This window comes from Schistocerca gregaria, chromosome 4 (assembly GCF_023897955.1).
Source record: "Schistocerca gregaria isolate iqSchGreg1 chromosome 4, iqSchGreg1.2, whole genome shotgun sequence".
NCBI lineage: Eukaryota > Metazoa > Arthropoda > Insecta > Orthoptera > Acrididae > Schistocerca > Schistocerca gregaria.
In genome coordinates this window covers 550,104,386-550,248,564 of record NC_064923.1, presented here as the reverse complement: position 1 = coordinate 550,248,564, position 144,179 = coordinate 550,104,386, and the positions used below count along the sequence as shown (strand labels likewise).

General features: G+C 44.1%; 1 protein-coding gene and 1 pseudogene across 1 annotated transcript; both read left to right on the top strand.

Annotated features, from left to right (window-relative positions):
* The first annotated feature begins 25,636 nt into the window (after positions 1 to 25,636).
* LOC126267210 (zinc finger protein SNAI2-like) lies at positions 25,637 to 104,035 on the top strand. Its single transcript, XM_049972182.1, has 4 exons — positions 25,637 to 25,737; positions 85,139 to 85,512; positions 89,957 to 90,269; positions 99,861 to 104,035. The coding sequence occupies exons 1-4, from the start codon at positions 25,650 to 25,652 to the stop codon at positions 100,079 to 100,081; spliced, it is 996 nt and encodes a 331-aa protein (XP_049828139.1). The 5' UTR covers positions 25,637 to 25,649; the 3' UTR covers positions 100,082 to 104,035.
* A 17,038-nt stretch (positions 104,036 to 121,073) lies between these two features.
* LOC126268466 (5S ribosomal RNA) lies at positions 121,074 to 121,191 on the top strand (annotated as a pseudogene).
* The last annotated feature ends 22,988 nt before the right edge of the window (positions 121,192 to 144,179 follow it).

Below are 144,179 nucleotides of genomic sequence, written 5' to 3'. Positions count from 1 at the left end.
CGTTTCCACACCGCTATCGGGAAAGCCATCCACACCGATCAGACATGTTTAGGTGGTGTCAGCAACATTCATACGGCGTTAGGAGCATACCGCGAAGATATTGCTTTGACGGCGGCCTGCAAAATACGAGGCGCCCTTGTCGCCGTAGATTTTGACCGCGCTTTCGACCGTGTCGACCACGGCTTCTTACGCGCAGTTTTGCAACACATGGGCCTCTCTCCGGAGTCTGCACTGGTGGTCCTTCGACTGGTCCATGGAGCGCGCTCCCGCAAGATGGTAAACGGTTATCAGGCTGGTCACATTGTTGTTGGACGGTCAATGCGAGAAGGGTGCCCCCTGTCGGGTATATTATTTGCTGCAGCGCTTGAAGCGGCTTTACATGGTCTACGGCAGCGATTAACTGGTATCTCCTTACGGGACGTGACCTTTCGTTGTGGTGCACTCGCCGATGACATGGTGTTCCTGGCCAGATCAGAGGATGAAATGCATATGGCACTTCAGTGGCTACGCCAGTACGGGGCGGTCGCTGGGAGCGTAATCAACGTGAAGAAGACAAAATACATGGATGTCGGAGGGGGGCTTTCCCACACAACGGCGGTGCCCTTTGACAAGGTGACCGTACTCAAGTGTTTAGGAGTGCAATTCTATAGCAATGTCCGCCGCACGGCGGCGGCTACGTACCGCCAGCTCCTACACCAGACACGTGCTCTGCTGCAGGACAACAAACTGCGTCGCTTGGATATGCTACGCAGAACACGTTATGTCAACACCTATCTTGTCTCAAAACTGAACTATCTTGCGCATGTCCTTCCCTTGACGGCTACGATGGCTGACAGATTTCAAGCAGCATATGGACATTTCGTAAGCACCGGTCTGGTTTTTAAAGTCCGATACGCCACCCTGACACTGCCGCAGCGGGCGAGTGGTATCGGTTTAATTCATGTATATAACCGTGCGCGATCGCTGTATCTCAACACTATGCGTCGCACATAGACCTCTGCCCACGCCTCTCTAACGGGCACCCTGATAGCGGAAGTGGCACCACACTCTCTGCATCCCCCGGTTTCTGTAGGACACATTTCACCGGCACTCACCCACATCAGAGAGTTCTTGATTGACTTCAGCTACTTACGGTCAGAACTTCCGACGACACGGAAGCCCAGCACAAAAGACTATTATCGCCTCTATCAACAGCGGCAACCTGTAAATACGGTCGCCCACAGACATCCTGAAGTTGCCTGGAACACGGTGTGGCGAGCGGTACACACGCCTTTTCTACCTACGACAATGCGTTCATTGTGGTACGTGGTTGTGAATGGGAAGTTCGCTACTCGTCAGAGGCTACATCCCATACATCTGACGGACGACCCCTCGTGTCCGACATGCTCAGTCGTTGACTCGGATGCACACCGTCTGACTTGTGCCGCGACCAGCGAGTGCTGGCTACTGACGCAGAGCATGCTGGCGTTACTCTTGCGGCGATTGCCGGAGTCCATCTCCCCTGATGAGGTATTGCGCCCCGATGGCGTATACTTTCCATCAACCAGAACGAATGCCGTTAAGTGGCTAAAAGGCATGGCCGTTTACTACATATTTTGCGATGCTCCCAGAGGCACACTCGACTTTTGGTCCCTATTGATGACGACACATGCAGCTTTCAGCCGCCACCCGAAGTACAGAACTCGTTTCGCAAATTATTTAGGTTCATTATTTGCGGGTCCTCCTGCTCACTGGGGCGTTCCGGGTATGAGACGCTGAAAGTGAAGAAGAACCCTGGAGCATATGGATCCTCTACGCACGGAATAGGGGGGAACCCCTCCCAACAGATGAGAAGACGACTCGGAGGCTCGGCTACGGCAGTTGTAGGATGTTTCTTTGTAATGAAACAAAAATAAATCTATAAATACAATCCAAAATGAAAATAAAATAAAAAAATAAAAAATGTTCTAAAACTTAAAGAAATAAATTAATAAAACAACATCGACAAACCCACTACATCCCCTTCCTGATCCTTCGATCCTCGAACTAAAAAAAGGCAATGATCCCGAGTTCGAGTCTCGGTCCGGTACACAATTTTAATCTCTCAGGAAGTTTCATTTCAAAATTTATCCTTAACTAAATTTACAAAATATCAAGAATACCTAGCATCGGCAATGGTAATGTGTCTTAAGCCATTTAGCTGAATAAAATCTGATAAGTAAAACGTAATGAATGCCCAGAGAATCATATTTGACAGTAATTTGCCTAAACCACATGGCAAGGAATCTTGCCTGAACCAAACAGTCATACAAGGAAAATGGCAAGCTTAGCTCTATGAGGCGATACTTAATAATTAGGTCTATAAACAATGATTCCTTCCGTCGTATTTAGACATGGAAATCTACAACACAGTTTTAACACATATATCAAATACAGAAAGTTTATGTTAAAGCAAACAAAATTTGAAATAAAGTATGAAATGCAAAATCCCTAAAAACACTGAAGATAGCAATTTAAGCTGCAAAATTTTTACCGCAGCTTATTGCCAACACTCTCCCGGAATACTGCTGCTCAAGAAGGCCGACGCCATATCGATGAGAAAATCTAACATTGAGGTTATCCACTGAATTTAGTCTTTCACACTGCGTAGAGCCAGCAGAAATACACGACAATGAAGCTCTCAGTGGTGTGCAGAAATCCCCAATGCAGGCACAGTTACATATACAGCCAAATATTCGACTCATCGAAATACACTCCTGGAAATGGAAAAAAGAACACATTGACACCGGTGTGTCAGACCCACCATACTTGCTCCGGACACTGCGAGAGGGCAGTACAAGCAATGATCACACGCGCACAGTGGACACACCAGGAACCGCGGTGTTGGCCGTCGAATGGCGCTAGCTGCGCAGCATTTGTGCACCGCTGCCGTCAGTGTCAGCTAGTTTGCCGTGGCATACGGAGCTCCATCGCAGTCTTTAACACTGGTAAAGTTTCCCCTTCCTGGGACAATGAATTCACGGTGTTCTTATTTCAATTTCCAGGAGTGTATAAATAATCTGAAGCAACAGAGCTTTAGTTCAGAAAACTATGTTGAAACAAATATTTCAATAAGCCACCAATTGAAGGCGATAGAGATTTGCGTATCGTAGTGTGATAAATACTGACCATAAACGCAGCATGTGGCAGGTAATTGATAATCCTGGAAATATCCAGTGCGGCTACCAGCACCCAGCATGAAATATCAACCGCGCTGGGTACCCGCGTGGTATTAGGTGCCTTGCCACGGTTAGCGCTGCTGCCTCTCTCGTCGGAAGTTCGAGTCCTTCATCGGGCATGAGTGTGTGTGTTGTCCTTATCATAAATTGGATTAAGTGTAGTGTGTAAGCCTAGGGACCGATGACCTCATCAGTTTGGTCCCACAGGAAACTACCACATGAAATATCAAAGCCGGACAAATCAGTGGGCCTGGACGGAACTCCGCCGTACTCAGCTCAGTGTCGTAACTCTGACTTCACTAGTTACGGAATCTGACGGGTTATAGTAAATTAGGATGGTGGGAGGGAAGGTATTGTAGTGTTCTATTCTTGGTCTCACCCTGTCACTTGCAGAAGGACTTGCCCAAACAGCCACTGAGCCACATACAATCAAATAGCGAATGAATGCGTATAATAAAATAAGAACCGGTAACACTTTAATTTTGTAGGGCTGAACACATAGCTCTCTGAAAGTTAATAGAGTATGAGAGTATTACATTCAGACTTTATGCTCAAAGTGAATGCGCTGTCTTCCTCTTCAGAATGTCATTTACACTGGCATGAGGACAGTTATTTACTTCGGTTGATTTCACTCGGTTATGACCGTGGTGCTGTATTCTGGATTATTCAGTACATTCACAACGGTAATCTTATTTCAGAAAAGGAAAGTCAGATTGCTGCAGGGGTTTTCTCTCACGAACTTCTTGTGGACTTTTGTCCAATGGTCACAGAAAGTAACACTGTTATACCTGTACATTTATCCCATCACGGAAACGTTTGGATCACAAAAATGATAATATAAGGGGTTGGACAAAAATATGGAAAAAACAGCGAGAAACGTATGCTCGAACATAAATGGAGATCCTAGCCAAGCCTGCATGTTGCGCTGTAGTGTTCGACCACTAATGGCATCTATCCAATGTCCTCAGTACGTTCCAAGTGTCATTCGTGGGCATGAGCTGCGAGTACAGTACGTCGGAACTAAGTGAATTCGAAAGAGACACACTGTTGATGCTCATCTGTTGGGTGTTTTCAACCAAGGTAGCAGAAGTGTTTGGTGCTTCAAGAGGCACCGTATCAAGGATTTATAATGCGTACAGGGAAAGCGGGAAAACATCATCCTCTAAGTCACAACGCGGGCGAAAGTGTGTGTTGAGTGGTGGTCACAGAAGCTGATTGGACTGTGACGAAAAATAAGAGGGCGACAGGTGCAAGTGCTACTGCAAAACTGAATGCCCTACTCACGAACGTAGTCAGCACGAAACAGTTCCACAAATAAAGAACTGCAGTGCGAGCTGGGATTCCAAAACCACTCATCAGTGATACAAATGCCCGCAACAGGAAGACACGGTGCTGAATCGTAAAACCTGGGCTGTGGAGCAGTGGAAGAATGTCATTTGGTGGGATGAGTCATGTTTGAAGCCGTTTACAACTTATCGACGGCTTTACGTCTGACGTGTGCCGTGGAAAGCCTACGTCGGAGACTGGTTGCCGCCAAGAGTGAATCACGGTGTATCTTCGGTGATGCTTTGGGCACCCCTTTCCTGACACTCCATGGGCCTCATGGCTACTCTGCAAGGTCGCTTTACTATCAGTGATTAATTGTGAGACCATTTTGGTTATCTGGTGCATCAAGAACGGTGATGGTGTACTCCAGGTCCGAGTGGGGTGGCCGTGCGGTCTGGGGCGTCTTGTCACGGTTTGCGCGGCTCCCCCGTCGCAGGTTCGAGTCGCTATCGGGCATGGATGTCTGTGTGTGTTGTCCTTAGCATTAGTTTCTTTAAGTTAGATTAAGCAGTGCGTAAGCATAGGGACCGATGACCTCAGCAGTTTGGTCCATAGTTATTACCACAAGTTTCAAAATTTGTACTCCAAGATTCCAGGATTCCAGGTGACAGGTGGCATTACCAAGAACTGGTTTTGCGGGCACGAGGTTGAGTTGTCGAATCTCCCTTGACGACCACAGCCACCAGATCCCATTAATACTGATCCGTTTGGTCTACTTTCGATTGAAAGGTGCTTGATCGCTGTCCACCTCTCTCATCGTTACCTGAACTCGCCACTATTTTGCAGGGAGAGTGGCAAAGAAATATCTTTAGAAGGATACACAGCCTGCATTTATCCATTCCGAGACGACTGGAAGCTGTTCTGAATACCATCGGTTTTGCCACAACGTATTAGGCAAGTCAAATCGTTGCTTTTATGGCGTTTCCATATGTTTCCCATCCCCTGTACTACTGTATGTGCAAGTCACTGTACGTGTCTAAAGGTGCTAAGTTATATTCTGAAGAGAGGAGGGACTGAAACTGCCATCCATATCGAAGTTGGCCAATAAAACAGCGCTGCCAGAACGGTCAGTCTGGACTCAAATGACGTATGATAAAGAAATTACACTACTAGCCATTAAAATTGCTACACCACGAAGATGACGTGCTACAGACACGAAATTTAACCGACAGGAAGAAGATGCTGTGATGTGCAAATGATTAGCTTCTCAGAACATTCACACAAGGTTGGCGCCGGTGGCGACACCTACAACCTGCTGACATGAGGAAAGTTTGCAACCGATTTCTCATACACAAACAGCAGTTGACCGGCGTTGCCTGGTGAAACGTTGTTGTGATGACTCGTGTAAGGAGGAGAAATGCGTACCATCACATTTCCGACTTTGATAAAGGTCGGATTGTAGCCTATCGCGATTGCGGTTTATCGTATCACGACATTGCTGCTCGCGTTGGTCGAGATCCAATGACTGTTAGCAGAATATGGAATCGGTGGGTTCAGGAGGGTAATACGGAACGCTGTGCTGGATCGCAACGGCCTCGTATCACTAGCAGTCGAGATGGCAGGCATCTTATCCGCATAGCTGTAACGGATCGTGCAGCCACGTCTCGATCCCTGAGTCAACAGATGGGGACGTTTGCAAGACAACAACGATCTGCAAAAACAGTTCGACGACGTTTCCAGCAGGATGGAGTATCAGCTCTGAGACCATGGCTGCGGTTACCATTGACGCTGCATCACAGATAGGAGCTAATGTGATGGTGTACTCAACGACGAACCTGGGTGCACGAATGGCAAAACGTCATTTTTTATGATGAATCCGGGTTCTGTTTACAGCATCATGATCCATCGCGTCTATGTTTGGCGACATCGATGTGAACGCACGTTGGAAACGTGTATTAGTCATCGCCACACTGGCGTATCACCCGGCGTGATGGTGTGGGGTGCCATTGGTTACACGTCTCGGTCATCTCTTGTTCGCATTGACGGGACTTTGAACAGTGGACGTTACATTTCATGTGTAACACGACCCGTGGTTGTACCCTTCATTCGATCCCTTCGAAACCCTACATTTCAGCTGGATAATGCACGACCGCATGTTGCAGGTCCTATATGGGCCTTTCTGGATACAGAAAATGTTCGACTGCAGCCCTGGCCAGCACGTTCTCCAGATCTCTTACCAATTCAAAACGTCTGGTCAATGGTGGCCGAGCAACTGGCTCGTCACAATACGCCAGCCACTACTCTTGATGAATTGTGGTATCGTGTTGAAGCTGCATGGGCAGCTGTACCTGTACGCGCCATCCAAGTTCTGTTTGACTCAATGCCCAGGCGTATCAAGGCCGTTATTACGGCCAGAGGTGGTTGTTCTGGGTACTGATTTCTCAGGATCCATACACTCAAACTGCGTGAAAATGTAATCACGTGTCAGTTCTAGTATAATATATTTGTCCAATGAATACCCGTTTATCATCTGCATTTCTTCTTGGTGTAGCAATTGTAATGGCCAGTAGTATATATCGGCGGTAGAGAGCCGTGCTCAAGTCAACAGTGAAATTAAAGTGGCACTTGAATTTGTAATTCAGAACTAGTGCCTGAACACTCATCCAGAGCGTCACGACGATTCTGTGTCATAGTGGCCGAATGACGCTCTCCTGCCCTGTAAGTTTCATTCGGTCGAGAGAAACGATGATTCCAAGCTCGGAACTTTACCATTCGCGGAAGCGTCGAAGTAAGCCGAGGGAGTAGTGCGGCTGTGCGTCCCTCGCGCCGCGGCCGGCAGGCACAAAAACGCCGCCACGTGCCGTAAGCGTGCCGCGCGCGTGTCTGAGGAGGCTCCGCAGAACAGCGCAGCCTGGCAGCTGCTGCCGCTGCTGCTGGCGCTGCTTGCGCGGGACGTCTCTTGCGCCGTGGAGCGCGCCGGCCCCACAGAGGGCGCAGAGGATCACCGACACGTCGACGCTCAGTGCCAACACAGACCTGTTGCCCGGAGGTGCGGCTCGGATACGCGGCTGCGGTGGAACACCTTCGGTTGTTTGGACACAAACTCAACAACATGTTACCACTGATCTTTCACGCATTTTTGAACGCACGAGTAACTAACGTGTACTACGCGTGGGTAAACGCAGAAATTTATCCGGATGGGAGGATAGAGGGCGGCAAGACTCTAAAAATTGCCATTTTTGTGCAGGTTGAAACGTCCCCTTAGAAAAATTATACATGACTGTGCTTCAACTGGCGCACAATATTTTTTTAGCGCAACGGAATCTGACTTTTAATAATCCTTACAAAAGAATGGCCCTGACTAACGTATACCTTTCACAAATCACTTACCTCACAAAAATCTTCGTTACTCGAGCTACTGCAACAGAGGCAGCTAAATGAAAGATTCAAACTACTGAAGGCACTAACTACTGATAGGCATAGTTAGCAAATGAAAGATTTTGATAGAGAACAAACAATGTATTTACCTTAATACTGTCCAAAAGTCATTATATATATATATATATATATATATATATATATATATATATATATATATATATATATATATCAGACCATGATATCCAGTCTTACAAATTTACTGACTCTGTCCGGATGATTCGCTCTCCGCCATCTCACTCCCCACATCCACCACTGCTAGCGGCTCACCTCCAACTGCGCAACGCTACGCGCTGTTAACATCCAGCTGCCCAACACTACAATAGCCAACAACAATGCAAACCAGCCACAGACTTACATAGATGAATGATCAGGACTGTCTTTATGGACTGTGAGAAAATTTTAGCTTCTGACCACCATTGTATCAATAAGAGTGTGCATTTGATATGTTTGTTATTGTAATTATGAAAAAAAATTCTAATCTGTATTGGCCAATGCCCAAAATAATTTGTAAAATTTTTTTGTGGGGAGCTTGGGGGCTACGTAAATAGCCTGTTTAGGTTTTTATATTGGTGACTCCACGTAGCACTCTGTATGAAAATCACTGGCGGTGCTGTGTGCAGTCTGTGGCTGGTTTGCATTGTTGTTGGCTATTGTAGTGTTGGGCAGCTTGATGTTAACAGCGCGTAGCGTTGCGCAGTTGGAGGTCAGCCATTAGCAGTGGTGGATGTGGGGAGTGAGATGGCGGAGTTTTGAGAGCGGATCATCTGGATAGAGACAGTAAATTTGTAAGATTGGATATCATGGACTGACATATATGTATTATGACTTTTGAACACTATTAAGGTAAATACATTGCTTGTTCTCTATCAAAATCTTTCATTTGCTAACTATGCCTATCAGTAGTTAGTGCCTTCAGTAGTTTGAATCTTTTATTTAGCCGGCAATAGTGGCGCTCGCTGTATTGCAGTAGCTTGAGTAACGAAGATTTTTCTGAAGGTATAGGTTAATGTTAGTCAGGGCCATTCTTTTGTAGGGATTATTGAAAGTCAGATTCCGTTGCGCTAAAAAATATTGTGTGTCAGTTTAAGCACAGTTATGTATAATTTTTCTAAGGGGACGTTGCAAGGTTATACAGAAATTGCTACAGTCAAAGTATTGTCTCACCGCTGTCAATCACGTAATGCTGCAAGCGACTAAAAGAGAGGTTTAGAGCAATCACGAAATTGCAGAAGTGTATGTGGATTCTATAACGAATAAGAACTATACAGGGTGGTCCATTGATCGTGACCGGGCCAAATATCTCACGAAATAATTGTCAAACGAAAAAACTACAAAAAACTAAACTTGTCTAGCTTGAACGGGGAATCCAGATGACACTATGGTTGGCCCGCTAGATGGCACTACCATATGGCTCTGAGCACTATGGGACTTAACTTCTGAGGTCATCAGTCGGCGCTGCCATAGGTCAAACGGATATCAACTGTGGTTTTTTTTTTAAATAGGAACCCCCATTTTTAATTACATATTCGTATAGTACGTAAAGAAATATGAATGTTTTAGTTGGACCACTTTTTTCGCTTTGTGACAGATGGCGGTGTAATAGTCACAAACGTATGGCTCACAATTTTAGACAAACAGTTGGTAACTGGTAGTTTTTTTTTTAATTAAAATACAGAACGTAGGTATGTTTGGACATTTTATTTCAGTTGTTCCAATGTGATACATGTACCTTTGAGAACTTATCATTTCTGAGAACGCGTGCTGTTGCAGCACGATTACCTGTAAATACCACATTAATGCAATGAATGCTCAAAATTATGTCCGTCAACCTCAATGCATTTGGCAATACGTGTAATGACATTCCTCTCAACAGCGAGTCGTTCGACTTCCGTAATGTTCGCACATGCATTGACAATGTGCTGACGCATGTTGTCAGGCGTTGTCGGTGGATGACGATAGCAAATATCCTTCAACTTTCCCCACAGAAAGAAATCCTGGGACGTCAGAGCCGGTGAACGTGCGGGCCATGGTATGGTGCTTCAACGACCAATCCACCTGTCATGAAACATTCTATTCAATACCGCTTCAACCGCACGCGAGCTATGTGCCTGACATCCATCATGTTGGAAGTACATCGCCATTCTATCATGCAGTGAAACATCTTGTAGTAACAAATGTTCAGATGTGTGGGACATCTGATGGGACTTAACTCCTAAGGTGATCAGTCCCTAAGCTTACACACTAAGGACAAACACACACACCAATGCCCGAGGGAGGACGCGAACCTCCGCCGGGACCAGCCACACAGTCCATGACTGCAGTGCCTCAGACCGCTCAGATAATCCCGCGCGGCTCTTGTAGTAACATCGGTAGAACATTAAGTAGGAAATCAGCATGCATTGCACCATTTAGATTACCGTCGATAAAATGGGGGCCACTTATGCTTCCTCACATAATGCCGCGCCATACAGTAAACCGCTAAGGTCGCTGATGTTTCACTTGTCGCACCCATCGTGGATTTTCCGTTGCCCACTATTGCATATTATGCTGGTTTACGTTACTGCTGTTGGTGAATTGAGCTTCGTCGCTAAATAGAACGGGTGCAAAAATCGTCATCGTCGAATAATTTTCCTTGTTCCCAGTGGCAGAGCTGTACACGACGTTCAAAGCCGTCGCCATGCAATTCCTGGTGCACAGAAATATGGTACGCGTGCAATCTATGTTGATGTAGCGTTCTCAGCAATGACGTTTTTCAAATTCCCGATTCTCGCGCAATTTGTTTGCTATTGATGTGCGGATTAGCCGCGACAGCAGCTAAAACACCTACTTGGCCATTATTATTCGTTGCAGGTCGTGGTTGACGTTTCACATGTGGCTGACCATTTCCTGTTTGGTTAAATAACGTAACTATCCGGCGAACGGCCCCGACACTTGGGTGATGTCGTCCAGGATACCGAGCAGCATACGTAGCACACATCCGTTTGGCATTTTGATCACAATAGCCATGCATCGACACGATATCGACCTTTTCCGCAATTGGTAAACGGTCCATTTTAACACAGGTAATGTATAACAAAGCAAATACCGTCCGCACTGGCGGAATGTTACTTACTTATACGTACTTTTACGCCATCTATCACAAAGCGGAATAAGTGGTCCAACTTCATATTTCTTCACGTAATACACGAATATGTAATAAAAATGGGGGTTCCTATTTCAAAAAACGCAGTTGATATCCATTTGATCTATGGCAGCGTCATCTAGCGGACCAACCATAGCGTTATCTGTTTTCCCTCTTCAAGCTAGACGAGTTTCGTTTTTTATAGTTTTTTAGTTTGATGCTTATTTCGTGAGATATTTAGCCCGGTCACTATCAATGGACCACCCTGTATACTCCGGATTCAAGAGAGAGGGGAAAGGGGTTGGGGGAAGAAGAGTCCTCTATAGCTCCCCTTGCGAACGCATGCGTGATGTCTTTAAACCATCTCCTCCATTTCTATCGAGCAGTGAAAGACACCAACGTATAGAAACTAGAGAGATGTATATTACAAATTACGACGGGCTCTCATAAAATTCTAAGTGTAAATATACAAAACTACGTAATTAATTTTCTGTTTCCTTGCAGGTACAAGCCTGCAGGACTGGTACACATTGAAATCCCTATGCCTGCATACCACAGTGAGCCGCTACAGAAGCCAAAAGAAAATTCGCAGAATCTATGCTGTGATTCATACGAAACAATGAATAGGTGCGTTTTGCGATTGCTCACACCTGTGACAGAACCAAATTACATTTACTTTTTCGTAATATGTTGTCAGTCACGTAGACGACCCATAACTATTACTGTAGTGTGCATTATACAGGGAGAGAGATGTCACGGTCGTTTTATAAGCATTCTATAATTGCCAATTGGCTACTTTATTACATTGCTATGGACTATGCAACTGGAACAATCACAGTTGTGGACAACTTTTCTCTTCCTGAAGGATGGATAATTTGTTATAAATAAAAGGACAGTACTCAACTACCGAAATAGGGAAACCAATAAGTGTGTCGCAGACGGACTGCAGAGCAGAGAGCAGTTAGCAAGCAGCCAGTAAGATTCACATGATAGTTCATTCCACAATAATTTAATATTTTATGCTAACAATGGTTCAGTTTATAGATGAAGGCGATAATTACCACTTGTGCAGCAATAAGTCGTCTTATGTAAATTGTAGCTCTGGGTGCAAGATCTTTCCAGACCAAATATGCTGCTACTAGAATGACTGCAAAAGGTCACAATACAGAGTGTTTGGTCAATCCAAACAATGTGAGACGTGAAGAGAGCGTGAAAGCAAATTTGCACCATATTCTGAACAGTACCCGTTTTGAAAAGGCAAGCTACTGACAATTTATTCCGTATTGTAACAGGAAAGAGAGAACTATGTTGAAAGAAACTGTAGTCAAATTTTTTTAACAATACAGTGATAACTTATTGCAAAAAGTGTGACATTGTTATTCAGGTACCATATATTTACTTTTGCTTCAGCCCTTTATAAAATATTATTTGTTTACTAGAAAAGAGATTACACTTGCCGGCCGCTGTCGCGGAGCGGTTCTAGGCGCTTCAGTCCGGAATCAATTGGTTGCTACTATTGCAGGTTCGAATCCTGCCTCGGGCATGGATGTGTGTGATGTCCATAGGTTAGTTAGATTTAAGTATTTCTAAGTATAGGGGATTGACGACCTCTGATGTTAAGTCTCATAGTGCTTTGAGCCATTTGAACCATTTAGATTACACTTAACGCAAAATTTGTGTGGTTCGCTTACAGAAGGAAGTGGAGATACGCAAATTCGATGGGTGGCATTTTAGCAGCATTTGGTTAAACTGACTTGCTTGGTTTCGCAAGTCGAAAGTAAATTCAGTTTGATAATAACAACTAAGTTCACTATCATTTAAAAAGCTTGGCAAAGTTCGTTTTAAAAAGACAGCATTAATTATAAGGAGCACTCAAATGAAATGCGAACACCCGCCAAAACCGGACCGTGGAATGGTTCCGCGCAAATCCCCAGACGGGTTAAGACATTTGTCCCACTGGAAGACGAGACGATCAATTCTTGTTTTGTAGAACGCGATGGACCGCTTGCCGATCCACAACTGCACCCACTCTCGCACTCCCTCGTCTGACTGAAATTGACATCCGACTGTAATTGACGTTCACCCGTGTCTTTCTCCAGGTGCCCAAAGAAATGAAGATCACATGGTGAAATGTCCGGGTTACCAACCGAATTGCTGAAGCGTGGCCTTCGTCCGACAGGGAGTGTAGCCTGTGGGTGTTATGCGGCCGGCCAGAGTGGCCGAGCGGTTCCAGGCGCTACAGTTTGGAACCGCGCGACCGCTACGGTCGCAGGTTCGAATCCTGCCTCGGGCCTGGATGTGTGTGATGTCCTTAGGTTAGTTAGGTTTAAGCAGTTCTAAGTTCTAGGGGACTGACGACCACAGCAGTTGTGTCCCATAGTGCTCAGAGCAATTTGAACCATTTTTTTATCGTCATGCAGCAGTGTGTTTCCGCTCGACAGAATTCCGAGGCGTTTTGACTTTATGGCGCGTCGCTATTTCTGCAACGTGTCTTCACAGCACTTCGCTTTCATTGTGGTTCCACGCTCGAGGAACTCGACAACTGGAGGTCCCCCGCAGTCGAAGAAGGTGCTCATCATGACCTTACTGGAACTTGTGTGAACAGCTTTGGATTTGAAACTTCCTGGCAGATTAAAACTGTGTGCCGGACCGAGCACTTTCCCGCGAAAGGCAAAGGTCCCGAGTTCGAGTCTCGGTGCGGCACATAGTTTTAATCTGCCAGGTAGTTTCATATCAGCTCTCACTCCGCTGCAGAGTGAAAAATCTCATCCAGCTTTGGATTTATTTGGCGGGGGAGATGTCGGATATTTCCGCTGTGATTTCCCTAAATCGTTTCAGACAAATTCCGGGATGGTTCCTTTGAAAGGGCACGGCCGATTTCCTTCCCAATCCTCCCCTAACCCGAGCTTGCGCTCCGTCTGTAATGACCTCGTTGTCGACGGGACGTCAAACACTAACCACCTACCTGTTTCCACTGTTGGCTTTGCCGTTTGCCTTCGGGTTGTCGGACAGAAACAACCTGTTGCACGATAACGCCGGCCCTCACACTACTAAACGGACGAAAGCTACGGTTCGGTTATTTCTTTGGGAAACACTGTAACGTTCTCCGTACAGCCCAGGTATTTCACCTGCGATTTTCACATCTTTGGTGACATGTAGAAATACATGCATGTCTGTCGGTTGCAGTCGGACGAGAAAGTGCAAGAGTCGGTGCGGTTATGGATTCGTCAGTGGCCGACCGCCTTCTATGTCACAGAAAATGACCGTCTCCTCTCCCAGTGGGATAAAGGTCTTAACCCGTGTGATGATTAGTTTTGAATCGAACCGCTCCATGGACCCGTAGTGGTGGTTGTTCGGTTTTCATCTGACTGCCTATGTCTCGTTAGTTCATTCTATTACGATAACTATAATTGACTTCGACGCGCAAGTCGCCGAAGTGGCGTCAAATCGAAAGACTTGCACCCAGCGAACAGTCTACGCTACGGGAGGCCCTAGTCACACGACATTTTTTTTTACTATAATTCAGATACAAATTCATTAACTATTAAAAGTTCAATTTTCAAAATTTGTCCCTTCTGGACTGGCGACCGAATTTAGAAGGCAAAATTATACATTTTCAGAAGGAACATACTGAACGTGGTTTGTACGGGTTTGGCTTAACTGTAAATACTGACTCTGTGCTTTGGTGGGAAAATCTAATTATCAGAACTATAATCAAGATAAAAGTCAAGTGTCAATTGATGTTTCGAGAGAAAACGACCCCATCAAATTTCCACTAACTGCTCCGGAATAATCACCACACACGATTACAAATGGTTAAAATTTATAAAAAGTGTTCACTTTAAGTAAAGATACTCCTCTGAATGTAAATAATTAAACTGTCTCTGCATGAGAGGACCCCCATGGAAAATGAATGGTTGCAGGACAATGAAAGTTTGTGTAAACATTTGTAAGGACACGCGGAAGAAAAATGACGGAAAAAACACTGAAACAAGTACATTTTAATTCCACACGAGTGGGTAACGTTTGGTAACTGAGTACCACGTTCACGTTCCAGGTTACAAACGTTGCTCAATGTGACGATTATCTGCATCCACCAAAGTCATGAACGGCACTAGAAAGTTAATCAGTTAGTTGGTTGCGTATTCCATTGATCAATCGCATGGTACTGAAGCCGATATGTTGCGGAACTTGTCAAGTGCTCAAGAAATGCACGTATGATACAAGATCTTTTAGTATACATGTATTACAGTACAGTTTTAAAGATTCATATTTCTATTATTTACCCCATTCCCTTAAACGACACAACATGCGTATACTGTATTAATAGATTTATTTATTCCTATTGAAGAGTTCATCTGTGGTATAGAAGGAGCTGTAAGGAGATATGATTTCAATTTATTTTTGAAGCTATTACTGCTATCTGTCAGACATTTTATTTCGTTTCGTAATTTGTCAAAAACTTTTATAGCCGCATATTTTACACCTTTCTGTGGCAAAAATAGGTTGAGCAAAGGATAGTGTAAGTCTTTCGTTTTTCTGGTATTACAATCATGAATGCCACTGTTGTTTTTAAACTGGTCCATGTCGTTGAGAACAAATTTCATTAGTGAGTAAATGTACTGTGAGGCTGTTGTAAGAATTCCCAATCTTTTAACAAGTTGCCTACAAGAAGTGCGACTGTGAACCTCACACATTATTCTAACCACTTTCTTTTGAGCAGTGAATACTTTTGTCTAAGTATTGAGTTACCTCGATATATTATTCCGTATGACATCAGAGGCTGAAAGTATGTAAAGTATGTTAGCTCACTAATTTCTATATCCTCAAATTGGCTATTATTCAGATTAAAAAAGTTGCTGAACATAGTCGCTTTAGAAGATACAAAAAATATGAATCTTCCAATTAAGATTCTCATCTATATGTACACCCAAACATCGCTCTACTGCTGCCCGAAACATCTCAGGTGGGAATTTGGCAATCTCTTTCATTACAATCGTTTTCAGCCTCCAGCATATGTTAGTGCCCTGTTGAAAAATCCTGTCCTTCATGTAATTCCATAGCCAGAAATCATACGGGTCCAAATCTGGTGGCCTTGGTGGTCACGCAATTTGGAACAGCAGGCCAATGATACGGTTTTCTCCAGTTCTTTTACAAAGTAACCGAGTGACCTCATCAGCAATGTGCATCAAAGCAGTTGAGTCCAAACCATCTCTCTCGCGTAAAATAGAGATCATATGTTGCCGAAGCAAATCGCAGTACGGCGCCGTTCACGCTGCATGTTCTTTGCCCTTGCGGTCTGAGCTCCTCAAAGAGAAACAGGCCAGTCAGGAAATGGAAATGGAAATGAGCGTTTGGCGTCATTGGCAGGAACTGCTCCGCGTAGCCATACCACGCAATGACGCGTTCAGTATACAGGGGAAATTCATGAACGGTCGTTGGCGGTGAAGACCCTCAAATACGACGATTGTATTTACTGTTCCAGTGAGCGTAAAACGTCCTTCGTCGCGACCCAAAGTGTTCAAATGCCACATGTTGTCAGTTTCAAAACTTACAAGAACGTAAGAACTATGCGAATGTCTGCGTCACGGGGCAGAAGTCCGTGAGATATGTGAAGTTTGTATGGAAACAATTTCAGAATGGTCGCAGCACTTTTTGAATGGGGTACCATGAAATGTTCAGCTGTCGTGACGCACCCTCTACACTGCTTGAAGATCCCACATTGCGTCCAGGATTCTTAGCCATGGCACCAGTAACTTCTTCAACAATTTGTGGAGCAATTGGCGATCAGTCTCTACCAGAAGCAATTCCCAAATCACCAGTTAATTCCAACCTCTGAATCATGATCTTCAAATCTCAATAGTGTGGAAAGAGGACCTCTTCATATTTCTACAATGCGTCGATTCTCGAGAAGGGCAGCAGCACTACTGCTGTCGTTTTGATAGAACAGCTTTACGAGGAAGCTCTGCTCACCTCGTTAGAGCCACGACTGTCTACATGTAGAAGGCACACCGATGCTTCTGTTTCAGCCCTACGTGGCTGTACCAATACCGGAGCCTAACAGCAAGTCATGACACTAGGACTACTAAAAACGCACATCCTGTACTGCACAGTCTGAACATCATTCCTGTAACGTTGGATGCCCTTACGGTAAACACGTTTCCGTATACATTGGATCAAGTAGCGAAAGTTCAACTATAACCACTCTGCGCCCTAAGACGTTGAAATTAAAGACGAAAGCAAGCAGTGGAAACTTTTGCATTCATTGCAGCTGAATTGGGTGAAGAAAATGTGTTTTTTGTGGCTGTTATGGTATGGTACTAACAGATTATGCCCGTAAGACGTAGACAGTCATACGATCGTGCTACCGAAAACGGCTGGCGATTTTATGGTAGGAAGTCCAGACGGAACATCTCGGAAAGCTGTTCATACGGGTGTTTTTGTTCCGTGACACTGCCCCTGTTCATTCTGCATGGGTCACATTCAGACATTCTGCTTCCTTGGACTGTCGAATGTTGCTTCACTATCCAGACTCTCTTGACGTGGTGCTCAGTTGCTTTATCTTGTTACCTCGAACAAAAAATCTTTGCATGGCAGCCATTTCCAGATCGACGACTATTTATTTTCGATGTGAAACGTTTCCTTAACTAGCGAAATGCAGACTTCTGGAACAAAGGTCTGCACCGTGTCACACATCGTCAGGAAAATGTGTCGCATTGAAGGATGAATATGTAGAAAAGTACTAACGGCAAGTTTCATGGCGGCACATTAACTTTTTTTTAGAGATGATAAAAAGATCCTTACGACTAGCGCTGTAAGTGGCCAGTGTATTAGCGGTCTATCAGTTTAGCAGACAATGACTACAAAACACTTAGTCTATTTACCTATAGAAGAATACTACGACTGGTGGAGACGGCCTGACGAAGGATCAGTTTGCATTACGAGGAAATGTAGAACACTCGAATCAGTACTGGAACAACGACTAATCTTAGAAAGCAATTTAAAGGAAGTCAAACAGACATTCATAGCATTTGGACATTTAGAAAATAATATTTAACAATGCACCGTGAAAGTCTTTGGAGTTATGAATGGGGCCTTTCAGTACACAATACAGGGAGAGGGAAGTTATCATCTTTAACTTGTACAGAAAACGGACTGCTGTCTTAAGAGTCAGAGGAAATGAAAGGACGACAGTGCATGAGAAGTGAGCGAAATCGGATTGTAGGCTATCTCTGATGTTATTCAGTCTGTACACTGAGCAAGCAGTGAAGCAAACGAAACAGGAATGTGGAAGGGAAAAATAGAGAGAAGCAAGGAAAGTTTGCCGATAACAATGAAATCCTGGCTGAAACTGAAACCTCCCCTTAGAAAAATTTTTACTAGACTGTGCTTAAACTGACACACAATATCTTTTAGCGCAACGCAATCTGACTTTCAATAATCCCTACAAAAGAATGGCCCTGACTAGCATTAACCTATACGTTTCACAAATCACTTACCTCACAAAAATCTTCGTTACTCAAGCTACTGCAATACAGCGAGCGCCACTACTGCCAGCTAAATAAAAGATTCAAACTACTGAAGGCACTAACTACTGATAGGCATAGTTAGCAAATGAAAGATTTTAATACAGAACAAATAATGTATTTACCTTAATAGTCATAATATATATATCAGTTCGGGACACCAATTCTTACAAATTTCAAAACTCCGCCATCTCTCTCCCCACGTCCACCACTGCTGGCGGCTCACCTCCAACTGCGCAACGCTACGCGCTGTTAGCATCCAGCTGCCGCTGCCCAACACTACAATGGCAGACAACAATGCAAAGCAGCCACAGACTGCACACGGCACAGCCAGTGATTTTTATACAGAGCGCTACGTGGCGGCGGCGTTACCAATAAAAAAAACCTAAACAGCCTACTTACAAAACGACAAACAACTTGCAAGTTCATTTGAACGGAATGGATATGCTCCTGAGTAGGGGGCTTTAACAATATTACATCAAGAATGTAAAATCGAAATAAGTGAATTACATAGGGAAATGAGACACTAAACGTCTTAGAGGAGTTTTGATTTTTGGACAGTAAAATAACAGACAATAGCAAACTAGAAATGATATAAAATGCGAACTGACAATACCAGGGAAAGTATTTCTGAAAAACAAAACTACATTAATTTCAATTTCGGAGATTCTCTGTGAAAATATTTGTCTTGATTGTAGCGTTATATGGAACTGCTGAAGTATGGATAGGTAATTAGCACTATTAATGAACCGGTATTCAATCGAATCGGAAGAAAAGATCTTTGTAGCATATCTGGACTAAAATAAGGACTAGGTATAGGATGGTAAAAACTCAGAGAGACAAATACTCGATTACTGTAAGCAAGTGCTAACCCATGAAGGTTGCAACAATTGTGCAGAGGCGAAGAGGCTCGTTCGGGATTGAGTGGCTTAGAGAGTTGCATCAAACCAATCTTCGGACTGAAGACCACAACAACAAGGAAGACACATGCAATACAAAGCGCCTATTGAAAGCTAACGTTTTTGATTTTTGTGTAGCTCATACGTTCAAAACTTCCCTGGAATGTTAACTGCTAAAAACAATATCGAATAAAAGTCAGGACGACCGCAATTTGCCGCCATGGTATTTCGATCTAGGACATTCTGTCTTCGGGTGTAAAATGGCGGAAGTTCAAGGTACTCCTCTATATAAGGCTCCAGCAGCATTCGTCGTTTGAACGCTTGCCCATTCACGGTAAGCAAAGCATCTGTCGCCCTCCAGTTTGAAGACTTACCTTCTCGGTATCGTATCGATAACCCTTTCTCGTTGAACTAAATGAAGAACGAGAATAACACAGAGAATTTGAAGGTAAAACAGAGAAACGATTGATCAGGGGATCTGACGATTGTTCTAATTTAATGGTCTGCAATAGCGCATTTGATGGCTTGATGGAGTTATGGCGATGGTTATGGACAACATGTTCCTGGAAAGAACAAATATGTCATACGTTACCATCGTGATTTATTAAGAAGTATATCAGCGTTCTCCTTGACGTTTCTTTTCCAATAACCACTCAAATTCTGTGGACAGTGTTAGAATAAGCTTGTAGATGACCCCAGCATTGTATACTACACAATAAAGTCAATGTGTTATTTATAAATAATTGTGTTACGTAAGCTGCTTGTTGGTAGACGTATTTAATAAGGGTTCTCAGTTTCTCAATAGTCTCGATAGTTAAACAAATGTTTGCATCACACTAACTCGAGTGTGAAAAAATATCTACGATTACGTTGTTGGCTTGTTATAGAATATGTCAATGTGATCCTTATTTATTACCACTATTTCAAAAATTATAGTTCAAACACTGTTTCGAATGTTTTATTAGTTACACTATTTGATGAAAAGTCACAGTACGTTCATTATTTTTGGTCTATAAGTCATATGGCTACTAAAGTGTAGTATCTCTTTTTTGCTACAATGTTTAATCTTAAAGAGCGGCTTTCCACTGAACCGTAATACACTGAGAGCGAACTTTGTCTTCGTTCTTTCTGCGGTACGGGAAATTGTAGTTTCTTGGTCTTAGGTGACTTGATCTGACGCGCAACCAATGCTCTAGATGAGACACCGCTTTTTCTACACTTTAGTTGCGTGTACGTTGTGATGAACCTACACAGCAAGTTAATGTATGTGCCATACTGTGACCAGAGTCTACATCCTTACGTTCCACAGAAATTGCGCCAGCAACTGCAGCCTGAGTACATCCTATTGATCGATTAAAATGTTGTTGCTTATCACTCATTTCCAAGCTAAACAGGCGCCCTCTGCTAGGCGTCTGAGACATCTTGATATCTGAGAACACTTTTGAGACTGTGCAGAACTTGCCGCTGTAACTCTTCTCCCAGAGCCACGCAGCAGCAGAGATTCTAAGGTGTCTTTGAGGTACGAGTGACAAGGTGAAACTGTGAGGCGGTCTGTGGCGTACGTACGGATGTGCACCTGCTAGAGCATTGCTGCAACAGACAGTGGTCCACACAGACTATTCTTCGGCGCACAATTGTAGCCAGTCGCAACAGCTCAACACCCCAAAGATATTCGACCGTGTTTTTGGCACAGTTATGAATAGCACACTCCACTTATATATCCTACTTTCAGAAACCCTGCTTTGACAACAGTAGCACTGCGGATCCCGTACATGAAAGTCCCACTACTTCGCCACTGACCGAAACTAATTCTCTGAGACTAAACAAAGGAAAGCGATCCCGAACAATACATTCACACCATCTAATTTCACCCGCGTTCTCAGTGGAATACCTTTTGAGATTTATCTGTCACGTCTTTAGACATGTAGATTGGTGCCACATCATGTACTGTGACGTCACTTCATAAGACGAACTTCTATTGTTCCGCGGAGCAATGACGTCCACGTTCCACAACTATTTATTTGTATAGTCGGCATTAGGGTTAGGCATTACGTAATACCTCAACAAAAGAGATGATTGATTTATTTGCTTCTTTGAGATTTACACTTCCAGTAACATCGTTGGTACTCGACCTGAACATAAATGAACCCTACGCAACCTACTACAGTCAGCTCCAGAATTTGTGGTCCGATATACTCATACCACGTTCAGACGCAGAAAACGCATATAAGTCATGGCAATTACGCATTATGTCTATACTTATACAACTGTATATGACTTGACTGATACTATTGTGAGTAGATTACATCTTTTCACTATTGTAAATGCCTCCAGTCACTGAATTACTTGTGGCTACCGTAGACGATCATGATAGCACTTTGCATAAACCTTCTCTGCTTTTAGGTAATTGAAGACCTCGCTGCAAAAAGGGATAACTCCACTTTTTCCCATAACATATACCAGACCTTTGGCTCTTTAAAATCTTATCCCATTATCACTTCGGTGGTAGAAAGCGATAAAAACTGGAGATATCCTTATTTTGCGCTTAACGTACACGGTCCAGTCACATAAATGAGATCACCGCCTATGTTCGACGTCGAATCTGTAAAATTCTTCCTCAAGAGCGAAACCAGACGAGGGTCTAGAGCGAAGTTGACGTTCTAACCGATCCCGAAGATGTTTCATCGGTTTCAGGGACTCTGGGCCGGCCAGTCCATTCCAGGAATGTTACTGTCCTAAAATCTTTGCCTCATTGATGCTACTTTATTACAGAGTGTATTGTCATGCTACTACAAACAATAATCATCTCCGAACTATCCTTGACTCAGCTGTACGCAGTACACAAGGCAAAGGTATAAAACTACAAAACACTATGTTCATCCAGAATGTCAAGGCTTGCACTAACATTCGTTGAAAAGGTGCGGATGATGACGTCAGGTAGTAATGACGGACGCAGTTTAGGAATGGTTCAAATGGCTCTGAGCACTATGGGACGTAACGGCAGTGGTCATCAGTCCCCTAGAACTTAGAACTACTTAAACCTAACTAACCTAAGGACATCTCACACATCCATGCCCGAGGCAGGATTCGAACCTGCGACCGTAGCGGCCACACGGCTCCAGACTGTAACGCCTAGAATCGCACGGCCACTGCGGCCGGCGCAGTTTAGGATCAAATAGCTCATACGTTCTTCTAGAAATTGCACCAACGCTTACTCGTATCACTCCAATATCAAATCTAGGTGTTAGAGCTGCTGCGTTCTGACGGAACGGAATACATACGCAAATGTTCAGAGTGACACATTTAAATACGTCTAATAAAACTATTTAAAGTCCCGACTCAATGTAAGTTTGCCGTCACGGTACGCGCCAAAGAATTACTCTAAGTCTCCACTTAGTGAAAATCACCCGAAACAGATTCCGTAACTCGCCCTAAAATTTTCAATAGATTTTCACCACACTTCGCTGGCTGACCCGAAGTATTCTAAGTTCGTAGTCTTGTAAACGAAAAACAAGTGTTGTGGACTCAGCGTGGCTTCATTGCCAACCAACTCTCATGTTCTGGGTCCTGTGCCTGTACATACATACACTGAGGTGACAGAAGTCTTGGGACAGCGATATGCACATATGCAGATGGTTGTAATATCGTCTAAACAAAGTATAATACGGCACTGGTTTGGTGGAGCCATCATTTGTACTCGGGTCATTCATGTGAAAAGCGTACCGACGTGAATATAGTCGCACGACACGAATTAACACACTTTGAATGCGAACTGCTAGTAGGAGATAGACGCATCGGACATTCCACTTCGGAAATCGGTAGGGAATTCATTATTCCGTGATCCACAATGTGGCGAGAATACCAGAGTTCAGGAATTATCTCTCACCACGGACAACGCGCTTAACGACCGAGAGCAGCGGCGTATTCGTAGACTTGTCAGTGCTATCAGACAAGCAACAATGCATGAAATAACCGTAGAAATCGGTGTGGGCCGTACGACGAACGTATCCGTTAGGACAGGAAGGTGAAAACTGGCGTTAATGAGCTATGACAACAGACGACCGACGCGAATGCCATTGCTAACAGCACGACATCGCCCGCAGCGCCTTTTCCGGGGTTCGTGACAATATTGGTTGGTTCCTAGTTGACAGGAAAATCGTAGCATGGTAAAATGAGTCCCAAATTCTGTTGTAAAAACTGAGGTTTGTGTTTGAGTATGGCGCAGACCCCATGAAGCCACGGATTAAAGTTGTCAACAAGGCACTGTGAAGGCTGGTGGTCATTCCATAACAGAGTGGAATGTGTTTGCATGGGTTGGACTGGTCCAACTGAACCAATCGTTGGCTGGAAATTTTTATGTTCGACACAACTTGGAGTTTATTTGCAGCCGTTTATTGACTTAATGTTCCCAAACAAAGACAGCATTTTTATGGATGATAATGCGCCATGTTACCGGGCCACGATTGTTCGTGACACACAGACTTCAATTGCCCATCATTTCATGTGTTGTATTTTAAAGAGAATTCTCATTTTTCTTGGACACAATTCCACATCTCAAAACTTCCATGCATACAGCAAATTATAGTCCAAAATAATATGTAAAATGGTCTTAAAATTTAACAAATTATGTATAGCACTACATACTTCCCCAAGTGGTTTGATTTCGAAATCTCTTATAAAAGACGTAGCTCAGAGTCAAATTTCCCTCAGTGCAACTTTAGGTGCACTAATGTCACTGTCAATTATCTCCCCAATATGGCAACAGAAAAAAAAAAATCATGCCACAATCTCTTGAAATTACGTAGCATTATCCCTGCATCGACTGTTGCTTCAACGCTGTAAGTGACTGCTACAATTCACTATATTCGTGTCAGTGTGTCACTAAATGTAACTGCCTTGCCATAGTATCGGTGTCTTCATGCGAAAGGCAGTGGTACTTCACAAAAAAATGATAAAATGGTGGTTGCAGGCAGAAACCGCTGATACTCGAAGGGCTAAAGACTGACGACCTACAAAAAGGAACTGGGAAAACAAAGAGGCGACAAACTGGAACTGTATTTATTTCCAGCGTCGTGGATAGGACTAGATCATCCATTGCCCTCCGCAGTGACTGTATGTGTTAACCCTTTATTTTTCACACAGAAGAATACTGTACAGAAAAAATATTAAGTTAGTTAAACGAGTACATGACCAAGTGAACGATATTACAAGATTTTTTTGTTTCAGTATAAGCATGTTACCTTCGCCGTTGCCCAGGAGAGGCAGATGAGTGCTACAATATAAATACAACAATGTTGTTCCTGAGGCTGAAAAAACTGTCGGATTTTACTCTGTTTCATTTGAAATGTCTTTGGAAATTCCATTTTGGTACAAAGCACAGAATAACTCCACATTTTCCTCATCTTACAGTCCACTGTCCCTTAGGGAAAAAAGATATATCTTTCAGTTTAACCCATACTCTGACATCGTTCACTGGCACAGGAGCTGCCGTTTCTTCTTCTTCTAGTTTCGTTGTCCATCCAATACTTAAAGACAGGTTTCCTCTTCCCAGAAAACTTAAGTACATTTAAAATGGTCTTGGTAAGAATTCGGTAATATATTTGTACAATAACCCACCGTCAATACGCCCACTTTCCGCTTATAAGGAGCTTTTGTTGCACAAGAAGAAACAACGCGACAAAATCGTAAAAAAATGCTACACCTATAACCGATACTCACAAAACCTTGCACGGTGTCAAGTTGAACACTATACAGAAACGTTTCACCGGAGGCTGCAGAATATCGTCCTCTGTAGAGAATAAACGTTGCCCATCCAAATACGAAACTTGCAGCGTATGGCAGAAAACAGTTAGAAATGTTGATGTTGCTTGAGAGCAACTTTGCCAAAAGAAGGGTTAACATCCTTAGTATAACGAGAATTCTCGTCATCACTCGTGCCACATCAAGCGCAGCATTTACTTTTCAACTGTGGACTTTCATGGCAGAGTACCCCTTGCCATGCGGTGCACACAAGCTCGACATGCTCTCTATACGTTTTTGTATGCCACCACGGATGTTGACAAAAACTACAATGCAGCCGGTACGCCGCTGTTCCCCTCCCCCGGCGTGTCGCGTGCCCCTCCCCTCCCCTCCCCTCGGCCGCTGTGCCCCACCCCCGGCGGCCACCGTGCGCGCCCCCAGACAGCGGCCAGCCGCAGTCATGCCTCGGGCCTTCTTGGTGACGGCCCGGCGTTACAGCAGTGGGGCGCCCACGCCTGCGCCCGCCACAGACCTGCCGCAACACAGAGGTACGACTCCACCACTTGTTCTACCTAACACCTGCGTGCTTCCCAGCAATTCCACCCCTTCTTCTTACATTCATCGACATTTTAAACGATCTTTCTCTTCGCCACGTTCTATTCCCAGCTCCGCCTACCAGCGTTCTCAGTAGTCCGACGTTCGCACTTAAAACGATGTTCGCCCACGCATCTTTTTTATAACAATTGATAATTCTGCGTGCCTCAACATGTACCCCAACACTCTTTCACCGACTTTCAAAGACTTCTTTCCTGATCGATTTTAATTAAGTCTTCATTTCGTTTGTTGGTGAGGCCATTTCTCACAGCAAGTGCTTAAAATACGTTTTATAAATTCAAACGTCTTTTTCTTGCTTCAGTGTCATATTTAATTACCTTCCAGTCTCGTTTCGCCTTTTTTATCAAAGGATTTATGAGAGTAATAATTTTAGTTACTTGTCTGTCCTGCCAAAATCTCTTTTTCCTCTCACCTAGTCATAGATCAGACGCGCACTTTCACTTCACTTGCGGTACATACTAACGTCTAGAAATTTTTTCCTGTTTTCGTAGGTTGTTTTCCGTTAGCTAAATGATGTCACTGCTGACGTGGCAAGAGCTTATATTTATAATATGAGACATTATTAAGAGATTTTTAATGAGCAGCTTTCCGTGATTGTACATTATAGGTTACGAAAATTTTGGCTAGTAACACAGTATTTCATTTTAGCACTTTAGTCCAACGCGTTTCCAAGGATTACATTGTAGTACAGCCACAAGAATGTTACATTATTTAAAGTGCAAGGGCAAATGTGGAACCTATTTGGCCATCTAGGAGAAATACGTTTCATGGACAAACGAACATGATAAATTGAAGGAGATGTAACGCTAAAAACATCAATGTAGTCCTGGAGAATCGAGCTGTACCTCAGCAACGCGTTGGACTGAGGCACCACAAAAGACAGCGCAGCGAATTATTAACAACAGCATTGCTAACCTACATACAGGAATTGTGACAATTGCTGCTGTGACACTGATTGCACGCAACAGACGTCACGTAAAGAGTTTCACAGCATTTAGCTAACGGAAAACGTAGCATGAAAACAAGAAAACACAAAGATCTCGATGCGAATATGTGCCGAATTATCGTAAGCGGACTGAAAATGCGCTCGGACATATGACCAGATGGGAGGAAACGCAGATTTTTACAGGGCAAACGGTAACTAGAAAAGCGATGCATTGTTTTCCTTTGCTGTGTCTGTCATGTGTCAATTTGCTTCCGAGGTAACAGAATTCTTCACATCACCTACCACCTGTTCTCCAATTTCGATGTTTCATTTGTTGCAAATATCTTCTTCGCTGCTTCTCAGTACTTTCGTCTTTCATTGGTTTACTCTCTGTCCATACGCTGCGCTCAGTAGACTGCTCATTCACATCAACAGGTCCCGTAATTCTCCAAGATTTTCACTGAGGGTAGCTACGCCATTAGCAAATCTTAACTCCTGTATATTTTTAAGCTGAATTATAATCCATTTCTGAACCTTTCCTTTCGTCCTTGCTTCTTCGACATACAATCTGGACAATAAAGACGGATGATTTCATCCCTGTCTTAGATCTTCTTTTAATTCGAGTACATGCCTCCTCATCTCCGATTCTTACTATTCCCTCTTGATTGTTGGACAAACTGTCTATAATCCTTCTTCCACTACAGCGTATACCTACTTTTCTGAGAATTTCAAATATCCTGCTCCACTCTAAATTTTTAGAAGCTGTTTTCAGGTCTAGAAATTCTATGTTAGTATCCTGAGCGCTTGGGGTTAGCATATTACTATAGAACGATATTTAGTATTCCATTCCAGTGATCACAAAATGAAGCATAGAACCTATATTTACGAAATCGCAGAATTCCTTTATTGATCTTACGTTGCTGTCTACACCCAGTAGATTTTCCGGTACAAGGTTTGCTCCAACGATTTCAGTGTCTTCTTAGATTCTGCTACTTGGAAGCTTTTCTTTTTCTTCATAGCGCAGATCTTTCGTATTGTTCTCCTTTAAAGCATTGGAAACGTTACGGTGAGGCTCTCTTCGTCCAACAGAGGGAAATAGTCACTGTTGCAATTTACTCGTACAGTATTTGCAATAACATCGAATAATAAAAATCAATAATAATTTGATTCTTGCTTGGTCTCAGGAATTACTCATCGTGAAGTCGTTTGTTTCAAAAATGTAGCTAACTTGTAGAAATGTGCTGTTCGTGTCTACCTGTGACGAAAATAACTCAAATTATCGAAAAAGGTATTTCTTTAAGTTTCCTGTTATACAAGGTCTTATAGCACGGCTAGAATAAATGAGTACAGAAAAGGTACAGCTCGGAGTAGTGATGATGATTTAAAGCAACTGAAAATGGAAATTTCTGTTTCGCTTGCAACTGTTTTTCCTGTTGCTTTTGGCTTTTGAATTTCAACGAATAACAGCAGATCATATGACAGTCTAGTAAAATATTCCATGTATTTTCTTTTCTTTCTTTGTTAGCTTTTTCATTCACTATTTCGTTCACGACTTTTTGTGGGAAGCGCTTTTACCTATATTATATTGTCTTTTTTAAATACCTATTTAAAAAAGCAATGAGTTTTTAAGTCTGAGGATTCCACAAGCCAGAACTAATTCAGCGCCGTGATTTTATGATTTAAGAGGGCATGAGGAAAAGTGATGCCTCCGAACTTTTTATGAAAAAACTTTAAGATTTTTCACACAAAAGAAATCAGAAGAACTCTTTTTCAGCACGCCGTCTTGATTGAATGTTAACTTTATAATAGATACGCCATACACCAACACTTCCGAAATGTTTCTGATGTTAGCAATTGGCCACAAGAGAATACTAAATCCAAAATGTTATAAACGTAAGTATGTCTTTCTTCCTTATGCCTTGTGCGATAAACCTTGTGGTTGTAGCTTCATTTCTCCGGTACTGAAACTCGTCTTCCCTGAGATTGCTTTTCCATACTTTCGCATGATTCGTGTCAGTAGCCTATTTTGAAATGACAAATTATTAAACTGATGGTTCTATAATATTCACATTTTTTAGCACTTTCATATTTTGTATCTGCAACAATTACGTTGGCGAAATTCGAGGATAGTGTGCTCGATTTGCTGTTTAATGCACCATTTCTGCATCTAACATTCCCCAGCGATAGCTGCATCCAGCTGTACGCCTTCATAGCTTTTGCAAGTGACTTCCGTAGTAACAAAGTAGTCCTGATAATTATTAGGAGAACCTCGTTAAAAAATAAATAAAAAAAAACCATATCCTATCAGCAGATTCTCACAGCTCTATAACTACGTTTGTTGTGTACTCGCGACGCCCACATTCACCACAGGGCCACTACTGCATCAACAAATGTCGGGAAATCTTCCTAAAGTAGTCTCGTATTCTCTACGACATTTGACCCAGTATATTGTGTCTGCCACCAGGTGGGTCGGTCAACAGAACCACTTGCTTATGACGCTTCAGAATGCTATTGCATACCCGCATTAAACACACACAAATCAATTGTCGAAAAACAATACAACGCTTCTACATGGCCATACGAAACTGAAAATTTAGTATTTTGTAACAGATGTATTGATTATGACTTCTGAAGATCCAAATGTCTCGACCACTGTAGAACGAAGAAATAGTTGATCCTCTGTCTACAATAAATGATCTTCAGATAGTCTAATAACACCAAAATTTAATATAAATTAACACGTTTCTGACAGTATGCGTCACAGAGTGTGACGATGAGTATCTGTGTTCTGTCATTTATTTCTAAATCTATCATGAGTCAGTATCTCATCGACAACGTAGTCGTTCTGTCACCGCTAGCACTTGTCAGCATTAAAAAGTTATTTCAGCAGAAAAGTGATTTTTTTTTCAGCGATAATAATTTTACAATTGACTGTCAGCCATATTCGAGTATGGTATTATTGAGTCAAAGCAGTAAACTTCAAGCGTCTTCTATCATACTTAAATATTTCATACCATAGCCAATACACTCCGTCTCCGACAATATTTCCTTGTACATACTCGAATTATAGAAGAAAGAAGAGGATATTTTGAAATGCGATTTAGCACGAAATTTTACTCTCGAAAATAATCCTACAACTGAAGTTGCAATTGCAGTTACTGGAAATTAGGCTGACTTTTAGAGACGAAAATAATGTCCTCCTCGGAGTGTATAAGATGTCTATGACGCTAGCTAAAAACAAGAGAACCAACCACTAGCGGAGTGAGACAAGTTTCGTAAAATAAGACTTGTTCCACGCATGTTTTTGAATTGGCTAGCCAGCGAAAAGTCTCTATCACCGCCAGCTTTTCCTTGATGTTGTCAGCGTATTGTACATACAAAGATCAAGTTCTTCGGGAGATTAATAGTCGTTGGGCATTGTAGCCCTACTATAGCAAATGGACCGTTGAGTCTAGTGGAGTCAGGCAGTATTTTGATGAACGGAGTTACGTTGGATATTAGTGAGTATAAAACGTGAAATAAATGTCGGCGACGGTGAGTAATTTGATGAGAAGAAGAATATTAACTTGTGATATAGGTGGAGAGGCTGTGATAAGAAATGAATAAACTAGTGGTTTGCTGATGTAAGGTAGCACAAGTGATTAAAGTTGGCGATCAGGTGTGTCTCACAAGAAACAGTTCTTTTGCAGTACGATGTTTAGTCTAAATGTACGTGAGTTTTCAAGATGGTACCTGTGCGAGATAGAGTTGTTAGTGATTGGAATGCTTGTAAAGTAGACAGTGAATACTTTTTTGTAGCTAGTGCTTTCTTAATTATTGAATATATATCCTGTACATGGTACCATCTATTAAATTATAATGAACAATAATCAAACTACTTTAAAATCGAAATGGACATGGTTTGAGTACCAGGCATCCGATCACAGTCCTTAGTCATACATTTTTTTAAAATGTATATCAGTTCTTCTTCCAAAACCAAACAATTTCCGGCTGACTTTAATAAAATCTGAGAGCGCTGATCTCCATTGACATACAGCACACAGAGGAGAATGGCAGGTTGCAATGTAAATATGAAATGTCATCCGCATCTGTTGCGCAGGTCGGAGCGTGATGCTTTCCACGACGTGCGTCGAATCACCGCACTGAGTCAGAGTGTGCCTCAAAGAACAGTGTACATGAGTCACTGGATACATAATCAAGCGGCAGAATTTAAATACAACAGCAGTCATCCGTAATAGTTCGATCTGTCGACAAGCACTACGGTCGAGACGAACGAATTCAAAGCCCATATCGACAGACATGTTATCTTTTAACACAATGATATCAATCGGGACAGCAAAAGTCACCTATGCTTTATCGAATACGTATTGTTCAGAGCATCATGCCAAGAGTGTTATAAAATGTTTCGAAAAGAGTCGGTGATTCTAATGCTGCATAGTCTCGTGACAACAGTTTGTACGACATACTTAGTGAATCTAACCAACGTTTCATTTGGCTGTAATGTATAGTACAATAAAACAAATTTTCTAAAATAATGCGATCTTGGGAAGTGGAAAATACCTTTACGTGATGCAGAAACGCTGCAAAATTACACAATACGGCCGTTTGACTGAGTGCTCTCAATATAACATTTACCGTAACAGTCATGACAAAGTGGTTAGATACTTTCAACATGCAGAAGAACGTAGATGAAAATAAAAATTGTGACTCGCTGAATACTATAAACGTCTCCATATATAAAAATAGAGAAAAAATTATTCTGGTTATAAAGGAATAAACATAAAAACAAGCCACGTAGAGCTGCAGCAATAACCCGGGAAAAAGGAGATCCGACACGATATTAGGAGATACCCAAAGACTTTTTGTAACCCCAGTGTATGTGCCGTGCTGGGTTTACTGTCGATCCTTTTCAACAAGTTTTCTAAAGTTCTCTTACATCTGCCTGCAATTAAAATGTACTCGTACATAAAGGAGTAGAGTGAGGCCGGTTTCTGAATGACTTAAGCTAACAAATCAATGCGTCGCTTCAGGCAGAAAAGACTGACTACATAACAACATATTTCACATCTAAATTTCCGTCTTTAGTTGAGAACCTTACAAAGCATGAAGTACATTGTCGAATTTCGATCACCGCTGTATAGCAGCAATGGTGAACGCATAAGCTGGCGAGTATGTTGATCTACTGCTGATTTCTCGGAAACAGAAAGAAGTGTTGCGGCAGGGCTAGAAGCGTTGAGACACAGTCGTGGTATCAAAGTGACGCACAGCGTTGTTTTCGCCCGTGTCCCTGGACTCAGCAGCCAACCTGTTGCAACAAATCTGGCCGCGACACAACTGCGCACGCTGCTAGGTGGGGTACTGCCCGCGTGCAGCCAAATCCTCCACAGGGACCCCCTCCCCTCTCGGTGGCAGAACAGCTGTGTTCGTTTCGCTCACGTCTTTCATGAAGACAGTGGGTTCACATGGCTCTGAGCACTATGGGACTCAACACCTGTGGTCATCAGTCCCCTAGAACTTAGAACTACTTAAACCTAACTAACCTAAGGACATCACACACATCCATGCCCGAGGCAGGATGCGGACCTGCGAACGTAGCGGTCACGCGGTTCCAGACTGACGCGCCTAGAACCGCACGGCCACACGGCTGGCTCATGAAGACAGTGGTCGGCCGCTGCCCATGTAGAGTAATTCAGCAATGGACTACGTTTTCCAGCAAACTTCATAGTGGCAAAGTAGAAAGAAAATAAAGGGACTGAAGAATGTCGATGCATTTATGACGTCTGATAACTGGTAATTTTCGTATATATTAGAATGGTGATCCTCAGCTCTCTATCCTGCATGCTATCTTAAGAATGCTATAGCAGAGGAGACGAAGATCAGACTTATTTGCTAGTTGAGGGGCATGAAAGGGAAGCAGTGGTTGGGAAGGGGGTGAGACAGGGTTGTAGCCTGTCCCCGATGTTATTCAATCTGTATATTGAGCAAGCAGTGAAGGAAACAAAAGAAAAATTCTGAGTAGGTATTAAAATCCATGGACATGGAATAAAAACTTTGAGGTTCGCCGATGACATTGTAATTCTGTCAGAGACAGCAAAGGACTTGGAAGAGCAGTTGAAAAGAATGGATATTGTCTTGAAAGGAGGATATAAGATGAACATCAACAAAAGCAAAACGAGGATAATGGAATGTGGTCGAATTACGTCGGGTGGTGCTGAGGGTATTAGATTAGGGAATGAGGCAATTAAAGTAGTAAAGGAGTTTTGCTATTTGGGGAGCAAAATAACAGATGATGGTCGAAGTAGAGAGAATATAAAATGCAGGCTGGCAATGGCAAGGAAAGCGTTTCTGAAGAAGAGAAATTTGTTAACATCGAATATAGATTTAAGTGTTGGAAGTCGTTTCTGAAAGTATTTGTATGGAGTGTAGCCATGTATGGAAGTGACACATGGACGATAAATAGTTTAGACAAGAAGAGAATAGAAGTTTTCGAAATGTGGTGGTACAGAAGAATGCTGAAGATTAGATGGGTAGATCACATAACTAATGAGGAGGTATTGAATAGAATTGGAAATAAGAGAAATTTTTGGCACAACTTGACTAGAAGAAGGGATCGGTTTGTAGGACATGTTCTGAGGCATCAAGGTATCACCAATTTAGTATTGGAGGGCAGCGTGGAAGGTAAAAATCGTAGAGGGAGACCAAGAGATGAATACACCAAGCAGGTTCAGAAGGACGTAGGTTGCAGTAGGTACTGGGAGATGAAGAAGCTTGCACAGGATACATTAGCATGGAGAACTGCATCAAACCAGTCTCAGGACTGAAGACCACAACAACAACAACATTGCTAATATTCTCCACTGTGATTCTAGCCGTCCTGGGATATTACCTAGTCCATCGTAGATTTCCTTTTCCTCTTACTCCGGAGATGTTATTTTTCTAGGTGCCAATATGAGATTTTCGTTAGTAGCTCACCCTTCATAAAGCGAACGGATCACCGCCGTTTTATTTGCAGAACATAAAATACCCTATAATGGCATGCAACTTAACTGTATGGTAGGGTATATACTTACGTGATTCGAAGGCCCGAAGCATAATCGTTGATAAAAATAACTTCATAGTTACACAGGCTATTAGAGACAAACTTGTTTGTATGAAAAGAATACAAAAATCAATGCTGTATTGCACATAAGATGGAAACCGCAAATCAGCGAGTCACGCTAACATTCGCACCTTTAATAAATCAGAGGTACAGTAGTGGAAATCAGTACTAAGGCAAATATTCACCAGATTAATAGTACAATGTCTGAGGCACACTTCCATCTAATGTACTACGAAAGTAGTAGGTGCAAATAAGACTTAAACAGTCATGATAAAATTACAAAGTTCCTTTCATAGCACGAGTAACAAAATAAGGTGTATTGTTTTCGTGGATGGAACTTGATACAAAGGCACTAACTGTCGTGTTGTGTTATTGCATTGTTAGTACTTTGTCCAAACTTAGTTCTTCCTAATTACCCCAAAAATACTCTTCGGAATTTATTTTGTTAGCGTTTGTAGTTCTTGCAGTGGAACTGTAAACCACTCGTCTCGTATAGCTCTTTTCGGCTCTCACGCTGTCTCTAGTTGCCTTCCAGTGCGATAAACATGCCTTGCAAGTATTCCACGAAGGCTTTCCACAGAGTTTAAATCCGTGCTACTTGCAGACCAAGGCAAGACATCGGTATCTAAATTTTCAAACCACTTTTTGGTTCTAGCAGAACCACACACAGGTGAATTGTGTTGTTGAAACCTTAGACTTACGCCCCCTAGGTAATCATACGTTCTAATCAGTTCTGCCTCTAGCACCACGGTGTACGTAGACTTCATCCTAGTGTTCATCCAAGAAATGGGTAACTTAGCTTTAGCGCAGAAGGCTGTCCAAATCATTACACTTCCACCAGCAAAATTCCTCCTCTTTCATACCTTCTGTTTGGTTCTCAGATCAAGCCAATAATATTTAAATCGATCATAGCCATGTAAATTAAACTTCTCCTCATCACTGAACATCGTTTTATCCTGTTCTGAAGTCCATGACACATGTTTTTCAGCAAACTCCAATCTAGTCTGTTAATGTCTGCGTATTAATACAGGTTTCTGCAGTCCCTTCTTGAATACAAGACGTTTGTAGTACAAGACTGGCAGTTACTGTCAACTGTAAATCGGCAAGAAGTTCAGGAGAATAACGGTCTGTGCCTCTTACTTTGCGCAAAAGTAACTTTTTCTGTGCCTCAGGTAACTTTCAATTTTCCGTTCTGTCCACAGATGCGCCCATTCTAACGAAATTATCAATCATTGTACTTGAACAGTTCACCTTCTCGGCAACTTGATGATTGCACAGCCTCATTTCCTTGTTCCTTGTACGTACTGATTTTTGCTCTTTCATCATATGATAACTGTTCTCCAAATCCCACCGTCACAACCGTGGTTTACGTACACAACATCCACTGTCAGTAATTGTGCCCGTTTCCTGTCTGCAGTAAATGCACGTACTCACACGCTAACAGCGCACAAAATCGACTGCATTTGCACGAGTTCCATCCTCTGCCACCTGAATCGTTGATGTCTTGCTATATACTATACTACTGATACCAAATGCGATGCTATTTGACGATATATGTCGGTGTACTGGATTTCATACTACTGCGTGTACATCGTGCAAAACAAAACCAAGAGATAATGTTAATTTTCTCGCAAATATCCGTACCTTTATTCTGATTTTCACAACAGTATTGATAATAACAAATGGTAGGTTTTAAAATATGCTTATCTTGAAACGGACACGTTATTAATTATAGACTTTGGAGTTCAGAAATTAATTTGGGTGTTCAATGATAAAGACAACGGACAACAAATTAGCCACCCAAAGCAGTCATCACGCTAATACCATGCAATAATACCGCTTTTGGTCTTTACAATCAGCTCGTTTCTGCGAGGAAGTATGCCATAGCCAGCTGAAGTATCTCATTCACAATTAGATCCCGCAGAGTTAAAGAACTGTGGGAATGTTGATTGCTACGTTTCATCGACTGTCCCAAACAGTCTCACAAGTTTTATATGGGATTAAGATCTTGCTATTTAGCGGGCCACTCGACTTGTGGCAGCTTTCCTGAGTATTCGCCAGAGGATGAAGACACGGCGGTTCTCACGTTGAAAAGTGGGATGTCCACGCCACACTAATTATGAAAATTTAGAATAAAGAGTGATAGTAAATCATAGACAGTACTGAAATAAACGACCCAGTTGACGTTTAGGTTGACCTGAATTATTCGATCCAACACGTGGAACAAAAACCATCCAGAAACGTCGCATAAGGTCGTCCTCCACACACTGCAGGTTAACGTCTGATATGGTCCTGCGTACATTCGTCGGAACCACATTGCACACCTCCAATCTGCTACTGCCTTTAAAAAAAAAAACCGTTGAAGAGGTGCAGCTGTATGTGCCGTCCTCAGCAACGACTATTCAGCTGAAAATGTCCATTGTATGCTGCTTCCTTCGCTCAGAAACTGGATGAGATGGACCTCCATTCTCTCACAATAGTAATTTCTGCCGGGTTTCAAACCAGCTGTGAGACGCTGGTCACATACACAACTCCTCACTGCCTTACTTGCGACTGTAGTGGACTCGTAATCGTGAGACTCGCACGTTCATTCTAATTTAAGTTTTTCGATTTTCATCTAAATACCTTCAGGCTCTACTCGATAGCAAAGGTTACGTAATCACTCAATCCTCAATACGTTGTAAATGTTGGGACATCAAACTCTGATATTTTGTCCCAAACCGTAGAATTTATACAATGGATGGCACATACTTTCTTCGACCACTTTTTTGTGATGTGTTAGGTTTTGTATTTTGCTTCAATTAAACACTAGACGGTTGTGTTATCTTGCCACCCAAGAAGCTCTCTGTCTACATCTTTTGTTTCTAAAGTGGCACTTTGCCAGTATTTTGTGAATAAGGGTACTGTCGACATTCATAGGTAGTTCTAAAAACACAATGTATTGTTTCTGGTGTTAGCTACCACAATTTTTCGACTGAAAGCACAAGACTAATACAAATTTATGTCAGTACAGTGTATGTGTAATTCGGAGTGTAGTACAGTGATGAGTCCGCTGTAATGATTCTACAAGACGCATAAAACGAAGGAAAAAAATCCAGGTTCTAGTCCTGGATTCACATACGGCTTGATTTTGATAGGATATTTTATTCCAAATATGCATCTGGAAAACTTTTACTGTCTTTATAGCTTTCTTTTCATTATTAAACTTCCCACTTATTTCACTGTTTAGATTTTTCCAACAACAGTCTGTGCAAGTATCATGACAAATGAATAATTTTAAGACATTTCGTGTACTTTGAATTGTGCATCATCAGGTTTAACTTCTTGCGTGATTTCCCTCGTTCTCTTGATGTAATGAATGTGAAGAAGAGTACTTCCATCCCCGACCCACCGGAGGGAGGTCACAATAGTACTGGGTGTATTGATGTTACAAGTTCATATCTTGTACATGAATGAAGATAGAAACTCGGGATGAACTTTAATTACATATACTAAACTGTTAATTTCAAGAAATATGTGACCTTCTGCAAGCATGCGTATACAAGCACTGAATACTTTTACAATCATGATTAGGACCAAAGTTTCAGACACCTTTCATAAGCGTTCAATGTGCACCCCACTGAACACACATTAACCATCCAGACAATGATGACAACCAGCGAAAGTGTCAGGAGTTGCTGCGTTCACCACTGTTGCTAGGTGGCGTCGCCGTTTACCCGTATTTGTCGGAGGGTGTGGTACATAGATGGAGTCTTTTAAAAACCACCACACAAAAAAAAGAAATCACATACACTGTGATCAGGTGATCTTGGAACCCGATAGTGGAATGCAGAATTCGAAAGCCTTTTACACTGTAAGACGTGCAGTGCCGAGCTCTCGATAGAAAATATGTCACACATTTGTAACTGAATGGCACCTATTGAACAAGAAAAAGCAATACGCGTTTTCTTGATGTGTTATCGTCATCTCGACGTGACGCACACAGAGTAATTTACAAGCACGCAAGCGAACTATTTGCACTCCTACCAGTAATCACAGGAATGGGCTACTCACAACGGGTGCCAACGTAAACTTTCAGTTTCAATGCGTGAGTTAAAGTCCACCACAAGTTCCTATCTCCACTCATATAGAAGACATTGTCTTGTCAGATGGGTTGAATCGTCTTGGAACGCTCTGTATTTTCCGTCCACATCCAGTGTGGAAGTATAAACTGTAAACAGAACAATAGTCTTTGAAACTACCCACCGAATGTGTAGCGAAATCAAGCCAGTCCAGAAGCTAAGTAGTGTCGTTGTAGTCACAACATTATAATAGTGAACTTACTTCATACAGCACGGCACAACAGAATAACAGGAGCCCGACTGCCGTAGCTCGGTGCGAGACGCCAATTCCGCCCTGTGCGGCCACAGACGGTGGTTGTCGTAGAGAAGTGCAGCATCTGTGTGTCACAACCGATACCCTCTGTAGGCAGGAATAATAAGCTACACATTTAAATATACTGCTAGGCCTTTCACAACTGACTTCTTCAATCACTAACAATGAAGGAATTTAGTTTGTCGTACCCAAACATCCCTACTTTTATGACTTTGAAATTAATCTTCTCTGTCTGAGAACTTGTATGGAATGAGAAATGATGAAGCGTTTGACAAGTTAAAACTCTGCGGCAGACTGTAGATCCCTGCATTTCATTGGTAATGGAGCTACAAGTTGGGTTATCTTGACTCACCTCACCAGGCAGCTAACAGCCTCATCTCGTAATTGCTACCTCTCCATATGCCTTCCAAACATGAGTGAGCCAGTGAGGTGTTTATGCAGTATATGCCTTGAGCGAGTGAGCTGGACGTTTTATATACAGCGCGTACCTTGAGTGAGTCACTGAGGAGTTTTATATGTAGCATATGCCTTGAGAGAAACATTGAGACGTTTTATATACGGCGTATGTCTTGAGTGAGTCACTGACGTATTTTATGTACAGTCTATGCCCTGAGTGAGTCAGTGAGACGTTTAATACGGGATGATTCTACCGCCCTTACCGCTGGGTTCTATGCAGCGCACAACGCCTTCAAATATCACTCTCAAGATTTTCCTGTTCTCTTACTTACTACATGCAAACTATTAGTCCTGCAGCAATAATGAAAAGGAGCTTTTTGTAAGAAATTTAATGTAGTTAAATTTTGTACTTGGATTCGTTTTTGCTGGAAGCCATGATTTTCTAGTTACTAAAAAAATGTATTTGAATGTCACTTCTGTACGTTTTTCTTCAATAATTCGAAAACTATGGCCTATAGCAAAAACGCATACCAATACAAAAATTAACTACATGAAATTTCCTACGAACAGGCCCGTCTATCTTTCTCTGTAGTGCTAATCGTTTGCACATAGTGAGCGACAGAATAGGAAAATCTTGTGCATGGTTTTAGAAGGCGTTGCGGATTGCAGAAAAATCAGAGGTAGGGCCGGTAGAATCACCCTGTGTACAGTATAAGCGGTGAGTGAGTTAGTGAGGCGTTTTATACACAATATATGCCTTGAATGAGTCAACGACGCTTTTCCAGACTCCACAGTTGGTAGTTCAGTAGTCGTGAAAGGAAGGCACTTGGAGTACAGTGCCAGTCTGACACACTGTATTTATTTTTTACCTAAATTCACCACAGCTGTGACCTTGGAACAGATGGAAAAGAAAGTTCTGTGCACTGAGGCGTCTGAGTTCTGGCGTCGACACAAGAGTGTCCCAGCTAGAATTTTCACATTACTGCTGCTTGCAATAGGTACGGAGTCCACGCCGGCGTTCAGGGAATCGAGACAACAAGAAGAAGAACAGCGACAATTTCAGCTAAAGAAAACATAATTGTTTCACCGACGCGTTGTGTTAATTAATGAGAAAGGATGTCGTTAAGTGTGAAACTCTTTGAATTGCTCGCTTCAGGCCGTTCATTTCCTGACATTTGGCAACCTTAGCGCCGCAGGTGACCCGCGCACAACGACGCTCCTGGTATCGTCGTTATCAGAAGTATTCGTCCGTTGTGTTGGGCAATGTAACAAACACGCCGTTATGTGAGACTAAGAAGAAGTCAAGGTATGTGCTGGCTCGATGTCAAGGAATAACTTCGAAAGGTTACTGACACAAATAGTTTCTTGTGCTTCATATTGCTTTCTTTCCTTAATGCTATCTTTAGTGTAAAAGATTGGAAAATCAATGGAAAAGCGTGAAATTGGAAGAATCGTTTCCGTAGCTTCGTAAAACTGTTGTTCGTAGTTTGTTTCCATCGCCTCGTATTCTAAACTATCACGCGCCTCTTAGCATATGGAGTCTTAGCAATATGTGAGAGGCCATACGCCGGCTGTGTTCATTGGTTGTACCTGTTTAGAAGATTGTCTTAGTATTCAGTGAAGCTAATTAATCTGATGCTCCACACATCAATTGAACATTATATCGTTGCTGTATCAAATGAATTACTTTGTGTATAAGTAACATACGTTGCCCATTTATAGACGAATGTGCATATTAAACTTAGCAGGAGCAAATAGGTATGCTATTCTTCTACTTCATATTCGTAAAACATCCATTCGTAACATCCTTTATATTGATTATCAACATGATTTACGCAAAATAGAGCGTATGTAGCGCAATTAATTCCAGCAACAACAAAAAAGAGACAACACATTTGTCAATCATTAAATTTCCTAAGGTCCCTGGGAGGTATGAAACATAGATTTAGATCACTGCTTCGTTACGATTCTCTAGAGATCTACAGGTATTTAGTGAAGAGTTTCTTTTTAGAAGCACGAAATAAAAGAAGGTAAACCTTTTCCTTTTTTAGAAAAAAATCGTATACATACACAATAACGCGAAATTTCGTCAACAACACTTCAAGATAAACCTTCTAACGAACTCGAGCCCAACTATTGCTGCAGAGGAAACGGCCACACAGCAGTGATAACACAGCACAGTTTCTAAATCTTGGTGGATGGCAGCCCATTCTTCACGGAGTGCTGCCCTGAGGAGAGGTATCGACGTCGGTCGGTGAGGCCTGGCACGACTTCGGCGTTCCAAAACATCCCAAAGGTGTCAGGCCAGACCATTAAAGGGCTCTTAGTGTCGTGTAATCGCTCCGCCACAGCCCGGGCATTATCAACAGGTGCTCGGTCGTGTTGAAAGATGAAATTGCCATCCCCGAATTACTCTTCAACTGTGGAAAGCAAGAAGGTGATTAAAACATCAATGTAGGCCTGTGCTGTGATAGTACCACGCAAAGCAACAAGTGGTGCAAGCCCCCTCCATGAGAAACACGACGACACCATAACACTACCGCCTCCGAATTTTACTGTTGACATTACACACGCTGATGGGGCATTCGCCATACCCACTCCATGCCATAGGACCGCCACATTGTATACCGTGATACGTCACTCCACACAACGTTTGCCCACTGTTCAATCGTCCAATGTTCACCAAGAGAGGCGTCGTTTGGCATTTACCGCACCAGCTCGACCATGAAATCCGAGTTTTCTCACCTCCCGCCTACCTGTCATTGTAATTGACGTGGATCCTGACCCTGTTTGGAATTCCTGTGGGATGGTGTGGATAGATGTCTGCCTATTACACATTACGACATTCTTCAACTGTCGGCGGTCTCTGTCAGTCAACAGAGGAGGTCAGCCTGTACTCTTTTGCACTGTACGTGTCCCTTCACGTTTCCACTTCACTATCGTATCCGAAACAGTTGACCTAGGGATGTTTAGGAGTGTGGAAATCTTGCGTACAGACGTACAACACAAGTGACACCCAATTACCTACCCTCGTTCGAAGTCCATGAGTTCCGCGGAGCACCTCATTCTGCTCTCTCGCGATGGCTAATGACTACTGACAAGGGTACCTCCCAACGAACACCCCCTCAGATTTAGTTATAAGTTGGCACAGTAGATAGGCCTTGAAAAACTGAACACAGATCAATCGAGAAAACAGGAAGAAGTTGTGTGGAACTATTTTTAAAAAATAAGCAAAATATACAAACTGAGTAGTCCATGCGCCGGGGTCCCGTGGTTAGCGTGAGCAGCTGCGGAGCGACAAGTCTTTGGTTCAAGTCTTCTCTCGAGTGAGAAGTTTACTTTCTTTATTTTCGCAAAGTTATGATCTGTCCGTCCGTTCATTGACGTCTCTGTTCACTGTAATAAGTTTAGTGTCTGTGATTTGCGATAGTAATTGTCTTAAAATAAAAAATTAAACTTTTCACTCGAGGAAAGACTTGAATAGAGAACCATTCGTTCCGCAGCTACTCAGGCTAACCATGGGACCATGGGACCACGGCACTTCTCAGCTCACACTCTCTTTGATGTTGCATATCTTACGCATGGACTACTCAGTTCGTACATTTTGCTTATTTTTTTCATAGTTCCACACAACTTCTTCCTGTTTTCTCGATTGATCTGTGTTCAGTTTTTCAAGGCCTATCCACTGTACCAACTTATAACTAAATCTGAGGGGGGTGCGATGGGGAGGTTCCCCTGTGAGGTCGCAGATATGCAGTACCTGGCAGCAGGTGGCAGCACAATGCACCTAATACGAAAAACGTATATTTTTGGGGGTGTCCGGATACTTTTGATCACATAATGTATGTTCCGATGCTGCTGCTTAGTTCATCAGCTAACGCCCCCATTATTTTCCGCCCGCCTTCTGTGTACATGTGGCAATAGACGTCGGTGAGAAACACGGATGCCAGTCGGCTGCCCTTCAGCTCTTCCATGCGCTGTCCCCTGACTACGGTCTGGCAGATTACATCGGCGCGAGGTGTGAGGCGGGCGGGACGCTGCCCCGGCAAGTCGCGGCGTGTCAGCGCCGGCTGCCGCAGACAGCCAGCCGCACACTGCGACGAGGTGGGGCGGCCGCCGTCACAACAACCCCCGCAGCCGGTGACGTAACCCCGGGCGCGTCGCGACCGGCCCGCTGGGGTGGCTGCCCCCCACCCTATAAATCAAATACAGGCGTTCTGGCTGGGGAGGAGGCCCAACCCACACAGTGCCAAGACCGTTAGAGGGAACAACGAGCGCAGAAACTGAGGAACCAAACAATGGGAACAGCTGTATAATGAAGTGCTGGGCCATCTACTTTCTTAAGCAAACCAGTTCCACACCTGAGTAATGGAAAAATTTTAAGCAGATGCTTGAATATAGTGTAATGGGTGTTAGACTATTCCTCTTACAAATTTGTAAAACTTGCTTTGGGATATTGAGTACACTAAATTTTAAACGGGAACCCATGTTCGAGAACGTACTGTTTCCGTTCTACACCATTTCATATCAGATACTCAGTTCATCCTTTTCTGTAAAGAAAATTTAACGAGGCGCTAGTGAGCACATTCAAACAAACAAATTAATTTAAGTAACAGTGCCAAGCGAAAAATAAATTTAAAAAAATGGTTCAAATGGCTCTGAGCACTATGGGATTCAACATCTGAGGTCATCGTCCCCTAGAACTTAGAACTATTTAATCCTAACTAACTTAAGGACATCACACACATCCATTCCCGCGGCAGGATTCGAATCTGCAACCTTAGCGGTCGCGCAGTTCCAGACTGAGGCGATTAGAACCGCTCGGCCACATCGGCCGGCGATAAATAAATAAATTCATCCATTTCATCTTTCAGACTCAAAAATGAGTTTGCATCATTCCTTACGGAAAAAAATTACGAGTACACCGTGGTCAGAATACAGTGCTATTGAACAACTTCCAAGAACTGGTCCAGTACGAATTGTAGGAAAATCAAGTACGTAGATTAGAATAAACAACATTGTTGCTGTGGAACAAACACTGTGCGTAAAATCGTTATCTGACATCACGTTATCGTGCGAATAACATCCATCATTTTGCCTACCCTGTTGCATACCCTAACAGGCAAATCCGAGACATCGCTCTTTCCCTCAGCGCCGAGCGGTTCTAGGCGTTACAGTCTGGAACCGCGAGACCGCTAAGGTCGCAGGTTCGAATCCTGCCTCAAGCATGGATGTGTGTGATGTCCTTAGGTTAGTTAGCTTTAAGTAGTTGTAAGTTCTAGGGAACTGATGGCCTCAGCAGTTAAGTCCCATAGTGCTCAGAGCCATTTGAACCATTTTGATTTTCCCTCAGCAAATGCGGTGAGTTTAACACTTGATTTCAAATAGTTGTGAAACGGAAACGTTACGTTACCTGAGATCGATTCCTACTCGAAATCCTGTGTGCACAGTCCATTCCACGAATCTTGTAAGTCTGTACCAGTGATTTATTTCCGTACACCCGTTTGTAGCTCTTAGAGAAGCAAGGCGACTTTCACGGATATGACGGAGAGATGGCTTCGAATTCCACAATTTTAAGCAGAATATCTGTGGAGTGCATCAACTTTCCATTTCGAAAATTGTACAGTTTCCAAATGAATGTTACTTTCCTGAAACGCTTTGCTGAGTATAGCGCTCGCCGCTATACCTGGAAGACGCTTTGTGAAGTAGAGTGTGTTGCTATACTTGTCGCTGGTGCCACACCCACATACGCTGTAACAGAATCTCAGCGCAAAAATCGATCTGTTACGAGAACACAGTCAACGAGATCTGATTAGAGAGTTACCACTTCGCCTACTCGACTATATCAGCAACTGTTATTTGCGCTGCGTTTTCAATTCCAACCACACTGAAAATGTGCAAATATCTTCTTTTTTTGCCTTTTCCTGTCTCTTCACTAGTCGGCTTGTTAATCTTGATAAGGCAATGTTAGTGGTGGAGGGTAGCGAAGTATCCTTCCGGTCATCATCCAGGGTGTGGTATCAGATCGCCTGAACGATAATTTCGTTGAACTTTTTAGAATATTCAGTGCCGTGCCCCCAGACTGGCAGCAGCCCTTGACTCCGCAACATCGTCATAAGCACCCTATTACTACAGCGATATGTCTCCGCGATAAATTTATCGTTATACACAGGAACCTGAGCATAGCGGAAATCGCAGGCTGTCAAATCATAGGAAACCGACGCTTGTTTTGCTTAAGACAAAAGTAAGTAAGACAGTTCACACAAAAGCGCAGTACAACAATATTTGTTTTCGATTTCAGATGAAATGGGAGATATGATACTGCGTGAAGAGTTTGACAGAGCACTGAAAGACCTAAGTCGAAACAACATTCCATTAGAACTACTGACTGCCTTGGGAGAGCCGGTCCTGACAAAACCCTACCATCTGGTGAGCAAGATGTATGAGACAGCCGAAATACCCTCAGACTTCAAGAAGAAGATAATAATTCCAATACCAAAGATAGCAGGTGTTGATAGATTAGAAAATTAGCGAACTATCAGTTTAATAGGTCACAGCTGCAAAATACTAACACGAATTCTTTACAGACGAATGGAAAAACTGGTACAAAGCCGACCTTGGGGAAGATCAGTTCGGATTCCGTAGAAATGTTGGAACACGTGAGGCAATACTGACCCTACGACTTATCTTAGAAGAAAGGTTAAGGAAGGGCAAACCTACCTTTCTAGTATTTGTAGGCTATTCAATCTGTATATTGAGCAAGCCGTAAATCAAACAGAAGAAAAGTTCGGAGTAGGTATTAAAATCCATGGAAGAAATAAAAACTTTGAGGTTCTCCGATGACATTGTAATTCTGTCAGAGACAGCAAAGGACTTGCAAGAGCAGTTGAATGGAATGTACACTTTCTTGAAAGGAGGGTATAAGATGAACATCAACAAAAGCAAAACGAGGATAATGGAATGTAGTCGAATTAAGTCGGGTGATGCTGAGGGAATTAGATTAGGAAATGAGACACTTAAAGTAGTAAAGGAATTTTGCTATTTGGGGAACAAAATAACTGATGATGGTTGAAGTAGAAAGGATATAAAATGTTCACTGGCAATGGCAAGGAAAGCGTTTCTGAAGAATAGAAATTTGTTAACATCGAGTATCAGGAAGTCGTTTCTGAAAGTATTTGTATGGAGTGTAGTCATCTATGGATGTGAAACATGAACGACAAATATTTTGGACTAGAAGAGAATTTAAGATTTAGAAATGTGGTGCTACAGAAGAATGCTGAAGATTAGATGGGTAGATCACATAACTAATGAGGAGGTATTGAATAGGCACAACTTGACCAGAAGAAGGGATCGGTTGGTAGGACATGTTCTGAGGCATCAAGGGATCACCAATTTAGTACTGGAGGGCAGCTTGAAGGGTAAAAATCGTAGAAGGAGACCAAGAGATGAATACACTAAGCAGATTCAGAAGGATGTAGGCTGCAGTAGGTACTGAGAGATGACGAAGCTTGCACAGGATAGAGTAGCATGGAGAGCTGCATCAAACCAGTCTCAGAACCGAAGACTACAACAACAACAACATTGTTATCATCAGTCTCTCGACTTTCAAGTTCCACCAGCCGCTATGTGCGGGCGAGTATACTGTTGATGTAGCAACTTCTCAGATGGCCTCAGGAAAATAAGGAGCCTAATTCCTGAATGACGACTGTTCGTGAATGTACGTAACTCAGGATACTTTACACGGCACTCGTACACGTCATGCTCTAGGCAAACTTTTGATCAGAGTAAAGGGATATCACCGTGGTTTTCTTTTATATTCTTTCTGCAATCATTTCACATTACAGAATCGACGTTCTTCGCTCGTTAAGGACCTTACTGTAGCGTTTGTAGTCGGATATCTTCCTGATGACCCTATACCACCTCAAAGTAAAGAGCTGGAGTGAAGAAATGCCGTGTACGCTACCTATGTGTGAATCCTTCAAATAGTATCATGTGTTCTGTTTTCATTTCACAACTGAGTGTATGTTCCTAAGGCGGAAAATTATTGCGTCATTCGCACAAAACTGTAAAAGTCACGTCAACTGCGTGCCGAGAGTCAACAGTGTTACTGAGCGTGGATACCCACCGAGTGTTGACCATACAAAGCAGTGCTGTGTGATTGACGAGCAGGTCACTTATTGCCTGTAGAGAACTCTCCACTACACCTTAATGATCGCAAAAGATATTAACTATCCTGAGGCAGACATCATCTGCCATTTCATTCTGTTGAAGCACAGGATCTACAAGTATTGTAGATATTCTCCGCGGCAAGATCCAAAAACAAACAATTTCTGCTAACTGATCTGCTGGGAAGCAAAGGCCTTGCCGCAGTGGATACACCGGGTCCCGTCAGATCACCGAAGTTAAGCGTTGTCGGGCGTGGCCAGCATTTGGATGGGTGACCATCCGGGCCGCCTGTGCTGTTGCCATTTTTCGAGGTGCACTCAGCCTCGTGATGGCAACTGAGGAGCTACTCGACCGAATAGTAGCAGCTCCGGCCAAAGAAAACCATCAAAATGACCGGGAGAACCGTGTGCTGACCACACGCCCCTCCTATTCGTATCCTCACGGAGGATGATACGGCGGACGGATGGGCCCGATGGGCCACTTTTGGCCAGAAGACAGTGTGCGTGCTTGATGTGGTGGGAAAGGAAGGACCTCGAATTTCTCACTATGTTCATAGAAGTGACAGGATGAAACAGTTGGTTATAGTGTGGAGAATTTTTGGACGTTTTTGTTGGTACCAGTCCTCCATTTGCACGGCACTGTCGATTGATTTAGTTACTAATCCATGCCCGTATACAATGTAAAAAAATGTACCCAGTTCCTCGATCGTAACATTTGCAAGTCGTCGTATTTACTCAATGGATATTTTTCCGTGCACCAGTTAGAGCAACCAGTGTAGGTCATATACCTATGTGAAATTAGCAAAAAGTTACTTTGCGTCGCTTATTGCCAGTACAGCACGTGAAATTGCGGTACACGTTAATTTATAGATTAAAAACTGCGTGTCCACAGTGTGCATGTCCTATACGCTGTGGAAAAAAATCAGCATTCACTTCAACAAAAGTTGGTTTTCGCAGAAGTAGCATGTGTTCGTTCCACCCATCGTAGGGAACTGGTGGTCCACTTTTCCTTCAAGCTTAGTACGTCCTCGTAAGAGCAGGCGGCCTCGTGCCGTTTAGCGATTGCCAGGGCGTGACTTGGTCTTGCAGGAGCCACGGTAAATGGGGCCGGTGGTTGCGGACGCGGCCCATCGCTCTCTCCCTCCATGCTGGGAAGCCGCCAGCCCGTGGGATTCGAAAATACGGCATTAAGGGCGGCCCAGCACCGAGCAGCTGGCCGCGCTCCAGGGCTGCCACGACCACCGCTCGTTTGCTTGTCGGCGAACAGGTGGCCAGCCTGGCGGACGCTTTTAGCCCGTGCGTCAGCGCCACCTGCCGGACAGCGGCCGGCGGCCGCTCCTACATCCTCAGAAATAGGAAACTCCAGCCGCCGACGCCGCCACTCGCCACTTTGCGATTTTGTGTTCCGACGGCGTTGCCGTTCTGACGTCTGTTAGCCACAGGATAGTCCTTCCGTCCACAGTGGGCTACTGGACACAGCTTATGTACTGATACCGACAATGAAGTTCAGCACTCTCATCTCGAACCGTTGCCGTTACACTTCTAAGCTACACAGTTCCTCAATAACCATCAGTCTCTGTCCTATCCTCGCTCTGCTTTACACAGCCAGCATATCTGTCACTTGTCCCACCACCTATTCTTGACCACCCACATCGCCTTCCTCACACACCACCTGGCCCTCCAGACATCCAAACGCGAACTTCGGTCCCACAGCAGAAACCTTCGATCCACACAGTGCGTTGAAGCAAATTTATATCCAAATAAGGTCACCCATGCTTAGCACCAAAAATGTAATGAGACAGATTAACTGTGTAACTGAGTTGTTACTCTCCCCACACTGGATGCCAAAATGCAATGAACTGAAATTAACTGACAAATTGGAAATAAGGCTGTCCCATGCTGGGTACCAAAAATGAAGTGGCTTAAACTGATACAGGAATTAATACTTGCAAAACAGCTCACAGTGCAAATGAATTTATTGAAGGATTAATAACCGAAAACATTTGCCTTAATTATTGTATCGAAACCACAAATTTGTTCTCAGAACCGATTTGACATGACATTGCTGTATCTCAATAATACACCAAGCAGAGAGGGGCGTGAAGGCCGGGGGGGGGGGGGGGGGCAGGGAATGGAAAATTTCATCTCATCACTCGGTAGAGTCAGTTTCACAAGAGGTGTGTGAAGCAGGTACGATGTTGGCGGGGATGCATCCATCACCCCTCGTAGTTTGCGTGGCTGTGGGTTGAAAACCGGCAGTTTTCGTCTACTGTGTTCTGAGGGTTAACTCGTTCCTTCCGCGATGGCTGGCGTAGTCCATATGGTATAGTGGAGCTCGGCAGCAGCACAAAAAAGGCCCACGGCAGACTGAAACAACCAATACAAATCACATTCAAAAATGTTCAACTGTCCTTCACTTTTTGCCGATGTAGATCGCCTCTCGTTAAATGTGAAACTTCCTGTTCAATTAACTAATTTCTCCTTTCCATAAATTCCTCGTACATCTCAATAAATAATAACTTTCCTTGATTCTTATGACGAAACATATTTTGCTCCTCTGTCTTTTCCAGTTCTCGTCCCCTCTTTTCCAATAATCGCAAACACCATATTCCGTCCCAATGCGACTGAACTGTGGTAACATTTACCCAGTCTTCAAATTATAATCGTAACAATTGCCATTCTGTCGCCGGATCCAGACCATATTATCCCTTCCACCTTCCACACTACTCCACAAATCCTATCCAGCATCTCTTAACAACATCAAGACTAGCTCACGCTCCTGCTTAAGGACTACATGCTAAACACTGTCCACAGATCAACAACATGTTCTTCCCTTCTCATCCGGTATTTATACACACTGACCTTCCCGTTTTGTCCGTTTACATCGCAATTTTATATTTTTCAGTTACTGGTAGCTGTTTCTGATCTGCACTATATAGTTACACGTGTGCCCTGTTGATATGAATACATTATTTCACCACATATAATGTTAACTCTCAGCAAACACCTGTAGTTTAACGTCTGCACATCACCACTCCGATGTGAGATTGAACGTACGTAGAGCTCCTTCGAGGTCGATTAAAATGAACCAGTCCAGCATTTTTCTCGGGTGTAGTATAGAGGCTACTTAATGATAATCCTTGATGACCGAAAGGATATTTGAAATTAGACCACTCAGGATATAAATCCAGTCTCGTTCCAACTGGTTAGCTTCACTTGTGAAATTTAAATTAAAAGAATGGCAACGTCTTTTTGGACTTTTTTCATATTAATGCTGTATTTTACATTTTACTATCTACGACAGTTGATGAAGGAAATGTTAGACTGTTATCGGCTGTATTGCTTGATGGACGAATAGGAAACCGAAAATGCGGACTGTAAGCAACTCTAAGCGTTGGTACTCTCCCTCCACTGTGACGGCTTGGACTGTTGCCAGGTATCGGACTGTAGCCGTCTTTTTTTTTTTTTTCACGACGACGCTCCACATGCTTCTCCTCGAACCGTCGAGTCACGATTAGGTGTTTTTCGACGTGATAAACTTCCTGGACAGTCAAAATGCAGACTTCTTTAACCTAGGTCTCCGCTGAGTTAGCCCTCGTGAGGAAATTGTGCGTTGATGGGTGAATGTGTAGAGAACGACTGACAGCGTTACCTTAATTTCACGATTGTAGTTTGCTTTTTTCGAGGTGACAACTAGAACTTTATAACGGCCCGTCATACTGGTTCCTGTCCAGGACACGTGACCTTACACATAGTGATGGGTGTCGAGGGTAACGTAGGTTGCGCCTAAGGAATCTGTGCCGCTTCCTGCTTGCAACTGCTGCTGTGCGTGTAGCTGTTGCGTAGGGGCAAAACCACCGTCTACCGACATAACGTCCCTGCAGTCTCTGAGCAATGAGAAATATAACTGCAGCCGTACATCGACCGACTGAATAAAATGCTTGTAGAATTTCTGAAGCGAATGCCGTGAAGTGTTTCCTTCGGTTTAGAAATCGAATTGAACTCACGAGGGCTTAAGTCAGGGGAGTGCAGTAGGTGGTATAGCACTTAGCAGCTCTATGAGTCAAACAAATCAGTAACAGCTTGCACTGTACATGCTTAAGAACTGTCCTGTAAAATGATGGTCAGGCCCTGCAGAATGTGTCATCACTTCTGTCTCTAATCTGGTCGGAGATTGAGTTCCAAAAATGAGTAGCATAAAGACAGAAGTGATGACACTTTCTGCAGGACCTGACCATCAAATTGCAGGACAATTTTCAAGCACGTACAGTGCAAGCTGTTACTGATTTGTTTGACTCATGGGCCTGCTAAGTGCTACACCACCTACTGCACTCCCCTGACTTAAGCCCTCGTGAGTTCAACTCGGTTTCTAAACTAAAGGAGACACTTCACGGCATTCGCTTCAGAACTGCTACAAATTCGTCGGACGATAGACCGCACCACTCTGTCAACGCAACTGGCGCTGCTAAGAGTAACCTACGATTCCACATCGCTGGCAACGGGTTCTACATAATACTGGTGACTACTTTGAAGGTCAGTAAATCCTTGAAACACGTATCTATTTTGTCCGAGCTATAAATAAATAGTTGCCACTATTAAAGTTCCAACCCCCGTATATAGAGGAAACGAGATCTCCAGACAGATCTCAGCTGCCAATATTTTTAGAGGAATTAACAATTTGTTCAAATTGGCGGTGACCGTTTAAAAGGTTCAAGTTTAAACCGAGAGTCTTCTTCGTCTTGAGGCGCTTACGAGCACAGAACATCAAGCCATTCCAAAGGCCGGGCCTGCACCAGGTCAGGAAACTTCTGGACCAAAAATGATACGCTCACATCTATGGTCCAACAGGCTACAGATAGCCGCTTGACCAGCCATCAAGCCGGCGACGGAACTACTTTTTACAGCCGTAGACACTCTGGTGTGAGGTGCCGACCAACTAACAAAAGCCATGAGTGTCGCCGCTCCACCTATTCTGGAACGTTTCTTGGAAGACGCACTAGCTGCCGAGTCGCCCACGGTTACCTGTTGTCCACAGGTACACTCCGTCGGGTGACGGTAAAGCTGAACGGTTCGTTACATTGGCCACAGTCTAATAACGATGCTGGGATTCGCTTGCTGTTTCGGTTGTTTAGCGATTGCGAGTATTCCGTGATATTACGAAGAGCAGCAGCGCCAGCCATGCGTTAAGGTTCGCTGAATGCTGCCACCACACTTTTGTTGCCGAAACTTAATTCTCATGATTCACAATTCTGACTCCGAAGCGTTCTCACTAAAGGTGAAGTCATTCTGTAAATGTGTATATGTCAGCTACGGCTGCCCTCACTTCAGAGTACGTTATTCTGTGCTAATTTCAGAACATATCTCTTTGCTCTACTTTCTAAATCTGTTATATATGTTACGATTTCTATCACCTTCCCCTGGTACGCATTCAAATCAGTGGCTTCCCGCAAGTTGGATCGTAGTCTATGACTTTTCACGCCTTGATACTGAGATCCCAATACATGAGATCCCAAAGGCCTATCAATATTTATCTTGCCCACTAACTGGGGCAAGCTCTTTTCATTCAGGCCGCCTGGGATATGAAACGTGTGGCAGTCAGTTTATGTGTGATAGCGCAGGGCGTCAAGTTGGATTCGGTCGGTGCTCTGGGCAAGCCAATCCATTTCAAGAAGGTGAGTGACCATAATGTGCCTCCTTAGTTGAGTGGTAAGTACGTCTAACTGCCATGCAGCGAACTGGGGTTCGATACCGGCAGGATCGGAGATTTTCTCCGCTCGGGTAGTGGGTGTTGTTGTCCTCATCATCATTTCATCATTATCGACATGCGGGTCGCCCAATGTGGCGTTAGTTGAAAAGACTTGCAATTACATTTCTTTGATTGTGATTCGTCTAGCCACCATCAGTTTTGACGCACGGTGATGAATTTTAAGTGGTTAGCTGTGACGCTCAATTTTATTGGCACAACAAAATGTCAATATATTTCTCGTAAGTGCGATGCCGAGAACGCAAAATATTCCAAAGTTTTTAAGTGCTGGAAGTATCAGCTAGAACTTTACCTTTGTAGCAAACGTATCGGCACTTGACGATGAGGAACTCGCCTGTATTCTGACTGAGTTGCTTGCCTTGCAAAACTAAAGTAAAATTTATAAAGAATAGTTTAAATGAATCTGATAAACTTCCAGTGAATATTTAAATAGACCAATAGCTCATTTACAGCAGCAAAGTTTCATAAAGCACAACAACAATTAATTGCAAATTAAACAAGTGAGCTGCGCAATTTATAGTGCACACGTGCTGTTTTGTATGTATTTCCCTACTGCTGCACCAACTGTTACCAACGAAATAAAACCATTATATACCGATTACTGATAGAAATTTTACATAATCTTGTATCTGTGCTGTAACAACTAGTGCAAGAAAAAAAAGGACATATGCACTCTAGACAGCTGACCAGATACTATTAGTCAATTCTGAGACCTACTAAATGTAAAGTAAACATTCATGTTTAATATCGTGACACTATGAGCTTGAGTTTATTGTGCTATTGTGTACAATGCGTTATCTCACGTTTCCTTATTAGTCAGGAATTTCATTTTCCAAACTACTGCGACATGCTTTCACGTACATCTTTCAGCCCACTTCCTGGTATTTTATCATTTAACGTTTGTCTTAAATTATTTGGAAAATTCTTTCACATCGAATTAAATTTCCCTCCGTATCGGCAGAAACTGTCCCCTTACACGCTAACCTTCCACTGTACCCTTAAATGGTACAAGATATTGAACGGGCATCACTATTCTTTATGCTCTGCAGTATTCGTCACTATGTTACGCCAGCCGTCAATACCTGTCTCAGATGGTCTACATTATTACACAAAACTCACCATTCCACAATACACTGAGGTGACAAAAGTTATGGGGTAGCGATATTTACGTACACAAATGGTGGTAGTATTGGTAAACAAGATATAACAGGGCAGTGCATTGGCAGAGCTGTCAATTTTCTACTCAAGTGATTTATGAGAATGAGTTCCTGACCTGATTATGGCCACACAACCGAAATTAACAGACTTTGAATGTGGTGTGGTGGCTGGAGCGATACGCACGGGTCGTTCCATTTCGTAAATCGTAAGAGACTCAGTTCTCGGAGCCGGCCGTTGTGGCCGAGCGGTTCTAGGCGCTTCAGTCCGGAACGGCGCGACCGCTACGGTCGCAGGTTCGAATCCTGCCTCGGGCATGGATGTGTGTGATGCCCTTAGCTTAGTAAGGTTTAGATAGTTCTAAGTTCTAGGGGACTGAAGACCTCTGGTGTTAAGTCCCATAGTGCTCAGAGCAAATTCTCGGAGATCAACAGAGTCAAGAGCCGCATGGGATTAGCCGAGAAGTCTAGGCCGCTGCAGTCGTGTATTGTGCGGCTGGTCCCGGTGGAGGTTCGAGTGTCCTTAGGATAATTTGGGTTAAGTAGTGTTTAAGCTTAGGGACTGATGACCTTAGCAGTCCCATAAGATTTCACACACATAAAAAAAAACCAGCGTCAAGAGTGTGCCGAGCATACCACATTTCAGGCATTATCTCTCACTACGGAGGACGCAGTGGCTGATGGCCTTCACTTAACGACCGAGAGCAGCGGCGTTTGCGTAGAGTTGTCTGTGCTAGCAGACAAGCAACATTGTGTGAAATAACCGCAGGTGGGACGTACGACGAACGTACCCGTTACGACAGTGCGATGAAATGCTGTGTTAATGAGCTATGGCAGCAGACGACCGATGCGTTTCCTTCGCTAACAGCACGACGTCGCCTGCAGCGCCGTTCCTAGGCTCATGATCGTATTTGTTGGACCCTAGACAAGTGGAAAATCGTGGCCTGGTCAGATGAGTCCCGATTTCAGTTGGTAAGAGCAGATGGTAGGGTTCGGGTGTGTCGCAGGCCCAACGAAGCATTGGACGCAGGTTGTCGACAAGGCGTTGTGCCAGCTGGTGGTGGCTTCATAATGGTGTGGGCTGTTTTACATGGGTGGACTGCATCCTCTAGTCCAATTGAATCGATCATTGACTGGAAATGGTTATCTTCGGCTACTTGGAGACCATTTGCACGCATTCATAGACATCTTTTTTATGGATGACAGTGCGCAATGTCACTGGGTCACAGCTGTTCGCGATTTCTAGACAAAACGAGATAATGATTTGGGTGCATGAATCCCATAGAACATTTAGGGGACATAATCGAGATGTCAGTTCGTGTACAAAATCCTGCACGGTAACACTTTCTTGGTTTTGGACGATTACAGAGCCAGCGTGGTTCAGTATTTCTGCAGGGGCGTCCAACGACTTGTTTAGTCCATGCCACGTCGAGTTTCTAGATCACGTCGGGCGAAAGGAGATTCGACAAGATATTGGGAGGTATCCCTTGACTTTTCTCACCTCAGTGTAAATATTGAGCGTATGATGGCAGCATTGCTTTCCGTTGCTTCGACTTGGAGACAGTTCCATTGCCACCAGGATGAAAGCTGGAGGTAACAGCTGCTGCGGAGAAGCCGCTAACTCAACTGCTAATTAGTATAACCAGTGTTTACGGGAGACAATTAACGGCACATCGTCGCAGATAGGCGACTGCTGCGGCGACTCCTGAGTTGGCAAATGCGGCGCCTCGCGCGGCCACCTGCTCGCCAGCCCTATTCTGTGTGCCCGCCGTGGCTCCCTAATGACCGGCAGACTCGCTCGCTCCGAAATATCTCGCACACAGAGCGGCCATTTATAACGGCTGCGGCTGCGGCTGCGGCTGGCGCCTCGCAGAGGCCACTGTTGGGCGCAAATACACTATCCCGGCCGCATCCGTCACACGCCGTCCGCCGGACCGGAGCTTAATATACATAAAGCTGGCTGGCCACTCCATTCCTCCATCCCTCATCTCGAATGACAGAGTAATTTACTAGTCAGTTCCACCTTCGCTCATGTCTATGGCTCATATTTATAAAGACCTGAAGCATGACGCCTCTGATACAGCTCTGAATTTCCATTTGCTAAAAGCGATGCAGTTTTTAGCAATTTATGGGCCATTCGTTCCGAAACTTTTGGTGAGAAGAAAATTTTGTACGAGACCGGGACTTGAACACGGTTCCATACGAGCAAGTGGGGTTTTTAGCAACTCTAGAACGATAAACGCGTCTAAGGGGCCTAGCCAAGATATTCTAGCCAGTGAAGTCATTGTCGCCGAAAAGTAAGGACCAGCGTTCGAGCCGGAGTCCAGCACATAGTTTCAAGCTTTAGGACATTTCTTAAGATTTCTTTCAACTTTTCCCATATTCACAGAATGAAGGGAATATTATGAAGATTGAATGCTCTAAGCATATAAATTGTGCACCACGTGTCGTCACGGAACACGAATTCTGGATTACCAACGCAGTCTGATATTCGGAAAAGGGTCACTGAACAAGTGCACTTATCAGTAAGTACACGCAGTTGTTTAGTTTACTTTACTTAATGGTGGAGGGAGGGGTTCGTTCCTGAAGCACGTCCGTAAACTTGAGAACTTGGTGAATTCGGGTAATAGTAATATTATGTAATTTTCTTTCATTTCCTCAAACTACTGCATATTTCGTATTCATTTCATGCGTCCACGTCGCAGGCAGTTTATAGCATCTCACTGAAAGCTGCGAGCAGAACTTCGGTAGTGATCAACATTTTTTTAGAAGTACGTTTTCTGGTTTTCAAGTATACATCAAGCGCTACTGCTCGTTTAGATTATTGGACTTGTTCACTGTGTTTGGTGACAATCATATTAAGAATCTTAAAAATATTACAGGTTCTCTCACACAGCAGAAGCTTACTAAAATGTGGTTACAATTATATGCACGGTATTTCCATAGGGGTGCAAAAATTTACCGTGACATAGAGGATGCTCCACTGAACAATTTGCGGCAGAGATCATGGGATTGGAGAAGCCAGCTTAAGGAGATAACAGGAATAAAATCACATTACTGTGTACATTTTTGTTTAGAATTAACTGCAAATACCATCACTGACACAATTAACATACCATTTGTACCTTTATAAAATGTGCTGAAACTAACGGCTGCTACAATTCTGGCAACTAATTCCATCACCGTATCCCCTGGGGTCTCATACACAAGTGACTTTAGATATGTCCATAGGAAATAATCAAGAAGATTCACGTCAGGTGATCTCGCAGGCCATGTAATAGCACCTCCCCTTCCAATCCAGCAAGCAGGAAAAACTGCATCGAAATGGTTGCGGATATCCACACTGAAGTCAGGCGGTGCGCTGTCGTGTAGTATCCACACCCTCTCACGAACAGCCAAGGGTAGGTTCTCCAACAACTCAGGTAGAACTCTTTGCACGAATTTCGAGTACAGATCGCCGTTCAGACGGCCTCCTTCATCATGAGTTTCTAGTAATCATGCTCGTCCTCCTTGTTTCGTTGCAGGTAATAAAGAATGCACAGGCAAATAAACAGCACAGTACGTGTAAACCTGTACGCGTGTTAGTTGTAAATAAGCTGGAAAACAGTAACGCTAGACACAGCGGGAGACAAATTTACTTCCGTATCTCCTTAAGCTGGCTTCTCCGGACCCAGGTTCCCAACCTCAGATTGTTCAGTGGAGCATTCTCTATGTCCTGTTACATTTTTGCGCGCTCTTACGGAAACACCCTGTATATAGCAAATCTCGCATTCCCGGCGGACACAGTTTTCTATAATTTCTCGGACGTGCGTCAGTAACATCAGCACTTCCACTAGCGATATTTCTTCTATGAACCTTCCTTAAATAAAGTCTTATCAACAATATAGGAACAACCGTCTTTAATTCGGAACTGACCACTAGATGTCAAGAAAGGCGGACCTGCAGTTGTAAAAGGTATGGAGTATTGTGTTGTCAGATGAGAAACAGTAACAGCAGAATGCGACTGTCAGGAAAACTCAGTGTCCATCAGCGACATTTCAATGCTTCTAAAGCTCCCCAAGTCCACCGTTGGCGACGTGTTTGTGAAGTGGAAACGAGGTGGAATAACTTCAGCTAAACAGAGACAAGGCACACCCCATGTGTCCAGTGTAGATACGTCGCTGCTGATTGGAGGTGTGACTGGAAGTGATACGAACGGATTTCCAAGTGTGTCTATAAATAAAATGATATCCCAGAATCACGTTACTGAAAGTAAATTCAAAGCCACTGTGAATTAGAAGGTAGTTAGACCTTAAATGTGTCGCGGCAGTCGGAATGTTAGGCAGTGAAGATTCAGAAAAATATACCCTTTTACGGCGTGAAATAAGAAGTTTCAATGAATTTTCAATTTGGCCGTTCTTGCCTCGGTTGAATAGGTCGTCAGTCCACTTGCGGTGCTTCCTTAACCACAGAATCGCAAAAGGCTAAGACTAGATAAAATAATTTAACATTTTTGTCATCCTTGGAGTATCAGTGGAAATGCACAGTTTTATTAGGTTGTAGTTGGAGGGTGTACGGTGCACTGTTCGTGTATAGTGCGTGTGGATTTTTCTGTGTAACTTTTAGCGTACTGGCAGGGAATTTCATATATTCCGGCACACCAGGTAAGGGGAACTCTACAAGCCATAACTCCATCCAGAGAACTAGAGAGGAAGATTAAAGCGATGTTACAATGTCAATGGTCTCTTAGCCATACGTGGGAAATATTTCTACAGATACTGCCAGATCAATGAGGAAACGTAGCTTACGAAATTCAGGCAGATGAAAAAGTATGTGATAGGCGGTCTGATTTACAAAAGAAGAAAATCCTCTTTGGTAATGATAATGAACTTGTTCACAAAAGTGCTTCAACAGTGTTAATACGCAGGTTTAGTGTAGCTGAGCTTACCGTATTCCCGAATAATTTTCTGACTAGAATTTGTTTCGTGCCGAAGAAGAGATTCTGATCACGATATAGATCAGTATTTCGACATGACTTGCAAAATCTCTCTTCAGCAATGGAATGACCTCACTGGAAAAATACTGGGAAAAGTGAACTGCCCTAAATAGGTCTACGTCGAAAAATAAGTGCTTGTTGTATGTAAAAAAAAAAAAAAAAAAAAAAAACATCTTTCCTGCTTCCCCTCACAGCTTCAGCGTTAGTTTCCTTCTGCCAAGTTTCTCCAGAAGTGAGAACCACAAAAATTAGTGTAATGAATATTGTAAGAAGGCTTTGTATTTAATTTTTCTTCTTTAGGGACATCAGCATAGTATATGTCTGATAACGATACAATTATTAGAGTAGATGCAGTTATAATAAGTAATCTTTATTCACGACAGACTGTTTCGGTTTTGTCGCCATTTTCAAGTACGTCTAGACTGATGTGGCATCCACATTACGCCTTAAGAGTGGAACAGTCAAACTACTGTCACATCGTAATCAACATTTTATTTATCGTAATCAACATATTGACAGCATTTGCCCTCTTATTGAAACAGTGACGGTTGTAGGACGTAATACGGGCGTCACGTCAATCCAGACGTACTTCAAAACGCAATAAAGCCGGAACAGTCTGTCGTGAATAAAGATGCCATTTCAAGTAGTGAATGGATAGCTTTGTGTGATGTTGCAAACTAGGGGATTAGTTTCGAAGAATTCATTAGTGCAGACAATGGTGTTGCCATATATGCTTATGTGGAATCTGATGTGCAAAAACCTGTGACCAAGGTGCAAGAAGGGACATTAGAAGAAAATGATGAGGAGGGGAATACAGATACCATTCCACCTACCTGTCAGGAGATGTTTACAGCCTTGGCCAGTTTAAGATGATTAGCTTCAACATCTGACATCACTACTGGATTCGCAGACATTATAGTTACAATTGGTTGTGAAATTACAGGATATATTGTGGGGAAGGCGAAACAAAGATTGCGCTGTGTTGGCAGAACACTTAGAAGATGCGACAAACCCACATTACGCTTGACCATCCTCTTCTGGAGTATTGCTGTGCGGTGTGGGATCGCGCAATAGGGGTGAGAGTGTCACTGATATGATACTCGGGCTGGGGTGACAGTCACTGAAACATAGGCGGTTTTCGTCGTGGCGAGATGTATTTATGAAATTCCAATTACCAACTTTCTCTTCCGAATGCGAAAATATTTTGTTGACACCCACCCACATAGGGAGAAGTGATCATCAAAATAAAATAACAGAAATCAGAGCTCGAATGGAAAGATTTAGGTGTTCCTGTTTGCCACGCACCATTCGAGAGTGGAATGGTAGAGGAGAAGTATGAAAATGGTTCGATAAACCCTCTGCAGGCAGTTAAGTGTGACTGCAGTGTAACCATGTGCATGTAGATGTGGATGTAGAAGATTAGTTATTATAAGCAACTATTTGGTGTATCTACTCTAATAATCACGTCGTTAGCAAACTTTATATTTAACCTAAAATTTAGAACGTATTTTGTACAATACAGTTATACAGAATTACGCTTTTTACCTGCCTCTGGAGCCGAGGTCGCCAAAGCACGATAGTACCATGGCGCTCGACTCGGTGGTAAGCCTGTTCCAATCCTGGTGATGGCTGAAATTTTCGCTGCCAGTATTTGGCAGGGGAGGGGAGGAGAGGTGGTGACGCAAAGTTCCTGATCACATTCTGTGCGCCGAAGACCTATCATGAAGTGTCTCATGAGGTGAGGGCATGTGGCACTGCTGATGGTAATCGTTCCCCTTGATGCTACTCGCGAGGAGTAGGGTACGTGCTGGCACCGGATTTCACACTCTCCCTTCTTTTCATCCATAATATTTCTCTCTATCTGTCTATCAATCTATATCTTTCTCTCTATTTCTTTCCGTCCGAACAGGCGTCGGAATGTCCAATGATACCGACCGACTGCCGTGTCATCTTCAGCAGTTAATCGCCACTGCGCTGGATGCGGATGCGGAGGTGCATATGATCAGCATACCGCTCTCCTTCCCGTTGTCGGTTTTCGTAATCGGGGCCGCTACTTGTAAGTCAAGTAGCTCCTCAGTTGACCTAATAAGGGCTGGACGTACCTCACTTGCCAACAGCGTTCAGCAGACTCGGACGGTCACTCACCTGGGTTTTAGCCAAGCTCGACAGGGCTTAACTTCGATGGTACGAACAAGCGCATTACTACATTGTCTAAAACACTCATCATAGTCGTGCACACGATACAGATACACACATAGCAATTCATACCAGGCTGGAGGAAGCCAACGGGCCGGCCTGTGTGGCCGTGTGGTTCTAGACGCTTCAGTCTGGAACCCCGTGACTGCTACGGTCGCAGGTTCGAATCCTGCCTCTGGCATGGATGTGTGTGATGTCCTTAGGTCAGTTAGGTTTAAGTAGTTCTAAGTTCTAGGAGACTAATGACCACAGATGTTAAGTCCCATAGTGCTCAGAGCCATTTGAACCATTTGAAGCCAACGGCAAACCATCTCCACTAGGCCACTTGGACATTACCGTGAGCGGCTTCGTGCATCTGCTCCCCTAAGCTCATATCCTGAGTACTGAACATTGCATTGCATTACTGCTCGTCACTGTCTTTCGACTTGATTTATTGGGAGTAACGAACGGGCTGACCGTTGGGTTCGCAATCGCACAAAACAGGCTTAATAGGGAGCAGGAAAGTACGGTAGTGTCCACGGGCCTTCAGCGGTAATTATAGCCCCCGCCGTGACAGCGCCACTGTTTGGCCACTGGGCGCCAGCCTCGGCCCGGATTCCGCCTCGTGGTGGCCGACGTGGCCGCTGTTGGCAGCCCTGGGCGCCGTGTTTACCCGCGCCGTGGCGCCGCGCCAGCCAGTGGCGGCAACTTGTTGCGTGGGACCACCTGGCAGCCGCGGAGGACGACCCGCGCCGGCCGCGCCCGCTGCCCTCTACATCTCCACCGTGACGTATCTCTGCTCAGCACCCAGCGTGCTGGCGAGTTCAATGCGCCTAAACAGTGTTAGTTTACTCTATCGTTGAAAAATCACTGGAAGCAGTTAACAATCGCAAAATACCTTAAGTGAACCACCACAACTGTACTTACCCACTTTTATTACGTCACAAGCGTGACCTAAATACAGCTCTAACGTGAACATAAATCAACTGTGAAGCTCAAAATGATCAAGATTAAACTGGAATGACGATAGAAAACAAATTTTATGAAAATCAGATACCAGGCTGGGATTCATTGAAGCAATCTTCAGGAAAGGTAACTTAGCCACGAAAGGAGTAGCTTAAAAACATTTGTTCGACCAATTCTTGAATATCCTTGATCACTCTGAGATCCTTACCAAGTGGGATTAACAGAACGGATAGAGGGTTGAGCGAAGAGCGGAACGTGTCGTCTCGGGATCGTTTACTCAGTTCGAAACCATTACAGAGATGCTCAGCTAACTCCAACGGCAGTCTTCAGAAGAGAAGAATTTGTGCGTCGTGGAAAGTATTATAGTGAAATTTCGAAAGAGAACGTTCGAAGAAGAGTCGAGCAGTATATTACTTTTCACCATACATGTGTCTCGCGAAATTTCAACTACCAGAATAATAAAACATATTACAGCTCACACAGAAATTTATAGACGGTCGGTCTTCCCATAGACCATTCGCGAATGGAGCATAAAAGAAGGGACCAGAAAGTGGCATCACGGATACCACCCCCCCACCCCCTCCCGACACCTCGTAAGATGGCTTGCGGAGTATAGATGTATCTGTAGAGATTTGCGAGAAAGAGGATCGTAGATAACCCTACACTGGAGTGCATAAGATAAGGTGTCTACAACCTTCATTTACAAACATTAATAAAAATTGACCTTGCGGATACTGCGAGGACTACACCGTCACTGTCAATACGTACATAGAGGGTGCGATCAAGAAAAGGGTGAATAAATTTTTTTAGCAGCAACAGATGACGCTGAAACTATTTAATGTAATTCGTCCGATAGCCTCATCCGTTGAGACAGGCAGCGTCAAGCTGCAACACGTTCTGACTTGTCAGTCAGGGTTTACGGACGATACATTAACGTTGCCTTTATCGTCTCTGCCGCACATCACGAATTTGAAACAACGCGTGAACGTTAAGTTCTTTCAGGTTGCAAAAAATTGCCAAATAAACTTATGAAATTTTAACATTTTTGTATGGCGATAATGCCATAACTCTGAACACTATTTGTAAGAGGTATGAGCGATTTAAAAGGGGAAATGAGTCGCTAGGAGACGAGTAAAGTTCGCGCCGTCCATTAACCTCCACAACAAAAGAAAACGAGCAGAAGGTGGCAAAAATAATTTGTTGAAACAGGTGAATAACTATTCGAGAGCTTACGGTTCCGTACATACCATCTTAACAGATTATTTTCAAATGAGACGAGTGAGTGCAAAATTTGTTGCCAGATGTCTGACGAGCAGAAAAAAATCGTATGTCAGATGTCAGGTCATAATTCAGATCCGGACGTATGTCCAAAATCGAAACTGAAGATAACACTTGGGGTATGGGTATGATCCTGAGATGAAAATTCATTGTTCCGAATGGAAAATGTATGAATCTCCTGGCCCTAAAAAGGCATGTCAGTGAAAATCGAATATCAAAGTCATGCTCATTGTTTTTTCGGTACTGAGGGCATAGTGCGATCAGAGTTCACTCCAAGGGGAACAACTGTAAACGCCGAATTTTACAAGGGCGTGCTGCAACATTTGTGAAACGATGCACGAATTTTTTGAGACAATAGAGGCCAATGACCTCTTTCTTCACACCTCGCTTTTGATTCGCATCGTTTCTGGGGGCGAAAGTGTTCCTGTCCCTCCATATCCACCTCACTCACCAGATTTTGCACCATTCGCGTTCGGGCTCCTGCAAAAAATTAAACCCGTGCTTAAAGGGAAATATTTTGACACCATTCCTGACAATGAGAGGGCCACGAAAGAACAGTTGAACGCCCTTCCAAAAGAAGCATTCCAGAAATACTTCCATTCATTAATTCAACGTTGCGATTAGTGAATTGTTAGCCAAGAATAGTGCTCTGAAGAAGGTTAAATAAAATTCCATGTAACCTTATTACTTTGTTTCTAATAAATTATTGAGCGTGTTTTTTGATCAGATCTCGTGTATGGTATACAGATGACTCCCCACTACGACACCGTTTATTATGCTTGAGACAGACTGTGCAGGCAGTTGCCTGGGGTGTATGGTTCTGGTTGCATGTTGTGTGCGCCTGACACACAGTATCTAGAGTCCTAGGGAAGCACGCTGCCAACTGAATACCTCTGGATGTGCTGCGGGCTCTTCGGCTTATTAGAGGAAGGCTTGAGGTGGACTGTCGTTGAATGTCACACGAGACGTCTTTTCAAGTGCCCGAAGACGTCTACAGAACTGCACCCGTGCAGGTTAAAGTACCATACTTTCCGGCAGCCTTTGAGCCACACACCGTGTTGTTGCCTTAGAAAGGTTCCTCTGTATGCTAGGCGCCTTGGGTCATGCATAACATCATAAAAAGGCATATAGGGTTTCACCGAATGTGATGCAAAGCACACTCTGAGAGAATCCAGGGACAAAAGAAATCTGTCTTGTTCACGAATGAACCACAGAGTAATTATGGCCGTCTGTTTACGTGGTGCGCTCCAGGAGGATTTAAAAGCCTATCAACGTTGTATTCTAAGGTGGAGTAACACAGTTTCAAGATCACATACACGACATACTCCAGGGGCTATTTATCATGCAAAAGACTTATTTTGTACTTGAAAATCGGCCTTGACCGTAAATATTTTCGATTATCACGTAAGATGTTAATGCAATATGTAATCTTTGTAAAGTCTGTGCCTGTTTTGAAGTCTGTGCACTATATTCGGAGTTCAGTATTATTTCAGAACTCAGTACATATCAGATTCTATCTTGTAAAATCTCTAATGTTGCTTTACAAAAAAAAAATAAAAAAGAATGGTGGTTCCGTCGCCTGGTATGTTGCTTCAGCGATCTCTAATCAGATTCATCTTCTCAATGAAAAATGAAAAAGGGTAATGAACAGCATCATGAAGCATGACAATCATATGAAAATGTTAAAACGATTCAAGCAGGAATTGAATTACTTTCTGAAGAATGGGGTTGAATAGCTTGTTTCTAATGAAAGAAATCAACTTTTTACATTTGCCTTAAGTGACTATATACGTAAGGCAGATCCTTCACGATGGCACAAAAAAGAAATCATCACGAACATTCTACAATTAAACTGAAAGTAATAAACTGCGATAAATTACTTACAAAAAGCTAGAAACAGCAGCAGTATTTGCTTAGGGTTGTATTACATATGCGGCTAAAGAGAGGAAAAAGAAATTTTATCAATGAATGAGAATTTTTAAAATAAATTGTGTTTTTCTCCTCTTACTTGCCTCCCAGGAATTGAATGTATGTAGTAGTTTTATATGTCGCGTTATTGGCACCAATGCAACACTGATTATAATTAAGTTGAAAGTAATAAAGTTATTGGTTAACCAGATACTTTATCACAACATTTTTGTGTTTAAAAATTAATATTAATTGATACTAGTTTTCACTTTTCTCTGCATATAGCGGCCTAGGGACAACCCTTCCTTTACTTCAGCGACGCCCGAATTGCACACATCTCATGTTTTTGTGCAATGAAACCAAACTGAAGGAAAGCGCAATGACATAATCAGACTTGAAAAATAAGGGGCACCTTAATGTGTACTCTCACTGACACACAACACTCGCCTGATATAAGGAGGAAAAGGCTAAACAGGATTCCCCACCTGCAGACGGGAACACACTTCGCTAATCTCTCAGCTGTGTGCACCTTAAAAAATGTTTCGTGGATTACACTGCATCACTAAATCTCCGAAACTGAAAACGGAAACACTCTGTGGCATCTTCGCTACAGAGAACCAAGTCTCCAGCATCCATGGGAGATTCAGATTGATTGCTGACTTCCCGAGTTTGAAACCACTCCGCGAAAATTGTTTCAACCCTCAGGATTCCAACTAACACGACTCAGCAGCTGCAAGCAGGCAGTTTCGTTGACGATTACCCTCTTACGCTAACGATATTCCACTGCAGAATTCAGCTTCATACAAGAGGCTTTCAAACGTTTATTTCCAACAGGTGTTCAGGAGTGACTGTCGCCCTGGGAAAGACATTCGCCCTCGAGACTGCTCCATAGCCTTCACTACAACCCATTTAGGAAGATTAGTGTAAGGCCGGCGCACCATTACCAGGCTTGAGAAAGACTCCCGGATGTCAGAACTGACTCTTGTTTGGGCAATTTCAGAGGGCAAGCACATAGGCAAGACCGGCGAAAGACATAGTGTAGTGTTTATTTCGGATCTGCGGCTTCTTCTACAGCCCCGACACAGAGGACAACAGTTTGCGAGGTGTCGCTGTATTCTGAGGGGCAGACGGCGGAATTCTCCGCAGCGCGCGGCCACGTGCTCGTCTATTTGCGGCACCGCCGTCCGGCCGTCGCTCCGTGCGGCATCTGCCTCTGGCTGTGCCCCTGGGAGAGGCAGCAGGCGGCAGAAGCCAGAAGCCAGGGGGCACCGCGCTCCGGGAATAGCACTTGTTGCTCCGCTGCAACCTGCGCGCCCACCCGCCGCCGCTCACGCTTCACTCGCGCCTGCATTTGGCTGCCCACCGCGAAGCGCACAACCTCGCTGTTGCAGCAGGTCTGGCACCCTGTTTTCTACCTGCGTGTGGGCTCTCCGATACAAAGTGGAAAGTTCGCACCTTGCAGTTAGAGACCATATTTGTTAACCGAAACATGCCATAGCACGTGATTTCATCGGCATCCACCTTTGGATTTTTGCCCAACGTTGTTCATGTGGGCAGATTCCGTGCCTGAGCTTCGATTCTGGAACAATACAGCAATATATTTCCTAAGTTGTGAGGGACAGTGAAAGACGGAGAGTACAAAACTTGTGTACAGCGTGGATTTTCAACAATTTGTCCTTTCAGTTGCTCAGTTTCCCATTCCAAATGGTTCAAATGGCTCTAAGCACAATCGAACTTAACATCTGAGGTCATCAGTCGCCTAAACTTGGAACTACACTACAGGCCATTAAAACTGCTACACCGAGAAGAAATGCAGATCATAAACGGGTATTGACTGGACAAATATATTATACTAGAACCGTCATGTGATTACATTTTCACGCAATTTGGGTGCATAGATCCTGAGAAATCAGTACCTAGAACAACAACCTTTGGCCATAATAACGGCCTTGATACCTTTGGGCATTGAGTCAAACTGAGCTTGGATGGCATGCGCAGGTACAGCTGCTCATGCACCTTCAACACGATACCACAGTTCATCAAGAGTAGGGACTGGTCTATTGTGACGAGCCACTTGCTCGGCCGCCATTGACCAGGCGTTTTCAATTAGTGAGAGATCTGGAGAATGTGCGGGCCAGGGCAGCAGTCGAAAATTTTCTGTATCCTGAAAGGGCCGTACAGGACCTTCAATATGCAGCCTTGCATTGTCCTGCTGAAATGTGGGGTTTCGCAGGGATAGAATGAAGGGTAGAGCCACAGGTCCTAACATATCTGAAATGTAGCGTCCACTGTTCAAAGTGCCGTCAATGCGAACAAGAGGTGGCCGAGATGTATAACCAATGGCACCCCATACCGTCAAGCCGGGTGATACGGCAGTATGGCGATGACGAATACACGCTTCCAACGTGCGTTTACCGCGATGTCGCCAAACACGGATGCGACCACATCATGATGCTGTAAACATAACCTGGATTCATCCGAAAAATTGACTTTTTGCCATTCGTTCACTCAGGTTCGTCGTTGGGTACACCATCGCAGGCGCTCCTGTCAGTGACGCAGCGTCAAGGGTAACCGCAGCCATGGTCTCCGAGCTGATAGTCCATGCTGCTGCAAACGTCGTCGAACTGTTCGTGCAGATGGTTGTTGTCTTGCAAACGTCCCCATCTGTTACACAGGGATCGAGACGTGGCTGCACGATCCGTTACAGCCATGCGGATAAGATGCCTGTCATATCGACTGCTAGTGATACGAGGCCGTTGGGATCCAGCACGGCGTTCCTTATTAATCTCCTGAACCCACTGATTCCATATTCTGCTAACAGTCATTGGATCTCGACCAACGCGAGCAGCAATGTCGCGATACGATAAACCGATATCAAAGTCGGAAACGTGATGGTGCGCATTTCTCCTCCTTACACGAGGCATCACAACGACGTTTCACCAGACAACGCCAGACAACGCCGGTCAACTGCTGTATGTGTATGAGAAATCGGTTGGAAACTTTCCTCATGTCAGCACGTTGCAGGTGTCACCACCGGCGCCAACTTGTGTGAATGCTCTGAGAAGCTAACCATTTGCATATCACAGCATCTTCTTCTCTTCCGTCTGTAGCACGTCGTCTTCCTGGTGTAGCAATTTTAATGGCCAGAAGTGTACTTAAACCTAACTGACCTAAGGACATCACACATATCCATGCCCGAGGCAGGATTCGAACCTGCGACCGTTACAGCAGCGCGGCTCCGGATTGAAGCGCCTAGAACCACTCGGTCACAGCGGACGGCTTTCCCATTCCAAATCAAATTCCTTTTCCCTGAAGATAATCTTCCTTTCTTTAACTTTCGTCCAGGCCCCTCACTGCAGATTTTCTTATCCAGTTGATCATGAAGAATCACTTAGTATTGATGTTATTGTTTTAAACTTTTTCGAGAGATTCTGGTTGTCATCCCATAAAACGCTAGTTGTAATATTTTCCACACTTTAAATCGATGTGGAGCGCTATCGAATACTATCCACAGCTTTTAGTGCTGTTTCATTACTGGGTCAAAATGGTGCATCTTCGATGCACTCACAGTAATTAGCTGGCATACAAAACCAACTGAACCGCTTTTAAGATTCTCAAAGGTTGCTTCGAAATTGATTTTTTTTTTTTCAATTTCCTTCGCGTCTGAGTTCAAGGAATGCAGAACATATCATTCTAAAAGTTTTTTCTGTGTTAATTCTCCACAAAAAATGTGATCTACAGTTTATTCTGGTTTTTCTACGTTCTTAGCTTTTGCAGACATTGTAATCGCTTATTGTTGCATTCATTAATGGGCACTTTCTTCATACGTTTACTTGTGGTTGTTTTTTTTTATGTTGTTAAGGATTTAGCATCTTCACGTTTGGTTTCGGCCAACCATCCAGTAGCCATTGCTGCTGCTAAGCAGGGTCCTTAAAAATTCGTCAGAAACTGAACATATAACGTTTTCCAGTGGCGAGGGAATTTTATAACGGTCACAAAGAATGAAAATTGTAATACAGTCCAAATCACTGCAATATACTGGAACAATAGCAAAGTTCGCTGAATCATGAACGATGAAAGTGTGATTTTTTTCACGTTATACAATAAGATGTCAGTAATATTAAACAAAATTTAATAAATACGATTGTGTAAGCAGAGTTGTTAGATACAACATGCTGCCTGATCATGGTAGACAGCTATTCTGGGGTCTGATTTTCTGGTGTTCTTATCCAATGGATGAATAATAGTCGTTGTAATGTGCGTGATAATCATACAAGACGTAGATGGCTGTGTGTTCTATCCCAAATTTCTGCATAGTTTTTTGAGTGTGCATGTCTTAATTTATGACCTGTCCACATATCTAGAGACAACACGACCTGTGACGGACAGCCTCCGTCTGACCAGCACCAAATGCACAGCTCCAGAATGCCACGAGAACCTGTCAATAGGTTATGATTACATACAAAACTTAGAAGAAGCTGGACTTTACGTAGTTCTTAGTTGGTCGGTATTTTACCATTAACAGTCAAATACCACATAAGTAAACTGTTTACTGTTTCAAAAGTAGTCGCAGAAATGTTAATAAATTTATTCCACTGTGAGACAACACGGGCAATGCCTTCATGGAAAAATATTTTCTGTTGCATACAGAACCATGATTGTACACAGGCGTCCGAAGCAATCCGACGGCCACGAATATCTTTCCTCAGGACTCCTAACAGGTGCAAACGGCATGGGCAGACGCCGGGACTGTACGGAGCATGTATAAGGGCTTCCCAGCGAAACTTCTGCAGCCTACTCAAAACACCCTTGGCGACATGCGGGGCCCTCCATACGTCTCACAGTGGGATAAATGTGTTGACAGTTATGGCGAATGTTTTTGAAATAATTCACTTACTTCGTTTAGTCTCTCTCGTTTCCAATGGACTGATTCTTACAGAATGGATACTCGATGGTAGGATGTGACTGGATATTCTTCTAAATTTAGTTGTCAGTAGATTTGTTCCAAATGATTTTTCTCATTTTTGTTTGAAAAGGTGTCACAAATTTGGTCGTTTGTCGAGGTTTACTGAGGGTAATTTCCTCTTGGACGTGACAGAGGACAGTAGAGTATATCCTGATTAAAATTTTGGTGTCATACTGACTTTGTTGGTTGGTGCTTCGAGGTCTCCTTCTGATAGTTAAGCGTTAATCATGCATGGGACTTGATTAACATCGTTATTGCTGTTACAGATACTAAAAAGAGTGTTTCGTTTTTGTTTTACATCGGCGAAATCTCTTGTGATAGGCAAAATGTTTAAAAATGTTAGCTTTGAAAATGAATCAGCACGGAGCCCACCTAAAATTTTCTTGTGACGTCGGCCGACATTAGAAACATTTGTGATACATGAAACTTCCTAGCAGATTAAACTGTGTGCCGGACCAAGACTCGAACTGAGGAACTTTGCCTTTCACGGGAAAGTGCTCTACCAACTGAGCTACCCAAGCACGACACACGACCCGTCCTCACAGCTTTACTTCTGCCAGTACCTCGTCTCCTACGTTCCAAACTTTATAGAACCTCTCCTGCGAACCTTGCAGAACTAGCACTCCTGAAAGAAAAAAATATTGCGGAGACATGGCTTAGCCACAGCCTTGGGGATGATTCCAGAATGAGATTATCACTCTGCACCGGAGTGTGCGCTGATACGAAACTTCCTGGCAGATTGAAACTGTGTGCCCGACCCAGACTCGAGTTCAGTTTTGATCTGCCAGGAAGTTTCATATCAGCGCACACTCCGCTGCAGAGTGAAAATCTCATTCTGGAAACATCCCCAAGGCTGTGGTTAAGCCACTTCTCCGAAACACCCTTTTTTTCAGGAGTGCTAGTTCTGCAAGATTCGCAGGAGAGCTTCTGTAAAGTTTGGAAGTTAGGAGACGAGGTACTGGTAGAAATAAAGCTGTGAGGACTGGTCGTGTGTCGTGCATGGGTTGTTCAGCTGGTAGAGCACTTGCCCGCGAAAGGAAAAAGTCATGAGTTCCAGTCTCGGTGCTTCACACAGTTTTAATCTGCCAGGAAGTTTCATATCAGCGCACACTCCACTGCAGAGTTAAAATCTCATTCTGGATTTGTGATACAGATCTCAGTTTGCTCACTATCAAAAATCTTATTTGCACTGAGATTTTAGAAGAGATTTGATGATCTGTGACGGATTTGTTTCAGCTAGTCTGTGTCATGAGATTGTACGGCCAAGAAACTTCTATTTCAGCATACGTCGGTGGCACAAACATTACAGATGCTTTTCAAAAAAATGTTCAAATGTGTGTGAAATTTTATGGGACTTAACTGATAAGGTCATCAGTCCCTAAGCTTACACACTACTTAACGTAAGTTATTCTAAGGACAAACACACACAAACTCATGTCCGAGGGAGGACTCGAACCTCCGCCGGGACCAGCCGCACAGTCCATGACTGCAGATGCTTTTCATCCATTTACCGATCCTGTAGGTGTTCTGAACTCTTACTAATCTACGCTCGCAATAACCTTTATCACCACGATCATTCCTTGCTCCATTACTCATTACGCATATGGTGAAAGTTGTTACAATTTAAAGGAAGAGTACTTGGCCCTACATTTCGTTGCCACAGTTGGCCTTAAGATAACTCTGTTTTATTTGTAAGTTGATCAGGAGCTACTGGTGGCTAGAAGAGGTAAAGGGTTAGGCAAGGATGTAGCATGAGGCATAGTGATGGAAGAATAACATGGTAGAATAAAATGGAAGATTATCTGCTGGAAGGGGAACTCATGAGCGTAGATGCTGGAAGCTGGTTTGGTAGTGCAAGGTATGCGGCGTGTGGCGGCCGGAGGTGGCTGGTGAGGAGCAGATGACCGCCGTCTATTTCTGGAGGCTTCCGGCTGCGTCGCGCTGTTTACGTGGGTGGAGAGCTACGGGGCCCTCGCTTGCACCGCCAGGCCGGGACGCTGCCTCCCTGCCACCAAGAGCCGGAGTCCCTTGTCGCCGGGCAGCTGCGCTGTCCCTGTGTACAGGCCTGTCTCGCACAGTTATGGCTGGCGTCTACGCAGGAACTTGCTGAAGTCATTCTGCGACAGATTTGCCAGCACAGGAGTGAAGGAGACTACTTTTCCAGTGGCCCAGCTAAAATTCACCATCAGCAGTAAGAGTACATGTCAGATGAGCAATGGTAACGACAACTGGAATACTGTCATCTCTTTCAGGAGAACACCAAGATGGTATATATTGAGTTTAGTGATCACGAAGCACAAAATCAGCCAAGACTTGTCTACAGTGAAAAGGAGTCTGGTCTGTGTGCTGGGTACCTCCGGTGCGATTATAATATCTCCCTTTTACTGCTCCATTCGCAAATGGCGAATGGGAAGAGTGATTGTACGTAAACTTCTGGGTTCACTCCGATTTTCCTGATTTGCACGACGCGATCATCTCGCCGGACCTATGTGAGAGAAAGTAGTGTACTGTCAACTTCTACTGGAATGCACTCTTTCGCCGGCTGGTTTGGCCGAGCGGTTCTAGGCACTTCAGTCTGGAACCGCTTGACCGCTACGGTCGCAGGTTAGAATCCTGCCTCGGGCATGGATGTGTGTGATCTCCTTAGGTTAGTTAGGTTTAAGTAGTTCTAAGTTCTAGGGGACTAATGACCTCAGATGTTAAGTCCCACAGTGCTCAAAGCCATTCGAACTTTTGCACTGTTTCGAAATTTCTCGTTATCGCGACGATTAAACGATCCTGTGTAGAACTGTGTCTTTCTTGGATTTATTGATCTTTTATTAATTGAATCTTGATTAATTTACCAAACTGTTAATCAATGCACAAGAATAGGTCAAACAAGTGTTTTGTAGGCCACTGCTGTCATATATGCATTACATTTCCTTTAGAATTTTTCTATGGAGCTTGGCTTGGCATTTATTTTCCCTACAATTTGTTTTATGTCGTGTCTGCACTTTAGGGGCTTTCAGTATGTTTACTCCTAGGTATTTTACGGTATTAGCTGTTCTCGTCGATTTGTCGCCAAAAGTGTAATCGAAGAGTAGGGGATTCCTTCAGTTATTTCAGCACAGTTCGTTACGGTTATTGAGCGTCAAGGGCAGCTGACAGTCACTGGAGAATCATCGATGATGGCGTATTTGTTGACTAGAGGAAGGCATCAGATACAGTTCCGTGCTCTTATTTTGTGAATAAAATACGATCTCACCGAACATAACACTTGTGTGACTGAATTCAGTACTCCTCGCCGATAGAACTCAATACGTTATTCTTAACGGAACTATATAGACATTTGCAGAGATAATTTCAGGAGTACCGCAAAGAAGTAGATAGGGTCGCTACTTTTTATAACGTAAATTAATGATCTAGTGCGTAATGTTGGGGGCTCCGTGAGGCCACTAGCGAAGGATGTTATTTTTCGTATGAGGACCGCACAGCCAGGAGCCTGCGGCGAAACTCAGATGTTGAACGATTAGTACAGGGACTGCATGTCGACTCCGACTGTAAACAAACTTCGTTCGGCCCGCTATGTGGGCAGTATGCGAACCAAGGCCTGGCCTGTCTTGGCTTTGCTCGTTCCTTCTCGGAAATACTCGGTACAGAGAGACTTTTCGTTTAGTACTGCGGTGTGGCATTTTCTGGTCGGCACAACTCTCTTCAGTTCCGCAGAATAGTGGTGTCGTCGATGTTTACCCTTCGCTACTTGTTGGTACTATAAAGGGCGTTTGCAGGCCCAGTGACTGTTGGTACAAAAAGAGGGAGTCTACCGATGTATCATCACATGCCTATAAAAATTAACGACAATAACCGAAGAGAAGGATAAGGTTTCTCGATATACACACATAAAAAAGTTTAGCATCACCCCGGTTCTCAGAACTCCTTAGACAGACATTGACGGTGGATACTGAATCACAGACACAGTCCCTTTGATTGTTCAGAGATGTCACTAACCCGCACAAAGATGTAAACAACCATGCACGAGCAGCGCCTGTTAGATGGAGGGGGTCCGACAGCAGATCAGTTCCCGATATTCCACCAGGAAGGAGGTACAAGGCTCATGTTTTGTGTAGTTCAACAATGCCTAGACCGTCAACACCGCGGTTCGATTGCGTCCGCATTGTTACTTTGTGCCAGGAAGGACTCTCAACAAGGGAACTGTTCAGGCATCTGGGAGTGAATGAAACTGATGTTGTTCGGACGTGGAGGAGATACAGAGAGACAGGTACTGTCGATGAAATGTCTCGCTCAGGCCGACTAACGGCTACTGCTGCAGTGGATGATCACTACCTGCGGATTATGGCTTGGAGGAAACCTGATAGCAACGCCATCATATTGAATAATACTTTTCGTGCAGCCACAGGACGTCGATTAGGACTCAATTTGTGCCCAATAGGCTGCAGGATGCGCAACTTCACTCCCGACTTCCATGGCGAGGTCCATCTTTGCAATCGCGACACGATGCAGCGTGGTACAGATGGGCCCAACAACATGTCGAATGGACCGCTCAGGATTGGCATCACGTTCTCTTCACCGATGAGTGTCGTATATGCGTTCAACCAGTCAATCGTTGAAGACGTGTTTGGGGGCTTCCCGGTCAGGCTGAACGCCTTAGATACACTGTCCAGCGAGTGCAGCAAGGTGGAGGTTCCCTGCTGTTTTGGGGTGGCATTATGTGGGGTTGACGTACGCCGCTGGTGGCAGTCACAGGCGCCGTAACGGCTGTACAACACGATAATACGTGAATGTCATCCTCCGACCGATACTGCAACCATATCGGCAGCATATTGGCGAGGCATTCGTCTTCATGGACGACAATTCGCCCCCTCCACACACACACACACACACACACACACACACACACACACACACACACACACACACCCATTGCGCGCAGGATAACGATATCGCTCGACTAGAGTGGCCAGCATGTTCTCCAGACATGAACCCTATCGAAAATGCCGGGATAGAGTGGAAAAGCGCAGTTTATGGACGACGTGACCTGCAAACCACTCTGAGGGATCTATGCCGAGTCGCCGTTGAGGAATGGGACAATTTGGACCATCAGTGCCTTGTGAACTTGTGGATAGTATGCTACAAGGAATACAGGGATGCATCGATGCAAGAGGTTGTGCTACTGGGTATCAGAAGTACACAGTAATCTGGACCACCACCTCCGAAGATCTCGCTGTATGGTGGTACAACATGAAATGTGTGGATTTTCATGAGAAATAAAGAGGGCGGAAATGATATTTATGTTGATTTCTAATCCAATTTTCTGTACAGGTTTCGGAGCTCTCGGAACCGAGGTGATACAAAACGTTTTTTTATGTATGTGCATTATGCGGTAGCGTAACTGACAGGTACTGCAAATTTGCTATGGAAGGACATTACAGCACCATGCAGAAAGATTTTAAAGATTTGGCTGACAATGAAAAAACAATAATTTACGACGATCGACAGGTGGGACTCAGTGCTCTACACAGCAGAAAGTACTTCGTTCTAAATTTTCAGGCACGCAGCACCGGAATAAATTGCAGGTATATGTAATAAAATATGTGAAGTTGCAAGCGTTAGCCCATCGTCATTTGCAACAGTTTTCGATGAATTGACCCAAGAACGTAGAGACTTCATATTTTTCCTGCAAAGTATGTTGGTTACAGGAAGGGCCATGCCTGGAACGATTTTTCGATTTTAATATCGCAATTGTTGAATTTATCAGGGAAGAAGGAGCGCAGTAACAGAAATTAGAACATTGAGAATGTATTGCAGACCTCGCGTTTTAAGTCCAGTTGACTACACACTGCTCACAGTAAGGTACTGCAAGGCGAGATACAACCTCTTTCTGATTTGGGGATGCATTTAAAAAGTAAAACGCGTTGTAGAAGGAACAGACAAAGATAAAGTCCAGTTTCCTTAGCTCACGGCCGTTAGCAAAAACGTGAGGTTTTAAGAATTCATTTTTGCCTTGAAAGAATTACGAGGATATTTTCGTAAACGTTATGAGGATACTGCCCATCTTAACATGTTTCTAGCTGTTATCGAGACGGTGCGCCGTTTAAGTTGAAACCGCCTCTGTGCACATGCTGATGTAACTAACTGACCCGCAAGATAATTCCCATTTTAATGACAAATCCTTTTGTATTAAAACAGCTCAGGACGCCTATGTTGTTTTCCTCTGGTGGAGGTTCCACGCGAAAGTACTAAAATACACTCCTGGAAATTGAAATAAGAACACCGTGAATTCATTGTCCCAGGAAGGGGAAACATTATTGACACATTCCTGGGGTCAGATACATCACATGATCACACTGACAGAACCACAGGCACATAGACATAGGCAACAGAGCATGCACAATGACGACACTAGTACAGTGTATATCCACCTTTCGCAGCAATGCAGGCTGCTATTCTTCCATGGAGACGATCGTAGAGATGCTGGATGTAGTCCTGTGGAACGGCATGCCATGCCATTTCCACCTGGCGCCTCAGTTGGACCAGCGTTCGTGCTGGACGTGCAGACTGGGTGAGACGACGCTTCATCAAGTCCCAAACATGCTCAATGGGGGACAGATCCAGAGATCTTGCTGGCCAGGGTAGTTGACTTACACCTTCTAGAGCACGTTGGGTGGCACAGGATACATGCGGACGTGCATTGTCCTGTTGAAACAGCAAGTTCCCTTGCCGGTCTAGGAATGGTAGAACGATGGGTTCGATGACGGTTTGGATGTACCGTGCACTATTCAGTGTCCCCTCGACGATCACCAGAGGTGTACGGCCAGTGTAAGAGATCGCTCCCCACACCATGATGCCGGGTGTTGGCACTGTGTGCCTCGGTCGTATGCAGTCCTGATTGTGGCGCTCACCTGCAAGGCGCCAAACACGCATACGACCATCATTGGCACCAAGGCAGAAGCGACTGTCATCGCTGAAGACGACACGTCTCCATTCGTCCCTCCATTCACGCCTGTCGCGACACCACTGGAGGCGGGCTGCACGATGTTGGGGCGTGAGCGGAAGACGGCCTAACGGTGTGCGTGACCGTAGCCCAGCTTCATGGAGACGGTTGCGAATGGTCCTCGCCGATACCCCAGGAGCAACAGTGTCCCTAATTTGCTGGGAAGTGGCGGTGCGGTCCCCTACAGCACTGCGTAGGATCCTACGGTCTTGGCGTGCTTCCGTGCGTCGCTGCGGTCTGGTCCCAGGTCGATGGGCACGTGCACCTTCCGCCGACCACTGGCGACAACATCGATGTACTGTGGAGACCTCACGCCCCACGTGTTGAGCAATTCGGCGGTACGTCCACCCGGCCTCCCGCATGCCCACTATACGCCCTCGCTCAAAGTCCGTCAACTGCACATACGGTTCACGTCCACGCTGTCGCGGCATGCTACCAGTGTTAAAGACTGCGATGGAGCTCCGTATGCCACGGCAAACTGGCTGACACTGACGGCGGCGGTGCACAAATGCTGCGCAGCTAGCGCCATTCGACGGCCAACACCGCGGTTCCTGGTGTGTCCGCTGTGCCGTGTGTGTGATCATTGCTTGTACAGCCCTCTCGCAGTGTCCAGAGCAAGTATGGTGGGTCTGACACACCGGTGTCAATGTGTTCTTTTTTCCATTTCCAGGAGTGTATTTCGATCGACATGTTTGTGTGACAGAACATTTTTCGATTATGAAACTAACTCACGAGTACGTGGCAACCTGAGCGGGAATCTCTTTCAAATTTTCTGCATCTGTCCGTATGCCAACAACCTGTGCCAGATAAAAATTATACATGTTATGTCCTCAGTGCGACAAAAGTAATTAATTACTACTGAAAATTTGTTTTGTTTGTGATCTGTGTTCTTGCGGAATGTGAAATATAAAACGAAGCCGTTTGCAGTGTGACTGCACTGCCATTTAAATGTGGCGCATTCGCTGTTTCCCCTTCTTCCACTCCCCGTGCTAAGACAGCGTACAGCGGTGGTGGAACAAATATGCAACGAGGCTGAGCCCAGACATAACTCGTGAGCCGAATCCTTGACCACTCCTGCTATAGTCGATAAATCATTAGAAACAGAAACTGCCATAAATTCCCACGCGTAACCCGCCGGCAAGGCACAACCTGGATAGATCACACAAAACAAATTGTAGGAAAAGCAGAGCGGAAGCTGAGTTTCATTTTGAAAATATTAAGGAAATGTAATTCATCGAAGAAAGAAGTGATTTGAAAACAGTTGCTCACCGAATCTTGAGTATTTCTCACACGTAACTTTGGGACCCTTACCAGGTTGCGTTAATAGAAGAGATGCAGAAGATGGGCAAGTTTCTTCATAGGATCATCTGGTTGGTAGGGGAGCGTTACGGAGGAGACGCTCTGCAAACTCCATAGCAAGAGAGCCCTTGTGCATTGCGGAGAGGTTTGCTATTCCAGAATGAGATTTTCACTCTGCAGCGGAGTGTGCGCTGATATGAAACTTCCCATCAGATTAAAACTGTGTGCCAGACCGAGACTTTTGGTTTGGAAGGTAGGAGAAGAGGTACTGGCAGAATTGAAGCTGTGAGGACGGGTTGCTAGTCTTGCTTCGGTAGCTCAGTTGGTAGAGCACTTGCCCGGGAAAGGTAAAGGTCCCAAATTCGAGTCTGGGTGTGGCACAAAGTTTTAACCTGCCAGAAAGTTTCAGATTTACTTTGAATTTATGAGAGAATACTTTCCGGGAAGAGTTGGACAACACATTATTAGAGTTGGACAACACATTATTTCCTCCCACATACGTCTCGGAAATGACTAAGACGAGTAAATCCGACACATGAGAGCTCATACGGAGGTTTACCGACAGTATTTCCTCCAGTGCGTCACTGGTGAATGGAGCAGTGGAGCGGGAATCAAATAGACGTGCCACAATTACCCGCCGAAACTCACTGTAAGATGATTCGCGGGGTACAGACCTAAACGTACAGTATATGTTCATACACGAAATCTAGAAACTGTGTGCAGGTCATGAGAAATAGGCAAAAACGATAACTAAGAAACATTTTCTCCGTATACAGTAAATCACCTTCAGTTTCAGAATTGTATTTGTGCTGTACATACGATAAACTTTCCTCGTGATGAAAGCTATCATTTTTCTCATTTCTTGTTTCCATCACTTACTTGCAATAAAACATGTTATTGCTCAAATGATATGAGAGATATGCTTTTCTATCATCTTTCAAGAAATGGAAATAGCTTGGAAGCTCGTGTCTACAAGACCTCGCTCCGTCTGAACGCCTGAGATGGAGGAGCGTGTGCTACATTTAGTGGCCTAAAATCCTGGAACTAATGTGAGATGATTAGCTACACGTGAAGGCGTGAAAGGTTTCCTGTTTAGACGATTGCTGCCTTCAAATAATTCGTGACTCCTTAAATCGAAGGCAATTGCCGTGGCTGGATATCAAGTTTGAGTTTCCACACTCATAATCATTAGACTTTTTCTTGTTTTGATGAGTACACTCTCTTTCAAAGTATTCGTCACTATTTTTGACATGATTCGTTCTGTCTTCTTACGAATTTTATTCGATGATTTTTCAGGAAGTATATGAGGTCAAGACGACAGTTTCTCGGCGTATTACTAGAAAGCAGTGTTATAGGTCTCCTTTAAGATGAATGCAACATTTACAAATTTTTTACAGTAATTAGATAACATACCTTAAAATGCGTTGTGTAGGGTATGTAAATACCCAACACCGCTGATAAAACCTCTCCATCAGATTCCAAAGATTTTACAGCGACAATTTCTCTATACCGGGTGTCCCTCCGGAGAGACGTCAGATGCCTTGTGTTTCCACAGATATTTGCGTTTTTTCATCTGAAGTCGTCCAGTGTCGACGGAAATCGCCGGTTTATTTCCTGTTGCAAACAATTAAAAAAAACGGAATTTGACATGCCCAACCAACAGAGCGGTGTCAAATTAGTGTAGCGCAATATCCGTTTCATCGATATGTATAAACTGGGGCAGTAAAACACGAAGAATAACCAGTACTCCAGTAACGTCTTAGCAGTGCTGCTGCGTGAACGTAGAGGTGAGCGTGGGCCACGGCGGTGCTATCGCTGCTCGAGTACTTCGTGTCTTACTGTCCCTGTTAATACATACCGCTAAATGAATATCGCACTAGACGAATTTGGATCCGCTCTATCGAATATGCAACTAAACTTTCCCTTTAAAAATCATTTTGTTTGTGACGGTAAACGGACGGACGCTTTCCATCCTCTCTTGAAAGACGTGACAAGCAGCATTTCTATTACCTAACTTCAGATACAAAAACGAGATGGCAATTTTTTTCCGAAACGCCAGAGAAAACCCGCCTGATGGCTCTTAGGGAGAACACCCTGTGTAGTGGATTAGGTGGAAATCAGAAGGTGACTAATTGTTGAACAGTACGATGTTTTGACAATCACAATCAAATCGCTGTTGTTTTCCCATGGAACCATAATTACAAAAAAAAATCAAAAATGTGAAGCAGTGTGAAGATAATGAGCTTTTTAAATTACGAAGATCTGTTGAAATTTTTGATTATGTGTTATATGGTACACTTACTACTAATACAACCATAAAGGTACTAAAGTAAAAAGCTAAATAAACTATCAGCTGTATGAATTTATTTCTTATGTTACTGCACAACATGCACCAACACAGTCGAAAAGGGCCTCTGGTACGAATATAATTTCTATCCCGTCTCTGTTCCAGGCCTAACTCAGCGTTTGTAGTGTACCTGATGCGAGTACATGTAGGCAGTTCATGAGTAGAGTAGATACTGAACATAGCCGGCCGGAGTGGCCGAGCGGTTCTAGACGCTATAGTCTGGAAGCACGCGACCACTACGGTCGCATGTTCGAATTCTGCCTCGGGCATGGATGTGTGTGATGTCCTTAGGTTAGTTAGGTTTAAGTAGTATTAAGTTCTAGGGCGCTGATGACCGCAGCAGTTAAGTCCCATAGTGCTCAGAGCCATTTGAACCATTAGATACTGAACATGAGTAAAGCAACCACCGGTCTTTGAAATGAACGGATGTGCTGCTTGCAGAATGTATGTTTGTCCCTTTGTGTGTGTGTATGTGTGTGTGTGTGTGTGTATGTATGTGTGACAAAGATTGGCAGAATTTCGCGGAAGCAGAAAGGATTTGTGAAGACATGCGCAGCTCGCGGCCTGCGCCGTTGACGCCGCGACGTATTTTTAGCGACGAGAGGGGCCGCGAACAGCGAAGCGGCCACAGCATTCCGGCAAGTGGCGCGGTTTCCTAGCAACCGACAGACAAGCCTCGGTAGCACCAGATCTGGCTGCTGACGCCGCGGGATTTACGCGACTCAAGTGGCCGAACAAAGTCGCTCCACAGTTCCTCTTCAGTGACTGTGGCTCAGCCAACGCAGGATCTTCTTCCATGTTCAGAAGGTGCTATGCAGAAATCAAGGATAAATAATAAAAATAACGTTAACACTACATCTTACGTTACCAATGTCATTAAACCTCAGGTACGAACAAGGAGGAAAGGAATTCGTAACTTATGACAGATTTCAAACTTGGGAAATAATTCCGCCGCTCTGATACAACATTAACATACTCTGTAGAGTTTAGGTTGGGAGAACATGCGCTGAATCTTTTGCTCCTGAATATGAATGGGGACGAGACGAAGCCCTGTTCTCATCTTGTCGGAATAAACCTACACAACGAATTACATTAGCGTCGAGGACGTCAGCTGTAGAGGCCTGGTGGTCAAAGGAGATTTGTACGTTCTGAGAACGAAGACAGAAAAGTCTGAAATTATGTAACAAAACAAAAACCAAGTTTTTAATATCGACATTAGTTCTCTCTGGGCGTTATTTCTTTTTATAGCAGTTACCTCGGTTTGACTTCCTTCTTTCCAGTTTAATTTCGAATAGTGACTTTGGAGTCCAAAGTTTTCCTCAGCTTTAAGCTTTTTCTTTCCTTTATTCTGACTACACAGCATTCAGCCTGAAGACGCAATGTGGACTATCTCTTCTTATCGTTCTACGAAAGTGAAAAAGTAAAGATCTGGGATATGAATGTTGCTGGGCTATAGGCCTGTAATGCTCTCAGCAAACATAGACATCTACTGCAGGAACACATAGCGACCGTAGTCGTTAATGAACTGATAAACCGCAACAGGTCGAGAAGTATTTGAGTAGTTTCGGTTAACAGACGCGAGAATCTTCAGATATTCATTGCCTTGGCGGTAGCACGTTAGCGATTTAAAGCACCGTTCAGCATCGTTGTCTACATGTTTTGTGTCAGTATAATGTCTAAAAAACGGGAGGTCAAATAAACTTTTATTTCTTTTTGCATTACGTTTTACCACTTTATTCCACGTGCAACACATCTTCAGTACAAAATTTTGGTTACACTTCCTTGGTCGTTCCGTAGACGAAAAAGAGTTTCTTAAATCAACAAAGTTCGAAAATCTCCGCTTCAACACTGCCTTGTCTATCACGATAAGGAACTGTAAGGTAACGTTCAACTAGTTATTACTAAATTTTTAAATTGTTTGAAAACTGAGGTTTCGAATAAAGTACTACTTTCAGACAATAGATTCCAAGGAATGTCCTTCTTATTAAATCTGTCATCCTGAAGACGCCACAAAGTGTTCGTTTCGTGTAGTTAACCTAAATATTTTTCACAGTCCCGATACTACCGAAGGAAAGAAACATATCTGAATTTCACAGATTTTCGTCCGAAGTCTGTACCTTCGGACCATGAGAGCGGCCGCAGTGAGACCACGCATACTGATTTGTCGACTGACGGTGAAATCCCAATATGCCGGTGCCGCTGTGACTACAGCCTCAGTACCGTGGAGAGAAGACAAGAGAAATCAGAGCAACTGCGGAAGCGCATAGACAGTCGCATCTCCCTCGCTCCATTTCCGCGTGGAACAGGAAAGGGAACGACTATCTGTGGTACAATCTACTCTCCGCCACGCACCGCATGATGAACTGCAAAGTGTGTACGAACACTGCTCTGCAAAACGTAAGGACGAGATGGATAAAGTAACATAACGTATTAACTACTCTGTGGAAAGCGGGAGACTGTTCCCAGATGTCTCCTGGTTGTGGACAAAAAGCTGGAAGTCACACGACTTGATGTTAGCGCAACTGTAGCGCAAAATGAGGCTGGTACCACAACATGAGGCAGTTGAAGGAACTGAAAAAAGCCAGTGTATACGTTAATCACCGTGCAGTAGCGGTGCACTGTGGTGGTGTTTCTCATTACGACACGGGCCGAAAATAACATTTTGATGACTTCCCGAGAAAGACAAAGTGTAATGAATGTAGCCCAGGCGTGTGATTTTTCTGACAGCATTGGTTCATGTGCATAGGGAGCATGCGCAGCGATGTTCCTGCTGCGGACGGACGTCCACGTTACTTATGGTATCAAATGTCGCAAACTCTTCGCGTGTAGTTTCTGAGCACACCATACTGGAGGTATGTAGTTTGGACCCCATGTTTACTAGACAATTTCTTTCTTGTTTCGGTCCGGACTGCCTCCCCCAAAATACACCACTGGCCATTAAAATTGTTACACCAATAACAAATGCAGATGATAAACGAGTATTCATTAGACAAATATATTATACTAGAACTGACACGTGATTACATTTTCACGCAAATTTGGGTGCATACATACTGAGAAATCAGTACCCAGAACCACCACCTCTGGCCGTAAAACCGGCCTTGATACGCCGGGCATTGAGTCAAGCAGAGCTTTGATGGCGTGTACAGGTACAGCTGCCCATGCAGCTTCCACAGGATACCACAGTTCATCAAGAGTAGTGACTCGCGTATTGTGACGAGCCAGTTGCTCCGCCACCATTGACCAGACGTTTTCAATTTGTGACAGATCTGGAGAATGTGCTGGCCAGGGCAGCAGTCGAACATTTTCTGTATCCACAAAGGCCCGTACATGACCTGCAACATGCGGTCGTGCATTATCCTGCTGAAATGTAGGGTTTCGCAGGGAACTAACGAAGGGTAGAACCACGGGTCGTAACACATCTGAAATGTAACGTCCACTATTGAAAGTGCCGTCAATCCGAACAAGAGGTGACCGAGACGTGTAACCAATGTCACCCCATACCATCACGCCGGGTGATACGTCAGTATCGCGATGACGAATACACGCTTCGAATGTGCGTTCACCGCGATTTCGCCAAACGCCGATGCGACCATCATGTTGCTGTAAACAGAACCTGGATTCATCCTACAAAATGACGTTTCGCCATTCGTGCACCGAGGTTCGTCGTCGAGTACACCATCGCAGGCGTTCCTGTCTGTGACGCAGCGTCAAGGGTAACCGCAGCCACGGTCTCCGAGCTGCTGCAAACGTCGTCGAACTGTTGGTGCAGCTGGCTGTTGTCTTGCAAACTTCCCCATCTGTTGACTCGGGGATCGAGACGTGGCTGCACGATCCGTTACAGCCTTGCGGATAAAATGCCTATCATCTCGACTGCTAGTGGTACGAGGCCGTTGGGATCCAGCAAGGCGTTCCGTATTACCCTCCTGAACCCACCGATTCCATATTCTGCTAACAGTCATTCGATCTCGACCAACGCGAGCAGCAATGTCGCGATACGATAAACTGCAATCGCTGTAGGCTACAATCCGATCTTTATCAAAGTCGGAAACGTGATGGTACGCATTTCTCCTCCTTACACGAGGCATCACAACAACGTTTCACCAGGCAGCGCCAGTCAACTGTTGTTTGTGTATAAGAAATCGGTTGGAAACTTTCCTCATGTCAGCACGTTGTAGGTGTCGCCACCGGCGCCAACCTTGTGTGAATGCTCTGAAAAGCTAATCTTTTGCATATCACAGCATATTCCTGTCGGTTAAATTTCTTGTCGTGGTGTTGCAAATTTAATGGCGAGTAACGTACATATGGAAAGCGTAGACTTTTCCGTAGAAGAGGTCCACTGTCCGAGGTATCAAAACGACTTTCACTCATATCATTCAACTCAGTCGCTTCCGGACCAGACTCCCTTGCTGCGGACTGATTTGCTTAACCTTCTCCATCATCGCTGAAAGTCTGTAATACAGGTAAATCGTTTCACGGTGACAAGTGCTGTGGTAGGGACTGTAAGTAGCTCCGAGCCGCCTCCCTGCAGCCCGCGCTGCCGCTGTTGCAGAGAGCAGCCCGGAGCGGCGCGTCAGCCTGGCAGAGGCGCAGCCCGCGGCCGAGTCGGCGTCGGCGTCGGCGCCGGTGTCGGTGGCGCCGCCGCCGCCGCAGCCGCTGGCGGTGTGCCTGCCGCTGCCCGAGCCGGCGCCCGACGACCTGTACAACCTGACGCAGCTGGCCGAGGTCAGCCTCGCCGCCGCCGCGGGGCGCCTCTTCTGCTGGACCGACGCCGACGACCGGCCGCACACTGCGGGCCACGGGCTGCCCCCGGCGCCGGCCGACCGCGCCGCCGCCGCCGCCACCGCCACCGGGGAGCCCTGCGTCCCGGCGCAGCCGACGCCGCCTCCGGAGACCGCCGCACAGCCGCACCAGCCTCCTGAGCTCGTGAGTCTGCAGCATCCGCACTGCTATACCGGGTTCAAAAGACGACTGCGCGGAAACTACAAAACTTACAGAAAAGTGACACCTGTCAATCCACAGAGCATCTCAGCACATTTCAGTTCGTAAGACGCGACACGGTGTAGTTGCAGAAGCACCACTACGGGGCAGACGTTTCAGAACACGTACAAGAGCTATTCCGAAAGTAAGTTCCGGTCCGTCGAGAAATGGAAAGCACTGTGACAATCCCATTAAGCTTTGCACAGACGTGTCGGGCAGTGTCTCTAGTATGCCCGCCGATCGTGTCACGTCGCTGTTTTCAGTTCTGAGTGCACATAAAGATACCTTGGAAATAGCATCTGCCGCCAATTGTGAGATCCTGGCGAGAGATTTTGCCTGATGTCATGCAACCCACATAACACAACTGTCATGCGGTTCATTCTTCATCACAATTCTCCGACGCACTATGCAGGGGCAATGAAGATATTCCTGCGGTGTTTCCGATGATAAGTGTTTTATCACCTACAATACAGCCCGCAACTGTCTCTTCCTGATTTTCATCTCTGCCCACACGAACCGCTGGCTTTAAAGATAACATTTTGGTACAGTCAACGAGTTGTAGACCAGCGAAGAGTATTGGCGGAAAGTACAGGTGGCAGCCATCTATGAGGAGAGTATTGGAGTTGGCACAATGCCACAACAGACGTGCAAGTCAAAGCGGCGACTATATAGAGAAGTAGTTGTAAACAGAAAATTTTTGATTTTCGCAGTGGTTTTCATTTCACGACCGATCGGAACTAACGTCCCTGATAGCCCTCGAAGATAAATCATCGCTTCGTATTGTCGCGTAGATTTCGTTCGTGCTTGTAGATAGGCAACCGGATGAAGAGATTTCCATAGCGCGTTGCTTTCTTTACGCTTTCCCAGGCAGGAACGGTGCAATTAATTTCACGTTCGTACTGATGTCTGCCGCGTAAGAAACGATGCCCGTATTGATCATGTGTTTTCTTTCTTTCTTTCTTCTTTTCCCTCGCGTTTATGCAGCTACCCTGTCCGCTTCTCAGAATTTGGCAACTGTTATTTTGTTATTTTAACTCTGTGAACGGATGCCCTTCCTGACACCACAGTCATCAAGTTACCCTAAACGCCCCATCTGCCTACGAATCACGTAAACTTTGCTCTGTATGGTATCGTATTTTAATTGTCTGTGTGTCGTATTTTCTGACGCGATATTCGACGACCAGTCCAGCATTTGCTTAAAACTGTGTGGAGAACTGTCTAAAATTACATTCAGGTTCATCAGTGTACCAGCCCACCGGCGGTATCCACTGTACAGATTCGATCCGGGACTGACCCAGCTCCTATCCTCACAAGGTAAAGCATTGCTCTGTACGCTATAAATGCATGTCACGTAATAAGCACCTGTAATCTGAGTTTAATAGTTGGAAAGGTGGTGCTCTGTCTAGCGATGTGCGTACATATTCTGTAGTTTTCGTGCAGTCGCCTTCTGAAAACCCTGAGGTACTTACGAATAGCCCTGTACTATTCATAGGGTTCGTGGTATGCTTTCGATACGTCTGCTCCTGGTCAGAACCCTCACAACCGAGGCACCTCTCGTATGGCTTGAGATAGCATGGCTACTCTTTTACGAGCCCCACATGGTGTGCGTTCGTTCTGCAAGTACTTAATGAGTCCACTTCCCTCTCTCTTACGCACGGACAGCAGGTTGATGTACTAGTCCTTGGCTAACGCCCCTTTTACCACTTAGCATTTAGAGCCCAGATCTCACGTATGTGTGATTGAAATTTGGTTTAATTCGCGATTTGTTGCGTCAGTAGCAGATACATGCCCCAAAACTAGCTTTCTACAGCTGTCAAGATCTTTATAACACATTTGTACACTAAGAAACTGAAATTTTCTCCAAGTTCGCCACAACCATAAATGCAAATTTCTACAATAGCCAAAAAAATTACGCAGTCCCAATACCACAAACAACATTAGTTTGCCATGTAATAAAATAGCATCTAAACGACGGATGCAGATGTTTCATTTATTACACTTGTTAGGTGTTCATTGGGATTTAATGTACCTACAGATGTTGTTCTCTTGGAGTACTGGATGACAGCCGTCATCGATGGCATTAGCTACATTTCGTTAATTGTTTACTAAACACACTTATAAAACTCATGCTTTCCTTGTGACCTTTCCATTCTGATTATGGTTGTCTGTGAGAGACGTAAACAAAGGCAGTTTACATAAGAATAGAAATGAAAATTCCAATAGTTTTCTGACTGCTGTGATGAGTTCATTCCATAACCTCACAGAACTTTCTATGAAATATGAAAAATGTATGATTACCGCCTCGATGTTGCTGATGAAAGTCTTTATTTAACAACTAGTTTTGCTCTACAGACCATCATAAGGTTCCTGTATAGCAAACTGAAATTATAAGTATGCAGCATTACAAGACTAAACTGCCATAAGCCTATTTACCAATGTAAATGTTAACAGTAACACTCACGTAATAATATGTCACATACTTAAAAACACTTACGGCATCATTTTAGGTGAATTTAAACTCACTAACGTCAGTTAATAAAACAATAAATTTAGCACTAAAAATAAAATATGACACACACAGTGACGTAACCAATTATGAAAAACTCATGAAACCGACCACAGTTCATATATTGACAATGTAATCTATATTGCGATGTGACAACAGGCAACACAACATACATATAAAGCGCTTATGTGTTTATGGTGTGATCTGTTCATAACTTGAAACATCACTTTGTGTACCATATTCTTATCTTCAGTGACAAACTCATAGCCTTATTATCTGATGTTAATGATTCACCTAATAAGATACTGTGAATCCTTTTAAATGAGTTTGAGACGTTTTATTACGTGTGTGTTGTATTTAACATTTACGTAAGTAAACAGATTTGTGACTCTTGTAGTGCAACTTAACTATCACATCGGTTTGATTTACAGGAAACTGATGACATGAATGTTGCCACTGTACATGATTGCTGTAAATGGTGTCCACGAGAATATCCTGTCGCAAAAACACCGGCCTCCAGAAGGCCACGTGGCACTACTGAGAGGAAAGATTGTCGTGTTCGGTGTATGGCATTGGTGAACTGTACTGCATCTGCAGCAGCAATCTGAGCAGCAGTTGGCACCAGAGCGTAACAACAAACTGTTACAAATGGGTTACTTCAAAAACACCACTGAGTCAGATGCCCTACATCGTGCCTTGCACTGACCCGAAACCGCCATGTGCGACTTCACTGGTGTCAAGCTGAAGCTCAATGGAGGGAAGAGTGAGGTTTGTTGTGTTTTATGATGAAAACTGGTTCTGCCCCTGTGCCAGTGATGGCCGTCTGTTGGTTAGGAAGCCAGCTGAGGGCCTGCAACCAACCGGTTTGCGTGGTAGACACACTGGATCTACATCTGGAGTTATGGTCTGGGGTACGGTTTCGTATGATAGGAGGATCATTCTGATGTCGACCAACACAGTGGCATCACGTGAGCCAACAGACCGTCCCAATAAGGTGGCGTAAGGTCGACCCATTGAACGGGGATTATAATGAAAAATTGGATTTTGTAGTCAACGGAGAGGTGTATTCAAGCACTCGGTCTTCAGGCCACGAGTGGCCGCCGTGTCATCCTCAGAGGAGAATGCGGATAGGAGGGGCGTGGGTTCAGCACACCGCTCTCCCGGTCGTTATAATGGTATTCTTGACCGAAGCCGCTACTATTCGGTCGAGTAGCTCCTCAATTGGCACCACGAGGCTGAGTGCACCCCGAAAAATGGCAACAATGCATGGCGGCTTGATGGTCACCCATCCAAGTGCCGACCACGCCAGACAGCGCTTGACTTCGGTGATCTCACGGAAACCGGTGTATCCACTGCGGCAAGGCCGTTGCCATATGGGTTGTAATGGAATACTAAATAAAATCAATATGCTTTCAGAAAAAAATATGGTTGCATTGCTCACTGGACGCATTTCGTACACAAGGTTTTGTTTTTAACTTACAGTTGCGCCTAAAGATTGGGCTAAGATCCCAAAACTGGTGTGTGTAAGATTTCAGAAATGAAAATTTTGCAAAACTGTAGCGGAAATTTGAATTATGAAAATGTCTTAGTAACGGAAGACTCATGGAGCCAAATTGCTAAGGACAAACGTATAAATTTGTCAGTTAAGTTAGTCGACTTATCAGTAAGCTATGCCACATTACCATCACTGCTTCGTAATTAAGTACACTTCGTTTGTCCTTCCTTTCCCAGTCCGATCTTGTTAAGCTCTAATACTGCTGCCTTCCTTTTGAAGCAGCCGCCTGCTTGTCTTAAGGACCACTAGTTTTAGATCGAGTCTGTATTACGGCGCAGCACCGGTCGGCGGACTCGGCGTTTGTTAGAGCAGAGGGCCCCCTGCCGCAGGTGCCTCCGCCTCCGCCTCCGCCTTCGCCGCCGCCGCCCCCGCAGAGCCCGGCCCCCGCGCAGGCGCAGCACGCGTGCCCGGACTGCGGCAAGCGCTACAGCACGGCCAGCAACCTGGCGCGCCACCGGCAGACGCACCGCGGGCCGGCCGACGCCAAGGCGCGCCGCTGCGCGCACTGCGGCAAGGTGTACGTGTCCGTGCCCGCCTTCTCCATGCACGTGCGCACGCACGCACAGGCCTGCCGCTGCCCCTACTGCGGCAAGTGCTTCTCCAGGCCCTGGCTCCTGCAGGGCCACATCCGCACCCACACAGGTGAGGCCGCATTCCAACAAACACAACTACTTTTAGAATTTAGAGATTACATCAATATACATAAGCAGAAGGAGCTATTGAGGGAAGAATTGGCAGGAGCGATCAAGGATACCACACATGCAACAGATCATGAATGACGGGTGTAACACATCTGGGGAAATGAAGAGGAAGGCAGACAGAAGAGAGGACCTCAGGGTTGAACACTAAAAAAAGAAGATCAATATACAAAAAAGTAAAAACGAGTAATCCTCTGAATTACAGACCCATATCATTAACGCCGATTTGCAGTTGGTTTTTCGAACTGTTGTGTACATAGTTCTGCGTAGTCAGCGCGTACACAACTTTCCTACTAGAGCGCGCCCCGCTAAGCACAACAGCGCAGGCGCAGCGCTCTTTCGTCTCCGCACTACGAAATGGCGCTGCCTTAGAGACGGATCAAATTCTGCTTCTGCCGATCCGCGTATTAATATGTAACGCAGCCAATGACATGGCTGCTAACGTAGAACCTTTTCTCCTCGCGGATCACACTCGCGCAGTGATACCTGAATGCGCGCAGTATTATAACGAGTGTACAGACCTCCGATCAGTCAGTCTACATTTGTCTGCATTTGTCTGCACCAGTCTGTACCAGTCTGCATTTGTCTGCATTAGTTTGTAGTCAAGTTTCAGTCTGCGCCTAATACGGTTACCATATTGCTGTACATACCCATGAAGATAAATGTATAGACACTTTGTCAAGTATCAGAGATATGTGAGAATAAGATTAAAGTACCAAGACAAAAAGGAACTTCAGATTGTCAATTGTAAACAGCATCCAGAATCAAGTTACCTAATGTCTATGCTTTTTATTATTTTAATAAATGTGTGTGAAAATTAATCAAGTTCTGTTTGCAGTTGGTCACAGTCAATCTGCTACTCCAATGCAAGTGGCATTTCTATCGTCTAACCTAACGGCAGAAGAAAAACACGCCACGAAAAGACCACGAGACATATTGCTGACACTCGCCTACTTAGTTAGAGCGACAAGTCAAATAATCTGATGGTGTGTGTACAGAAGGTCTTACAGTACGCACACCACACGAACATATGCGAGGGTCGCTCCAAAAGAAATGCACACTATTTTTGTAAAAACACAGTTTTCATTCTGCGAGTGTGAAAATTTCACAAAGTGTAGGTACATCCTTCCCGCTTGTTTTCAAACTTAGTTCAACCTGTTCCCGTGAGTGGCGCCGTCGCAGCACGTCTTCAAGATGCCTGCTACGTTTGACGTTCGTCAGAAGCAACCTGCTGTCGTAGAATTCCTGTGCTGTGTAAACGAGACAGTGGGAAACATCCACAAGAGGCTGCAAATGTGTATGCAGATGCTGCTGTCGATCGCAGTACAGTTAGTCGGTGGGCAAGCAGGTTGCGTGATGAAAGCGGGCACGGCAGTATTGCGGATTGTCCTCGCAGCGACAGGCCTCGTACTGCACGCAATCCAGACAATGTGCAGAGAGTTAACGAATTGGTGACTGCGGGCAGACACATCACAGTGAACGAATCGTCACGCTACGTTGCGATAGGGGAAGGAAGTGTTTGCAGGATACTGAAAGTGTTGACGTTAAAAAAGGTTTGTGCCAGGTGGGTTCCCAGGATGTTGATAGTGGCTCACAAAGAAACGAGGAAAACGGTATGCAGCGAACTTTTGGAACAGTAGGAGACTGGTGGAGATGAATTTCTTGGAAGAACTGTGACAGGTGATGAAACATGGCTCCATCATTTTTCACCAGAGACAAAGAGGCAATCAATGGAATGGTATCATGCAAATTCACCCAAAAAAATTCAAAACCACACCTTCTAATAGAAAAGTTATGGCTACGGTGTTTTTCGATTCCGAAGGGCTCTTGCTTGTGGACATCATTCCAAGTGGAACCACCATAAATTCTGATGCATACGTGACGGCAATGAAGAAACTTAATGCTCGACTGAGTCGTGTTCGACCACATCGGCAAAAGCAGGATGTTTTTCTGTTGCACGACAATGCACGGCCATATGTCAATCAAAAAACCATGGAAGCGATCACAAACTTCGGATGGACGACACTGAAACACCAGCGTTACAGTCCTGACCTGGCTCCATGTGACTATCATCTCTTTGGGATACTAAAAGACACTCTTCGTGGAACAAGGTTTGAAGATGATGACTCCCTTGTGCACGCTGCCAAACAGTGGCTCCGACAGGTTGGTCAAGAATTTTACCTTGCGGGTATACAGGCGCTGGTTGCAAGATGGCGTAAGGCAGTTGAGAGGGATGGAAATTATGTGGAGAAATGAGAGTATTGTTCCTAAAGGATGTATCTACACACTGTAAAACTCAAACATCTAGAATAAAAGATGGATTTAAAAAAAATAGTGTGCATTTCTTTTGGAGTGACCCTCCTATTGCGTTCGAACATCAATAATTACCTCGAAGAAAACTATTTATTGACAACACATTGTGAAACACAACTAGCTCTGTACAAAGAGGTGACAAAAGTCGTGAGATAGCCGGCCGCGGTGGTCTAGCGGTTCTAGGCGCGCAGTCCGGAACCGCGCGACTGCTGCGGTCGCAGGTTCGAATCCTGCCTCGGGCATGGATGTGTGTGATGTCCTTAGGTTAGTTAGGTTTAAGTAGTTCTAAGTTCTAGGGGACTGATGACCACAGATGTTAAGTCCCATAGTGCTCAGAGCCATTTGAACCATTTGAACCATCGTGAGATACCTCCTAATATCGTGTCGGACTTTCTTTTCCTGGCGTAGTGCAGCAATTCGACGAGATATGGACACAACAAGTCTTTGGAAGCCTCCTGCAGAAATACTGTGCCATACTATCTCTTTAGCCGTACATAAACTGCGGAAGTATTGCTGATGCAGGATTTTGTGCACGATCTGACCTCTCGATTATGTCCCATAAATGTTCGGTGGGATTAATGTGCGGCGATCTGCACATGAATGTTGTTCAAAGAAATGGCAAAGAATTGTGGTCTGGTGACATGATGCATGATAATTATATCGTTTTCTGGGTACATGAAGTTCAGATGGTTCTGAGCACTATGGGACTTAACAGCTGAGGTCATCAGTCCCCGAGAATTCAGAACTACTTAAACCTCACTAACCTAAGGACATTACACACATCCATGCTCGAGGCAGGATTCGAACCTACGACCGTAGCGGTCACGTGGTTCCAGACTGAAGCGCCTAGAACCGCTCGGTCACAGCGGCTGGCGAACACGAAGTCCTCGATGATTGATCGTATGACGTTAATGATAGGGAACCCCCACCGTTTTGCAAGTCTTTCCAGTTGACGCCACACTGGGCGAGCCGCGCGGTGTAGCCGCTTGGTCTGTGGGGTCGTTTCACGGTTCGCACGGCTCCCTCCGTCGGCGGTTCGAGTCCTCCCCCGGGCAAGGGCATGTGTGTTGTCCTTAGCTTAAGTTAGTTTAAGTTAGGTTAAGTAACGTGTAAGCTTAGGGACCGATGACCTCAGCAGTTTGGCCCCATAAGATGTTACCATGAATTTCCAACAACTACACTGGGCGATTCGCATGTCGATGATGATGAAATGGTGAGGACCCTACAACAGCCAGTCCCCGAGCCAGTTCCAGTCATTCCACAAGGAAGGAGGAACACGGCTCGTGTTGTCTGTAGTTCAACCATGCCTAGACGGGCAATACCGCGGTTCGATCCCGTGCGCATTGTTACTTTGTGCCAGGAAGGGCTCTCAACAAGGGAAACGTCCAGGCGTCTCGGAGTGCACCAAAGCGATGTTGCTGGGACATGGAGGAGATACAGAGAGACAGGAACAGTCGATGAAATGGCTCGCTCAGGCCGCCCAAGAGCTACTACTGCAGGGGATGGCGGCCACCTGCGGCCTGTGGCTCGGAGGAAACCTGGGAGCAACGCCACGACGTTAAATAATGCTTTTCGTGCAGCCACATGACGTCGTGTTACGACTCAAACTGTGCGCTATGGGCTGCATGATGCGCAACTTCACTCCCGACGTCCATGGCGAGGTCCATCTTTGCAACCACACCATGCAGTGCCACAGAGATGGGCCCCACAACATGCCGAATGTACCGCTCAGGATTGGCTTCACGTTCTCTTCACCGATGAGTGTCGCATGTGTCTTCAAGCAGACAATCGTGGGAGACGTGTCTGGAGGTATACCGGTCAGGCTGAACGCCTTAGACACGCTGTCCAGCGAGTGCACCAAGGTGGAGATTCTGAACTGTTTTAGGGTGACATTATGTGGGGCCGACGTACGCCACTGGTGGTCATGGAAGACGCCGTAACGGTTGTACGATATGTGAATGCCATCCTCCGATCGATACTGCAACCATATCGGCAGCATGTTGGGAGGCATTCGTCGTCATGGACGACAATTCGACCCCCATTGTACACATCTTGTGAATGACTTTCTTCAGGATAACAACGTCGCTCGACTAGAGTGACCAGCATGCTCTCCAGACATGAACCCTATCGAACATGCCTGGGATACATTGAAAAGTGCTGCTTATGGACGACGTGACCCACCAACCACTGTGAGGTATCTACGCCGAATCGCCGTTGAGGAATGGGCCAATCTGGACCAACAGAGACTTTCTGAACTTGTAGATAGTATACCACGACGAATACGAGCATGCATCAATGCAAGAGGACGTGCTACTGGGTATTAGAGGTACTGGCGTGTACAGCAATCTGGACCACCACCTCTAAAGGTCTCTCCGTATGTTGGTACAACATGAAATGTGTGGTTTATATGAGCAATGAAAAGGATGGAAATGATGTTTATGTTGATTTCTACTCCAATTTTCTGTAAATGTTCTGGAACTCTCGGAACCGAGGTGATGCAAAACTTTTTTTGATGCTTGTAGAAGAGAAAATTGTAGATGTAGATAGCTCAATCTTCAGAGTACACCTTGTTATTCTGCATCCAGAAACTCTCTGTAACATGTCTAAATATCGGTTATGTAAGAATCTGCCTTCATTGGCAATTACAGATACGGATTGGTTTTGTTGAATGGGAAGAAACTGCAGGAAACAACTGCGATGAGGACGGGGAGAAAACAGCTGAAAATGTTTTCCATTGAAGGTACACTCACTTGAAGGTGGCGTTAAAAGATCTTTGACAGTACAAGTTTCAGTGACTGGCAGTACACATGAGAACGAGCCAGGCTGGTGGGAATGTTCAGTCTGTAATTGTGCTTCAATGATACGGTGGCAGCAAACTATTAGTAGCGGTTCAGCCTAAATGTGTGGCTGGAGTAGATTCCGTCGAGATGCTTTCGCACGGAAATACTCAAGTGAGCTGGAGCACCATCATGTAGTAGCCACATTACCTTAATACCACTAAAGGCACGTTTTGCAGCAGGGCAAGCAGCACCACCTGCGAGAGGTGCAGATATGCCTCGCCCACGGAGAGTTGCCTAATGATGACTGCTCCCCACGTAGCTGTTGCCACAAATTCCTCCCGCCCACACAGTGAAGGTCAACCAGCGCTGATGGTAACGTTCCCACTTTTCTAGCGTTTTCTCATACGTGCTTTCAACACTGTCAAAAATCTAGAATGTGATTTTCACTTTGCAGTGGAGTGTGCGAACTCGGACTTTCACTGTCAAAAATATTGCACACTTTTCCAGCCGTATGTCCGTTTGATTTATTTTTCCTTCTTATCCTCTGAGTGACCGTTTCCTGCACTTTGCCCTCAATTAAGCAAAATCATTCTGTATAGAGGCAGCACCGGACTTTCGTTTAACCATCTCTGCACGACGACTGCTTATATTCGTACCGTTGCTGAAGGCGCCCTGAGATTTAATCCACTAGTTACAGGACGAAGAAGGGAGCGGTAGCAAACAGGATACGGGGATGCAAGGAGCAATGAAGCACAAGCTGCCGAAGGAAATTACAGTAAGACGGCAGAACTTACGTCGACCACGGAAGCCCCTAACAACTAACATACGATACCGGAGGGAAACATTTTCATCTTACCAGACTCCAAATCTGCGCTCTATCTCCTTAAATATTTTCATCGATTGCGTGAAAACCATTTGATAGCCAACAAGATAATATCGACACGAACTGAGAAATGAGATCGCTAACTCTCTTGCTGATAAAGCAGTGACCTCAGGTATATAAACATGTTGGTTCCGATTTATCGGAAGATTGCCGTAACACGGTTGAGTTCAACCATTGTCGCCTCGCCTTGCACAGCACCTACACGGCGTGAATATAGACCGTCTTCATTTTGCGACTAAAGCAAAGTAGAAAACACAAATCACATAATTTTTAGGTGCATCAGTTGTTGGGATCTCACGTCAAGTTGTTAAGGAATTTTGTGAGTAAGAAATACCTGTTATCATGACCTGTGTGCGTATACTTAGCAACCGCAGAGGCTAATAAATGATAGCGTAATAAATGATATACAGAAACTATCTCTACAGTGGGTTGTCCCAAGAAAACAAGGGGTAGTTATAAAATTCTAATTATTTCCTCCAAGAATTAATTACTTAATTAATTGTGTGTTTGTGTGCCGACACAGGTCTGCAGTTCTGTTGCAAACTGAAATGCTTTGGTCACAATACCGCTGCACGCCACTATAGGAGATATTAAAAATGGAGCAGCCAACTGATACAGTGGAACGTAGCTTTGATACTTCGTCTTGGGCAACATCGTAAACGTTGTGTATGCGTCATGTCAATCTTGACGGAAAAAGAAGTCACTTGGATTGGTGTGAGCCACTTGCAATATTTACGCTGCTGTCTTCGTTCGCCGGGGTATTGAACAGGTGTAAGCAGTCGAGGAAACCTACTTGGGGGCAATCTTCGCCACTCTTCCATGGTGGTCCTCCTTGTTTCTTTAAGGGTGTGAGAAGGGTTCCAAGAAAGACGCACTGAGAGGTTCAGCTGATCCCAAGTATACATTACACGTATTCGTAGTTGCGAATATGAACAACCATTATCTGCAGCATGGCTTAACTACAATGACAATTTTTTGCAGAACCAGGTCTCGAACCCGTATTTCCCGCTTATTGCGAGCAGTCGCCTTACTTTCCGGTTATCCGGGTACGTCCACGACAGACCGAAACTTCCATATCTCATCAACCATGTATTTACAACCGTTACTCCTACATCCATTACGTATATCTCGGCACAGGTGAGACATTTTACTCGAAATTCGCTTGACCGATATTACTGTTCATGTGTTAGTCCGAATTACGATTCAAAGTTCCACGAGACATGCATGCATGCCCAAAGGCTATTTGCATTGTAATTCCGAATAACACGGGCACTGCAACGTTGTACGGCCCGAAATATAGTCACACTGGTTCATCTTAGCAGATACCGCAGTCCATTCAATTCGACTGATTCCTGCACTGCAGAAAAATGTTCAGGAGATGGACTTACCGTTCCGTGAATTGTTGTCTCGAAAGACGAGTTCAACAACGAAATGTTGACTGTGTGGCTAGACAATAGTTTGGTGAGTCCTGTACACTCGATAGCAACGAAAGGCTTCTGAGATCGGCATAACATACCGGCCCAAAGCGTGAGTGAAACGCTGCCATAGTGAACTGTTGGCGTTGTGTACCTAAGACGCGCAGTGAAACCTGTCCGTCTATAATGTGTCATGCATACTTTGCACTCTTTGCTGAAGAGAACTCAACGCCATTGGTCTAGATTGTAAGCCCTGTACCCTCTTTGAAACTGAACTAACTACATGAGCACATTTGAATACTGTAAAATGCCCTGAATGTTTGCCTCTTTTATAGAAAATTTTGATCCAAGAAATAATTTATAGCTCTGTTTGACCATAGTTATGTAAAAAATCCAAGAGTGGGAGATGCTTACATTGTGCAATGAAAAGAAATGGAGACCTCTACGACCATTTGAATTAATTTCTCACTGTTTTATAATCTGATAAGCTTAAGGTATAATTGATGTTCCTTGTAGATAGATCAAGTCCTGTGGAGATTTGAGCCTCAGATAGGCTGACATCTGCCCACCCAAGAACTTGAAATGTAATATATTCAACTCACATCTAGCATAATGTGCTAAACTGAAAGTAGTTTCGGAGACTCTGCAGCAGTACTTACATTCTAATCTGTAGAGGTATGCAATGAAATTCAAAAAGGCTTCTGTTGGTTATAGCATGACTTCGCACTGATTAATGTTTCTGCTGAAGGTAACTTTCGCAATAAAGTTTGTGGTCAAATTGAACGCTCATTCGAAAGCGAACACACAAACACGTATGCAGTTAAATCTTCTTAAAGATTTCATGAAGTGGACCGGCAAGGAAAAAAACTAGGTACCTTAGTTAAATTCCATCAAATCAATAGCAGCAACAAATGACAGAGTGCACTTATCTTATCAAGGACCACGTGGTATACTGGGCGCGATGTATAAAAAACTGAACAAAGCAAGATTTTAGACACATCAGAAAAACGTTAAATATTTTGAACTAGTGGCAATGTAATGTAACCAGTGCGCCAACTGCAAGGACGAGCAAGTGAAATTCCGATACTTTATTATATGCATGGACCTCAATTTATTCATTCAAATAACTAAACTTAAATCTGAACACGAGTGAAGGCGCATTCAAAGACGGTGGTAATATTGGAAACAAAGAATTTCACCCAGCTGCAATCGCCGTACTTATCGTAACTCATGGCATGAGAACGGCCATTAGAAAGTAACGTCAATGCAAGAACCCAGAATCCATAAATAAGCTGCCACACCAGTTGTACTTTTCAAAACTTGGGAACGGCGAGTCCACTAGTCATACACTGTAAGACAAGCCATCGATACCCTGGTACAGGATGTCTTTGGACGACTCTTGCAGTTCAGAACTCACGTAAGAATGAATAACTTGTCAGTTAACGTTTTATCGAACGGCTTTCAGTGTTCCATTCCAAGTGTTCCCTTACTCATCCTCTTCGCCCACCATGGTGTTAGGGGTTTACTACACTGTCTGTAATGGACGCCTAATTTTCAGATCGATCATATTGAGACTGTTGCGTGCTGCGGTCATTGACAGAATCTTTCCCGATTCCTCCAAAAGCAGTTCTATTGCAATCTCCTCCCGAGCCATTATTTGTAGATTGGTTCGTGTGTGCCCGCGTTTTGGTATCGAGAATAAGTGAATAGATGGGTTTCCTTATTGATGAGCTATCAATTTCTAGTGTTCGACACGTATTTCGCACAGTTCATTTCTGAACTTACACTGAAAATACTCCAAAGTAGAATGACAACTTTGATGCTTATGACAGTCTGTTATAACTATACGACCGACTATGTAAGTACGCCACTAACGTCGTATGATACTCTCTTTTCCGCGAGCTATGTGCAGGAACATAAAATTAAGCTAGTTTCATCACATATTTACAGCCACCTTTAAAACTCTGAACAAGTTTGGGACATTATTGTCGTTTTTAGAGAAACATTCTTCTGGCACCGCTCCTTCATAAAGTCACGTTTGCCATCCTGGATGTGCTGTGAATGAGTGAACATATGGGTTGATTCTGATGCTGAGGCTCTGTTCTGGTAGTCAGCTAACCCTTCTTATTTCTTTTCCGTTTCAGGCGAGAAACCATTCAAGTGCACCATCTGCGAAAAGGCGTTTGCAGACAAGTCTAACCTGCGCGCCCACGTGCAGACGCACTCCAGCACGAAGCCACACGTGTGCTGCCGCTGCGGGAAGGCGTTCGCGCTCAAGTCCTACCTGTACAAGCACGAGGAGTCCTCCTGCGTGCGCCTGCACTCACGCGGTCCGCAGTGCGCAGGCGTCGTGGGGGCAGCATAGGCGGCAGGGGCAGCGGTCGAGCCGACCACGTAGTGCGACTGTCAGCCGGTCCTTGTCGGCCCCTGTACAGGCGTGTGATCACACAGTGGTCACTGCCGTCGCTACAGCAAATTCATAAACACTGAGAGAAGAGTTCAGCAGTTGTAATGAAAATGTAGGAAAAGTACCACATACAAGGTTTTTAATGCAAATAACACTACAACAAAACGCACAGCAGTACCTCGTACTCTCGTACTCTCTGCTGTATTCGAAATTTCTGATTACAGCAACACAACGTTTCAGTGATAATTGTTCACATTTAATATTACTATTGCAATTCTGGCAATAATTTCAACTTGTAAAACGTAACGAGAAACTGGGTTCATCATAATGTAATCTAACTATAGTAAAACAAATTGGCAATGCTTTGGCATGAGGAGAAAATACGTGACTGTAATTCTATCACTGGGTATTCATATGGGTCAATAACCTGTGTTTCCTAAAAATGTTACGTGAATCAAAATAATCTGATGAAGACCGCTGAACGCTTACCCTATGACGAATGTGGATTTGGAGAAAGCACTCGTAGTTGTATTCGTTTCACTGGACTTATAACGTTCCGTAGTGTGTCGGCTTCAGAATTTATTACTCGTAGTTAAACGTAATACTGATTTCTCTTACCAAAATGAAGTCTTTGATCACAACACAGTCGTCCATCATTCTGACAACTACCATTTCTGCAGCTACTCTGCAATCCACTGTACAGAACATGATGGTCGTAAATCCTGTATCCTAATAACATTGTATCTGCTAAAGGGTATTTTAGGTAAAGATCCCTGGGATACCAAATACATCGGCGAAGGCGTAACTGTTTTCTATTTGTTACACTCTACGTACGATTCGAGTTCAGTTCGCAGCTTTGGGTTTCAAATCATTCCTGGCTATATGCAATCATAACTGTATCACTCATAAGTTGTTAAGTTTCTACTTTCCGTATTACTTTTGATAAAAAAGAAAATAACAAATATGACTACCATTCGTCTTTGTGGATGCAGAAAGCTATCTAAATATCGCACCAATGGTGATATTCGTGGGGAAGCCTCAGTAATGTCTCAACAATCCTACTAAATCTGGCGATGTTCTGTTCCCACTGTCGCTCGGCTGGATTTACTAATGTCAGTCGCGTACATCTCAGCAGCTGCATTACTCTATAGCTACATCACTCTATAGTAATTTCACTGTACAGAATACTGCTATAGAAGAATTCTAGCCGAATTCATAACTCATATGCTTAAGAACTGTTAGATGGTACAAATTTTCGGTGGCATACAACAAACAAGGGTCCTCTATTTCCTCGTATCTACTGTGATAACTTCTGTTCTAATGATCCAGGACATCCTGACAAGATACCTGACGAACTTTGGAGACGGCCGTACCAAGATCTAACAGATCACTAGCTGTTACACAGAAGCCAATTCAAATTTCAAAACTGCTGGCGATGTACAGTGGGTTATCTTGAATCAACGTCTAAGATTTACATTTGTGGCGTAATTTATGAAACTTTCTAAGCTTTTCAGTAATTAGTAAACTCATTTACAAAAACATATTTCATAGTCTGCACGCACTAACTATTTTTTCACTGCTTTTGACTGACCACTGTCAAATACACGAACAGACGATCGATATTTATTACTGTCCCATGAGAATTGCTTGATAGTTCGATTTCACGTGTCGCTCTTGTCTTGCTCGTTACAAATTCTTTATAGTCAAATTAATTTTGATTTTAAACGCCTGTGAAACTTAAATATGGATTTACAGCTATGGCATTTCTTCCTCGTGCCAAGATTAAAGAGTGATTTTTCCCATTCCGTCATAAAATGGTGACGTACTAAATAACACCGATACCTGTAAGACGTATTTTTTTGTAGTAGTAAAAATGTTTCCTCGATCTGGGACCATGTTTTCTGTGAACAGTTGATAATTTTTTATGATACGTACTAGCCTGAATGTAGAATAAATGTTTTTATGAACTGAATGGAGATAGTGTATTTTGATGTGTATTTTGTATACCAAACGTTTTAATAAGCAATATTTTTCTGAAGATATACTGACGTTGTTTTGAAGTCTGATGTGTTGTAGTGTATTCATGTGTATATTGGACGTTAAATGTCAAAAGAGAAATATTGGATAGATGCTGGCTGTTATTGTTACATTCATTATATACATCGTTAGAAATGAAGTGCCTTTGCTGATAAATTAAACAAACGTTTTGGAAAGATAAGTTGTAATATGTTGCCCTGACTTTTTAGATGAAACAACAGACTGATGTTGCGTTTTCAAATCAAAGTAACATTCATGTTCCAGCTGCAGCCCAGTCTATAACAGCAATCTAATAAATGTTTCTCTATTTTATATGTGATATATGAATCACACAAGTACTTAAGGGTAGGTTTGAAAACTGAAAAATTGTCCTTCTAAGAGCAGCTACGGTCATAAAGTGTTCTTTTGTATATGTTTCGTGCAAATGGAGAAAATGTCACCGAAAAACTTGTTAATGTGTCTAGTGGTATTGAAACTTAGTGTTTATTTTTATGTCAGATTATAGTTGTCTGAGTTTTGTTCGTATCTCTGGATCCCTTATTTTATTTAATCACCCGACCATTGAACAGCAATCTGCAGTGCTTCCTTTCCTTCCAATGGCGTGAATAATTCTCATTTCGTAAGAATGCAGCTTGCTGGAGGTATGACGTTTTTGTCTCCGCATTCCAGCACTTAGCACCATCAGGATCCCAAGGTTTGTGGTTATATTCAACTGAGTCACTAGCCTTGTACTGCTACATTTTTAAGCAATTTCAGAATGCCATAAGTTTGAGGTAAATGTTGTAACATTGAATACCGATAGAAAAACAGTGCCTGCTACTTGAAATGCGGAACATACACTTCATGAATTAAAAGCTGGGCTGGGTCTGTAAATTTAACGTGGTCAGCACTGCAGTTTGCTTCTTCCGGCCGGCGTGTTTACTTCTTTGTTTATTTTGGTTTCGGACGAGTTCTGCTAGTCGTCGGTGGCGGCGCTGAAGGCTGCCAGCACGGCACCCACTGTAGCGTCCTGTGACGAAACCTTCAGTTGCGGCAGCATATGGTAACATTACGAACTGGCATCATAGGAATGAAATGCAAATACGAGATTTATAATAACCGAAATCTTAAACAAATAATGCTACTTTGTGACTAACAATAACTCTGAAAAGGTCGCTGTACAGAAGCAGTGTACGAGATGATGCCCGAAAGTTCCCTAAAATTATTAATTAAAATTATTATCTTTTGCATAATCTTACCCTGCATCACCTTCGATGTAGTCCGCTTGGGAGTGAGTACATCGGTCCCAACCATTCTACCACTCTTGAAATGCGTACTGAAAGTCTTCCTTAATTAGGGTGTTTAGTAGCATTAGCAAGTCGTCTTGTGCCAATTGTATCACATTTTCAACACAGAAACGTATCGGCATCTCGCTACAAGCATTTGGCAGTCTCGTGACAGGTGTCAAGTGTTACTGTGTAGCCTTGTATCCTCCGCCGTGTGACCTTTCGCTGCCGCACTCGGGTCGAGTCACAGAGAGCGCTGCGCTACGGTTGCCCAAGACGGCCGGCCCGCCCCCAGTTTGTACAGTCGTAGCTTAGGAAACATTAACTCCAGCTAACAGCATCTCTAACGCGAGGCACCCCGTGCCTCAGCGCCGCTAGTCAGACTCATACTTTTAGTTCACTTCTCACTCATTTTACTTAATTTATTGTATTATTTATTTACTTATGCTCTAGTTATCATTATTTATTTCTTTAGTTGTTTAGGTTAGTTAGGTACATACTACTCGTTCAGTTCTTTAATTAAAAGGTGATACAACAAATGTATGTGATTATGTTTTATGTCCAAGATCTATGTAGTTGAGAACTGTGTAATTATATGTCAAGAAGCTTACACTCTGTATTCTCTTTTATTTATATCCTTTACTACTGTATCCTACAGTATTTAGGCACCCAACAAAGAAGAGAAAAGAAGTTTACCGCCTACAGAAATACCAAGTTTAAGCACTAGTTCAGTTGGGTATGGGTAAGCACGCAGTTAACTACCTCAATAAGTGCCTTAAGAAATTAGGAATCAAAATTACATTCCCAATTAGATACCTGCGCCTCGAAACAAAACAGGCCACTGAATGTCACCACTGAAATTACATGAGATTACATTTGGTCCAAAATGAATACCCACCCACACAACCTCCTCCCCACTCTCCCATACATTCTATACAGCCCCTTCTCTCTGTCCACGCCTTCTCTGTCTGCCTCAACCACCAAAATCATGATGTGCCAGTCGTGCAGGTAAGCTTACACATCAAAAACTTAAAAACCGTCTCATGCTCCTGGCACGTAGGCTCCTCTGCAAAGCAGGTTGGTAAGGCAGGCCCGTACCACACCCACACTTCAAATGTTCTGTGTAGGGTAGCCAATATTGCAAGGGCTTGAAAAACACTTATTTCCCTGTATCTCTGCTCCTATTGGAAGGAGATCACAAACAGACATATAGTCTGCTTTATACATATTCACTGACAGAAAAAAAATTACAACACCAAGAAGGATTTGTGTGAGACAGACGTCAGTTAGTATGTGTGTTCCTACATCTGAAAGATGGCGTCAGTTCAGATTTCAAACCAGTCGCGTTAGTAGTACAGTTATGAGGATGCAGGTTTGTTTTAAATACACACTGTAATTGTCGTGAGCGTTAGTTACTTTCCAGATTGTAATTGGTGAGTTCATGTTAGTTAATAATTACTTTAAGGAGACAAAGATACCATTATCAGCACTTCAATGAGTTCCACTAGATCATGTAATACGACTATGAGAAGCTGGATGTTCCTCCTGCGATACTGCAGAAAGGCTTAGCAGCAATTTAGCCCAGTATACTTGGTTGCTGGTTGTGGTGCCCACAAGAACGTACGATCGCAAGAAGACCGATCTGCAGATGGCCACGTGGCACTACTGAGAGGGAAGGCTGTTGTGTTCGGCACGCAGCTCTGACACATCTGAAGCAGCAATTTGAACAGCAGTTGACACCACAGTGAACCAGCGAACTGTTATAAATCTGTTACCTCTACATCTACGTCTACATCCATACTCCGAAAGCTACCTGGCGGTGTGTGGAGCAGGGTACTTTGAATACCTCTATCGGTTCTCCCTTCTATTCCAGTCTCGTATTGTTAGTGGAAAGAAAGATTGTCAGTATGCCTCTGTGTGGGCTCTAATCTCTCTGATTTTATCCTCATGGTCTCTTCGCGAGATATACGTAGGAGGGGGCAATATACTGCTTGATTCTTCGGTGAAGGTATGTTCTCCAAACTTCAACAAAAGCCCGTACCGAAATACTGAGCGTCTCTCCTGCAAATTCTTCTACTGGAGTTCATCTATCATCTCCGTGACGTTTTCGCGATTACCAAATGATCCTGTAACGAAGCGCGCTGCTCTCCGTTGGATCTTCTCTATCTCTTCCATCAACCCTATCTGGTACGGATCCCACAGTGGTGAGCAATATTCAAGCAGTGGGTGAACAAGTTTACTGTAACCTACGTCCTTTGTTTTTGGATTGCATTTCTTTCGGACTTTTCCAATAAATCTCAGTCTGGCATCTGCTTTACCGACGATCAACTTTCTATGATCATTCCATTTTAAATCACTCCTAATGCCTACTCCCAGATAATTTATGGAATTAACTGCTTCCAGTTGCTGACCAGCTATATTGTAGCTTAATGATAAAGGATAATTCTTTCTACGTATTCGCAGCATATTACACTTGTCTACATTGTCATTCACTTGCCATTACCTACACCATGCGTCAATTCGTTGCAGATCCTCTTGCATTTCAGAACAATTTTCCATTGTCACAACCTCTCGATATACCACAGCTTCATCCGCAAAAAGCTTCAGTGAACTTCCGATGTTATCCACAAGGTCATGTATATGTAATGCGAATAGCAACGGTCCTATAACACTCCCCCGCGGCACACCTGAAATCACTCTTACTTCGGAAGACTTCTCTCCATTGAGAATGACATGCTGCGTTCTGTTATCTAGGAACTCTTCAATCGAATCACACAATTGATCTGATAGTCCATATGTTCTTACTTTGTTCATTAGACGACTGTGGGGAACTGTATCGAACGCCTTGCGAAATTCAAAAAACACGGCATCTACTTGGGATCCCGTGTCTATGGCCCTCTGAGTCTGATGGACGAATAGCGCGAGCTGGGTTTCAGACGATCGTCTTTTTTCAAACCCATGCTGATTTCTACAGAATCTGCTGTCCGTTGGATCTTCTCTATCTCCTCTATCAACCCTATCTGGTACAGCAATATTCAAGCAGTGGGAGAACAAGTGTACTGTCACCTACTTCCTTTGTTTTCGGATTGCATTTCCTTAGGACTCTGCTCAATCACCAGGTCTGTTATCATTCAAGTACATGTCTGACGTCAAAGGACCCCTCCGAGCCAGATATCCGGTAGCGAGCATTACACCAACCCCAAACTACCATCACTTCATTGGTGTCAAGCAAGAGCTCACTGGAGGGCGGGGTTGAGGTCTGTTGTGTTTTCTGAAGAAAGCTGGTTCTGCCTGTGTGTCAGTGATGGCCTGGTGTTGGGTAGGAGGCCAGCTGATGGCCTGCAACCAACCTGTCTGCCTAATAGACACACTCGATCTACACCTGGATTTATGATCTGAGGTGATTCCGTATGACAGCAAGAGCGCTCTTGTGGTTATCCCAAGCACCGAGACTGCAAGTTTGTATGTCATTTTGGTGATTCGACCTCTTATGCTGGCAGTCATGAACAGTATTCCAGGTTTTTTTTCCAACAGGGCAACTTTAGCTCACATACCGCTGTTGTAACCCAACAAGCTCTACAGAATGTCGATATGTTGCCATGGCCTGCTCAATCACCAGGTCTGTTATCAGTCAAGTACATGTCGGACGTCAAAGGACAACATTCCAGTGTCATCCACGAACAGTATTAACTGTCTCTGTCTTGACTGAACAAGTGCAAAAGGCACGTAACTCCATCCCACAAAATGATATCTGACACCTGTACAACACAATGCACGCCCGTTTGCTTGCTTGCAATCACCATTCTGGCAGTTACACCGGTTTCTAATGTAGACACATTTCAAATTTGCAAGGCTTACCTCATGCTTACATTAACCTGTGATCCTGCAATGCTAGTCACTTTAATATGGAACTTAGACAAATGTATTCCACCTCCCTTTGTGGCCGAGCGGTTCTAGGCGCTTCAGTCCAGAACTGCGCTGCTGCTACGGTCGCAGGTTCGGATCCTGCCTCAGGCATTCATATGTGTTTTGTCCTTAGGTTAGTTAGGTTTAAGTAGTTCTAAGTCTAGGGGACTGATGACCTCAGATGTTAAGCCCCATAGTGCTTAGAGCCATTTGAACCATTTTTGAAATGTATTCCCGAAATATCACTGATGTACATTAATTATGTTTTGGTGTTGTGATTTTCTTCTCTCATTGTATATAGATTAGCCTTTTCCCTCGGCTTTACCCATATATATGTTCAACGTATACATTGCAGTTATCGCCTCCTCCCAGTGTCTTGCTCCATCTCCTCCTCACCCACCTCTGCCCATCTCCTCTCCCCCTTGACTCTTCATTCTCCCCCATCTCTCTGCTCATACCCTTATCCCCTCTGTCTATCGCTTCATCACCCCACTACCCATGTCCTCCTCACCCCCCTCTCTGCCATCTTCTCCTCCCCCTCTCTGCCAATCTCATCCTCCATACCTCTCTGTCTATCTCATCCTCTAAACTCTCTGTCCATCTCCTCCTCTCAGGCTGTCTCCATGCCCCTGTTTCCCCCTGCACTCTGTACAACTCCTCTCCCTCTTTCATTGTCCATATCCTCCTCCCTCCCTTCTCTGTCCAACTACTTCTTCTACCCCATCTCTTTCTGTTCATTTCCTCCTCCTTTCCTCTCTCTTTCCATCTTCTCCAACCCTCCCCCCTCCTCCCAGCCTACCTGGCTGGGGTTGGAAAAACCGTGTCTTTGCCCTGACATGTAGGCTAGCCTGGGAAGGAGGTCGAAGAGAGATGATACTATTCCCATGAAACACACCTGCCATGTAGGGCACCTTATATGGCATGGTCTGAAAAAAGGTTTTTGTCTGTATCTCCACTCCTTTAGGAGCTAGGAGGTTATAAGCCTCACAGTGCTAATACTCATGGCATTTGCCATGTGTGTGCCAAAATTGGTGGAAATAGATCCTGGGGTTTTGGATGCTGATCCCATACATATGTACAAACTTGCTATATATCAAGAGCACAAGTGGTTCTGAGGTTCCAGGTATTGACCCATGGGTAGCAATGCAGGCGCTGACTCTGGCATCCAGTCGATCATACAGGTGGAGAATACAGTCCTGGGGTAGGTTATGGCACACCTGCTCGACCTGTTCACTAAGTTCTGTAAGAGCTATTGGCTGATTAGCCGCACAAGTCACTTCTCATCCCATCATATCCCACACATTCTCGATTGGAGAGCTGTACAGAGACTGTGATGGCCAGGAGAGTTGCTGCACGCCTTGCAGGGCATGTTGTGTTTCACACCAGTATGTGAGCGAGCACTATCCTGTTGGAGCAACACATCACCTTCCTTTGAAAGAACGGAAATATAACAGATCTAATAACATTCTACGTGTGCTGAGTTCTGGTTAGCGTCCCCTCCAGAATGAATCGGGTTAGTAGCTTAAGCACCCTGGGTTTGGGCCAGTATGTCTTGGACGGATTCATTCTACGAGACAGCGCTCGCCAGGTCTACATTATACGCACAAACGACCGTCACCTGCGTATAGGTAGAATCTGTTTTCATTGCTGAAGACCACGATGCGCCATTCCATCTTCCAAGTGATCCTCCGACGGCACCCGCCGAAACTTGCTCGTCAACGCTGTGGCCTGAGTCTATGATATGCTTGAGGTTTGAATGCCAGTAATCTCACTGGTAATAACTGGTTCACAACAGTTCATGTTTACACATATCTGGATTCATAAGTCATTTTATCTGTGCTGTGGTAACTCTACGATCTGCCACTGCTGCTCTTACAATACGTCGATCCTGGCGGGCGTCTGTGCTGAGTGTATGTCCAGAACCACGTCTATGGGTTGCAACAGTACCTAACGGTTACCGCAAACTGTATTTGCTCTTCTAAACAGGTGCAAACCAGTTATGTCTTTACTCGTATATTAGGTACGAGGGCTTTGCACTGCTCTATTTAAAAATAATAGCTATATTTAGTCATAGGATCAAGCCGCCCACATCTGCTTTCAAGTCCCACAGCTAATTCGCTGCAAATAACAATCTGTAGCTGGTATCCTGCAGTAAAATAGTACATGCATTGGCTAGAATTCCAAGTTAATAAAATACACATAAATACAAAATAAAAGTTGAATGAATAATTGAACAAGGGTCCTTTTCTGACGCCTGTTATTGATATAGACAACAGAGATTTCTGTTGGATAAAATTTGTTCAAGAAACGACATCTCAGATAAATGAGAAGTGGTCCTACGGTATTCAGTTAAAATTCAGACAGAAAATACCCTTATGAAATGCAGTATAGTTATGTTGAGAGAATTATGGTAATGGCAGAAAAATCTCCAAACTAAACACTCATCAAATACACGAGAAAACAAATTCCATTCCGTGACCACAATACACGAAATATTCGCCAGCTCTAAATAGTTCCGAGTTCAACATGATGGTACACAAGTTAACGCACACAATACGAAGAATAGCAACTCTTACCCTGTTAATGCTTAGGTCCGTGAAACAAGTGGCACATTCCGACCTCTCGAAATACAACGTCCCTTGAGAAATTAAAGTATGGTAGCGGCCTTTAACCCCCCCCCCCCCCCAGAATCAATCACTTATATGACCGAACAATGCGCATACTGCAGGCAGGTCTTCCTTCATCCAGATCTGGACATAAAGTGCCCAGAATCTCTCCCTCCAGCTCTTTACTATGTAGGTTCCAGTCTCCACTTAACTCTCGTAGTGTTCCGCTACTGTCTGCTTCCTCAACAAAAATACGTCACCCTTAAGCTCAACAGACATGGTCTGAATGAAGCTGACTCCTTCCCTGACCAAATTAATACAATGCAACAATACTTAAATAAGGAAATGCTATAAGTATTCGGTTACACTCAGATCATTTACAACAAATATTAGTAATACTCAGTTCACAAATAAATAAGCCATCATTCTTGCGCAAGTGTGCTCTTGATAAATGACAACTGATTGTCCTTAAGTATGATTTAAGCAGTTATTTATGTCATCTAGGCAGAATTGTCTTTTGATTCTCTTTTCAGTCACTTATAAATTAGCACAGTTCTTTAATAGCACTTGCAGCCAATATCTGAAAAAAAGTTACTGGCAAAATAGTTAACTGTTCTTAAATAAATGCACAAGTGTGACAAAATGTGAGCCATTGTTGCTCTCATTTCTTGCGTAAATGTGGAGAATATTATGTCCTGAGAAAGATTTGCATAATGAAAAAGGTACAAAAGACATTGTAAATCAATAAATAAAATAGATACCGAAATATTGATTCCAGGGACTGTAGCCACAATGCAATGCTATCATCTGAGATATCGTTTCCTGAAATCGCATGAAGCAATTTAAAGTTGTTAATTCAGAAGTTCATTGAGTAAATATTTATTAACTGTGAAATATTAGCTTCTGTAGTTTTAAAGATGTTGAAATATTGTTGTGTAATAGGATGCTATCCATTTTTCTGAGATCGCAAACGTACACAGATTTGCATTAATATTTGATGTGATTTATTTTCGAATCTCAAAGAGCTGTAACTTAGCCATCTTTCAGCTTGCCTAAAAGTCCGTCATGTCTTGGAGCATTGTCTCCTGTACATAGGCCATGCAAGCATAAGCCATCAAAATTTCCTGTAGCGGAATTTTCCCAATTTCTGTCAACGCTACTAGTCTTTGTACCTGGACTCACTAGTACTGATCATATAGCCAGAAGCCAAAATTGCCATGGCGCTTTGGATCCACTAGCGTTCAGTTGCACAAGAAATTCATCTCTTACTAATATTGGGCGACGATTAGCTCGCCTAAATGTGCGTTACATTACATGGTGTGAGAATGTTCACATGACCACTGATACCAGCATCAATCTACAACTGACACAGCATGTCCAACTTGAGCTACAGTTCTCGAAAAGGACAATCCAGACAGTCGGGAGACCACAATTTGACCCTTTTCAGAATTGTCTCAGTTGGCTGCAGAAAGCGCAATTGCAACTCTATAGCTTTGTTACCTCCTTGCACTACACTGAGCCTTTTGGTTGTGAGCATTCCCTATTGAAGGACATAATCAGATGGCGCTATGGTAGCTATCACTCTCCACTATCTGTTGGCAGGGGACATTGAAACAATTATCTGTACTTCTACTATCCCTCAGTTATCATACGTCATCATCGAATCAAAATCTACGTCGTCTTCCCAGGTGCACTACGGCATTTTTCCAGCAGTGTATATTATCCTTTTCCTTTATCTTCATCTGCATACACTCTCAACACATATATTGCATACATATCTTGCTGCCCTTCTCTTTGTCCAACTGTTTCACCCCCTCTCTCTCTGTCTACCTCATCCTCCAACTTCTATCTATCCATCTCTTCCTCCTCACTCTCTCTCCTTCTCCATCTCTTCCTACCCCTTGCCCATTTCCTGCGCACCCTCCATCCAACCATATGTTCCTCCCACTTGCCTCTGACAATACCCTCCACCCTCTCTTCTTTTTGCTGCTGCCCACTATTTCTGTCCAGTTCCTCCTCCCTGTCTCACTCTGTCCAATCTCCCCTCCCCTTTCTCTGTCCATCACCTCCTCTCCCACACCTACCTATCCATCTTCTGCTCTCCTTTCACTGCCCAACTCTTCCTCTCCCTCTCTCACTATCCATGTGGTTCCCATCGCTCTACTCAGCTATTCCGATCCATTCTCCTACTACCCAAGCAACACACTTCTTCTCTTTCTTTCTTTCCATATTCTTTTCTCTGCTCTCTCTGTCTACTCTCGCCTCGTCCTTCTCTCTATCCATCCCATCTGTATACCTCAGCCTCCCCCCTTCCCCCAGTCTTGTCCACATGCACATGTAACCTCTGCAAAGGAGGTCAATGAAGGAGATCAATACTACTCCCACGAAACTTTTGTCATGCAGGGCAGCCTGGATGGTAGGGTCTGGAATAATGTTTTTTGCTAATGTAAAGGCTGCAGAGTAAAGCACGCCAATAAGATATGCAGATACCATTCTGACACAACACCCCTTTCAAGCAGGGGACCTTATATGGCAGGAACTGAAAGAAAACTTTTTTATCCATATCTCGAATCCTACCAGAGCTTTCAACACATATATTTCACATATCCTCCTCCTCTTTCTACCCATCTCGTCCGCTCTCTTCTTACCTCCTCTGGCCCCTTCTTCTCTTAGCATCTCCTCTTGCATCTATCTGTCTGCCCATCTTCTCCTTACCTTCTATCTCAACCCATCTCCTTCTCTTTCCACTCTATTGGTCCGTCTCCTTGTTTCCATTCTCTGTCGACTTACCCTCCTCCTCTCTGTCTGACATCTCTTCCTCCCCCTTTTGTCTCTGCTCATTGATTCCTTCCCTTCCCCCCCCCCCCCACTCCATATCCATCTCCTCCTGCCTCCTCTATCTCTGTCTATTCCCTCCTGCTCCCTTTCTCTGTCCATCCCCCCATCCCCTCTATCCCCCATGTCAACCTCCCCCAGATATACTCATCAACATGTGTAGACCTTGCAGAACACTTTGATAAAGCAGGCCAATACTACTACAACACAATACATCTGTCACGCAGGGCGGCCTAAATGCCAGGGACTGGGAAACCATTTCTTCTTCCCGAAATGCAGGCTGTTTCTCAAAGCAAGTTGATAAGGCAAGGTGATACTATTCCTACAGCATATGCCCTTTGTGCAGGGCAGCCTAAATGACAGGAGTTGAAAGAAAACTTTTTGTCCATATGTCTGCACCTATTGGAATTAGGAGAAAATAAATCCCACCGCATTGATACTTGAAACGTTTGCTGTTTGTATGCCATATTTGGTTTAAATCGATACAGGGGTATAGTAGGAGATCGCTCCCATACCCCTGGGTCAATTTCAACCATTCTATATACACTTATAAAGAAGGAAGAACGTTGTATATACTGAATCCAATGAAATGTTATGTGAATTGTTTTCGTTGTTGTTATGATTTTCTGTCTAAGGACTGATTTGATCAGCTCTCCACGCTAGTCCGTCCTGGCCAGGTCTCTTCGTCTCTGCATAACTCAGTTACCGACCTGACGATTTCTTGATGACCCAGGATATATATCTCAGTTGTTTCCTTCTTTTAGTTAAGCTGTGCCATGTAACTATTTTCCCACCACTTCGATTCAGTACCTCCTCTTTAGTTATTCAATGTATCCATATAATTTTCTACATTCTTCTGCAGCGCCATTTTTCAAAAGCTTCTGTTCTCTTCTTCCTGAAGTGATAATGACCCACATTTCACTTCTATTCCCATTCCTTCAGAAAATGTGTCCTAACACGTAAATTCATATTCCATGTCAAAAACGTTTTCTTTTCCAGAAATACCGAGTCAAAAACATTTTCTTTTCCAGAAATACTCTTCTTTCTATTGTGTTCCCCATATCTACAAGGACTAAAAATGTATGTTTGCCTTTCTTTAACTTACATGCTGTGGTAGGTCATAGGGGTTAGCATGTTCCTACATTCTCCAAGATCTCAAACTCATCTTCCTCAAAGTCAGCTTCCACCAAATTTTTCATTCTTACTTTAACAATTGTGTCTGAATTTTGCTTCCATGACTTTTTAAACTCATTGGTAACATTGACATTTGTCACTATCTGCCGTTTTGGAATGGGAATTATTACATTCTTCCTGAAACTTCGTGTGCATCAGCTCTCTCACATATCTCGCACACCATTCAAAATAATTTTGTCTTTATTTGCACTCTCAAGACCCTCAGTATATCTGACGGAATTGTCTTTTACTCCAGGGATCTTGTTTCCACTTAGGTCATTAAGTGCTCTATTAAATTCTGCTCTTCTCAACCTTATCTACTCATCTTTATCTATGTTTCTATGTTCTCCACTCTTACTGTTATATAGTCTTCAAGTTTGTTTAGTATAGACGCTCTGTAGTGTTGAAGTGAAACATAATGATTACTACACACCACGAGATTGAATGCCACCCGGTGGCGTTGTGGGCAAGTGAACCAGCTAGCGAAAGTATACAAGTGAAGCTTAAACAGATGGGAAATGGGTCTAGCGACATTATGGGCTGAAAATTTGGAAATCCACTGACACAAATTACTTTGACAAAGAGCTGATTGTTATGGCCTCGTGTCTGAGAGAAACTGGTCTGATGTTCGCTTGCCATCGTCGTAGGCATCAATGGAAAGTAGATGAAGGGAGGTGAAACCACGAATAGGTGACACAGTGTTGAACATATATGGCCCATCACAAAATGTGAAGGTTGGAGATTTTGCCACTGTGTAAGACAAAAGAAAAAGTGATCTGTGGCAGATCTTCTGACAGAGTAAAACGCTGGTGCAGACCAGATGATACGAAGCACACCATTCAATGGGCATGGTTGAACATGGAGTTCCATCAGCTCCGATTGCAGTGGGCACAGGATCATCGGGGCTGGACCTTGGATCAATTGAAACGTATCGGCTGAACGGATGAATTATGTTTCTTTTTACACCAATTCTATTGTCGTGTCCGGATACACCGTCATCCAACTAAACGGCTGATCTAACCATGAATCATAGCACGAAAGCAGTATTATGATATGGAGGATATACACCTGAGTTTCCATGGGGCCGTGGTAATAATGGAATGCACCACGATACTTGTGGACTACGTGTGGCTCACCTACATCCCTTCAACATCTACATGACCATGTTGTAAGTCACGCTGGAGTTCCTGGCAGAGCGTTCACCGAACCACCTTCACAATAATTGCTGTTTTTCCAATCTCGAACAGCATGAGGAAAAACGAACGTTAATATCCTTCAGCGCGAGCTCTGATTTCCCTTATTTTATTATGATGATCGTTTCTCCCTATGTAGGTCGGCGTCAAAAAAACATTTTCGCATTCGGAGGAGAGAGTTTTTGACTGAAATTTCGTGAGAAGATTCCAGCTTAACTAGAAACACCGTTGTTTTAATGGTGTCCACACTAAATGCTGTATCATGTTCATGACATTCTCTCTCCTATTTCTCGACGATAAAAAACGTGCTGCCCTTATTTGTACTTTCTCAAGATAATCAGTTAATACTGTCTGGTAAGGATATCACATCGAGCCGCAGACCTTGAAAGAGGACGGAGAAGCGTAGTATAGGCAATGTCTTTGGTAAGTCTATTGCATTTTCTAAGTATTCTGCCAATAAAACGCAGTCTTTGATACGCCTTCCCCAAATTTCACTTAAAGTTTTGATAATTGTAATTTCTAGGTTGTTGTTGTTGTTGTTGTTGTGGTCTTCAGTCCTGAGACTGGTTTGATGCAGCTCTCCATGCTACTCTATCCTGTGCAAGCTTCTTCATCTCCCAGTACCTACTGCAACCTACATCCTTCTCAATCTGCTTAGTGTATTCATCTCTTGGTCTCCCTCTACGATTTTTACCATTTACGCTGCCCACCATTACTCAATTGGTGATCCCTTGATGCCTCAGAACATGTCCTACCAACCAATCACTTCTTCTAGACAAGTTGTGCCACAAACAACTCTTCTCCCCAATTCTATTCAATATCTCCTCATTAGTTATATGATCTACCCATCTAATCTTCAGCATTCTTCTGCAGCATCACAGTTCGAAAGCTTCTATTCTCTTCTTGTCAAAAATATTTATCGTCCACGTTTCACTTCCATACATGGCTACACTCCATACAAATACTTTCAGGAACGACTTCCTAACACTTCAATCAATACTCGATGTTAACAAATTTCTCTTCTTCAGAAACGCTTTCCTTGCCATTGCCTGTCTACATTTTATATCCTCTCTACTTCGACCATCATCAGTTATTTTACTTCCCAAATAGCAAAACTCCTTTACTACTTTAAGTGTCTCATTTCCTAATCTAAGCCGGCCGCGGTGGTCTAGCGTTTCTAGGCGCTCAGTCCGGAACCGCGCGACTGCTACGGTCGCAGTTTCGAATCCTACCTCGCGCATGGATGTGTGTGATGTCCTTAGGTTAGTTAGTTTTAAGTAGTTCTACGTTCTAGTGGACTGATGACCACAGATGTTAAGTCCCATAGTGCTCAGACCCATTTGAACCATCCCAATCTAATTCCCTCAGCATCACCCGACTTAATTCGACTACATTCCATTATACTCGTTTAGCTTTTGTTGATGTACATCTTATATCCTCCTTTCAAGACACTGTCGATTCCATTCAACTGCTCTTCCAAGTCCTTTGCTATCTCTGACAGAGTTACAATGCCATTGGCGAATCTCAAAGTTTTTATATCTTCTCCATGGATTTTAATACCAACTCCGAACTTTTATTTTGTTTCCTTTACTGCTTGCTCAATATGTAGATTAAATAGCATCGTGGAGAGGCTACAACCCTGTCTGACTCCCTTCCCAACCACTGATTCCCTTTCATGTCCTTCGACTCTTATAACTGCCATCTGGTTTCTGTGCAAATTATAAATAGCCTTTCGTTTACTGTATTTTACCCGTGCCACCTTCAGGATTTGATAGAGAATATTCCAGTCAACATTGTTAAAAGTTTTCTCTGAGTCTACAAATGATAGAAACGTAGGTTTGCCTTTCCTTAATCTTTCTTCTAAGACAAGTCGTAGGTTCAGTATTCCCTCACGTGTTCCAACATTTCTACGGAATCGAAACTGATCTTCCCCAAGGTCGGCTTCTATCTGTTTTTCCATTCGTCTCTAAAGAACTCGCGTTAGTATTTTTCAGCTGTGACTTATTAAACTGATAGTTCTGCCAAACTCTTCACGCAGTACCATATCTCCCATTCCATCTTCATTCACATCCTGTTCCATTTTCATAATATTGTCCTCAAAAACATCGCCCCTGTACATACCCTCTATATACTCTTTCCACCTTTCTGCTTTCCATTCTTTCCTTAGATCTAGGTTTCCATCTGAGCTATTGATATTCATGCAAGTGGTTCTCTTTTCTCCAAAGGTCTCTTTAATTTTTCTGTAGGCACTATCTATCTTACCACTCGTGAGATAAGCTTCTACATCCGTAAATTTGTCCTCTAGCCATGTCTGCTTAGCCATTTTGCACTTCCTGTCGATCTCATTTTTGAGACGTTTGTATTCCTTTCTGCCTGCTTCACTTACTGTATTTTTGTATTTTCTCCTTTCATTAATTAAATTCAATATCGCTTCTGTTACCCAAGGATTTATACTATCCCTCGTCTTTTTACCTACTTGATCCTCTGCTGCCTTCACTATTTCATCTCTCAAAGCTACCCACTCTTCTTCTTCTGTATTTCTTTCCCCCATTCTTGTCAATTGTTCCCTAGCGCTCTCTCTGAAACTTCCTACAACCTCTGGTTCTTTCTGTTTATCCAGGTCCCATTTCCTTAAATTCCCACCTTTTTGCAGTTTCTTCTGCTTTAATCTACAGTTCATAATCAATAGATTGTGGTCAGATTCCACATCTGCCCCTGGAAATGTCTTACAATTTAAAACCTAGTTCCTAAATCTCTGTCTTACTCTTATATAATCTATCTAAAACCTTCTAGTATCTCCAGGGTTCTTCCATGTATACAACCCTCTTTCATGATTCTTGAACCAAGTGTTAGCTATGATTAAGTTATGCTCTGTGCAAAATTCTACCAGGCGGCTTCCTCTTTCATTTCTTAGCCCCAATCCATATTCACCTACTACGTTTCCTTCTCTTCCTTTTCCTACTGTCGAAATCCAGTCACCCATGATTATTAAATTTTCGTCTCCCTTCACTACCTGAATAATTTCTTTTATCTCATCATACATTTCATCAACTTATTCATCATCTGCAGAGCTAGTTGGCATATAAACTTGTACTACTGTAGTAGGCCTGGGCTTAGTGTCTATCTTGGCCACAATAATGCGTTCACTATGCTGTTTGTAGTAGATTACCCGCACTCCTATTTTCCTATTCATTTTTAAAGCTACTCCTGCTGTACCGCTATTTGATTTTGTATTTATAACCCTCTATTCACCTGACCAAAAGTCTTGTTCCTCCTGCCACCGAACTTCACTAATTCCCACTATATCTAACTTTAACCTACCCATTTCCCTTTTTAAATTTTCTAACCTACCTGCCCGACTAAGGGATCTGACATCCCACGCTCCGATCCGTAGAACGCCAGCTTTCTTTCTCGTGATAACGATGTCCTCTTGAGTAGTCCCCACACGGAGTCCGAATAGGGGACTGTTTTCCTTTCGGAATATTTTACCCAAGAGAACGCCATCATTATTTAATCACACAGTAAAGCTGCATGCCCTCGGGAAAAATGACGGCTGTAGTTTCCCCTTCCTTTCAGCCGTTCAAAGTAGCACAACATCAAGGCCGTTTTGGTCAGTGTTACAAGGCCAAATCAGTCAATCATCCAGACTGTTGCCCTTGCAACTACTGAAAAGGCTGCTGCCCCTCTTCAGGAACCACACGTTTGTCTGGCTTCTCAACAGATACCCCTCCGTTGCGGTTGCATCAACGGTACGGCTATCTGTATCGTTGAGGCACGCAAGCCTCCCCACCAGTTGCAAGGCCCTTGGTTCATGGGGGGGGGGGGGGGTAGGTATTTCTAGGTATATAGCTAAATTTACGGCATTTAGATTCCATTGACTCTACGTGTAACCGAAGTTGGTCGGATTCCTTTTAGCATTCATGTGGATGACCTCACACTTTTCCCTATTTCGGATCAATTTCCAATTTTCGCACCATACAGATGTCTTACTAAATCGTTTTCCAATAGATTTTGATCTTCTGATGACTTTACCAGACGATAATCTTCTGATGACTTTACTAGGTGATAAACGATAGTTTCATTTGCAAAAAAGCTAAGATAGCTGCTCATATTCTTTCCTAAATCGGTTATGTAGATTAGGAACAGCAGAGAGTCTATAACACTACCTTGGGGAATACCAGAAATGACTTCTGTTTTACTCGATGACTTTCTGTCAGTTACTACGAACTGTGATCTTCCTGCCAGAAAATCACAAATCCAGTCCCGTAACTGGGACGTTGTAACACAAGCATGCAATTTAATTATAAGCCGCTTTTGATGTACAGTGCAAAAGCCTTCTGTGAATCTAGAAATACGGAATCAATTTGAAATTAGTACTCGACACTTCGTGTGTGTAAAGAGCTAGTTGTGTTTCACAAGAACGATGTTTTCTAAATCCTTGTTGACCTTCTGTCAATTCACCGTTCTCTCTGAGGTAATTCACAGTGTTGCAGCACTATAATGTTCCAAAATCCTGTTGCATATCGGCGTTAATTCTTGAGCATCAAATTTAGTGGATTACTCCTATTGCCTTTCTTGAATATTTGTGTGACATTTGCAACTTTCCAGTCTTTGGATACGGATCTTCCGTCGAGCGAACTGTTGTACATGATTGTTACGTATCGAGCTACTGCAGCCGTATACTCTGAAAAGAACCTAATTAGTACACAATCAGGACCAGACGACTTGCTTATATTAAGTGATTTAAGTTCCTTCACTACTCCGAGGATATCTACTTCTAAATTACTCACGTTCGCACATGTTCTGGAATATTTTCTTCGCCTTCTTTTGTGCAGGAATCACGGAAGGCTGTGTTTAGTTCCGTAACTCTGCTATAGCAATAATGTCATTTCCATTGCTTTCGCGGAGAGAAGACACTGCTTGCGTTTAGCCACTAGCGTTCTTTACACACCAACAGAGTCACTTCGGATTTTCTTCCAGGTTTTGAGACAAAGTTTCGTTGTGGAAACTGTTATAAGGATCTCACACTGAAGTCTCCGCTAAATTTCGAGCTTCTGTAAAAGATCGCCAATCTCGGGGGTTTTACGTTCGCGTAAATTTGGCATGCTTTTTTCGTTGTTTCTGCAACAGTGGTATGACTTGTTTTGTGCAGCTTGTGGGAACAGCTTCGTTATTTGTTAACTGATTTTGTATAAATCTCTAATTTGCTGTTAATATTATTTCTTTGATTTCGAGCCACATCTGGGGTACACTTACACTGTTAATTTAGTAGGAGTGGAGAATGTCTGTCAGGAAGGCGTCAAATGACTTTTCATCTGATTTTTTGCATAGATATGTTTTTCGTTTATTTTTGGTGGATTTGGGGTATACGGTATTGAGTCTCCCTACGACAACCCTGTGTTCCCTAATCCCTGTATCCGTTTCTAAGCTCGTTACGAGCTCACTATTGTTTGATTCTAAGAGGTCAAGTGTGTTTTCACAATCGTTTACTACTCGAGTGGCCTCATGAACTAATTGTTCAAAAACGGCTCTGAGCACTATGGGACTTAAGTTCTTTGGTCATCAGTCCCCTAGAACTTATAACTAACTAAACCGAACTAACCTAAGGACATCACACACATCCATGCTCGAGGCAGGATTCGAACCTTTGACCGTAGCGGTCACGCGGTTCTGATGTAGCGCCTGGAACCGCTCGGAACTAATTGCTCGAAATAATTTTCAGATAATGCTTGTAGCACACTTGCGTATGATGTTTTATGCGTACCTCCGGATTTAATCATGTATTTTCGCCAACATATCAAGAGTAAGTTGAAGTCACCACCAACTATAATTGTATGAGTCGGGTAAGTGTTTGATATTAGGCTCATGTTTTCTTTGAACCTTCCAGCAACTACAGTGATGAGCCGAAACATTGTGACCACCTACTTAAAAGTATGGCAATGGCCTTGCCGCAGTGGATACACCGGTTCCCGTGAGATCACCGCAGTTAAGCGCTGTCGGGCGTGGCTGGCACTTGGATGGCCGACCATCCAGGCCGCCATGCGCTGTTGCCATTTTTCGAGGTGCACTCAGTCTCGTGATGCCAATTGAGGAGCTACTCGACCGAATAATAGCGGCTCCGGTCAAAGAAAACCATCATAACGACCGGAAGAGCGGTGTGCTGACCACACGCCCCTCCTATCCGCATCCTCAACTGAGGATGACACGGCGATCGGATGGTCCCGATGGGCCACTCGTGGCCTGAAGACGGAGTGTTACTTAAAGCATGCTGGTCCACCTCTGGAATGCATTTCCACAGTGACTCTGTGTACCATGGATTCGACAAGTACATAATAGGTTTCCAGAAGTTTGTGGCACCAGATGCATATTCATAGGTCACACACTTCCCATAATTTACCAGCAGTTGGTTTGTGGGCCAACAAATCAACAGAAGTTCACACGGACAGTTATCAAATGTTCAAAATGTTCAAATGTGTGTGAAGCCTTATGGGGCTTAACTGCTGAGGTCATCAGTCCCTTTGACAGTTATCCTGCTGGAAGATACCGTCGCTGTTTGGGAAGACACCAATCATAAGAGGCTACAGGTATAATCTTGAGGTAGTCCACAGCTCTCGTGGTGCCGTAGATTACTACCGCAGGTCCTACGGGAGCCCAGGAGAACGTTCCCCATAACGTAATACTGACCCCTCCGGCCTGCGTCCGTGGTACGCTGCATACACTCCTGGAAATTGAAATAAGAACACCGTGAATTCATTGTCCCAGGAAGGGGAAACTTTATTGACACATTCCTGGGGTCAGATACATCACATGATCACACCGACAGAACCACAGGCACATAGAAACAGGCAACAGAGCATGCACAATGTCGGCACTAGTACAGTGTATATCCACCTTTCACAGCAATGCAGGCTGCTATTCTCCCATGGAGACGATCGTAGAGATGCTGGATGTAGTCCTGTGGAACGGCTTGCCATGCCATTTCCACCTGGCGCCTCAGTTGGACCAGCGTTCGTGCTGGACGTGCAGACCGCGTGAGACGACGCTTCATCCAGTCCCAAACATGCTCAATGGGGGACAGATCCGGAGATCTTGCTGGCCAGGGTAGTTGACTTACACCTTCTAGAGCACGTTGGGTGGCACAGGATACATGCGGACGTGCATTGTCCTGTTGGAACAGCAAGTTCCCTTGCCGGTCTAGAAATGGTAGAACGATGGGTTCTATGACGGTTTGGATGTACCGTGCACTATTCAGTGTCCCCTCGACGATCACCAGAGGTGTACGGCCAGTGTAGGAGATCGCTCCCCACACCATGATGCCGGGTGTTGGCCCTGAGTGCCTCGGTCGTATGCAGTCCTGATTGTGGCGCTCACCTGCACGGCACCAAACACGCATACGACCATCATTGGCACCAAGGCAGAAGCGACTCTCATCGCTGAAGACGACACGTCTCCATTCGTCCCTCCATTCACGCCTGTCGCTACACCACTGGAGGCGGGCTGCACGATGTTGGGGCGTGAGCGGAAGACGGGCTAACGCTGTGCGGGACCGTAGCCCAGCTTCATGGAGACGGTTGCGAATGGTCCTCGCCGATACCCCAGGAGCAACAGTGTCCCTAATTTGCTGGGAAGTGGCGGTGCGGTCCCCTACGGCACTGCGTAGGATCCTACGGTCTTGTCGTGCATCCGTGCGTCGCTGCGGTCCGGTTCCAGGTCGACGGGCACGTGCACCTTCCGCCGACCACTGCCGACAACATCGATGTACTGTGGAGACCTCACGCCCCACGTGATGAGCAATTCGGCGGTACGTCCACCCGGCTTCCCGCATGCCCACTATACGCCCTCGCTCAAAGTCCGTCAACTGGACATACGGTTCACGTCCACGCTGTCGCGGCATGCTACCACTGTTAAAGACTGCGATGGAGCTCCGTATGCCACGGCAAACTGGCTGACACTGACGGCGGCGGTGCACAAATGCTGCGCAGCTAGCGCCATTCGACGGCCAACACCGCGGTTCCTGGTGTGTCCGCTGTGCCGTGCGTGTGATCATTGCTTGTACAGCCCTCTCGCAGTGTCCGGAGCAAGTGTGGTGGGTCTGACACACCGGTGTCAATGTGTTCTTTTTTTCCATTTCCAGGAGTGTATTTCAAACAGACGTTTGCCTGGATGACTGCACGTCTGCTCACAACCATCGGCCTGGTTTAACAATATACGAAATTCGTGTGACCAGGCATCGTAATTCCATTGATCCGAGGTCCATTTTCGACGACCCATTGCCGACTGGAATCGTAAATGACGATGCTGCTGGGTAAACATGGGAACACGTAGTGACTCTCTGCAGCGGAACATAATGTTCAACACTGCGGTGAACGGTGCGCTCCAAACATTTGTTCCTGCGCCGGCACTGGACTCTGACGTCGAATTTACCAGAGATCGCTGCTATCCTGTTTTAGAGAGAGGGAAAGCCTCCGATCCCTATGTCCTGGGATGAGGTATGGACGTCCATCGTCTTGTTGCCTACTAGTGGTTTCAGCATTCTTCAGCCACTTACCACAGATGCTCAAGACAGAGGCATGCGAACCGCCGACCTGTTCGTCGTTTCCGGGATGTTCACGATCAGGCACTGAGCCACAATCTGGTTTTCAAAAAGTCGCTTAAGTCGTCGGATTTCCACATGTGCGCTACTTACAATCGCTAGAATGATTCCCCTTTCGTCTCTGTTCTGTTCGCATACTTATCTCACCACGTCACGTGCCCTCAGCGGCGCCAGGCAGCATAGACCTCACGGAGGCCAGTGGTCATAATGCTTTGGCCCATAAATGTATATATTCTGAGTTGGGAGGTCAGTAAAATGCTCCAAGCATTATTTATTGCTTTTATAATAGTGACCTCTGCCCATGCTATCTCACAGGAACTACCTACCTCAATTTCGCTACCAATATAAACTACTTCTAACATCAACAAACGCGTCACCACCAACTGTATTTATCTTATCCTTTCTTCATACCGTTAGGACCTTCGGAAAAATTTTGGGCTGAACTTATCTCCGGCTTTAGCCATCTCTCTGTGCCTATAACGGTTTGAGAATTACTGCTTTCTATTAGCGTTTGGAGCTCTGGTACTTACCCAAAACAACTACGACAATTTAAAACTGTTATACTGATGGTTCCTAGATCTACGTTCTGTGTTCGACCTGCATCCTTCCAGACTGAAGCCCGTTCTGTGTTTCGATGAGGCCCTCTAACCTAAAAAAACGGCCCAGCCCACGCCACATAGCTCCCGTGATGCGTGTAGTAGCCACCTGTGTGTGATGGACTCTTCACGTATTTATCAGAACCAGAAATTCACCATCCTATGGCGCTAGTCGAGGAATCTGCAGCCTACACGGTCGCTGAACAGCCTGAGCCTCTGATTCAGAACATGCGTCAGACTTTGCACCAGACGTCTGAAAACGTTCCTGCCGACTATGCTGCAAGTGGTGAGCTCTTCTTTCGTCTCGCAAGCAAGAATGGTAGCCTTTATCACTTCTGATAGCCGCTAGAGACCAGAGAGAATCTCTTCCGATCCAAAGCGACTCACAGCATTGCCATCGACATGAGTCTCCACCTGCTCTTCATACCATGTGGAAGGACCCGTTCCATGTCTGGAATGACTTCACCCAGTATGCACACGAAGTGCACGTTGGCTTTCTTCCCTCCTCGGCAACCATGTCCCTAAGGGGTCCCATAAAGGGCACAGCATTGGAGCTCCTAGCTATCAGTAATCCCGCCCTTTGTGACTGCCAGATCTTGCAGGCTGAGAGGTTTCCTCTGAAACAAGACAAGCGACTGCATCTGGCTGAGGGACATTGTCAGCCACCGATAGCACCTGCAGCTAACCAGTGAGGCCATACGCCCCTTCCCCCCCCCCCCTCCCAGTCTTACACAGCCTGCCACTCCCCGAGGCGACTCCCGCTCGACCATGGGTGAAGGGTCAACCTCAATGGGACCAGTAACTGGGCTGGAACTGGTGCGGGCTGATCGACGGATTCGTGGATCGTGCTCGACGTCCAGTGAATCCTCACGGCCAATGGAACAATGATGCCCTTTCATTGCAGCCTCAAGCTGTGTAACAGAATCCAACACAGCCTCGAACGGAGAGCGAAGTGTCACAACTCAGCTCGTATTCACACATAGTCTCTATCCATATTTACGACGGTGGATAACTACACTACACAGACAAACGACCATCGACACGCACTACGAAAATCCACTGTAGACACTGACGAAACCCCAAGAACTGTGTCAAATGAAATAGATTAACATGTAGAATTTTAAATACCAAACTAACAAATCACATATTTGAGACAAAATAACCAACCCTGTTTAGGAACTTGTAAAACGTCACGAAATCGGTTACTTTCCGACACAAATGAAAACGCGAGAATAATGTGTATTAAATATTAAATAAACAAGTAGAAATTCAAAAACTGAGTTACGAAGCACACAGATGAAATGATATAATTCGCTGCTGGTAAGAAACCCGTAAAATGTCTCAAAGTCGGTTGCTTCCCTGTTGCTGCTATGTCTTGGCGGGCGGCTGCTGCTTTCGCGGTTGATGTCTTCCTCAATAGCGATGGCACCTTCCATCTGAGTTATTCTTCGTGTCACAACACCAGAATCGTGCTACAGTGACTTGACGAGCATAACAGTGAGTACAAGTTGATGTTCTGGTCATCAAATTCGCCTGATCTGAACCCAGTGGAACATATCTGCCATGCTACAGGCGCCAACTCAGCGTACATAAACCACCGACCCGAAATTTGTTCGATTTGCATGACGTGTAGCTAGACATCTGGGCCACATGTCTATGGAAACCTACAAACACTTGTTACCTCTACACCACGTAAGTTCACTGCTGTATTTCCTTATAAAGTGACCAACAGGCTACTGAGCTTGTTGTCATACTGATTTTGGCTCATCACAGAGACAGAGAGATAGAGAGCGCGTGCGAGGGCTCACGCTCGCTTGTGTGTGTGTGTGTGTGTGTGTGTGTGTGTGTGTGTGTGTACTCCTCCCATATTTCAGATTTCTCTCTTTTCCTTAGTACAAGTTTGTCGTCTAGTCTTGATATTCATATCGCTGCTTCTCAGTTCTCCAAAGGTCTCTTCAGTTTTCTTATAGGTGATACCTGTCTTTCCACTAGTCATGTGTGCTTCTTTCCTCTGTTCCAGTCAACCGTTGTCTAATATTCTATTTGAAACTCTCAAAAAACTCTGGTTCTTTCAATTTATGAAGGTCCCATCTCCTCCATTTCCTATCTTTCTACATTTTCTACCAATTTAGCGTGCAGTTCAGAACCAATGAATTATGATCAGAGACCACATTTGCTGATGGAAATGTTTTGAATTTAAAATCTGGTTCGACAATTCTGTCTTACCATTACAAGAGCATAACGTATGTGAAACCTTCCGATGTATCGAGATGTCTTCCACGTATACAACTCTATTCACGATCCTTAAGTCCATGTTTAAATTATCTTCAGTGCAAAATTTTACCAGGCGGCTTCCCCTATCGGTCCCTTCCCCAACTCTAAGTTCTCGAGCCTTTCTTCTTTTCGTACCTTTTCCCACTAGTCACCTATCCTGTCATAATTAAATTTTTCCCTCCCTTAACTAACTTAATATTTTTTTGTTTTTTAATTTCGTCTTAGAATGTCCGCTCTCTTCATCAGCTGCAGTGTCACAAGGCATATAAACTTTTACTATTGTGGCATGTGTTGGCTCTGTGTTTGTTTATGTCACTCTAATGCATTCAGTATGCTGTAATTAGTAGCGTTCCTATTTGCTTGTTCGACATTAGAATTACTCCTGCATTTATAATTCTTTACTCACCTGGCCGGAACACCCGCTGTTCCTGCCACTGCACTTCATCAATTCCCAAGATATTTAATTTCACCCCATCCATTTTTAAATTCTCTAACCTACTTATCCGATTAAATGATGTAACCAGTACATGCACTAACACATGAAACGGTAGTTTTGTTTTCCCTTATGTTAACGTCCTCCTGAGTAGTCCCCACCCGGAGACGCGAATGAGATATAGAAGTGATATACAAGAAGTGCATGACCTCGGAAAAGTAACGGCTGTACTTTTCCCTTGGTTTCAAACATTTACAAAAGCAACGTACCAAGGTCGTGTTTGCTGATGTTACAAGGACAGCCCATTCAGTCACCTAGACTGTCGCTCGTACAACTATTGACAATGCTGGTTCCCCTCTTCAGGAACCACAGGCGTGTTTTATCTCTCCTTAGAAACCTCTCCGACATGGTATCGGAGGCATGCAAGCCACTCCATCTCGGCTATGTCTGTGGTTTATGGGTGGTGATGGGAGGGGGAGGGGGAGGGTTAGCAGTACATATGTAAATCTGTAATTTAAACAGCACATAAGTAAATTATAGACTCTGGTGTACGACACACGAGTCAGAATTTCAGAATTCAGAGTGAGGTGGAAATTTGATTGAACATCCATGTAATACAATCAAGAAAACAAATTAGTCACTCTTTACAGTAACTGTTTCTTAGTATTATCTTGTTCTACTTATCCTTCAGCGCTTGTCCCATGTTTGGCAGTGATAACTCACCCATAATTTGGCGTATTAATTTTACTTTCATTGTATCCGGAAGTACTTCGTGTCTTCAAAAATGTAAATTACATTTAAGGACTGAGTAACCTTCGTTCCTAATTTCAGCGATGGCCCACAACAATTTAAAACGATAGTCTTAACTAAACGGACAGTGAAATGTACCACGTTGTAGCTTTCGGCCGCTAACAGTATATGTTTAAAGGATAAATGTTCCTCTTTTGTGTCTTTTCTGCTGATTTGGGAAACCAAAGACGAATGTGAAAGACTGCCTAAATTCATCACTGGAGGTAGTAGATATGCCAAATCAATGGCAGTTATTTTAGAATTCAGATTCGATTCGAGTATGGCCTACTTCCTCATCTCAGAAATCAGTGCACTATGCGTTATGCTTGCAACTCTGCCTCCTTTAATTACTCTAAGATGGGAATTCACAAGAGAATATGACCCACGTTTTATGACCTGAAACATTACCCATTTGTTTCCGGTCTGATCAATATGCCAGTAATCGCAACCTAACTAAGGTTATTTAAGTTTTGGATTGGCAAAGACTTTCGCATACTCCAACGAATATAAAAGGAGGATTAAATAGAATTAACCAAGTCAGGCTGAAATTAGAATCCTCATTGTAGACCTCAAGCATCTCCTAGCTGTGCATCTTAATAAACTGTGTCTTATATGTACAATTTATGCAATGCAAATGTTTTTGTCACCTTTGCCCAATATTAATGACCCGAACAACCCTGAGCTAGTGCGGTAACAGAAACAACCCTGAGCTAGTGCGGTAACAGAAAGTATCTCGTTACCTCCACCTCCGCTTGTGCTCGTCGCAAAGTTCAACGGTGACACAGCCTTTCCTGCACAACTGAAATTCCTGTTTAGTATTTTTGCAGTCTTCTTCAGGCAGGCTACTTCACAGAACGTCGTTCTTCACTGAATACACGAGGAAGTATGGAACACTTGGAAAGATTAAACAAAGCATGGGGAACAGGATAATAGACTTGTAAGATCCCAGCTATACTCAATTCAATGGTAAATATTTATGTACAACATAACATACTTCAGGTTCAAAAACAATTCCATGGACCATCTGCTTTTACATGCTCTTTGGATACGATAGAGGAAAGAAAATTCCTGAAACATTGTATTACAACCAGAAGAGACCATTCCTAAGTCATTTGAACACTTGCATGACTGAAAAATGGATATTGATCCCTATGTGCCCTAAAGAAGTTGAAAATAGAAACAAAGACCCTACATTCCCAAAGGTATACACTACTGCATAATTTATCGCGGACAGAAATCTAGTTCTCAATTACCTGAAAGGCCATGTAACGTACAATCATGTAAATGAGGCAGAAATGTGTAGAGCAAGTAACAATCTCACTGTCATCCCGAACGAGGCTAGATACATGTGCCCATCTCACATCACAAGATAAAGCGTCTGTACCGTGTGGAAAACCATCACGTCCACTGATCACGATAGCAGCAAAGAAGAACGCCTTTTTGTATGGGCGACGAGGTTCTCCAAGACGAATTCTGCCTCTTAGCATTGCGTGGTCGACACCACTTGAAGCTCTCACGATCCGTCAAGACGTGCCTCGCAGTTTCCACCGGAAGACGTGCTGCTGTAGCAAGACGGGGCCCATGAGAAATATGGGCCCTGCAATGAACTTGTGGCGTCACATTAGTCGGCTTGCCCGCACACTTTGTAAACGTTCGGCTCCGCACAGGGCTAATGAGAAATCAATATGTATTTGTAAAGATATCCACTAAACGTCTCGCCCATGTCGTATGACATACAGAGCTTGCATGCATTTGAACGTGCAGTCCATAATTATGAAACTCTTCTGAAACAGTTACTCGCTCCCCGCCGAGGACAGCTGCAGGCCCTCGTAAGACCTGCAGTGTCAAGTGCTGTGACGTTTGCAGTATGGCCTGTCGTTCTTGTTGGCGTCGGCAGCTCTTTGAGACTGAAAAGGTACTATCACAGCGCGCAGTACACAGCATGAAAGGTGTTTCACACCAAAGCAGACGCCTTTCAAGCTATCACACTGATCAAATTTGTTAGCATCATAGTCCGACCAAAATAGCATTTACTCACTTGAATCTAAAAAGTAACGGGTACATTTCATAATTGTTGACAATTATTAAAACTTGTTGTTACTATTTTCTTTTCCCTCGACTTGTTCATTTTCTCTTTCTTAGCACATGTTTTACTGTAAAAAAGTAAATTGCGAGGGTTGGAACCTTAATAGTTGCAACTATTTCTTTGCAGCTCGTACAAAATACACTCCTGCAAATGAAAAAAAGAACACAATGGCACCGGTGTGTCAGACCCACCATACTTGCTCCGGACATTGCGAGAGGGCTGTACAAGCAATGATCACACGCACGGCACAGCGGACACACCAGGAACCGCGGTGTTGCCCGTCGAATGGCGCTAGCTGCGCAGCATTTGTGTACCGCCGCCGTCAGTGTCAGCCAGTTTGCCGTGGCATACGGAGCTCCATCCCAGTCTTTAACACTGGTAGCATGCCGCGACAGCGTGGACGTGAACCGTATGTGCAGTTGACGGACTTTGAGCGAGGGCGTATAGTGGGCATGCGGGAGGCCGGGTGGACGTACCGCCGAATTGCTCAACACATGGGGCGTGAGGTCTCCACAGTACATCGATGTTGTCGCCAGTGGTCGGCGGAAGGTGCACGTGCCCGTCTACCTGGAACCGGACCGCAGCGACGCACGGATGCACGACAAGACCGTAGGATCCTATGCAGTGCCGTAGGGGACCGCACCGCCACTTCCCAGCAAATTAGGGACACTGTTGCTCCTGGGGTATCGGCGAGGACCATTCGCAACCGTCTCCATGAAGCTGGGCTACGGTCCCGCACACCGTTAGGCCGTCTTCCGCTCACGCCCCAACATCGTGCAGCCCGCCTCCAGTGGTGTCGCGACAGGCGTGAATGGAGGGACGAATGGAGACGTGTCGTCTTCAGCGATGAGAGTCGCTTCTGCCTTGGTGCCAATGATGGTCGTATGCGTGTTTGGCACCGTACAGGTGAGCGCCACAATCAGGAATGCATACGACCGAGGCACACAGGGACAACACCCGGCATCATGGTGTGGGGAGCGATCCCTACACTGGCCGTACACCTCTGGTAATCGTCGAGGGGACACTGAATAGTGCACGGTACATCCAAACCGTCATCGAACCCATCGTTCTACCATTCCTAGACCGGCAAGGGAACTTGCAGTTCCAACAGGACAATGCACGTCCCCATGTATCCCGTGCCACCCAACGTGCTCTAGAAGATGTAAGTCAACTACCCTGGCCAGCAAGATCTCCGGATCTGTCCCCCATTGAGCATGTTTCGGACTGGATGAAGCGTCGTCTCACGCGGTCTGCACGTCCAGCACGAACGCTGGTTCAACTGAGGCGACAGGTGGAAATGGCATGGCAAGCCGTTCCACAGGACTACATCCAGCATCTCTACGATCGTCTCCATGGGAGAATAGCAGCCTGCATTGCTGCGAAAGGTGGATATACACTGTACTAGTGCCGACATTGTGCATGCTCTGTTGGCTGTGTCTATGTGCATGTGGTTCTGTCAGTGTGATCATGTGATGTATCTGACCCCAGGAATGTGTCAATAAAGTTTCCCCTTCCTGGGACAATGAATTCACGGTGTTCTTATTTCAATTTCCAGGAGTGTAGATACGTGTTTCAAAGACTTACTGACCTTCAATGTAGTCACCAGTATTGTGTAGAACCCGTTAACAGCGATGTGGAATCGTAGGTTACTCTTAGCAGTGCCAGTTGTGTTGACACAACGGCGCGGTCTATTGCCCGACGAATTTGTAGCAGTTCTGAAGCGAATGTCGTGAAGTGTCCCCTTCAGTTTAGAAATCGAGTAGAGCTCACGAAGGCTTAAGTCATGGGATTGCAGTAGGGGGTACAGCACTTAGTAGCCCCATCAGTCAAACAAATCAGTAACTTCTTGCACTGTACGTGCTTGTGCATTGTCCTGCAAAATGATGGTCAGGTCCTGAAGAAAGTGTCATCGCTACTGTCTCTACGCTGTTCATTTTTGGACGCAACCTACGGCCAGCTTAGAGACATAAGTGATGACACTTCATGCAGGACCTGACCATCATTTTGCAGGACAATGCACAAGCACGTACAGTACAAGACGTTACTGATTTGTTTGACTGACGGGGCTGCTAAGTGCTACACCATCTACTGCACTCCTCTGACTTAAGCCCACGTGAGTTCAACTCGATTTTTAAACTGAAGGAAACACTTCACGGCATTCGCTATTCGCTTCAGAACTTCTACAAATCCGTAGGGCAATAGACCGCGCCGCTCGAACTGTCAACACAACTGGCACTGCTAAGAGTATCCTACGACTTCCACAACGTTAGCAACGCGTTATACACAATGCTGGTGACTACATTGAAGGTCAGTAATACTCTGAAACACATATCTACTTCGTAGGAGTTGTAAATAAGTAGTTGGCACTATTAAAGTTCCTACCCTCGTATAAGAAACTGCCACGTAACTCGAGAGTAGAGATGCAGATAGAGCAAGTTTGTCTGCCACATGATACATCCCACAGTGCCTGCAGTCATCACAAAACGGCATTCTCAGTGCGAAGGGGCCATTCAGCGCTACTCACGTAATTACAGGGCATTAACTTATTGGGTTCTGGTGCTGTCAAAACTGGGCTAGACGTCAGAACCAAGTGGTAACCTACCAAAGCATCCATAGCTCAAACAGAAAACCAGCCTGTCACACATTTTGACCAATAATTGTCGTCATAGGAGTTCGCCATCGATCAGCGTGTTCAGGGTCTCCCTCAGCAAATGAAACCACACCGTATTAGATTCTGTTCACAGAACCGTGACTCTTGTACACGAGGAGTATGAAGCTCATTTTCACGGCTGAGAACCTCTCAATAAATCAAACTACTTCATGCAGGCAAGTGCTAAGTGCTGGCCAATTGCCGTGTGAAGTAATGACACAGAATTCTGAAACAAAGAAATACACCATTTTCCATATTGAATAATAATGACTTATTATAACGTCTTTGAATGGAAGCATATGGTATAATTCATTCTCGTAATACCCTACAAGATGTACAAAACGCTCGCCCACTGCGGCTCATGGTTTGGCTGAGATACAATTGTATTCGCTACGGAGTCCTCAAGATACTTGTCATCTAGCACACGGCAATATACAATGCATTATGGTGGTTACACGCTGAGACATACATCTCCTCGTTGAAGAATCTTCAAGGTAACTTCCTGTTCTCCCTTAACAAAAGGACCAGCTGCTCCAGCTAGGTGCACCCTACACATTCACTAAGTTTCTGACTGGGAGCTGGGTACAATGAACATACTGTCCAGTCCAATTGCAAAGACTACGCCAGATATCATTAGAAGTGGCAAAAGTTAGTGAGAGAACTCAGCATACTGCCAGTCCACAACGAGTCTTCTCATACCAGCTAATTACGAATTTATTAAGTGTCAAATGAAACTGTAAATTCCTAGTCGTGAAAAACAATTACTGCAACAAATATCAGTACATACAAAATGAAATACACTAACATTTAGCATACACGAAAAATGACAAAATTATTACTGCACACAATATGTCAGTTAAATTCAAAAATGGTTCAAATGGCTCTGAGCTCTATGGGACTTAACATCTGAGGTCATCAGTCCCCTAGACGTAGGACTACTTAAACCTAACTAACCTAAGGACATCACACACATCCATGCCCGAGGCAGGATTCTAACCTGCGACCGAAGCGGTAGCGCGGTTCCTGACTGTACCGCATAGAACCGCTCGGCCACTCCGGCCGGCGTCAGTTAAGAAGTTAATACAACTGTCACTGCACAAGAAATATTTTCAGTTTCTCAAGCTGATATTGTGATTTGAGCTGCTCATAAAATCTTTATTTAATAACCAGTTTCGATCAAATGACCGTCATCAGGTTCTTAAAAGCATTTACTGTATTAAATTCACTCGGTATGTGCTTTTAAGAACGTGATGGTAGTCAGTCGACAGAAACTGGTTGTTTAGATAAAGATTTTATCATCAGCTGAAGGCGGTTATCTTGACTTTTTCACCACCTCCTGAAAATATTCTGAGATTGTGAGTTACGATTTTGTTCCCATGAACAGCAATTTGGAGACGGGCTTTCAACGCGTACCACCACACAAATAAGGGGGAACACATCATAATTTCACTATTATGGAGCGAACACAATTTTGCTATACGCTCTTTTAATCTGTCCATGGCAACACCACACGAGCTGCTTTCTAACAGAAAACATCGATCGATGTGACTCGGTCTCCTATACCAAGGGAGGTAAGGTGTCTTTCTAGACCAGGACGATATTGCCGATTTGGCCCTGCCATACTCCTTCAGGTGTTCAAAACTGCGTCACTGAAGCTGAAGCAGGAAATCAGTGGACCACCTCTTCCAAAAGGTCTGACGCACGTGTTTTTCTGGTTGCCACCTGTGCAACATGTTGGTGGAATCTCGATGATCGAGGGACACGTTTGCGCACTAAGGGATTCCATCTTTAAACCTCAATGTTCTAATCGTGGAGCGGTGAACTGTCTCCCCCCCCCCCCCCCCCCCCACACACACACAACACACACACACTCGTAAAATACCCTTTGCATCAACATACAGATGCAAGTTCCTCGAGTAGAGGAATTGACCTTTAACAGAGCGATCTCATTCCCACACTCACTATGTTCAAACGTACGAAACCCTATTTTCATAGTATTTTGGGCCTCTTGTGTCGTCTGTGACCCAGGTATACTGCTTATTTGTTCCACTGTATTGTTAATGGCAAACCTCAGTGCATTGGCCAAATCCTGTAAGTTTTATTAAATGAGGAATATTTATACAGCAATTCATCATCGAGTTTGGCATTGACACATAGGGTACTTGCGCACACTTTATTGACGGTGCATCTTCTAAGTCACCGAAGGACAAATCCTGCTGTGCAGATAGTCCCTGAATAGCAATGAAGAACTTGGCCACCACTGAACAAGTGTGCTCAAAGAAGCTGAATTAATACCACGTGATACGTCATCCGCAGAATTGTCTTCTGGTTTGGTATGTCTCCAGCTGGGAACTGGCCTCAGTTCTTAAATTTCAGAAACTCTATTGGGAAAAAAAGGTTCTACAATGACCATGACTGCGTTGCAACTAACGGACAAGTATTGTGGAGTCCCTTGCACATAGATGTCACTATTGGACGCTCCAGCTGGTGTTAACTATTTTCACTTGATGCAGTGTTTAAACGGTGTACAGAATCAAAGTAATAACATCTTTAAAACAAAGAACAGGTTACTGGCTGTGGCGTACAATTCAGCCGCTCGACCTTCTGGCTCCGTGCCGGGGTGACACCTGGTTCGCCTGCACATGTACAGTCACAAAAAAGCTGTCGTGACTTTCACTGTTTCTAGACACTTTTGCTTACTAGCCAGAGTATTGGCTCTTTTTCTGCACTTCAAAAACATATCATTGAATGTACTTCACTTACTTACAGTCCCTACTGACCATGTGAAACATAACTGGAATGTACTTTGTTGTTCAGGCAGTCAAAAACCAATGTTCACAAGGCTACAGAAAAAAATTTTATGTTGTCTGGAACAAATTTGAATTATAATTTCTGTAACAGCGTTATTTAATATAAATTATTGGAATACTTGTATGTACCAATATCTATAACTTGTACTGCCACATTATTATTTGAAGTATGTCTTTTAGGTAACAAGTTTTAGACAACAAGTTTCCTCGAATTATCCCCTCCTCCTCTACCACCACCTCTTCTATCCAGCCCTCCAATTGTTACTTCCAATTTTTGTCTCCTGATAGTTCCCATCTGACCTCCCCTGCGTTCTCCTATCCATTCTACCCACTACACTCTTCTAAATTCTTATTGGGTATCATAAAACATCCATAGAAATACTTCATGATTATTTCCTTGTACATGTTCCATATGTTACAGCTTAAAATATAAAAGGAAAATTTTATTCGTTTTAACCATTTTTATACACAAATCAAAAAAACTTTTGCATCACCCCGGTTCCCAGAACTCTTAAAGATAGATGTTGACTGTGGATTTTGTATGAAAGACACAGTCCCTTTGACTGTTCAGAGACGTCACTAAAACCACGCAAAGATGTAAACAACCATGCATAACAAGCGCTTATTAGACGGAGGGTGGTCCGACAGCCGATCAGTTCCAGTCATTCCACCAGGAAGGAGGTACACGGCTCGTGTTGTCTGCAGCTCAACCATGCCTAAACGTTCAATATCGCGGTTCGATCGCGTCCGCAATGCTACTTTGTGCCAGGAAGGCCTCTGGAAAAGGGAAGTGTCCAGGCGTTTCGGAGTGAACCAAAGCCATGTTGTTCGCACATGGAGGAGATACAGAGAGAGAGGAACTGTCGATGACATGGCTCGCTTCGGCCACCAAGGGGCAGTGGATGACCGCTACCTATGGATTATGGCTCGGAGGAACCCTGCCAGCAACGCCACCGTATTGAATAATTCTTTTCGTGCAACCACAGGATGTCGTGTTACGACTCAAAGTCTGCGCAATAGGCTGCATGATGTGCAACTTCGCCCCCGACGTTCATGGCGAGGTCCATCTTGGCAACCACGACACCATGCAGCGCAGTACAGATGGGCCCACAACATGCCGAATGGACCGCTCAGGACTGGCATGACATTCTCTTCACCGATGAGTGTCGCATATGCCTTCAACCAGACAATCGTCGGAGACGTGTTTGGAGGCAAGCCGGTCAGGCTGAATGCATTAGACACACTGTCCGGCGACTGCAGCATCGTGGAGGTTCCCTGCTGTTTTGGGGTGGCATTATGTGGGGCCGACATACGCCGCTGGTGGTCATGGAACGCACCATAACGGCTGTACGATACGTGAATGCCATCCTCCTACCGATAGTGCAACCAGATCGGCAACATATTGGCGAGGCATTCGTCTTCATGGACGTCAATTGGCACCCCAAACGTCCACGTCTTGAGAATGACTTCTTCAGGATAACGACATCGCTCGACTAGAGTGGCCAGCATTTTCTCCAGACATTAACCCTATCGAACACGCCTGGGATAGATTGGAAAAGGCTGTTTATAGACGACGTGACACACCAACCACTCTGAGCGATCTACGCCGAATCGCTGTTAAGGAGTGGGACAATCTGGACCAACAGACAAATACAAGCATCCAGCAATGCAAGAGGACGTGCTACTGGGTACTAGGGGTACAGCCGGCCGCTGTGGCCGAGCGGTTCTACGCGCTTTAGTCCGGAACCGTGCTGCTACTACGGTCGCAGGTACGAATCCTGCCTCGGATCATGGATGTGTGTGATGTCCTTAGTATAAGTAGTTCTAAGTCTTGGGGACTGATGACCTCATGTGTTAAGTCCCATAGTGCTTAGAGCCAATTGAACCAACATTAGGGGTACCGGTGTGTACAGCAATCTGGACCACCATCTCTGAAGGTCTCGTTAGATGGTGGTACAACATGCAATGTCTGGTTTTCTTGGGCAATATAAAGGGCGGAAATGATGTTTGTGTTGATCTCTATTCCAATTTTATGTACAGGTTCCGGAACTCCCGGAACATTGGTCTTGCAAAACAAAACGACATCGCTCGACTAGAATGACCAGCATGTTCTCCAGACATGAACCCTATCAAACATGGTCTCTCTCTCTCTCTCTCTCTCTCTCTATCTATCTATCTATCTACTGTATATATCATGTTATGCACTACAGAAGTATTTGTCATTATATATGCCTCCCAATTCTAAACTGGTGATCCCTTGATGCTTCACAACATGTGCTACCAATCGATCCCTTCTTCTTGTCAAGTTGTGCCACAAATTCTCTTCTCTCCAGTTCTATTCAATACCTCCTCATTAGTTATGTGATCTACCCATCTAATCTTCAGCATTCTTCTGTAGCACCTTATCTCGAAAGCCTCTAGTCCCTTCTTGTGTAAACTATTTATCGTCCATGTTTCACTTACATACATAGCTACACTCTATATACATACTTTTAGAAAAGAGTTCCTGGCACTTAAATGTATACTCAAAGTTAACAAATTTCTCTCCTTCAGAAACGCTTTCCTTACAATTCCTTGTCTACATTTTATATCCTCTTTACTTCGACCATCATCAGTTATTTTGCTCTCCAAATATCAAAACTCATCCACTACTTTAAGTGTCGCATTTCCTAATCCAATTCCCTCAGCGTCACCTGATTTAATTTGACTACATTCCATTATCCTCGTTTTGCTTCTGTTAATGTTCATCTTATATCCTCCTTTCAAGGCACTTTCCATTCCGTTCAACTGCTCTTCCAGGTCCTTTGCTGTCTCTGACAGGATTACAATGTCATTAGGAGACCCCAAAATTTTTATTTCTTCTCCATGGATTTTAATTCCTTCTCCAAAGTTTTCTTTTGTTTCCTTTACTGCTTGCTCAATACACAGATTGAATAACACGTTATATAGAATCTAATGGCCGGAAAAACTTTTCGAAAATTTTACATGACCGTGGTTCCATAAAGAGAAAGAATCATCAAACAGTTATTTTTCCACCGTGATTTAGGTGGTATGACAGAATTGCAAGTTATGCATACAGTCGATATTTCCATACCGGCTTTTGTGTTCACAGATAAATTTTAACTTGTTCATAAATATTAGGTTCAATTAAAGCTATTACGATATGATCGAATCCAAGATTTGCACAGTATTTCAAACTGTCACGAAATTCACGTATAACAGCTTTCAAAGCTTGCAGAAAATTTTGTTGATACGGAGTGGAGGGTGAATGATTAGAGGTGAGGAAAGAAGGGGAATAGTTTGTTACATGTCTTATGAGGAGCGATTAAGCTTTTATTTCTCTGCGTGAGATTATCACTTCAGAAGACTAGAAAAGAATTTCTGCTTCTGCTACCTTTCAGAAAGGGGTATTTCGTCGTGCAAACGTCATCTGTAACACAACTTTTTGATGAAACATGCTGTTCTCATACTACGCTCCTAAGAAACTTATATTTGATCCTGTACACACCTTACAACAGTAATAACTATAGAAAACCTGCAGAGTGCGGGTGACCCTCTCGCCGTCTCAGCAAGCAGCAAAGAGCTTCAGGACATAATAGGGAGACCTGCATGAGTCAGTGGAATGTATGGTCCGAATATCAACTATGTAAAGAGGAAGGTGATTAAAGTGGTGCAAATGACCAATTTGAAATGGCAGTAAGTTTCGCCTACCTGACAGCGCTTAATATCAAAAACAACTGTTATTGAGTCGAATAGTTAATTCAAAGTTCATTAACATCCAAAAAGATCTAAGAATATCGCATAAACACCAAATCGGTGCGCTGATTGCCAGAAATCTGAGAGGTGGATAAAAGCAGCTCTGACAATATTCAAGTCTTCATACTCCAAAACAAACATCTAGATTCAGGTTTTCGCTAGTTTCGCTAAATCGCTTAATGTGAATGCTAGGATGGTTCCTTTGAAATGCCAGTTTCCTCCCCATTTTTCACCAGCACAATTTTGTTCTCCTTCTTTTAAGATATTGTTGTCGAAGGCACGTTAAACCCTAAGCTTACTTGCTTCCATCGGAATGCCGCTGTTCTTGTAGAGTGAGTGATCAACGACCGACAGAAAAATATCATATCCATACACTTCAATTAAATCTTCTGAGCAGAAAGACCTTGGAAATGATGACTTTGCGGCGGAAAGATATAAATAAAGTATTGATGGGTTTCAGTAGTTGTCTGTAAGGTGTGAAGGAGGAGCTGATCGGGAAGTCCTTCTATGTGGAAACGAAGACAGTGAAGGGTCTGAAAACGTACCACTAACTGTCTGGTAGCACATGGAATATCACCACACGCTTGAAAAAGAGGTAAGCACAGAGAAGTAAAACGTTTGGGGAACAGACGTATGTTATCGAGAACTAAACCTCATGTAAATAAAATGACAGGTTCATACAGCAAACTACATATTACCACACGAGAGATGACCATAAGCTTGTTACAACTTCAGTTTCTAAATGGCGTCCAGTGCTTTTAGTCACTCAGAGATTTATAATAACGTAATTGTCAATAATTTTAAATTTATACGCTTAGGTCAAGTCAACTGAAATAAACAAATAGTTGTGATCATTACTTTTATAACATTTGGTAATGATGTAATTGATTTGAGTTGACTCCTTGTAACATGTGTCTGCATCTGCAGCCTATACAAATTCCTTAAAAGAAGACATTCTCTAATAATGGCTGTAGATGTTGTCAGTAATGGTATTCTTATAGGGTTGTGGTCCATTTTCTCGGAGTCGAGGTAACAGCTGTGATCACCGATACAGTGTTTAAACCTTTGCTATTCGCATGCAATACATCCACAACTGCATTCAAACGTGCATCGAATAGAACAAGTTTATGCACTATGCATTCTGTGTCAGTTATCACAGCTGTTACTTCCATTGCTATAACGTGGGACACAACCTGTTATAGTACAGCTACTTATAACATTTATCTATGAACTGAAGCGGCATCAAATGCTTGACAATGGCGTAACGCCGAAACTGCAGTAGCCGAATAAGACTTCAGCACCCATAAAACGATGTCATTTAAGAATATCTGTTTACATTCATAAATCACAGTTAGGCATAACGAAGTATTCCCAAACAAACATAGCAAGTGTGGTTACCATCATTGTGGTTAACACCAACAGCGTGATAGCATGAAGTACACTTGTGGTGTCACCGCCAGACACCACATTTGCTAGGTGGTAGCCTTTAAATCGGCCGCGGTCCGTTAGTATACGTCGGACCAGCGTGTCGCCACTATCAGTGATTGCTGACCAAGCGCCGCCACACGGCAGGTCTACTATAGAGAGAATTCCTAGCACTCGCCCCAGTTGTACAGCCGACGTTGCTAGCGATGGTTCATTGCCTGCATACACTCTCATTTGCAGAGACGATAGTTCAGCATAGCCTTCAGCTACGTCATTTGCTACGACCTATCAAGGCGCCATATTCAGTTACTATTCTTAACAGATAGTATTGTGAATCATGTACCGTCAAGAGCGACGTTCATCATTAATGGATTAAAGTTAAGTATGAAACTAATTGCGTCCGCTTTCTGAATTCTAATTCCTTGTCATGTTCCAGACCTCACGTCAGTATAGTTCTTCCCTCCTCACGCCAGCCGGCGTGAGCTAAAACGCGTGCATTTCGGCCTCCATTCCTAACATGGTGTTGGCTCTTCTGCTGGCACAACAACACTTTCTAGCGGCATTCAAGAAAAGAGAAAATGCACCAAACCGAGAAAAGGAGGACAGACACAAGAGACTTGCTTTCTATTTTTTTCTGGGACCGCTTTCAGCCAAGACTGAGAGGCTGCTTGGAAAATGTGGCGTCAAAACTATCTTCTGACCACAGCCTGAGACGTAAGAGTTTCTTGACTCTACGAAAGATGCACTACAATTTAACGTAGCAGGCATATACAGCAACCCTTGTGAACGTGACCACCAATACATAGGATAAATGCAGCGCTACATCTCGAAACGCTGCGAGGAACGCATCAGGTATGTGAGACTGGAGTACACAAATAAATTAGCATTTACAGAGCTTGGCATAGGCGAAGACCACACTGTTGACTTGTTAGAACACCAAGTTGCTATGCCGAGCAAACGGCGTTATCAAGGAATCGATAGAAATGTAGATTCACGAGAATCTGGTCAATAGTGACGAAGAATAGGCACTTAGTTCGACTTGGAATCCCACATTAGCGGCGATACGACGAGAGTGCTTCCAGAACTGTCCAGCAGTTAAGACGCCTCGCAGAGATTCGAGCGCAGCCTCAGACTCACACGCCACCCCCATCATTGTACTCCACCCCCTGCGTGTCCTTCAGCCGCACAGGACGAAGCCACTTGCTGCCAGCTGGATGGGGAGAATTACTACTGAAAATATTTAGACATCCGCAATGTCTCTACACTTCGCCAGAAGACGATGAATATGACGCTCGTCAAAAACATTCTGTTGACGCTGCCACCGGGCTGAAATCCTGGTAGCTTTTCATCAGTAGCAGGGGAAAGTGTTGTACCTTGTAAATAGTGTAACTGGGACCACATTACTTTCCCTGGTCGGTGTTTTATCCTAGTGACTTATTTTAGAATCAAATGAAGGAATACGCGCTAGAGACCGTCGTAAGCGGTTTCCGGCATTTTCTGATGTTTTTGTGGTTCAGAGTCATTAGATTGTGTTTTCTGCAACATTTGTAAATATTTTGAGCTCTACATATTTAAGTACTGTATAATATGTTAAAATTATGTGAAATACACTCCTGGAAATGGAAAGAAGAACACATTGACACCGGTGTGTCAGACCCACCATACTTGCTCCGGACACTGCGAGAGGGCTGTACAAGCAATGATCACACGCACGGCACAGCGGACACACCAGGAACCGCGGTGTTGGCCGTCGAATGGCGCTAGCTGCGCAGCATTTGTGCACCGCCGCCGTCAGTGTCAGCCAGTTTGCCGTGGCATACGGAGCTCCATCCCAGTCTTTAACACTGGTAGCATGCCGCGACAGCGTGGACGTGAACCGTATGTGCAGTTGACGGACTTTAAGAGAGGGCGTATAGTGGGCATGCGGGAGGCCGGGTGGACGTACCGCCCAATTGCTCAACACGTGGGGCGTGAGGTCTCCACAGTACATCGATGTTGTCGCCAGTGGTCGGCGGAAGGTGCACGTGCCCGTCGACCTGGGACCGGACCGCAGCGACGCACGGATGCACGACAAGACCGTAGGATCCTACGCAGTGCCGTAGGGGACCGCACCGCCACTTCCCAGCAAATTAGGGACACTGTTGCTCCTGGGGTATCGGCGAGGACCATTCGCAACCGTCTCCACGAAGCTGGGCTACGGTCCCGCACACCGTTAGGCCGTCTTCCGCTCAAGCCCCAACATCGTGCAGCCCGCCTCCAGTGGTGTCGCGACAGTCGTGAATGGAGGGACGAATGGAGACGTGTCGTCTTCAGCGATGAGGGTCGCTTCTGCCTTGGTGCCAATGATGGTCGTATGCGTGTTTGGTGCCGTGCAGGTGAGCGCCACAATCAGGACTGCATACGACCGAGGCACACAGGGACAACACCCGGCATCATGGTGTGGGGAGCGATCTCCTACACTGGCCGTACACCTCTGGTGATCGTCGAGGGGACACTGTATAGTGCACGGTACATCCAAACCGTCATCGAACCCATCGTTCTACCATTTCTAGACCGGCAAGGGAACTTGCTGTTCCAACAGGACAATGCACGTCCCCATGTATCCCGTGCCACCCAACGTGCTCTAGAAGATGTAAGTCAACTACCCTGGCCAGCAAGATCTCCGGATCTGTCCCCCATTGAGCATGTTTGGGACTGGATGGAGCGTCGCCTCACGCGGTCTGCACGTCCAGTACGAACGCAGGTCCAACTGAGGCGCCAGGTGGAAGTGGCATGGCAAGCCGTTCCACAGGACTAGATTCAGCATCTCTACGATCGTCTCCATGGGAGAATAGCAGCCTGCATTGCTGCGAAAGGTGGATATACACTGTACTAGTGCCGACATTGTGCATGCTCTTTTGTCAGTGTCTATGTGCCTGTGGTTCTGTCAGTGTGATCATGTGATGTATCTGACCCCAGGAATGTGTCAATAAAGTTTCCCCTTCCTGGGACAATGAATTCACGGAGTTCTTATTTCAATTTCCAGGAGTGTATATTGCTGTTTTTCAGTTACAGTACATTACTGCTAGTAATATTTTTAGATCTAGTTATTTAATGTGTGGTTGGTCAAGTCAGATTTGGTCAATCCATCTTGTGCCTCGAAACGCATAGAGATCTTTTATCCTGGAGCATGTGATATTTGCTAATGAGCTGAGTTTCTTTAATTTTGCAACCACTTTCCCTGTATTGAAAACTAAAATTTGTGGTTGTTTCGAATAATTTGTGCTTCAAAATGTATTTTAAATTGTAGGCGGTTTTTGATAATATTGCTACTTAATATGATGTCATTTACTGGTTGCTGATGCACAGTAGAATAATAATGTAACAGATAAACTATTAAACACAGAACTGACAAGATTTTCTCGAGTGAAACACTTTAAAAATTTTAATAGAATACTTGTTTCTAGATAAATGTCGCTGTTGTATCTTTGAAAGCTTTTCAGTATTTGAAAAAGGTTTACTTTTCTGGAATAATTTCGGTTACTTCAGAAACGCACTGCAGCGTCCATACAGTTAACTCTACCTTTTAAAAATGCAATCCATAAATATAATGAAAGTGGATGTGTGTGTGTGTGTGTGTGTGTGTGTGT

Bases quoted from the DNA above. Each gene is read 5' to 3' on its own strand.
- LOC126267210 (XM_049972182.1), top strand. From the start codon at position 25,650: ATGCCTCGGGCCTTCTTGGTGACGGCCCGGCGTTACAGCAGTGGGGCG. The intron at 25,738-85,138 runs GTACGACTCCAC...CCGCTGTTGCAG, and splicing joins AGACCTGCCGCAACACAGAG to AGAGCAGCCCGGAGCGGCGC. The intron at 85,513-89,956 runs GTGAGTCTGCAG...CCCCTGCCGCAG, and splicing joins CGCACCAGCCTCCTGAGCTC to GTGCCTCCGCCTCCGCCTCC.